This window comes from Zalophus californianus, chromosome 3 (genome assembly GCF_009762305.2).
Source record: "Zalophus californianus isolate mZalCal1 chromosome 3, mZalCal1.pri.v2, whole genome shotgun sequence".
In the NCBI taxonomy this organism is placed as follows: Eukaryota; Metazoa; Chordata; class Mammalia; order Carnivora; family Otariidae; genus Zalophus; species Zalophus californianus.
In genome coordinates, this window is record NC_045597.1 from 183232840 (window position 1) to 183354735 (window position 121896).

At 42.1% G+C, this 121896-nt stretch overlaps 1 protein-coding gene and 1 long non-coding RNA gene across 3 annotated transcripts; one reads left to right on the forward strand and one right to left on the reverse strand.

Moving 5' to 3' along the window:
* Positions 1 to 27636: 27636 nt before the first annotated feature.
* On the forward strand, positions 27637 to 40587 carry LOC113920966. The gene is made up of 3 exons (XR_003519459.1): positions 27637 to 27779; positions 28026 to 28108; positions 40297 to 40587. It is a non-coding gene; the product is annotated as an uncharacterized LOC113920966 (long non-coding RNA).
* A 3737-nt stretch (positions 40588 to 44324) lies between these two features.
* Positions 44325 to 106773, reverse strand: IRS1 (insulin receptor substrate 1). Of its 2 annotated transcripts, none has more exons than XM_027590151.2 (2): positions 102909 to 106773; positions 44325 to 48957 (listed from the first exon to the last, which is right to left on the reverse strand). In XM_027590151.2, exon 1 carries the CDS (start codon positions 106626 to 106628, stop codon positions 102930 to 102932), a length of 3699 nt encoding a protein of 1232 aa, XP_027445952.1. In that variant the 5' UTR covers positions 106629 to 106773; the 3' UTR covers positions 44325 to 48957; positions 102909 to 102929. The 2 variants fall into 2 exon arrangements, with proteins under 2 accessions (XP_027445952.1, XP_027445953.1); XM_027590152.2 differs by lacking the exon at positions 44325 to 48957 and adding an exon at positions 93795 to 93872.
* Between the last annotated feature and the right edge of the window lie 15123 nt (positions 106774 to 121896).

Here is a 121896-nt window from a genome sequence, read left to right on the forward strand (position 1 = left end):
TCTGTTCATGTCTTCTGCCCATTTTTTGACTTGATTATTTGATTTTTGGGTGTTGAGTTTGAGAAGTTCTTTATAGATCTTGGATATCAGCCCTTTGTCTGTAGTGTCATTTGTAAATATCTTCTCCTATTCTGTGGGTTGCCTCTTTGTCTTGTTGACTGTTTCCTTTGCTGTGTAGAAGCTTTTTATCTTGATGAAGTCCCAAAAGTTCATTTTCCCTTTTGTTTCACTTGCCTTTGGAGATGTATCTTGAAAGAAGTTGCTGTGGCCGTGTCGAAGAGGTCACTGCCTATGTTCTCCTCTAGGATTTTGATGGATTCCTGTTTAAATTGAGGTCTTTCATCCATTTTGAGTTTATCTTTGTGTATGGTGTTAGAGAATGGTCGAGTTTCATTCTTATGTATATAGCTGTCCAATTTTCCCAGCACCATTTATACTGTCTTTTTTCCATTGTATATTTTTTCCTGCTTTGTCAAAGATTATTTGACCATAGAGTTGAGGGCCCATATCTGGGCTCTCTACTCTGTTCCATTGGTCTATATGTCTGTTTTTGTGCCAATACCATGTTGTCTTGGTGATCACAGCTTTGTAAGATAGCTTGAAATCAGACAACATGATGCCCCCAGCTTTGTTTTTCTTTTTCAACATTTCCTCGGCGATTCGGGGTCTTTTCTAATTCCATACAAATTATAGGATTGTTTGTTCCAGCACTTTGAAAAATGTCATTGGAATTTTGTTCGGGATGGCACTGAAGGTATAGATTGCTCAGGGCAGCATAGACATTTTAACAATGTTTATTCTTCCAATCCATGAACATGGAATGTTTCTCTATCTTTTTGTGTCTTCTTCAATTTCTTTCATGAGTGTTCTGTAGTTCCTAGAGTATAGATCCTTTACCTTTTTGGTTAGGTTTATTCTGAGGTATCTTATGGTTTTTGGTACTATTGTAAATGGAATAGGTTCTCTAATTTCTCTTTCTACAGTTGCATTGTTAGTGTATAAGAAAGTAACTGGTGCCTGTGCATTGATTTTGTATCCTGCCACATTACTGAATTGCTCTATGAGTTCTAGTAATTTGGGGGTGGAGTCTTTTGGATTTTCCACATAAAGTATCATTTCATCTGTGAAGAGAGAGATTTTGACTTCTTCTTTGACAATCTGGATACTTTTTATTTCTTTTTGTTGTCTGATTGTTGTTGCTAGGACTTTTAGTACTATGCTGAACAATATGGTGAGAGTGGGCATCCTTGTCATGTTCCTGATCTTAGGGGAAAGGCTCTCAGCTTTTCCCCATTGAGGAAGATATTCGCTGTGGGTTTATCATAGGTGGATTTTATGAAATTGAGGAATGTTCCCTCTATGCCTATACTCTGAAGAGTTTTAATCAGGAAAGGATGCTGTATTTTGTCAAATGCTTTTTCTGCATCAATTGAGAGAACCATATGGTTCTTCTCTCTCCTCTTATTAATGTGTTCTATCACATTGATTGGTTTGCAAATGTTGAACCACCCTTGCATCCCTGGGATAAATCCAAGATGCCCACTAGATGCCTGAAACTTTTAAAATCCTTTTAATGTATTGTTGGATACTATTAGCTAGGATTTTGTTGAGAATTTTGGAATCCATATTCATCAGGGATATAGGTCTGAAATTCTCCTTTTTGATGCGGTCTTTGCCTGGTTTGGGGATTAAGGTAATGCTGGCCTCATAGAATGAGTTTGGAAGCTTTCCTTATGTTTCTATTTTTTGAAACAGCTTCAGGAGAATAGATATTATTTCTTCTTTGAGGGTTTGGCAGAATTCCCCAGGGAATCCATCAGGCCCTGGACTCTTGTTTTTTGGGAGGTTTTTGATCACTGCTTCTATATCCTTACTTGTGATTGGCCTATTCAGTTTGTCAATTTCTTCCTGTTTCAGTCCTGGTAGTTTATAGGTTTCCCAGAAGGCATCCATTTCTTCCAGGTTGCTTAATTTATTGGCATAGCATTGTTGATAATAATTTCTAATAATTGTTTCTATTTCTTTGGTTTTAGTCGTGATCTCTCCCCTTTCATTCATAGTTTTATTATTTTGGGTCCTTACTCTTTTCTTTTGGGTAAGTCTGACCAGTGTTTTATTGATCTTATTTATTCTTTCAAAGGACCAGCTTCTAGTTTCATTGATCTGATCTACTGTGTTTCTGGTTTCTAATTCATTGATCTCTGCTCTAAACTTAATTATTTCTCTTCTAATGCATGGCTTAGGCATCATTTGTTGCTTTTTCTCATTTCTTTCAGGTGTAAAGTTAGTTGGTGAATTCGAGATTCTTCTATTTTTTTGAGTGAGGCTTGGATGGTTATGTATTTCCCCCTTAGGACCGCCTTTGCAGTATCCCATAGGTTTGGACCAATGTGTTTTCATTCTCATTGGTTTCTATAAATTGTTGAAGTTCTTCTTTGATCTCCTGGTTGACCCAAACATTCTTGAGCAGAGTGGTCTTTAGCTTCCAAGTGTTTGAATTTCTTCCAAATTTTTTCTTATGATTGAGTTCCAGTTTTAAAGCATTATGGTCTGAGAATATGGACGGAATAATCTCAGTCTTTTGGTATCGGTTGAGACCTGATTTGTGACCCAGTATGTGGTCTATTCTGGAGAAAGTTCCATGTGCACTTGAGAAGAATGAGTATTCTGTTGTTTTAGGGTGGAATGTTCTGTATATATCTATGAGGTCCATCTGGTCCAGTGTGTCATTCACAGCTCTTGTTTCTTTGTTGATTTTCTGCTTAGATGATCTGTCCATTGCTGAGAGTGGAGTACAATACAATTAATGTATTATTATCAATATGACTATTTTGGTTAACAGTTGGCTTATGTAGATGGCTGCTCCCATTTTGAGGGTGTAGATATTTATAATTGTTAGATCCTCTTGTTGGATAGACACTTTAAGAATGATATAGTGTCCTTCTGTGTCTCTAACTACAGTCTTTAGCTTAAAATCTAATTTGTCTGATATACAAAATGCTACCCCAGCTTTCTTTTGAGGTCCGCTGGCATGGAAGATGGATCTGCATCCCTTCACTTTCAGTCTGGATGTATCTTTAGGTTCAAAATGAGTCTCTTGTAGACAGCCTATGGATGGGTCCTGTCTTTTTATCCAATCTGCAACCCTGTGCCATTTTATGGTAGCCATTCACGTTGAGAGTGATTGTTGAAAGATATGAATTTATTGTCATCATGTTACCTGTGAAGTCCTGTTTGTATAGATGGTCTCTGTAAATTTCTGTTCTATATCACTCTTGTGGTCTTTCTCCTTTTATAGAACCCCCCTTAATATTTCTGCAGAGCCAGCTTAGTGGTCACATATTCTTTCAGTTTCTGCCAGTCCTGGAAGCTCAGCATCTCTCCATCCATTCTAAATGACAACCTTGCCAGATAAAGTATTCTTGGCTGCATGTTCTTCTCATTTAGGACCTTGAATATGTCTTGCCAGGCCTTTCTGGCTTGCCAGGTCTCTGTGGATAGGTCTGACGTTATTCTGATGTTCCTCCCTCTGTACATAAGGAATCTCTTCCCCCTAACGGCCCTTAAGTTCGTTTCCTTGGTTCTAGGATTTGCGAGTTTTACTATTACATGCCAGGGTGTTGGTCTGTTTTCCTTGATTTTGGGAGGGATCCTCTCTGCCTCTAGGACACAAATGTTTGTTTCATTCCCCAGATTAGGGAAGTTCTCAGCTACGATTTTCTCAAATATATCTTTTAGTCCCCTCTCTCTCTCTACCCCCTCAGGGATCCCAATAATTCCCAATAATTGGAATGTTTCATCGTGTCACTTATTTCTCTAATTATGTTTTCATGGATTATAAGCTGTTTTTCCCAGGCCTCATCTTTTTCCTAGGCCTCCTCTTTTTCCTTCTTTTCAATCAATTTTTCTTCTAGGTCACTAATTCTTTCTTCTGCCTCATTTACCCTAGCTGTTAGAGTATCCAGATTAGATTGGATCTCACTGATAGCATTTTTAAGTTCTGCCAGTTCAGCTTTCATTTCTGCCTTAGAGACTCTATGTTGCCATTAATCGATCTCTTCATTCTAGCTATCGTCTTCACGACTGTTACCTTGAAGTCCATTTCCAACATCTTGGTTATATCTGCATCCATTTGTAAATCTGTGGCAGAGGTCACAATCTCTGAGTCTTTCCTATTTTGGGGGTTCCTCCTCCTAGTCATTCTGTTGAGGGGTGGTTGAGGGAATGTACAGAGTCTGAATTATTGACCACAAACCAAGCAAAATGCACCTGTTTTGTAGGGACCTTAGGGTTGTCGGCCTCTTGTTCTCCCAGCCTATCTTCTGGTGGATGGGTCTGCCCCACTGTTACTCAGGCAACCCTGTTTGGACAGAGTTGCCCTGCCCCCTGTGTGGGGATATGGGCTCAGTGAAAACCGGTTTTGGGGGGCTTTTGTTCTCTGGCTGCTTTCCCTGGTGGCTTTCTGCATCTCTTCTGAGGGTCAGAGCAGAAGAGACTATTTCTAACCCTCTGCCTCAGAGCAGAGAGATCGCAGTCTGTTCTTCAGTGAGCTCTCCAGGCCACGTTATCTCCGTTTCTGTCTGTGCTGCTATAAACTGCAGCATCCTTGGTTGTACACCCCTCAACAGGGCTCCCAGTCCTCACCTCCAGGTCAAGCCCATCTCTGTCCTTCATGCTTCTAAAACCACCAGCCACCGCCAGTTTGTACCTGTGCCCCGCCGCTCCAGGTTTCTGTCCAGGGGCTGCCCTAAAGTCCTTTCCCTGCCACTACCAGTCTGTGAGTCTGTGCCCCAGCCAGGGGTGGGAGGCTTTTGCTCATCCGTGGTGCAGGATCCCTAGGGCTCCCTCCCCCTTCCATTTATCTTCCAGTATCTGCCCATGGAATCACAGCTTCCTGCTTCATATCTCGAAACCAACCATCTGTGATATTCTGTTTGTAGAGATCCAGATCTATCTTCTTACATCTCAGGCTGGGTGTTCAGAGTGGTCTGGTAGATATCCAGCTCAATTCCGGGGACCAGTTGGAATAGGGTCCCCTACTCCTCCACCATCTTCTTTTGTCCCCTCAACACGTTTTTAAACCCTGACTTTTGGGGCATCTGGGTGGCTCAATCAGTTACTGCCTTTGGCTCAGGTCATGATCTCAGGGTCCTGGGATCGAGCCCTGTGTCAGGCTCCCTGCTGGGTGGGTAGTCTTCTTCTCTCTCTCCCTCTGCCCTTCCCTCTGCTCATGCTTTCTCTCTCTCTCTCAAGAATATAAATAAAATCTTAAAATAAAACAAACCCTGGCTTTGGAGTTGCATTCAGCTCCAGTGTAGGAGACACTTCTGAAAATCTGGCCCATTACTTTAAAATCCTACTTCAGTCAGGCCCAAATGGTATTTTCCAGCTTGATCGGTCACTTTATTAACCCAGTGTCTCAGTTCATCCAGGCTGGTATAATAAGCAACATTTATGTCTCACAGTTCTAGAGGTTTCAAAGTCTAAGATCAAGGTGCCAGCTGACTGTGGTCTCAGAAAAGCCTACTTTCTAATTCATAGACAGCCATCTTTTTTTCTGTGTCCTCACATGGCAGAAGGAGTGAGGGAGTTCTTTGAAGTCTCTTTTATAAAGGCACTAGTCCTGTGAGAGCCCTCATGACCTAATCACCTCCCAAAGGCCCCACCTCCTAATACCATCACCTTGAGCATTAGGATTTTACATGTAAATTTGGGAATGTGGGAGATACAAACATTCAGTCTATAGCACCTAGCTTGACCTTGAACCAGTGTTGGCTTTTCTCAAAATATTAAATACATTCTCCAGTAATGAAGGATGTCCCCAGTGAGAAAGTTCAAAAACACAAGTCACAGTCTCCAAAGATCATTTCCAAAGGGCCATTTTGCAATGTTTGGAGCAAAGGTAGTATTATGTGAATAAGTTTACTGTGTCTCAAGATAACTTTGCTCAAGAACACTCATGCAAAAATCTAAGGGCTATTTCAAGCTAGATTATGCCACCCAGTGCCATGGCTTTGCAGAGTTGCACATTTCTCTGCCTCCATCACCCCTGCCCCATAGTCTTCCTTTGTTTCTCCCTAAATCCTGCACCCCAGATCAAGTCCAATATTTTCCAGGAAATTTTCCTGACCAACCAGTCTATCCTCCATCCACTCAGCCAAGGTTGCTTAGATGCTCCCTTAGCTCTTTCTCTTTTTCTTCTTAAGATACCTCATACTATTTTTCTGTGTTCTTACCTTTTTGTGCCTGGTTCTATATCTCCTTCACCATTTAAATTGAAGATACTTGATACTTGAAGATACTTGAAGGCAAAGATCTGTCTTGAGCTTCCAGTATTTACCATACTATCCAGCACTGTGCCTAATGTGTAACAGGCACTCAATAAGTATTAATTAATTAACTGCAAGATAACTTTCCTGTCTAATTTTTATCTAATATTTCCCCCCTTAGAATTTTTGGGCTATGCAAAGAATAAAAATAAAATGCATAGGGCTTTAGATATATCCTTAACTTTGTACAAATGATAAAAGTCCTCATCCTTAATTTTGGTCAACAAATATTTACTGAGCCCTCTTATGTGAAAACCACTATTCTAGGTGCTCAGAATATGACTATATAAGAACAGAGTTTATATTTCCAGTGATGGGAGAGAAAAATAGTTGAACACGTAAGTGAAATATATATTCTATCCAATGGTGACAGTTGCTGAAGAGAAAGAAAGAGCAGAAGAAGAGTAGAGACTACAGGGTGGGGGAAGGGGGTTGGGTGGAAGGGGGCAGAAGATACAATTTTAAATCTGATGGTCAGTAAGAAGGTGATATTTGAGGAAAGACCTGAAGAGAACGGGCTATCAAACTTGTAACATGTAGAGAACATTTGGGAAACTCAAAAAACTAAGGATCCACATGGGTAGTTGTTGATATTCTGAGCCTGGTGTTCCATGTCTGGAGCCCAGAAAATGGCTTTAAAGGCTCCTGTGCTTACTTATACCTAAATATTAATTACAACATGCCATTATTATTATTATTATTATTATTATTATTTTGAGAGAAAGAGAGAGAGAGAGCACGAGGTGGGCGGGAGGCGGGCCAGAGTAGAAGGAGAGGGAGAGAGAGAATCTTAAGCAGGCTCCATGGCCAGTGCAGAGCCCAACATGAGGCTCGATCTCACTAGCCTGGGATCATGACCTGAACTGAAATCAGGAGTGGGACGCTTAACCGACTGAGCCACCCAGGTGCTCCGCACCGTGCCATTAATCTTTTATTATATATCTCCCTCAAGAGACTGTGAGTGATTTGAAGGTGGGGATTATCTCATTTATCAATACAAATCTCAGAGTATTTAGCACAATTCCTGGCCAACAGTGAGAAGTCAATAAATGTTTGTTGAATATTGAGTAAGTCTCCATTCTAGCAAACAATTCATCTCATCTAAATTCAAAGCATAGCTTATCCTAATTTGAGTCAAATAATGTTTGCGTAGATATATTTATTTTTAATGTAAACATTTAGCAAACGTCTTTTAAAATAAAGAATTAAATTTCTTATAATGATCAAGTAAAGCTGGCCCCATCTCCTCTTTTGACACTGAACCATGGAGAACTTGCCAAATATGGATTTAAAATGGGGTAGCATATCTGCTACTGTTCAATAAAAGAAGAACAGCTAGTACCAGAAGCAATAATGCAGGTTCCTAAAGGAAAAGTTTAAACTAGCACACACAGTACTAATTTAGCCCTACAGTTATTAACATGAGGAAAAAGTAAAGTTCAAGTCATCCAAAAACTCAAGGACTAATAAGACAACCATCAGTCTCCTTGGCATAATCATTGTTGTGTAAAGACATAACTTTGTTGCTGGCTTTTAAGTTGGGGGAGGGCATGTGAAGAGTGCCAATTTCTACCTCATGGAAGAGACATTTCCTTTATCTCTTAACTCATCTTGAGTTGTCCCCTTATTGACTCTGAGAGCCCCCGAGGCAGAGAAATCTAGCGCTCTGTCATCTAGTCATGTCCGAATGGCTCTTCACCTGAGAAAGGCCACCTACTGAGCAGCCCTGAAGGCTGACACCGCCAGCTCACCTGCTGATGAGCTCTTTGGCAACAAAGCATCCCGAGGAAGTTTACGCCAATCACATAAAATCTATTGCAACTGTAGTCGATACACAAGCCAAACAAAATCATTCAGTATCAGTCGATGCTCCACTGTGAGCACTGCACAGTGTTTCTTGAAGCCCTGAGAGAGAGCACAGATGACTCAAGGGTCCTGCCATATGTTCCTTGGCCCTGAGCTGGTGTGGCAGTTCCAGTGAAATCTGCTGCTGGCTGCTGGCCAGCCAGGATCCTGTTTACTAGTACTGTTCGAGTCATTTAATAGCTGGCCAAGTCCAGATGTTGCTCTTAATGGTAACTCCCTGTGGTCCCCAGAGGTGACAAGGTGCCTACAAAAAGCTGCTAGAACTGCTCCCACAGCTCCGGGTCCATTGCCCTTCCACTTCTAACCCTCTGGACTCAACTGGTTTCCTTCCCATTGACAGGATTTTCTTCCTCTGCTGGGTCCTTCTGATCGACAAACCAGCCGGATAGGTTTTTTTTTCTTTAATTTTTTTATTGTTATGTTAATCACCATACATTACATCTTTAGTTTTTTATGTAGTGTTCTATGACTCATTGTTTGTGTATAACACCCAGTGCTCCATGCAGAACGTGCCCTCTTTAATACCCATCACCAGGCTAACCCATCCCCCCACCCCCCTCCCCTCTAGAACCCTCAGTTTGTTTTTCAGAGTCCATCATGGTTCATCTCCCCCTCCGATTTCCCCAGTTTTATGTGATTTTGTTTTCAGATTCTGCCCCAGATGCTGCCTCTCCAGACTGTTCCCTCAGTGACTGAGCATTAACATCCAAAGGCATGGGACAACCAACCCCTGGCCCCCTCAGGATCAGCCAATAAGTATCTCAGCTCCTGCTCATTTAGGAAAGGACATAGATGAGGTATCATCCAGGACCCCACGCCAGAAAACAATATAAAACAGATGAAAGAAAAGGCTGTACTATCTGTGCAACAATATAAATCTGTCATTCTATCATGCTAAAACACATTTTAAGCCAAAGAAGAGTGTAAAAGGAATCAATATTGGCTCCTAGAGGCTCTGGGCTCTGGATATGGCCAAAACATTGGCAAAAAAAAAAAAAAAAAATGTGGTGTCAAGATCAGTGGGCAGAAGACAGATGGGGGCTCAATTTTGCCAATTTTGAGTAAAAAGTTTTTTTTTTTTAAAGAAAAACTACTCACAGACCATCTCAGGAAGCTTCCAAAATCTTATGTTTGTCTGGGAGCACAGAGTTCTGCCTTTAGAGATCAATGAATATTATCTGGTGGCCTAGAGATCACCTCTAAACTGCTAAGCAGAGACCCTGGAAGCTTAGATTTCAAAGACTGGAGCTGGGTTTGAATGTATAATTCTTTATTTTACAAGTGAAAAACCAAGACCTGGGGAAGTTAAATGGTGAGACCAAGACCTCTGCTGGAGTTCACACATGGTTCATACATGTTCACACCTGCTTCATACATGTTTCACACATGGTCCACCATGCACTGTACGTGTTTCACACGTGCCTCATGCACATTTCATACATGGTTCGTATGTGCCTTGTACATGCTTCACACATGGTTCATACTATGGTTCACACAAGATTCACTTTCAGTCTCCTCTCCCTCCAAACTCTACCTAATGATGTTGAATATCCCTTCTCTAAGAGAAGAAACAGCATGTCTCAAGAAATATGTAAATTACATGTCGTTTCCCCCAATGCACTCAAAGAAGTGAGCTCTGAGATCTCTCTGACTCAACACTCCCAAATGGTGCTAGACCTTCACAGACCTCAGTCTGCCCCAATCAACTGTAAGCCCTCGATTTTTCTCAAAGCAGAGACTGTCCTCAACATGGTTTTCCCAGGGTTTGCACACAATTCATTATCAGCACTCTATACGCAGTTATTGAATAAATAATAAATCCTTCTCGGGTTAGCCATAAGGTGATCCGCATTTAGATATATTGACTCCACTGGTCCTTATCCACTGTGACTTGTAAACTATCTCGGTTAAATTATTTCAGGAAAGTCATGGTTTGATTCTCCTATCAACTGGTTACCTATGTTCTGTCCAAAGAGGTCATTTTTAATCTACAATTTCTACTGGTATTCTTGAAGTTGGGCACCATAACTGAAAAACAGTTTGTATCAAAGGCCATAAATATATTTGTGCTGTTTAACTTGATAGTTATACTTTTAGGGTATCACATTTTAGGAAATAACTCCCAAAACTTATGATTTATAATATGTCCAGAAGCATCCATAGTAATATAATTTATAAAAGAAAGAAACTGCCCACAACTAGAGAGTAAACACATAAATTAGAGTACATTCAATAGCTATCAAGTGTCTACTATGTCCAGGCACTATCCAAACATCTCTGCCCCAGTAGAGTTTACATGATTTAAAAATTATGTTCTTAAGAGCTTTTAGTTATATAGAAGATGCTTAACATATGTTAAGTGAAAAAAGCAGGATACAAAATTATATACTCAATAAGATCTTTATATATTTATATATCCACAGAAACCATTTTAAAAGTCAAATTCTTAATAGAAGTTGTCTCTGAGTGTTGAAATTGAATTATTGTTGTTTTTCTTTGTGCTTTTTTATATTTCAATATTTAATAAATTATTTTCAATAAACAAATTTTATAGTCAGATAAACAATGGAGGAGGTTGAACAATGGGTCACACATCCATCTGAGCCACAGGAACCTGGAACTCTTGCTCTAAAAATTCCCACTCTGTGTTTCTAATAAATAATATCACTTTTTTTACGGTATAAATTTCCCAATCTACAAAGCCATTTTTAACATTCCTTCATCTGGCAGGCAAGAAGAGCAAGCAATAACCTGCCGTAAACAATTGCTGCTCAGTGTTAAATGTGTTTGGGGCTAAGTTAACGAGCTGAAAGGTCAATGTAAACTGCATTTTGAGATATTATGTATTCCAAAACCAGGGAATTATTTATATAATACCACTTGTATACAAAGTAGATTGAAAATCTGTGAGCATTACACACACACACACACACACACACACACACACACACACACACACACACCCCTAACCAAGGGTAAAATACAATAGTGGCCAGGTGCTGAAGATTTTCTAAAACAGCCCTAATGTCATAGAATTTTATTTTATCAATATGGGTAACCTTTAAACTAAACATTCTTTAATTTTTAATCCCTTTGTAAGACTGACCAAATAGATATTTAAACACCAGAATAAAATATATCACATTATGTATCCCAATTTTTGCCTCAAAATCTAAGGTCACCTAAACAAAGAACAGCATATAAATGTTCATGGAGTACCCCAAATGGAGAGTCTTACATTTTAATCCCAAACAGATTATCACACGTGTGCAAACACATCCAATTGTTCAACTGTCATTTTGCTGTTTATCTGCAAGTCATACACACTCACACTCACACACACACATACACACATACACGAAGTTGAGAAAGAAACAATGCTGAGCAGGAAGAGGGTGCCTTGAAGGCATAAACTGGGTGAAAGTGACTCACAGGACAATGAGATAAAGATAAGAAATTATAGCATCTCAGCTCTGATTAGTGAATTTGGAGAAGGAGGGATATGGGGTGGTGGGAGAGTGGGTGTTGGATTTTTCTCAAGTATGTGGAACTGACCAGTCAACACCTCTGGAGAAAAAAAAAAAAAAAGCTTCAAACACTTTACTAACACCCAAAGCCAGAGAAGTTCAAGATTATCTGTCTGACCAAAAGATTAGCTGTCAGATAAAGCTAATGACTACAGGAAAGGGAAGAATGGCAGGTTCACCTTAAATTCTTCACCACTTGTACACTAAGTAGTGACAACTCTGTTTCAACCCAGTGACTTACAGAAAGGGGTCACCATGGAGAGATAGTAAGCAATACAAAAGACTGTTCGAACATTGCTCTACATTGGTAGCTAAAAGAAAAGAAATCTCTTTCATCCCCAAGGTCTAAAGAGTTTCCCGACTACGATATATGAACAAGGCAGGCTCAGGGAAGCATTATGGGGGTCAGATCTCAATGAAACAAGGCCACCAAAGGCTGGATTCCAAAGACACAGGTGGTAGGAAGAGACCAGCCGTCCCGGGGGGAGTATACATATAGATATACATATAGATATACATATAGATTCCATTCTCTAAATATCTTGCCACTGCCCCATGTAAGGAACACTACAGAGGGGGAAGGGACAGGGACTCAGATTACGTTTTTCTGTTGTGTTAATTTTTCTCATTTGTCTTTGCTCTCCTGGGCTAATTTCTTAATATAACAGCAATACATAGTAATACATGCTTACTGTAGGAAATATAGGGATGCAAAAATAGGAATAAAATGCCACCTGTCATCTCATCGTTCAGAGATACTGAACTTTAACATTTGGACATGTATCTACCCAGCTGTTTTTTTGTTTTGTTTTGTTTTGTTTTGTTTTTTACCATGTATAAAGTTGTTTGGGTTTTTAAAATCAGGGATTACTATCAACAGACTGCTTTGTAACCTGCCTCTCAAGTTTTCAATAATATTCTGATCACTTGGCAATGTCATTAAATATTCTTCCAAAACGTGATTCTTAACGGCTGCGTGCAATGCTGTCCTGTGGATGTCCTCTAATTTAGCTGTTACCATACTAACATTTCAACCGATTCTGACTTATGCAGAGTTCATTATGCGTATCCCTCATATATGGTTTGTAAAAATCTTTTTTTGTTTTGTTTTCCTTCCAAGTAACTTCCTAAAGGTGAAACTGGGTGAATAGCTGTGTATATTTTTCAGGCATTTGCTACCTGATGTCAAACTGTCCTCCAGAAAAGTCTGGTGATATACATTTTACCAGCAATGCATTAGACTTACCTATTCTCCCCATGTCCCCGCTAATGGTAAATATCACAAGATCACTGTAAAAAGAATCTGTCGGGTTGACATTTAAATATAAGTACCAATTGTCATTTAAATTGCAATTTCTTAAATTATGGGTGAGGGTTTCCTTATACTTATTCACTCCTTTTTTTTTAACATTAAAGTAAAACCAAACTGCAATTGTGCATTGCACACATCTGTGTCCACAAAAGCAGATGGAACATCCATACTTATCCTTCCTCCTTCCTAACTCCTGAGGTACTATTTTCCTCGCTTTTTTCCCACTAAAGTGATGTATAATCGTTAATAAAAAGAAGGGAGAATGGCAGAAGAGGACACCACAAAGTTTGAAAGAGGGAAAGTGATGGACAAGCAGGAAGTGACTTAGGTTTCAAATTCAGTGTCCCTAAAGGAGAAGACTCAACAAGCAAGTGAATTTTTGCCAAAGAATATTGGAAAAACTCAGAAGTCGGTATTAAGAATAGTTCAATCCGGGGCGCCTGGGTGGCTCAGCTGGTTAAGTGTGGACTCTTAATTTTGGCTCAGGTCATGATCTCAGGGTCCTGGGATTGAGCCCAATGTTAGGCTCCACGTTCAGTAGGAGTCTCTCTGAGCATTCTTTCTCTATCGCTCTCCTTCTTCCTCTGCCCATGCGCGCTTTCTCTCTCTTTCTCTCTTTCTCTCAAGTAAATAAATAAATCTTAATAAAACAGAGTGAGAGAGAATAATTCAATCCTCACATTTCCTCTTCTAACCCACGTGGTCTGACTGATGTTCCTCCCAGGGGAACATGCTGTACGCTTATCTAGAAGGACATCATAGAGCCTGCCCAAGCAAGGACAGTTGGCTGGCATTCCGTCCAATTTAGCATTTGTCAATCCCAAAATGTCTTGGCTTGAACAACAAAAAAATATATATATAGTCACTGTATTGGGTTGAACTGTGTCCCTCAAAAGATATTCACCTTCAACCTTAGAGTGTGACCTTATTGAGAGTAATCTTTGCAGATGTAATGAAGGTAAAGATCTCAAAATGAGACCATTTTGAATAAAGGTGGATCCTAGGGGTGCCTGGGTAGCTCAGATGGTTAAGCATCTGCCTTCGGCTCGGGTCATGATCCCAGGGTCCTGGGATCGAGTCCTGCATCGGGCTCCCTACTGAGCAGGGACCCTGCTTCTCCCTCTCCCTCTCCCTCTCCCCCTGCTCATGCTCTCTCCCTCTATCACTGTGTCTCAAATGAATAAATTTTAAAAAAAGATGGATCCTAAATCAAAAGAGGAGAGCCCTTTTTAGAGACAAGACAAGAGACACAGGGGAGGACCATGTGACAACTGGAGGCAAAAATGGTGTGATGTAACCACAAGCCAAAGAACATCACAGATGGCCAACAGCTACCAGAAGCTATGAGAGAGGCATGGAATAGATTCTCTCTCAGAGTCTCTAGAAGGAACCAGCCCTGCCAACATCTTCATTTAGGACTTATGGCCCCCAGAGCTGTGAACAAATAAATTTTTGTTGTTGTAAGCCATCCAGTTTGTGATACTTTGCTATATGGCAGCCCTGGGAAGCTAATACAGTCAGCCTGATCTGGAGAGGACATCTCAGGGAGTTGAAGGAGTAAGGATCTCCTGGATATAGGAAGGTAAAGTGGAATATACATGCTAAAAAATCAGATACCTTTGTCAGCCTGCTTTTCCTGCTTAGCTCCAGAACTCAGTTTCCAGGTGGAGATTGGCAGAGATATCCCTGGCGAAGCCAACTGCCCTGGCAGGTGCCCCCACGGAACCCTCTCCTGTGAGGTCTAGGAGTCCACAGGCTCTGCCCATGTAGACACAGCCCCCAATCCTACCTCCTGCACTCCTGCACTCCTAAGAGTGCAGCGCTCTTAACTATAAATGGACAACCAATAATCATAAATGGAAACAAATGTAGAGAATTAAGAGAATGGTGTGCAGAGATTTACAAGTGATCGGAGCGCCACATTCTCTATCCCTGTCCCCCTATCTTGCTCTAGATTCCCAGAGTATGACCTAGCTGCCTTAGTCCTGTGGCATTTCTGAGAACTTTTATATTTATGTCATTCTCTATTGCAGATGCTGAGATCTATGTTGTATCCATTTCTGTCTTTCTCACAGCACCAACTTCTGTCAAGAGTCTCCATGAATATGACTAAAGATAGGATTCAGGGTGCAGTCCATTTTCCCCCATACGCATATATTCAGTGTAACCTTGGTGAACCAACAAGCAGATCCATGCCTTGGAAATCTCCATGGCCGAACACATTATTCACAAGTACTTCCATGGGTTGAGTGCATCTAGATACCAGTCATGGTGCTAAAAACTTGACTCAGATTATTATTCAATCTTCCCAGCAACCCTAGAAGCTAAGAACTGCAATTGTCCCCCATTTTACAGTGAAGAAAACCGAGGCTCCCAAACGTTTCTCAACTTGCCCAGGGTCACACAGACAAGATCCAGACCCAGGCAGTCTCACTCCAGAGCCTGAGCCTTTAAATCTTTAGCCAGATTCTTCTTCTGACATCATCTGGATTATTCGTGGTATCCAGGCATAAGATTCACTCACCCCCTCCTCCATCTATAGCCTCCCTGCCTCCAGAGGTTACAGACACACATACCTTAAGTCTAAAGGCTTATATGTTCAGCAGACTGAGAGAAAAGTCACTGGCCAGTGTCAGAGGTGGGGCTCCCAATCATGGCGTAGAAAGCCGCCAAACCCAGAGCCTCCCACAGGATCTTCCAGATCCCGCTGAGATCCAGTAGGATCCCAGCCAACAGGGCTTCCCATCGGTGCTCCTGTGTGGTGATTAGACCTGTATTTGGAAGAATGAAGAACACAAGAGGAGGAAGGAATAATCCTTCTTCTCCTTATCTCCAAATCTGCACACATTTAAGCAAACTCAGCCTACTCCTAATAGCGGTACAGACTGAATATAAAGTAAGAGTAGTAGCTGTTAAGGATAAAAATCTAACCTGGTTCCAAAGCCCCTTCCTGGGCATAAATTGGGACTTTTGGAAAGTAGATGAACTTCTTTGGGCTTCTAAGATCCACTTTGGCATGGTGATTGCACCCAGTGGCCCAGAAGAATTAATTATGCCTAAAATAATGCTTGGAAGCAGGGCTCATGTGTACCCTTGAGAAAGCTTATTGACCTTGCAGACTGTAATCAGCTGAATAATGGTCCCCCAAATATATTGAGGGTGCAATCTTTGGAACCTGTGCATGTTACCTTCTATGGCAAAAGAGACTTTGCTGGTGTGAATAAATTAAGCATCTTGAGGTGGAGAAGTTGTCCTGGGTTATCCAGGTGGGTGCTAAATGTAATCACTCCCTCGAAACTCCGAAGGAACACAGTCCTGCTGACATTTTTATTTTGGCCTAGTAAAACTCAGTCCAGGCTTCTGATCTCCAGACCTATGAGAGAATAAATGTGTGCTGTCTTAAGCCATCTAGTTAGCAGTCTTTTGTTACAGCAGGGACAGGTAACTAATACACAGACTCATGCTCACTCATGAATAACCGGTTTGTTCTGCATTCACTGAGTAAGTCCCTTTTCCGTTCTATGAAATAAGTAGCAAACAATCAGCAGATGCTTTGTGAACAAAGAAGGGCAACAGCTAGTCAATCACATGCCACTGATGACCGCTAAAAAACTGACTTCTCATTTCTTCTGGCCTTTGGTGTGTTAGCTTGGTGGAAGGTGTGACTACAGGGCAGGCTTCAGTAGGATCCATGTGTCCTAAACTCTGTTAAGATCACCTGCTCTTCCTCAACAACAGTAGCAAGGTAAAACACTGCAGATTCACAGAGATCATCATGATGCTACAGTCCCAAACCACTGCTTCCCTGCAACCCCACCTCCCCTAGGTATACGAGAGCAGAAATCACTGTGTTGCAATGATGTCCAGGGATCAAGGGCAAGGTATAAAGTTCCTCCATCTCATCCACAACAGGAAGGCAATAAAGCTACAGGACAACATGGGCATAGCTACTATAATTCCATTCCTATTGTTTGGGCCAAGTTGACTTTGAGTAAGAGCTTTGAGGAAACTGTTCAAGACAGTTGATAAATGGTGGCACGTCTGATCTGCCATCAGCATGGGGTGGTAGAAAGTAGGCTGGTCTTAGAATTAGACAAACTCACCTTTGACATAACACATCTGGGCCTCAATGTCCTCATCTATAAAATGTGAGGGTTGGATTAGATCAGTGCACACCAGAATCCCTTGTTTATTGATTTCATTGGCCTGCGTTGTCAAATAGTTTAAAATCAGTGCTCAATGTATAGCTTACAAATAGTGCTGGGTTTTTTTTAGAATATAAATCCAGTGAAAATTATTTTTCCTTCCAGAGATAAAAATGTATAGAATAAGAAGCATCCCTTTAAAATTCTCAGTAGCAACGACTATTTTTTGAAGGGAGTATTTCAAGAGAGCCATCAAAATAATGTCAGTTGGTATAACTATCATATTTGTGATCATCAACTTCTACACCATTTAACCAAAGAGCATATTTCAAGGTCCCTCTTTTGACCCTCGGTATAAACATGTGTCTGTGTTGTTAGATCCCTTCCTGAACTTTAATGAATGATATAAACGTGTAGAATTTATAACATATACTTTGTCTTTAAGCACCTCCTGAAAAAAACTTAAGAAGCCTCTAAAATCAAGACACTCTGTAGAAAGTGCTGATCATTACTCGTCAAAGAAATTAATTTATGCAGTACCCTAGGTGCCATAGGTGAGAAAGTGCTTATCGGTGAATATTTTCTTCAATCATCAACCTGCTAAGAAAATGCATTTGCAGCTCATCGGGCTGTTAACTGTGTTATTTACTTTGCAAGGGCTTCCTCTTTTTCTTTACCTTTCAGAGGAAAGCATTTAATTTGCTGGAAAGCAGAGCTGGAAGGTTGGCAAGATCCTCTGCACAAATGAATATTTTCCAGGAAACATGGGAGATGTGATTCTGGAGGTCTGCACAAGGCCGCAATTTATATCTTTCATCTAGGTGAGAGTCACTTGGGTTAGGAATCCAAGAGAATCTGAAATATATCTTTTGAAATGTACATATGGTTAATCTTTTCATAGGTCCATTTGGTATCTGACATTTATCACATTTTTTAATGGAGATATAATTTATAAACCATAAAATTCACTTGTTTAACAGTTCAGATTGTTCGTGTATTCATGAGGTTGTGCAACTATCACCACTAATTCCAGAACATTACCATCATCCTAAAAAGAAACCCCGTATTTATTAGCAGCCTCTCTGCAGCCCCTGACAACTCCTAATCTACTCTCTGTGTCTATGGATCTGTGTGTTCTGGACATTTCATATACATGGAATCATCCACTATGCGGCTTCTTCTACTTAGCATAGTGTTTTCAAGAGTCATTCAAATTGTAGCATGTATCACTATTTCATTCTTTTGTTTTAAGTTTTTATTTAAATTCCAGTTAGTTCATGGGGCGCCTGGGTGGCGCAGTCAGTTAAGCATCCAGCTCTTGGTTTCTGCTCAGGGCATGATCTCAGGGTCATGACATAGAACCCCGCATGGGGCTCCATGCTCAGTGTAGAGTCTGCTTGAAATTCTCTCTCTCTCCCTCTGCCCCTCCTGCTCTCTCTCTCTCTCTCTCTCTCCCTCTCTCAAGTAAATAAATCTTTTTTAAAAATTCCAGTTAGTTCACATAGAGTGTAATATTAGTTTCAGGTGTGCAATATGGTGATTCAGTGCTTCCAAAAAACACCTGGCGCTCATCACAGGTGCGCTCCATAAGCCCCATCACCTGTTCCGCCCATCCCCCCACCCATCTCCATCCTGGTTGAACAATACTATTGTATAGGCATACCAAGTTTTGTTTATCCATTCATCAGTTGATGGGCATTTGGGCTGTCTTCATTTTTTTTTTTTTTGGCTATTATGAGTAATACCTAAAAGTTTTTGTGAGGATATCTGTTTTCAGTTCTCTTGCGTATATACCCAAGAGTGACATTGCTGTATTCCATGGTGTCTCTATGTTGAAACTTTTGAAGAACAGCAAGACTATTTTTCAAATGGCTATACCATTTTACAATCCCAAATGTGTGAAGGTTCTGATTTCTCTACATTCTATTCTATACTTCCTGTCTTTTTTACTGCAGCCACCTGAGTGGATGAGAAATGGTGTCTCATTGTGGTTTTGATTTTCATTTCTCTAATGACCACTGATGTTGACCATCTTTTCATGCATTTATTGACCATTTCTTCCTCTGTAAAATAGGTTTCATGACAGTGTCTGTCTCATAAGACTATAAAGAAGGTTAAATGGGTTAATGCAGGTAGAGTACCTTGTTTGTATCCTTACTTATAGACAGAACCCAATAAATGTTAGCTGTATTATTTATTATTGCTAGTATTCCAGGAAAACAGAAAGCTTGCACAGCATCCCCAAATTACTGAAAATTCTTGACTCTCAGAATCAAATTTCTATTCCCTGGAGTTATGTAAGACCTAACTTCAGAATAAGACCCCAAGCAAAATGTCTCTGTATACAGATGAATTTAGTTATCACTCCAGTCTTTGGCCATGAATTTCAAGAATCTAATTCCCTAGTGGGGAAAAACAAACTTGGAAGAACCATGGAATAGTTATTACACAATTAATACTGAGGAAGAACCACCTAAGTAGAGCAGGGGAGTTAAAATAGCCTAAAATGTATTATACAATAGTAACTAAATTCACCAGTGAATCAATAGGAAAATGCAAGATGCCTTCGTTCTTGCTTAGCTCTGACCACTTCACTTCTCTGGGTCACATGTTTCACCCTTGGCAAATGAGATTTTGGATTTTGTCAGATGACCATTAGTGTCCACTCCAGATTTAAAAGTCCTATGGGTACACTCCCAAAATCACTGTGACTGCTCATTTATTTGCAGTGTGATCCAAGATTGGATCAGAAAGCAACATTGGAAGTATTATCATTTATAGTGAGAGAACAGATAACCACAGTAGCACAAACCTGTAACTTCTTTTTCAAATTATCTATTTAAGATTTTGAATAGATAATAGATTCCTATGATCCAAAAACTAAAAGTATGAAAAAGTATGTATAAAAAGGCTGCCTTCCCCCATTCAGTTCCAACTACTCCCTCATGCACACGTGTGTGCACACACACCATTTACCATGATTTCACTTTACTATCCTTCGAGATATGATTTATACATTTTTACCTTCAAGGCAACACAAATATGTCTTTTTTTTCCTCCTTTCTACATGCTAATAATATGTAATGCTCTCTCTTCTGTACCTTGCTTTTTTTTTTTTTCACTGAACAATATATCTTGGAGATCTTTCCATGTCAGCAATGAAGATTTCCCTCATTCTCTCTCTTATAGGAACAGAACATTTCATTATGTGTATGCATCATAATTTATATAACGAATCCCCATTGACGACTACACAGGTGTCCTGTTCTTTCTATCTTATTAAGGAGCCTTTTTAATTAAAAAAAAATGGACACTGAATATTATCAAATGCCTTTTCCACATACATTGAGACAAATGACTCTTATAATTTTAGCTACTGATTTGCTAAATTACGTTAAACTTCTTTATTTTTAAATCATTCTTATGTTCCTGAAATAATCCCCTTTTGACTGTGGTGATTTATTTCTTTTAATAATGATACTTCTTGCTAGAGTTCTGTTTGCTAATATTTTGTTGAGGAGTTTTGCGTGTTGATAACCACATAATATTGTTTACGGCTTTCTTTTTGCGCCATATTTATTGGGTTGGGAGATCAGTACTATCCTTGCCTCACTCATAAGAATCACTTAGTGGCTTTCCTTGTTCTTTTTTTGAGGCTTTCCTTGGTCTGCTCTGAAACAGCCTGAGTAACATGGGAGTTCTCCATTTTTCTAAAGATTTGGTAGAACTTCTTTGTGAACTGTTTGGGCGTGGGACTTTCCAAGGTTTTGCTTTCACAAACGCCTCTGTTTTATTTATATTATTTGCCCAGTGTATATTTTGGTTTAGTTTTGTTTTTGAAGGCTCAGGAACAGAAGGTTGGGTTTATCAGACGCCTCATTTCATGGTACATCATTATCCTCTGTTCCATAAGGGCCCCTCCTTATTCATTTTTTGTAAAAGCATCTGTTCCTTTTGCCCCCACATCTCTCTTCCCATTCGCCTTCCCCTCCTATAGGCAACCATTCTCGTTTCCTAAGCATCTTTCTAAAATATATATATACATATCTCCTTGCAAACTGCATTTGTGTGTGTGTATGAGCATGCATTCTTTTGTCTACATAGATGGTGTTGTGCTGTGTGTCTTACTCCGTTCATCATCTTGTCTCTCAAGCACTATGTGTTAAGAGCCATTCATGTTACTTGGCAAACGAAATCCACTGCTTCTAACTGGCACAATAGACTCCAAAGTGTGCATCCTCTTGATTTTAAAATCTGTGCTCTTCCAGGGGTGGGCACCCAGGTGGTCCTCAACTCCTCCCTCCCCCACCAAGTGGCTCTGCAGTTAATATCCTTGTATCTGGTTCCTTGGAAACCTACGTGAGAATTCACATGTGGAATGGCTGAAGACACAGGCGATGTATTATTTCTTCTGAATAAAATGGCTTAGCCGCCTACACTCCTACTAGCAATGTATAAGGATTTCTACTCCATGAACCCCACTGATTATCTAGTTTTCTGATTGTGGTCAGCCCAGCAGGTGCCCACCAATAATATCATTGTTACTTTCATTTTGATTTTGATTTCTCTTCAAATATCAGTTACCCAAATACTGGTCTTCTGCATCCTCCCTTTCATAACCCTTGCCCATTTTTCTAATGGACTTGCTCTATTTTTCTTTTTTGGTTTTCAAGGGTTTCTTGATTAATCTGGATATTAATCCTTGGCTTTAGACATTGCATATGCCTTCTCTTCTTCTGTCATTGATCTCTCTGCTTTATTCATGATGACCTTTGTGGACTAGAAATCCTTAATTTTGATGTAATCAATCTCCTCAGAATTTTAGTTTATGGCCTTGCTTTTGAGGTTTCACTTGAAAAATTTTTCCTGCCAACTTTCTGATCACCAATTCTAATTGGGGGGAGCAGGGGTTTTCCTACACACCCAACTGATTCTCTGGAACCAGCTGAATGTCCTACAGCACAACTCAATTGTGACCCCATCTGTCATTTTACCTGGAGGTAACATAAGACCCCACAGCTTAAGGGCTTAAGGGCTCAGTCCCTCAGTCCAAAGACTGCTCCCCACTTGAGGTGCCAGTCGCAAGTTCATGTTGTCACCTTGTGCTTCTGAGTGACAGGCTATAGATTGGAGGTTCCAATGACCCCCTTCCTGGGGTTCGATTAATTTGCTAGAGCAGCTCGCAGAACTCAGAGAAATATTTCACTCACTAGATCACTGACTTATTACAAAAGGGTATAAATAGGAATAGCCAGCTGGAAAAGGTGCAAAGAGCAAGGTATGGGAAAAGGGGGTAGAGCTTTCAAGCACTCTCTGCACACTCCACTCTCTCCAAATCTCCATGTGTTTATCAACCCGGAAGCTCTCTGAACCCCTCCCTTTGGGGGCTTTATGGAGGCTTTGTTCCACAGGCATGATTGATTAAATCATTGGCCATTGGTAATTGAACTCAGTCTACAGCCTCTCTCCCCTCCCTGGAGGTTGGGGTATGGGGCTAAAAGTTCTAAGCCTGTAGGTCAGCTCTCCTAGCAACCAGCTCCCATCTTTAGGTTACCTAGGTGCTTTTCAAAATTTACTTCATTAGTATCACAACGGGCATAGTTTTTGCTCTTATCACTTGGGAAATCCCAATGGTTTTAGGAGCTCTGTGCCAGAAGTGGGACAAAGACCAAACATTTATTTGTGATCATAAATCACAATATCACACCTGCTCTAGGTAACAAATATATTCTTCCATATTTTCTTCTATTAACTTGTTTTTTTTCCTTTGAGATTTAATTATTGGATTAAATCCATTTAAAGTTTACCTTTATTTGAGATATTCAGGAAGAATCTAGCTGAATTTTCCTCCAAGTTTTTCTAATACCACCTTAATTGGTTGTGTAGTTGTGATGGTTAACTTTATGTGTCAGCTTACCTGGGCATGGTGCCCAGATATGTGGTCATACATTATTCTGGATGTTTTTGTGAGGGTATTTTTGATTGAAACTACCATTTAAATAGGTAGACTTGAGTAAAGCAGATTGCTCCCCATAATGTGGGTGGGTCTTGTCCAATCAGTTGAAGGCATGAAAAGAACAAAAGATGGACCTCCTCTGAGCAAGAGGAAATTCTGGAGCAGATCATCTTTAGATTTAAACTGCAGCATCACCATCACTTCTGTGGGTATCCAGTTTGCTGGCTCACCTGTAGACTTTGGATCTGCCAGCCTTCATAATCATGTGTTACTACTTTGTTAAATTAACACTTGTTAAGTGAAGGTTCAGGGAGCTGGATGGTGAGTCATGGTTCAGTAAAAGACCACAGGAGAAACTGAAATAGAGAATTTTATTACTCATAGGTGCTGGAGGAAGTACACAGCACTCTTGGAAGTTCTACATGGGAAAGGCAAGGGAGGGAGCAGGTAGAGAAGGTGACAGGATCTGGGGCACATGCCTTTATTAGGATCTGTGGGTAGAATGCTTTGGGGTTCTCAGATTAAGTCAAAATTGGTAAATTCAAATTTAAAAAGCAGGGTTTTGCTAAGCTCCATGGGGATTCTATCCAAGGGGAAGGTCCTGAGACTACAGGAGACTATTTACCACAAGGACCTTTGTGGAAGTCACAACAGTAACCTACACTTACTTGCGACCCTGCGGGCTGTTACCTAGGGCATGGGTTTGCATGAGGGGCAAGAGTCAGGTTAAGGCCCCCAATGACTTCTTGGCCAAATAAAATGGATGCCAAGGCAGCAGTACCATGGAGGAGTTTAGATAAACCATGAACATTCTGAGAGCCAATTCCTTAAAATAAATCTATATACACACATATCCTACTGGTTCTGTCTCTCTAGAGAACCCTGACTTGTACTGTAGTTTTAGCTTTAAACACAATTTATTAAAGACCATACATTCAGGGCTCTGGCCTTAAGCTCTGTATCCTAATCGTTGGTCTGATGGAATGATTTAGTATTAACCCTTCTTTTGTAAAACTAAGTCTGTGATTTCTCTCATAACACCTGGTAGGACAAATCCCACTCCTTGCCTCCGTTTTTGATTAACTTAACAATTTGTAGAACTTCACTCCTCCATGTACATTTTAGGATAAATTTATCAACTTTCTTTTTGAAAATCCAAATGTAATTTTGATTAGGGTTGCACCAAAATTATGGGTAAATTCGTTGCAGCCAAGAGCATGAATATCTCTCCATTTCTTTGATTAGCATCTTTATTTTTTAATCTTCCTTGTTTGCAAGTAAATTTATTTCAAAGTGCTGCTAAAAACCAATTTTATTGAAACGTAATTTAAATTAAATAAAATGTAGTCATGTTAAGTGGACAGGTTGCTGTTTTAACTTACGCAGCCCACTGAGTAACCAGCCACAGTCACATCTCAGCTACTTTCCAAAATGCTCCCTCATGCCCCTTGTCAGTCAATCTTTTCTGATCCTTCCCCAAAGCAACCACTGATCTATAGATCAGTTTTGCCTTTTCTGGAACTTTATATAAATGGAAACATACACAAGGTACTATTTTATGCCTGGTGTCTTTTACTCAGTATAAAGTCTTTGAGGTCCATCTCTGCTGTTGAGTCAAACAACACTTCATTCCTTGTTATTCCTGAGTATTATTCCACTCTCCAGATATACCACAATTTGTTTAGCCATTCACCTGTTAATGAGCATTCGACTTGTTTCCAACTTGGGGTTAATATAGATAAGTCTTCTGTGAACATTTGAGTATGAGTATTTGTGTTGTCCCACAAATTTTGAACTCTAGTATTCTCATATTGGTCATTACTAAATACTTTCCAATTTTCTTTATAATTTCCACTTTAACCTGAGAGTTATACAATTATGTTACTTAGCTCCCAAATATATGAGTTTTAGGCTTTCTTTTTGTTATTTTCTAGTATTTCCAACTCCTATCTATTCTGGGATCAGTTTTTATAACTTGTTATCCTAGAAAAATTATCCCTTACAACAAAGTTCATACATTTATTTTTATGAAGGGATGCACTGCATTCCCTCAAAGTCTTTTTTTTTTAAGATTTTATTTATTTGACAGAGAGAGCACAAGCAGAGGGAGAGAGAGGGAGAAGCAGGCTCCCTGCTGAGCAAGAAGCCTGATGTGGGACTCGATCCCAGGGCCCTGGGATCATGACCTGGACCGAGGGCAGCCGCCTCACTGACTGAGCCACCCAGGGATCCCACTCTGAAAGTCTTTTAATCCCCCTTTTTTCTGTGATTCTTTTTCTTTTAAGTTTATTTATTTATTTACATAATCTCTACACCCAACATGGGGCTCAAACTCACAACCCTGAGAGAACAAGTGTCCCATGCTCCTCAGACGGAGCCAGCCAGTTGCCCATCTTGGTTATTTCATTATTATTAGTTTATATAGTTTTCATTTTGTGTCTTCTTTTTTCACTTATTTAGATTAGCTGATAGTTTTGCTTTGCATTGCTTCTTTAAAAAAACAGATTTGGGGGAGTTTTCTGAGTCTACTCTTTATTTTCTCAATTAATTTACGTTTTGCTCTTTCATACTTTCTCCTACTCTCCTTTGGTTTGTTCTCTCCTCTTTATTAGTTTATTTTCATATTTTATTTCATATAAAGAGAATAGAGTAGAATTTATAGTTTTAGAACACAAGTTCTGATAAGTAATATTTTCATGCGCATTATTTTCAGAATGCCCTGCAATTTTGGGTTTGGATTCCTGTGTGACCCAAGAGTTACCTAAGAAACATTAAAAAAAAAAAAAATTTCCAGGTGAGTAGAGCTTTTCTTATTGTTTGTTTTCTTCTAATTTTTTTCCATGACGATCAGATGATTTTTGTACAGATTGGACTTTGCTTAGTTTCTCTGTGTCCTAATATATGGTCTTTTTTTGTGACTGTTCGATGGACACTTAGGGAAAAAGTATATGCTATGTGTTCATGGAACAGAGTGTGAGATATAGCAATTGGATTTTCATTGTGAATTTTGTTGTGTAGGTCTTTTACAGCTTTTATTACTCTTTATTCCCTTGATCTGCCATGGACTAGGAGAATGCATGCAAGTCTCTTCCTAGAAGGTATTTTTGCCTGTATCTTGTTGTACTGAATTTTTTTTCTTTATGCATGTTGATACTACATTCTTAGGCTTATGTATTCGAAACTGTTAGAACCTTGCTCTGAATTGAACTCTTTATCATACTAAACTGTGATATATGATAGTTAGGAAGGCAACCAGTAGATCAGAATTATTAGAGTTCTATTTCCTCCCCATGGCTCTTTCCTCCATTATCAATTTTAGTTTCAAATATTTATTTTTACACTTTGAATATACTTTTACTTCTACCATTGGTGTATCAGCTATAAGTTATGTTTTCTTTTCAGCTAGAGATCAGGAAATCAGCGCACCTAGGCAACCTCCGCTACGTCACACTATTATGATCACGTTGACATCATCAGGGTTTATAACATTTACATTCAGTTCCTTAACAACACCTTAGTATCGATCTAAATGGAATCTATTGTGACTGCCAGGCCTTTTGCTGTGCTTTCTACTCTGGTTGCCAGCCCTCCGCCAATAGGTCTTAGGCTCAGAAGAGAGAAGGCTTTTGTCCCTGTCCTGTGAGGAGCAGAGCGCACAGCCCCAGTGCCAGGAAGACTGAGAGGAATGCAGCCGGTTTGGAGACTGGGAATCTGGGTTTGGAGCCATAGGCAGGGGCTTGGCCCAAAGCACTCGGTTCATGAGCCTGCGGAGGCTGAAGTGCCCAGCAGCAGAGAGAGGGCAAAGCAGAGCAAGCAGGAAGGACTTGGCAATAAACACAGCTGATGCGTCCCTGAAAACTCAAGGAAAATCGGGTCAGAGATTTCGCAGGGAACATAAATCCCACTAAGGAGATGGGGACACTGAATCATGAAAACTTGGGTTTCAGTGGCAATGTGGTCTCATGTGACCCTCAGGCCAGATAGGCCTGGGAACATTTAGACTACATCTGAGATTCAGATGTGAGTCGGTAGGAAAATACATTTTTTTGGTAGATAAATAGTGAGGTTTGCTTAAACAGAAATGCTAGATAATAGCTGTTTATATGAAGCTCTTACCCTAATAGATACAGATGTGTGCTTTTGTCTTTAAATAATAATCAGAGTTAGAACTGGAGACAAGAAGAAAATACTCCCTTATTACAACTCCTAGCTTTCTCTGAATTGAATTTAAAACGGTCTCGTCCTTCTTGCCTTTCTGCCCGCACCTACGGTGCGCGCATGCGCGCATGCGCACGCACACACACGTGGCCCTCTGGTGTGTGACTTCAGCACGCCCTGGGATTTCACCTCCCACCTCCAACTGTCCAAATCCAACCCCCACCCCCACCCCGAGTCGTCAGGGGCACAGGTCCAGAAAAACAGAATCACCTTGTCACAAGGCTTTCCTGTTACTCTCCTCCAGAGGCCACTTCTTCCTCCTTTGAATTCCCATGATGTTTTATCTGTGCCTCTCATGGAGCTTATCTCTTTCTGGCTTGTATTATAGTTGTTTGCGTGTATTAGACATCATGGTCAAGAGGAAAGAACTGCTGGCTGTAGAGGCAGACCTGTCTGAGGATGGATCCCAGGTCCATCCCTCACTAGGTGGGTGGGCTTGGGAAAATACCGACTCTTGGAAGCCTCCTTTTTTTGGGGGGGGGTGCAAAATATAAAAATAATATTCTCTCTCAGAATTGTTTTGAAGATTACAGATAGCATACATAAAACAGCTCTTGGTAAAATACCAAGAGAAGTCAATCACTATTTTTATTATTATCGTTATTTGTGATGTTATTCTGGTTAATTCTTATGTCCCCTACCAAAGTATTTATTTATCCATTTCTTCAACAGATATTTATTGAAGACAAAGTCTGTGTCAGGCACTGGGGGCCTGCGTGGAGCAAAAGACAGGGTTTGCGGGATAAAGGCAGAAGGTAAACAAGCAAACTAAGAAATACAGAGATAATTTCAGATGAAGATTGCACTGTGAAGAAACTCAAAATATTTTGTAGAGAGCAAGAGAGGCAGGGGAGATGAGCGAAGGCCACTCTGGGAAGGGAGCTTGAACTGAGCGGTCTCCTGGTGGATGGGAGGGAAGCCTCTATGAGAAGTTCTGAAGCCAGGGCATTTCAGAGGAGGGGGCAGGGATGTGAAGGGTCTGGGTGGGGAATGAGCTGACAGCCAAGTGAGTGAAGGAGAGCGTGCTAGAGGTCAGGCGGGAAGAGACAGGCAGGGGCCAGTCCCTCAGAGCTATGCTTGCCCTGGTCAAGAACACAGATTTTATTCTCAATGGGATTGGGAACCTCCTGAAAAGACATGGTTCCCTGGCTTGTATTCAGGTTTCTATCTGCCATTGTGTTTGCCTCCTGAAGAGCTGTTAGCCAGTGGTGGGCCCACAGATTTTTGTGAAAGGTAGAGAGGAAGGGAAGGGAGGAAGCCAGGAAGGGAGAGAGGGAGAGCGAGGGAGAGCCAGAGGGAAGGAGAGAAGATCTTAGTAGACACCCACACAGATGAATCTGATGGCTCTCCCCCTTGTCAGGGGCTCAAGGACAGACCAAGGCCGGCCTTGGTGGGTAGAGAAAACTTTCATCCTCCTGTGAACATTTGGTGTCACACTGGTCTCTTCCCTGGGGTGGTCCCAGATGGCAGTGGGGGCTGGGGAGCTGGGAGGTCCTCAAGAAGAATGGGCTCCTGGCTGCCTCTGGCTCTCAGGTCACAGATAACAACTGTCAGATGGTCTCACTGTGAAGCAATAAGCTTCCCCAAAACAAAGAGGCCAGCCAAGCTCCAGAAAAGCTGCAGTCTGGACAAAACACACAGGCCTGGAAAAAATTAAAAGTTCATGAGCAACTGAAGGAAGCACCTCGGGGAAATGCAAGGGGTTAAACGTAAGCACACGATGTTCCCGAGCCCCTGAATGCACGGCAGAAAAACAATCGCACATCCTTGGTAAGGGGGGATAAAGAAAGCAGGAGAGAGACAAGTCAGTGTTCCCATGTGAGAACTAAAAATAATGCCATGTGAGGTTGGCCCGGCCCTAAAGTGGAGGGAAAGAGAAATGAAAAGCAGGAGAAGGCATGAAACAGGATGAGAGGACGTTGGCCAGTGGCAGGGCCTGCTCAGGGCTGCCAGGCTTCTTTGTCTTGGGCAGAAGGCTCCCTCCACAGCGTGGGGTGCCTGAACCTATGTTCTTGGGGTCCCCTGATGCCCCCCTCTCTAAGAGCCCTGTGACAGGGAGAACCTACCCTATAAATGAAGCAGAAACGACAGCTTCCTCTTCAATATTTTTTCTTCATGAAATTTGATCTTAAATATGAAAAGAGTTAGACTCAAGCCTGGCCAACCCCAGGGGCCACATGGTGCGGGGGGCATTTGTTATAGGCAAGCATCCCCACAAGAGTGCTGCAGTAAGACCAGAACAGCAGCGTTTGGATGAGCAGGGAGTGTGAGAGAATGAGACCCGAGGACCCTAACTGAATCCAACGGAAAGGTTACGGTGCCTGGATGGGAGGCGAGGGTCCCAGCTCCTATCTTGAGGAGAATAATGCAGTAGCTGGAATGAAAGGGAGAACCAGCTAACGTATTTGTTGTTCTTAATGCCCAGGTTCCTCATGGGTGCCAGTCTTGCTCTCAGAAAGCTGCCCTTTAAAAGTTACAGATATTAAAAGATAGGCCAAACCGCTTTGGCACAAAGGAAGAGCTATCGTCCAAAAGTCGTGAAAATATTTAGAATCAAAATTAACATCCAGGGTCTGCATGCATAGGGTGCCAACTATGGGCAAAGGATGATTCCGGATGCGCTGGGTATGGCGGGAGGACCTGTAATGCATACCAAACCTTTGCAGAGTAAATAACATCATCCCCACTTTATACATGGTAAAACTATAGCTCTGAGAAGCTAAGCAATTTTCCCATGGTCTCTTAGCGAGCAAACAGGATTTCCTGGTTGGCCTAGAACTGTCTAATTCCAACACTTTCCAACCCTTTCCTAGAATAAAAACTTATCTCTCCGTGACCACAAAAGGAAAAATTAAATGGCAGATTTCAACTATGTGGTCATCTTTGTTGAAAATCTTTGATCGTTGGTAATGTTTTCATTGGGGGCTCAACGTTTGTATGGAATGCACACAGTGGGCATTCCATTACTTGGAATACTATAGTGTGGTTTCCTATTTTGAGTTTGTAATTTCCAAAAAGAAATGCTCTTTTTCAATTTTTGGCTAAGGGTTTCTTTGTGTCATGAAGATCAACTCCTTTGCTAGGGCACGGAAGAGTAAAAATAGATTTCCCGTTAGTAGCAACAAGTAGGAGTTGTTTGTCTGCCAGAAGGAAATTCTTTCATTCTTTTCCTGCTTCGGTCCTTTTTCTGCCAACAGTTAAGCAAGGTTCATCACTGCGTGGGTCCGAGCCAACTTCACGAATGGGTGGCGTAGGTGGTCACCTACCAAAATGACCTCAGGGATGTAAAGCCAAGGGTGTTGAACCCGGGAAAGAGTTGAGAGCACCAGCCAGGCAAGGACCCCCACCCCCCAAAAACAAAGGAGAGAAAAAGTTTAGCTTTGATGAACTTACTCAGAATTGGAATGATTCCGAAAATCTAGAAAGTGAGGTTATCATTAATTTAGCAAACATGCAAGTATTATGTCATTGTCAAAGTAAAGTTTTATTTTAATTTCATGTAGAAGAAATCATCATACTCCTTTTCAAGGCTCAGTGCCTATAAGGTATTAAATCTGCTTCAACTGAACTAAATACCCCCTATTAAATCCCACTATTAGCAACTACTCTGTTTGCCAAAGTGTTCTCTTCCTTTTGGGTATGTTTTCTTTTTTGAGCCAAATGCCCTGGGAGCTAATATATTGATGTCATATACCTCTGGAAAAAAAATAGTTTATCACATGTGTTTTCTCCACTCCAGAAATATACCCTGGGCCTCATGAAAATATTTGGTGAAGGGGAGTACTCCACCTCAACCAATGTGTAGAATCGAAGAGAGAAATCTCTAGAGACAAACTTTGCCGAACTAATATTTTTGCCCTAGGGTAGTCCCTAATTCTATACCATTTGCCAGGGCATCATAAAAATTGTAAAATTCTGTGATTCCAAGAAACTATCTCTCTTCTCTGAGTCTTTGGTGAATCCACTAGAAATCACAGTCCCTTCTCCCCACCCCCCCAGGGGCCAGGGGGATGACCACTGCTAACCCCATGAAAAACATTGCATCAGATTTTCGTGTTGACAACTTTCTGAACCCCAGGTTACGATTAAGTAACCCTCATATTTTATAAACAAAGAAGTGGAAGGCCAGAGAGAAGTGCTTTGCCCAAAGTCACACAGGTAGTGGCAAAGCAAAGTCAAGAACTGAAGTAGTCACAAAGCCATTAAAAGAAATCTCCCCCCTCCACTCCAGATCAAATTCCCATCTGTCAAATATTTCAGCAAACACAAATAGTAGAGTTACTCGATTCAGGGAGAAGTTTGTTTAGCTCAGCCAAACTCATTTTATTTTTCAACAGATGAAGTAAACCAGATTCAGAAGTCTACACTTTTATTCCCATAATGGGCATGGGTCCCTGCTAACTGGAAAAGTTGGTGTGCAGTGGGGATGAGAGAGGGGTATAAAATTAAATGAACAATTCAAATTTAAACCAGAAACATGCTGCTGATAGAAAAAATAAGTTGGCTGTTTTAGATGCCTCATTAACATTTCCTCCCTGAATCGGGGTGTGTGTGTGTGTGTGTGTGTGTGTGTGTGTGTGTGTGTGTGTGTGTGTGTGTGTATGTGGTGTGGTGTGCATGTGTGTGTGCATTTGGCTGCCATCTTCTGTGACAAGCAAATTCGAAGCTGCATTTAACCTGGTGAGGAAACTCAATAAAGACTCAAGTTTTAAGAAACTAATAAGAGACATCCAAGTAACACTTTCATCCTGACATAACCAGAAACCCTCAAAAGCACTAGAGAAAGTTGGACATGGGGGTGAGGGACTCAGGGAGGGGTACAGGTTGTGTCTGGAGTATTGAACTGTAAATCAAGAACTTTCCACATGGTGAGGGGGCGGAGCAAGATGGCGGAGGAGTAGGAGACCTGGATTTCGTCTGGTCTCAGGAATTCAGCTGAATAGGGATCAAACCATTCTGAACACCTACGAACTCAACAGGAGATCGAAGAAGAGAGTAGCAACAACTCTCTGAACAGAGAAGCGACCACTTACTGGAAGGTAGGACGTGCGGAGAAGTGAATCCGAGGCGATATTCGGGAGGATAGACGGCGGGGAAGGGGGCCTCCGTCGGCCGCTTCTCGCAAGTGCTAGAGCCGCGGAGCACAAAATCGGAACTTTTAGAAGTCGACTCCGCTGAGGGACGTCGCTCCAGTGGCTAAGCAGGGGGTGGAATCCTCCCGGGACAGTGTGGTCTCAGGACCCGTGGGGTCACAGAAAGACGGGGGGAGCCTGAGTGCGCCAGAGCTCCCAGGTACCGGAGCGGGGAAGCCGGCTGCAGAGACGGAGCCGAGGCGCGGGCTCTCAGCTCGGGGTGGCCATAAACTGTGATCCGCGGCCCAGTCGGGCCACTGCTCCTCCAGCAGGGACCCAACAAGCAGCAGATCCGGGGAGACTCCCCTTCCTCCCCCAGGAGGAGTGGCGCGGGAGCGCACCACAGGGATCTGCTGGGTTTGGAGACTCCACAGGGGGTCGGGCGCCAGAGAAAGAAACGCTCGGTCACAGGCCGGGTGAGCGCGGAGTGCGGCCGGAGACCGGGGAGACGGGAGTGACTGACTGCTTTTCTCTGGGGGCGCACTGAGGAGCGGGGCTCCGAGTTCTCAGCTCCTCCAGGCAGAGAGTAGGAGGCCACCATTTTCACCCTGGTCCTCCAAAGTTGTACCGAGAGCTTGCAGGGAACAAAAGCTCCTGAGAGCAAACCCGAGCAGCTTCCTTAGCCCGGACCGACAAGGGCGGGGCCATTCCGCCTCCGGCAAAGACATTTGGGAACCATGGCAACAGGCCCCTCCCCCAGAAGATCAGCTCCAACAGCCAGCAAGCCAAGACCAAGTTTACCGATCAAGGAGAACGGGAGAACTCCAGCGCTAGGGGAATACTGCACATAGAATTCATGCCTTTTTTATCATGATTCATTAGTTTTTCAAAGTTAATTTTTTAACTGTTTTTTTTTTTAATTTTTCTTTTTCCCTTTTTCAACCAACATCGTATCGATCCCTTTTTAAAAAAAAACATTTTTTATTTTTCATATTTAGAGTCATATTTTATCCCTTCATAGTAGTTACCCTTATTTTTGGCATATATATATAAGTTGTTCTCTCTTTAAAATTTTGAGATACAGTTTCTTCTAACAGATCAAAATATACCCTAAATCACTAGTGTATGGCTTTGTTCTAGTCTCCTGCCTGATCACATTCTCTCCCTTTTTTTTTCTTTTCTTTTTTCTTTTTTTAATCTTTCTTTTCTCAAACAACTTCTTATCTTATCAATTCCTATTATAAAATCTTTTATAGTTTGCATCTTTACAGTCATCTTCCATCCCTTCATTGTATCAACCCTTATTTTGTACAACTATAGGTCTTTCTTCCTTTAAAATTTTAGCAGGCACTTTCTTCTAACAGACCAAAATACGCCCAAAATCTAGTGTGTGGCCCTGATCTATGCGCTAGCCTGATCATATTTGATCATATTCTGGTTTTTTTTGTTTTGTTCTGTTTTTGTTTGTTTTTATCTTTTTCTTTTTCCTTTTTTTTCTCTTTCTTTTTTCTTTCTTTCCCTTTCTTGTCCCCTGGTTTCAGGTCTTTTCTGATTTGCATAGAGTATATTTGCTGGGGAGGTTGTTAACCTGTTAGCATTCGGTTCTCTCATTCATCTTCTCTCCTCTGGACAAAATGACAAGACGCAAAAAATCACCTCAGCAAAAAAACAAGAGGTAGTACCATCAGCCAGGGACCTACTCAATAAGGACATTAGTACGATGTCAGACCTAGAGTTCAGAATCATGACTTTAAAGATACTAGCTGGGCTTGAAAAAAGCATGGAAGTTATTAGAGAAACCCTTTCTGGAGAAATAAAAGAACTAAAATCTAACCAAGTCGAAATCAAAAAGGCTATTAATGAGGTGCAATCAAAAAGGGGGGCACTAACTGCTAGGATAAATGAGGCAGAAGAGAGAATCAGCGATATAGAAGACCAAATGATGGAAAATAAAGAGGCTGAGAAAAAGAGAGAGAAACAACTACAGGATCATGAGGGCAGAATTCGAGAGATAAGTGATACAATAAGACGAAACAACATTAGAATAATTGGGATCCCAGAAGAAGAAGAAAGAGAGAGGGGGCAGAAGGTATATTGGAGCAAATAATAGCAGAGAATTTCTCTAATGTGGGGAAGGAAACAGGCATCAAAATCCAGGAGGCACAGAGAACCCCTCTCAAAATCAATAAAAATAGGTCAACACCCTGACATCTAATAGAAAAACTTACGAGTCTCAGAGACAAAGAGAAAATCCTGAAAGCAGCTCAGGAGAAGAGATCTGTAACCTACAATGGTAGAAACATTAGATTGGCAACAGACCTATCCACAGAGACCTGGCAGGCCAGAAAGCACTGGCATGATATCTTCAGAGCACTAAACGAGAAAAATATGCAGCCAAGAATACTATATCCAGCTAGGCTGTCATTGAAAATAGAAGGAGAGATAAAAAGCTTCCAGGACAAACAAAAACTAAAGGAATTTGCAAACACGAAACCTGTCCTACAAGAAATATTGAAAGGGGTCCTCTAAGCAAAGAGAGGGCCTAAAAGCAGCATAGATCAGAAAGGAACACAGACAATATACAGTAACAGTCACCTTACAGGCAATACAATGGCACTAAATTCATACCTTTCAATAGTTACCCTGAATGTAAATGGGCTAAATGCCCCAATCAAAAGACACAGGCTATCAGATTGGATTAAAAAACAAGACCCATTGATATGCTGTCTGCCAGAGACTCATTTTGGACCCAAAGACACCCCCAGATTGAAAGTGAGGGGGTGGAAAACCATTTACCATGCCAATGGACACCAAAAGAAAGCTGGGGTGGCAATCCTTATATCAGACAAATTAGATTTTAAAACAAAGACTGTAATAAGAGATGAGGAAGGACACTATATCCTACTTAAAGGGTCTATCCAACAAGAAGATCTAACAATTGTAAATATCTATGCCCCGAACATGGGAGCAGCCAATTATATAAGGCAATTAATAACAAAAGCAAAGAAACACATCGACAAAAATACAGTAATAGTGGGGGACTTTAACACCCCCCTGACTGAAATGGACAGATCATCTAAGCAAAAGATCAACAAGGAAATACTTTAAATGAAACACTGGACCAAATGGACTTCACAGACATATTCAGAACATTGCATCCCAAAGCAAAGGAATACCCATTCTTTTCTAGTGCCCATGGAACATTCTCCAGAATTGATCACATCCTAGGTCACAAATCAGGTCTCAACCGGTACCAAAAGATTGGAATCATTCCCTGCATATTTTCAGACCACAATGCTTTGAAACTAAAACTCAATCACAAGAGGAAAGTCGGAAAGAACTCCAATACATGGAGGCTAAAGACCATCCTGCTAAAGAATGAATGGGTCAACCAGGAAATTAAAGAAGAATTTTAAAAAATTCATGGAAACCAATGAAAATGAAAACACAACTGTTCAAAATCTTTGGGATACAGCAAAGGCAGTCCTGAGAGGAAAGTATATAGCAATACAAGCCTTTCTCAAGAAACAAGAAAGGTCTCAAATACACAACCTAACCCTACACCTAAAGGAGCTAGAGGAAAAACAGCAAATCAAGCCTAAACCCGGCAGGAGAAGAGAAATAATAAAGATCAGAGCAGAAATCAATGAAATAGAAACCAAATAACAGTAGAACACATCAACAAAACTAGGAGCTGGTTCTTTGAAAGAATTAACAAGATTGAAAAACCCCTGGCCAGAGTTATCAAAAAGAAAAGAGAAATGACCCAAATCAACAAAATCATGAATGAAAGAGGAGAGATCACAACGAACACCAAAGAAATACAAACAATTATAAGAACATATTATGAGCAACTCTATGCCAGCAAATTAGATAACCTGGAAGAAATGGGTGCATTCCTAGCGATGTATCAACTACCAAAATTGAACCAGGAAGAAATAGGAAACCTGAACAGACCTATAACCACTAAGGAAATTGAAGCAGTCATCAAAAATCTCCCAACAAACAAAAGCCCAGGGCCAGATAGCTTCCCAGGGGAATTCTATCAAACATTTAAAGAAGAATTAATACCTATTCTCCTGAAACTGTTCCAAAAAATAGAAATGGAAGGAAAACTTCCAAATTCATTTTATGAGGCCACCATTACCTTGATCCCAAAACCAGACAAAGACCCCATCAAAAGGGAGAATTACAGACCCATAACCTTGATGAACATGGATGCAAAAATTTTCACCAAAATACCAGCCAATAGGATCCAACAGTACATTAAAAGGATTATTCAGCATGACCAAGTGGGATTTATCCCTGGGCTGCAAGCCTGGTTCAACATCCGCAAATAAATCAGTGCGATACAATACATTAACAAAAGAAAGAACAAGAATCATAGGATCCTCTCAATAGATGCAGAAAAAGCATTTGACAAAGTACAGCATCCTTTCTTGATCAAAACTCTTCAGAGGATAGGGATAGAGGGTACATACCTCAATATCATAAAAGCCATCTATGAAAAACCTACAGCAAATATCATTGTCAATGGGGAAAAGCTGAGAGCTGTTCCCCTAAGGTCAGGAACGTGGCAGGGATGTCCACTATCACCACAGCTATTCAACATAGTATTAGAAGTCCTAGCCACAGCAATCAGACAACAAAAAGAAATCAAAGGCATCCAAATCGGCAAAGAGGAAGTCAAACTCTCACTCTTTGCAGATGATATGATACTGTATGTGGAAAACCCAAAAGACTCCACCCCAAAACTGCTAGAACTCATACAGGAATTCAGTCAAGTAGCAGGATATAAAATCAATGCACAGAAATCAGTGGCATTCCTATACACCAACAACAAGACAGAAGAGAGAGAAATTAAGGAGTCGATCCCATTTACAACTGCACCCAAAACCATAAGATATCTAGGAATAAATTTAACCAAAGAGGCAAAGGATCTGTACTCAGAAAACTATAAAATACTCATGAAAGAAATTGAAGAAGACACAAAGAAATGGAAAAACGTTCCATGCTCATGGATTGGAAGAACAAACATTGTGAAGATGTCAATGCTACCTAGAGCAATCTACACATTCAATGCAATCCCCATCAAAATACCATCCGCTTTTTTCAAGGAAATGGAAGAAATAATCCTAAAATTTGTATGGAACCAGAAGAGACCCCGAATAGCCAGAGGAATATTGAAAAAGAAAAGCAAAGCTGGCGGCATCACAATTCTGGACTTCCAGCTCTATTACAAAGCTGTCATCATCAAGACAGTATGGTACTGGCACAAAAACAGACACATAGATCAATGGAACAGAATCGAGAGCCCAGAAATGGACCCTCAACTCTATGGTCAACTATCTTTGACAAAGCAGGAAAGAATGTCCAATGGAAAAAAGACAGTCTCTTCAACAAATGGTGTTGGGAAAATTGGACAGCCACATGCAGAAGAATGAAACTAGACCATTTCCTTACACCACACACAAAAATAGACTCCAAATGGTTGAAAGACCTAAACGTGAGGCAGGAGTCCATCAAAATCCTAAAGGAGAACACAGGCAGCAACCTCTTCGACCTCAGCCGCAGCAACTTCTTCCTAGAAACATCACCAAAGGCAAGGAAAGCAAGGGCAAAAATGAACTATTGGGATTTCATCAAGATAAAAAGCTTTTGCACAGCAAAAGAAACAGTCCACAAAACCAAAAGACATCCGACAGAATGGGAGAAAATATTTGCAAATGACATATCAGCTAAAGGGCTAGTATCCAAAATCTATAAAGAACTTATCAAACTCAACACCCAAAGAACAAATAATCCAATCAAGAAATGGGCAGAAGACATGAACAGACATTTTTCCAAAGAAGACATCCAAACGGCCAACAGACACATGAAAAAGTGCCCAACATCGCTCGGCATCAGGGAAATCCAAATCAAAATCTCCATGAGATACCACCTCACACCCGTCAGAATGGCTAAAATTAACAAGTCAGGAAACGACAGATGTCAGCGGGGATGCGGAGAAAAGGGAACGCTCCTACACTGTTGGTGGGAATGCAAGCTGGTGCAACCACTCTGGAAAACTGTATGGAGCTTCCTCAAACAGTTGAAAATAAAGCTACCATAGGATCCAGCAATTGCATTATTGGGTATTTACCACAAAGATACAAATGTAGGGATCCGAAGGGGTACGTGCACCCCGATGTTTATAGCAGCAATGTCCACGATAGCCAAACTGTGGAAAGAGCCAAGATGTCCATCGACAGATGAATGGATAAAGAAGAAGTGGTATATATACACAATGGAATATTATGCAGCCATCAAAAGGAATGAGATCTTGCCATTTGCAACGACATGGTTGGAACTAGAGGGTGTTATGTCTTTCTCTTACGAGAAAGACATGTATCATATGACCTCACTGATATGAGGAATTCTTAATCTCAGGAAATAAACTGAGGGTTGCTGGAGTGAGGGTGGGGTGGGAGCGATGGGGTGACTGGGTGATAGACATTGGGTAGGGTATATGCTATGGTGAGCGCTGTGAATTGTGCAAGACTGTTGAATCACCGATCTGTACCTCCGAAACAAATAATGCAATACATGTTAAGAAAAAAAAAGAAGAAGAAGATAGCAGGAGGGAAAGAATGAAGGGGAGTAAGTCGGAGGGGGAGACGAACCATGAGAGACGATGGACTCCGAAAAACAAACTGAAGGTTCTAGAGGGGAGGGGGTGGGGGGATGGGTTAGCCTGGTGATGGGTATTAAAGAGGGCACGTTCTGCGTGGAGCACTGGGTGTTATGCACAAACAATGAATCATGGAACACTACATCAAAAACTAATGATGTAATGTATGGTCATTAACGTAACAATAAAAATTTAAAAAAAAAGAACTTTCCACATGGCATTTTCTGACAACCTAGAGTCATAAATGTAAACTCTATGTGAATTCTATGCTGTGTGTGAGAGATACCCTCACAGGATTTCAAGGAACATGGATTTTTGTTGTTGTTTCCATGTCTTTCAATTATTACACTTTAAAAAAAAGCTCTGGACTTCACTGGAACTGAGTTGGGCTTCCCAGCTCTACACTGACCCACTGAGTGACCTTAGACAAGTTCTTCCCTAGGCCTTTGATTTTTTTTTTTACTCTCTAAAATGGTGTTTTATATAATATCTACAAGCCTTTGGATGAAAGGTTACACAGGCACATGAGCTGATCCATGACCAGACAGGCACGTATCAAAATGTTCAGTAAAGGTGAGCTGGGGGGTTACTTGGGTTTTCACTGTATCTGATCCAGGGGAAGTTGTGAACTCATGGGACCTCAGTTTCTTGACTTTACCTGAGAATACGAAGTTGCACCAAATGACAGGTAAAGGACTCCACCCAGCAGCAACACTTTGTGATTCTAGGATGTTTTCTTGTCTCTTTGAAAGTCATGTCTTCTCAAATCTGTGCAGCAGCTTCACACACTGCATACTGGGCCCCTGGAAGAACCCCCCAACTCACCAGGAGTGGGGGGCATTAAGGAATCCACTTAATCAACCTGGTATAAATTCAATTTTAAAATAAAGTCACAGTCAATGAGAGTGGGACTAAAATACGATTTCCTTATACGTAAAACAAGTGGTCCAGATCTAAGATTACTTGCAGTGAGAGCTCCAAGGAGGCAAGAACTGTGTCATTACGAGGGTATCTCTCACACACAGCATAGAATAGTTCCTCAATATTATTGTGGGTGTGATGAATGAATAAAATATTAATACTCTATAATAATTTTAAAAAATACCCAAGGAATTGCCTTCCTAGCTAATGACTCAATTTATGACAATGGCTCTTCTTTTTTAATCCAATAATCCTGAAATTTCTTATCTTTGTCTTGTAGGTTACCAGGTATTATCTTCCCGACTGGAATTCGTGCCAGGCACTGATTTCAATTCTCAGCACGGCAGCTGATGACAAGTTAGAAAAGGAGACTGGGAAATGATGTCTGTTTGTTGTCTCTCCAATTGGTTGAGGATACTAAAATCTACCTTGAATTCCATTTGGAATTTCTTGAGGCAATCCAACCCTCCTCAGAAAAGCACAACCTGTAATTGGTTTCTACCCCCTCCCCTTTTTTTGGCTGTTAATCTAGAAGTACCAAGAAAAAAGTATCATCCTAGATTTGCTCTAATTCAACTCTATATGCCTAACTATAAAAGTATTTCAGGATTTGTAAATGAAGTTTAAAGAAGTCCTTTAGGTATCTCAGTGACCAACTGTACAGGGACTAATAAACTCTGATAAATTTGATCATAAACTCTGTCAACAGCAATATATTGGTGGCTGCAGAGCTTCATGACACTCTTTCAGCACATTGGGGAGAATTTCAGAATCCCAGTGCACAAAACTTTGCCTCATCCCAAATATCTCTCTTGAAAAACATCAGTCATAGGGGGTCAGCAAACATTTCCTTTAAAAGCCAGATAGTATTTTATTTGAGGGGCCATTTGGTCTTGGTCGCAACTACTCAACTCTGCTGTGATAGCGTTACACACAATACATAAAAGAATGAGCATGACTGTGTTCCAATAAAACTTTATTTACAAAAACAGGCAGCTGGCTGGATTTGGCTTACGGGCCACAGTTGTTTGATCCCTGATGGACTGATCATGGCATGGTGTGATGTAATAGAGATGTGTGGGGATTCACTGAGATTCCCATCCAATCCCCTTTGTGTTTTTTAAAGAATATTTTGTTTTGTTTTGCATTATGAAAGTAAGACATGCTCATTGTAAAAACTTATGGAAAAATAGAAAAGCTAAAATTAAAATCATCTATAATGCCATCAGACATACTACTTCTTAATATTTTAGGATATTTTGTTTCATTTAGGATTTTGTTCCATAGACTCAGGATAATGCTGTATAATACTCTAAGTGCAAGTTTACCTAATTCCTTTATTTTTATGCTATTTCCTACCTAAATTTAGGCCAATTTTACTAATTTCCACTTTATAGAATGCTTTTTCCAGACCCAGTGAGGATCTCTAGCAATATCATTTCTTCTCTAACATTTACCACTAAGCTCATGATGCTTGAGATTTGGAGCAGTCTATACATACAGAAGAGATCAGAAAAGATAATGCCTAGTGAACACCAACAACACATTCCTCTAAGGTCAGGGTATAAAATAACCCTGGAGAGATGTGCGTTCTGGGGAAACAACTGATTACTAATACAGTCTCAGGAGGTCTGTGTTAAAATCTATTTGGCATCAGCTCTTCAGGAAATTCTGTGTAGTTCATGTATAGTCCAAGCTTTGAGAAGCACTGTGGATTGGTGAGGTTCAGGACATGCTACCCCAAAATAGGACACCTTGACATATTATATATTTTAAGCTGAAGAAATTTAAGAAAACAGCAGATGCAGGAAGATCATTCTGGCGTTCTCCCGTGAAACAGGTCATGACACCCTCATGTGAGTGGTGCCTGCCCCACACCCACAGGAAAAGAGTGTACTTATCTCCGAAGACAAAGGGGTGTCTGAAAATAATCAGAATTAACAAGCTTTGCTGTTTCCCTGTTTACTACCATAGCCTCAGACTCCTTAACCTTTTGCCTTCCTCCACAATTGCGCACTTTTCATCAAACCAAGCCTAAACATCCTCATCTAGCTGTTTCTTTGGGTCTTCATTCCTTAGGAAAGCGCCCATGTTATGCAAAACTTAGACTGAATACATTTGGATGCTCTTCTCCTGTCAATCTGTCTTGGTCAGTTTAATTTTCAGGGACCTCAAAAGTAGGGGAAAACTCTTTCCTCCCCTGCAGGGTCTACCAGGGAGGGAATTCCTGGACTGGAGGTGCTCCCACCATTCTTTCACTTCAGGTAAGTTCTCGTTCTTCAGTTCATTTGAGACTCAGGCATCCACCTCCTCACGTGTGTCCCTCTGGCCAATCATGGTCATTCATCATCCGTATCTCTAACAGAGATTTTAAGAAGCTCTGATTTACTTCTGTTTACAGAATTAATACATAAAACCTAATGCCTAAAAACCCAGGGGTTTGGGTTTTATGTGGCTTTCACATTTCACCTGCTGCCCTTGTTCCTAAAATAAAGCCGAGTATTTCTATTCTGTTGCTGTAAAGGGGGGTACTTATTGAGAAAAACAATAGGGAATCAGAAAGAGATTTCTGACACAAATGAACTAAGCTAGGCATAACGATAAAGATTGGAAACACACCTAATGAGGTCCTGTTACTTTGTAGGGTGAAAGTTGTAGGTTGAACAGAGCTTCACTTTTGGGCTCCTGTGGGATCCTACGTGTTCAGCAAATTCATGACACAAGGCAGTTGGAGTGATAAATGCTTTTTGTGTACAGAACTTAAATTTTTGTTTAAGTACTTGGAATCCAGCAGTCCAGAGACTTGCAGCAGCGCTGATGAGAATACAGACTCGGCTGTCAAGCCATCCTCGCTGGAGAGGCTACTCTGTTGCATCGGAGCTGGTGACATAGACATGCCCCTTCTCACCTCTGCTTGCACATCTGCGAAAGAAGGATAAAGACAGTACCTACCTCTGGGTTACTAGAAGGAAGAAGTGAGATAATTGACGTGAATCCTGGTAGCTAACCTATGATGAATGCAGAATGAATGTCACTATTTGTAGCAGAACCAGAGAGATAATCCCAAATTCTCAATAATTAATTCTCGCAGGCCCTTTATTGATGGTTTACTTGATATAGTTTGTTTTTGTATACGTGCAGAAGGCAATAAGACGGTTATACTGTAAGTTGCACCACCGATTCGTTCCAACTAGACTTCCTTCAATTACCGCTAAACAGTTGATGTCTGCATATGATTTCAATAGAGGTTAGAGTGATGTTTGCCGTGTGATACCACTGGGAGGGAAAAATCAGTTGTGGTCATTGTTTTTCTTTTAAAAGTAAATGGACACAGTTAATAGACAGTGAAGATGAAATAATGACTCCAAGCATTTATTCAATCATGTTCTGTGCCGCCTGGGAACAACGAAGATATCATTTACAACGCTGGGCAGAGGGAAGACCCCTCTAGCCTGGTGCGCCAAGTAAGAAAACTCAAGCTTCTTACTCTCAGTGGAGAAGCATGCTTATTAAAAAAATGAAATTAAAAAAATTAATCTTCAATCTGTTTCCACAATGTTCAATAATTTGAGTTTGCCCTAACAATGTAAGACACACCAATCATCTATTTAAATTGTTCGAGCAAGAAAGCTCAGTTGGGAGAAGGGGGAGGAGTTGGCTGTTTCTATATTGGCAAGGTGGCTTATTATTTTCAAAAACCATCAGTGTCCTATCCCTTCTAGTGGTGAAACAATCCAAAAGGTTCCGCTGGCACAGAAATCGAGGTTTCCCCACTCACCCACCATGAGTCGCCTTTTAAACACACATTCCTAGACAGCTCCAGGGAATCAGCATTTCTAAGTGACTCTAGTAATCCAACAAGTTTGGGCAGCCCTTCTCCACAGTGGTTTTCAGCCCTGACCCCGTACTAGTCTCCTGGAGAGCGTAAAAAGCGGCAGCCCAGCCCATAGCCACGACCAATGCCCAGACCTCACCCCAAAGTGAATCAGCACCTCTGGACTTGGCCCTGTGGGCACAAACCCTCAATGGCAATCTGCATTTGAACAACCTCTTGGGGGAACCCATGTGCACACTGAAGGTTTTGACAAGGCTGTTAAAAGGCCTATCAACAGAACATCTATCTTTCCATCCCGAGGAGGATGGAGTTTTGCTCCCCACTCCCTCTTCCCGTTTTACCACCACCAACAAAAGCAGCTTAAAATCTTTCCAGAGGTCTATTTCTTTATCCTCTTGGCCACTGAAAGCCAACTGAAGAGGGATAGTGTGAGGCAAACCTCTCTGTTCCAAAATCATTTATTAATTGGAAGTATGTTAAATAGTGTCCACCACTCTTACCCAAATGCCCCAGCAACTTTTAATTGGCAGTTTCTGTTTCATGTCCCAAACCAAAAACATTAAGGATCACTAGCATTCATATCCGTGAATTCATTTAGACAGTTTTCTTTAATTAACGATGAAGACACTACAGTTCTAAGTACCAGACAGAATCAGGGGGAAAAAAATTTGAAAATAAGCATAACACTATAAAGAAAACTCAGAAAAGTGAAACACTTCTAAATAAAAAATATATACCTGGCCTGGTACCCATTACATATATACATAATACATATGTTATACACGTATATACAATAAATGTTTTGGTAGCAACACAGACCATGCATTGGTCCTTCTGTACACAGATGAAGTAGCACCATCGGCAGCACCACCATCTGAAGATGATAAACCAAACTGCACATACATTAAATGAAAAAATATATATGTATTTAATTTGGCCCACCCTGCAGCCAAGAGGTGTAAGGAAAGAACTTTGTAAGAAAAATTGTGCCGGGAACTACATTCTTAAGCCAATAGCAAAGTTCTAAGATCAACAAACAAAACAAAAACAAAAACAAAACAGCACTAAAGATGCCTATACAAATACAGACAAGTTTTCCTGTTTACTGAATTTGTCCTATCACGCACATATTGGTTAACACCGGGGAAATGAACAACATAAGCAGAGAGATTTAAATCCCAGGTGAATGGCATGGATCTAGAACACCAGAGCTCCTGGTGTACACATCACAAATGCCAAGTCATCAACAAACGATGAAAGGAAGACAACTCTCCAGCTAAGTCATGTTTTCTAATCTTATTAGCTAATTGTAAGCTCTTTATTACTGATAAATTCCTTAAGAATAGGGTCAAACACTTTCACGATCTTCCTACCTCCTCTCAGCACCTAACTGGATGCTCTGGTTACAAGCACTGGGAAACCCAACATGCCATTCGACCCACACAGTCTCTACCCATGCTTAGGAGACGGATGGACAGAGCTATGGTGGGACCTCCAAGATCTTATCTGGCCTGACTTTGGAGATGATCAAAGGCACCAGAGTCTCTCCAGAACTAAGTTCACAAGACTGGAGGTCTTTCTCTTAGTATTGACAAGGCCATATTTCCTCACTCCCAAGAAGTGCATGCTTCTTCTCCTAAAGTTTTTCAGCAGCCTTTATGAATGCAGCATTACCTCCTAGGTACACACGATGTCCTAGGAACACTAACTCCCCCGTCAAGTCATTGCAAAGAAGCAATTTCATGTTTGGCTTCCATCCATTCTCCTTCGCATGCCTTCCAAAGGGTCCTCCTGTCTCTCCCCAGTCAAGGTCTTAATTCCCACAGTGTCTCTGGTTTCAGGGCCTCTTTGCGTGATGGACTGACCCCACAGAGCTCCGCCAAAGCACTCGGAGCACTACCCATCTTTCATGGCTCTACTGTCAGTGGACGATGAGCTCCCCTCCCATTTTTAAACCACCTGCAGCAAATAAAATTAAAGTTTTCAACTACCTGGCATATTGCATTCAGGATGCAAGACTGAACAAAACAGGGCTTCATGTATTGTACAATACTGTTCCTTACAGTATAGTAAAATTGTTTCCTAATACTTTAAATGTCTCAAATTTAAAAGACAATCGGGGGAAATAAAGGCTAAAAATCTCTACTTTTGGCTAGATGATTTTTAGTAAACCCATTCTGGCAGTCAACCTAGATTAGTTAAGAGTCCCTGACCTTTGAAAGTTAGCGAGAAATAGCCACAAACGTAACATCAGTACTGAATCGTCATTATTGACTCAGGTGGTTGATCATTAATGGATTCTCTTCACTCTAGCTGGTTCTAGGACTTTTTTTTTTTTTTTTTTTTGCCCAGAATGAAGATATCATCAAAGTCATGAACTATATTTGTTCTTTCCACAAAGGAGAATTTTAAAACTCTGCCTAGATCTCTAAGAAAGAACACTATAAAAGGTTGGTCTCATGAGGAAAAAGCCACTAACTTATAGGTTAACCAGAGGCCACGAGAAGCCCCATTAATGTAATTCCTTGGCTGGCCTACAAATACTTGGAAATGGATAAAAGCCAGTTTTCAATAGGAACTGAACACAAGGATTTTAGCAGCTGATGTTGCTCAAGGTCAACCCCTCTGTAGGCAGAGCATGAGTTTTTGCCTTAAATACCAGCAACATCCAGTTTTAAATTGGTGAAGTCTGATACCACCACCAAACCCAGCTCAGGGACCACTAGAAGCAGCTTATTAAATAAGAATTTCCACCTTTATGCTATTTGACTCAACAAAACATCAGAGAAATTGACCAAGAGATGGCTTTTCCAGTCTGTTCATTTCTGTTCTCACCCAAAACATGTTGATACTCTATGTGCAGAGGTATCTCGGTAATACATATTCAAAGTAGAGTTTCCTTGAGAAATAATAACCAGCTTTACAGGAAAACGGTCAGGGCTGACTTTGTTCACTGATGTCTCTTTAACTACTTATGCCCTCATTGGAAGAAAGCAGGACAGCTTGCTTTCTTCCTACATTAGCAGGAGTAGTAGTCAGAATACTTGCAAAAATTTAAGTTGGTTTGACCAAGAAAGACTTTTTTCTAAAAGTGTGAAAAAAAAAATTCATAGCAGATTTTTAAAATCGGTAGTGTTCTCACCTCATAGGAAATGATGTAATTCAGCAAGTTCCTTGAAAACAATGGATTCTTATGACTACAGACCTATTCATCTTAGAAATTGATGAGCATGCAAATGATCAGAATCTGCAACAATGAACGTCGCACAACAGTCTATGAGGTACATGCTGTCCGGTTGAATTAACAGTAACACAGGCCTCAGCAGCATGAGGGGTTCCATTTATCTCCCCTCCCTGTTGAGTAGAGTAGGGGTCCCCCGCAACCAGCTGGGCGACAGGCAGCAGCCCCTGCAATGGCCCCCAACCTTGTCCCTTCCTTGTAGCCCCTCCCCGACCCAGGGAGCTCAACCCATCAGAGAAATGAAATGTTGCTCCTCTCCACAGCAGGGCTGGGAACTTCTGAGAGTTTACACGGACTCTGAGGGAGCCTGAGCTGGGCATTAATTCACTTAACCTTTAGGAAGTTTCCTGGCAAAAAAGATTAAAAACACGGTAGGCAGTATCTTTAAGTATGTCCACGGCCTTTTCTTTTTCACAAGGAAAAATTCCAAGATGTGTGTGCTTTCCAAACAAGAGGATTAACATCTTCACTGCTGGCTAGATGTTTCAGGAGCCAGTCATTATGCTTTGACATGCTCTCTGTACACTGGGTTTTATTAACTAATCGCTAATCGGCCAGTACCCACCAGGGCAAATGGAACCAGTTACATTCTGTTAAATCATGTAACATGGGATGGTCTCAGAAAACAAGAGATAAGGGTCCTGTGGAAAGTGATACATAGCCCTGGTCATGATAAAAACCATTTTTCTGGAATTTTAACTTCTGGTTAGAAGTCAAGGACAAGCACTCACTTGTCTTACCACATTTCTCGAGAAATGCCAGAAATAAAATATCCTAACGTGTGCATGGGGAAAAAAAATGGTAGCAGGAAGCTTATAGAAGTGGGGGGGGGGGAAGAAGAAAAGATCAACAGTCTCTAGTTTATTATGAATAGAAAGAAATTTCCAGAATTTACAAACACCCACATTGTTCATTCCAAAGAGAGCTTTTGATTTAAAGGGATCACCCAAGTCTCCTCCTCTTTACAGTATATACAATGGAAGACTTTGATTTCCTTTGCTTGTAATTTTGCTTCCATTCAATGGCCAATTTTAAGCTGACACTGGAAAATACCCAGGAGAATATACCCTTCTTCAGTTTAATTAACATGGCCTATTGCCTTACAGGAAAAATACAAAATTAAGATCAATTCTTGTAAGGATCTCAGCTCAACATCAGGGCTATATTACAAGAGATAGTATCCGCAAATATAACTATACAACTGAGAACCATCTAATGGCACTATGATTCTTATTATATTATTTTTCTGAATTACAATCTTAAAACAAGGATCGTACCCTAGTCTACTCTTGTTAGCCTTGTTTTAAGTATTTGCTCCACTCTTTACAACAGAACATTGTATACCTCAGTTCCACATCCAAAAAAAAGATGTGCTGTAAGAAAAGTTACATTTTAATTAAAAATATTACACATATAAATCAAAACCTATGTTAAATATTTAATACTCTCTCCACCCAACGCGAACAGTTTTGTATGAAATAATTTACAACGATGCTTTGTCATACACAGTTTCAGCAGCAGATGAAATGGATCTTGTAAATGCAATGAGAGTAAACCCATTCTCTTGTGGCATGGTGGTGGGCCCATCAGCTCACGTGGCCAGCTAAGTCCTTAAGGTTGAAGATGAAGTTTATGCAGACTCATAGTTCTGGTGTCACAGTGCTTTTTTGCTTGGCACAATATAGTACGTGCAGTTCAGTCAAGGAGCTCCTGAGGATTGTAAAAAGTAAACAAACTGAAATGGATGCATCGTACCATCTACTGAGGAGGAAGATGTGAGGTCCTGGTTGTGAATCATGAAATATTCAGAGTCTGGGTACCCATGAGGAAAGGGAGGATTTGCTGAGGTCATTCAGGTCTTCATTCTGAAAAGGAAAACGAAAGGATTTGTCACCACGGGCATATTGCAAAACACATGTTCTATCAGTTTTTAAGGGTTTTTCTTTAAAAAGGAGGCGGCATCGGATAGGCAGAAGTCACAGGCACAAACAGTACTGTGTACTTAAATAAAATCAACAAACTGTATTTAACTTTTTCCCCCTTTCAAAATGCAAGAGTCTAAAGCAAATACAAACTCAAAATAGTCAATATTAAATCAGTCAACAGATCGATGGGATTTGGAGGTTTCAGAGTTTAGTAACACGAAAACACAAAATACTTTGATGTTCTGAGGGTCCAAACAAAAATGTGAATTATAGCTGTTGTGTTAAAGTACTATAAAATATGGTGAGCAGGTTACAGTCAGGCTGTGCTTCATCTTCTTTTGGTTCAAAGTCAACTGCAGATTTTAGAATTTGAAGTTGCGGGGCCTAACATCACAAAATTTGAAGTCAGTTTTTAATGTGACATGGCTCAACATGAGGATTTTAGATGCAGAAGGAGACCCAAGTGAAACAGGCATAGTTAATCATTAAATTAAAAAAGAAAGGGATTCTTGGGCGCCTGGGTGGCTCAGTCGTTAAGCGTCTGCCCTCGGCTCAGGTCATGATCCCAGAGTCCTGGGATCGAGCCCCACATCGGGCTCCCTGCTTGGTGGGAAGCCTGCTTCTCCCTCTCCCACTCCCCCTGCTTGTGTTCCCTCTCTCACTGTGTCTCTCTCTGTCAAATAAATAAATAAAATCTTGAAAAAAAATAAATAAAACGAAACATTTAAAAAAAAAAAGAAAGGGATTCTGATTTAGATCTAATAGAAATGCTATTCTGGCAGAAGCACATTGCTTCTATGCAAGTCCAGAAGGCAGACCTTGTGGGGCATTACCCATGCCCTTCCAGAGAGGAGACCCCTTATTCAACCTCATAAGCCCTCTTTTGCTTTCCAGTATTAATATTAGATAGACCCTCTGAAGCCCACATTTTTTATGTATTTCAAAGTTATCTATACATATCAATGCTTATAGAATGGTGCAGAGTAGATAGTAAATATTGCCAAATGGGTAACTGGTTGCATTAAATACTATGGGGGGATATAAAGCTGAATTGTGCTACAGGCCCTGCTTTCTAGAAAACCTAGGGAGGAAGGTAAGTTCCATTCATAAATAGAAAGAATGCAAAAGAAAAAGGGGGTAAATCCCATGGCAGATGCGCAGGAAAGAAGCTCTAGCTGCATGGAGGGAGGTAAAGAATGCTTCTAGCTGGAAAGAGAAAGGAAATACCTGACACGTCTGGCTTGGCCTGGAGGAAAAGGAATAGTTTGGGGATGTGGAAACGGGGTCGTATCTTTGCTGCTTCAGGGCTGCAACCCCAGAGCCTCATGCAAGGGCTGGTGCACAGTAAGGACTCACTAAATACGAGCGGAATGAATCAAAGGGACAAAGCACAGGTCCCACTGATAGCACGTGATAAAACAAGGCCCAGGAAAGGGTATGGCCCACAGAAGGCAAATGGAGAAGGATGCGTTGTGTTGGATCCCAGGGTATGTGAAAAGGGGTGGAAGGAGGTAAATCTGCAAATGTAGGTGGGACAGATGGTGAAGAATCCCAAATGAAAGGCTAAGGTCTCTTTTTCTAAGTCTAGGGACAACCAGGACATGTTTCAGGGTACGTCCAGATGTAGTAGGTACTAATCCATGTCAGCTCCAAGGAAAGGAACAGTCTACAATCCATACAATGTGTATGTTGACCAACGTAACTGTTTTTCTCTCTCTTCCCTTGAAGGAGAGTATTAGCTGGGACCAGTCAGCATTCACCCTTTGGCTTTCAGGTAAGCTGAAATTTACTAAACATGGACTCTACTTTTATGAGATTTCTGTTGTTGTTTTAATATTAACTCCACCCGTAAATGACAGGTGAACAGTCTGTTTTTCTATAGACAAAGACTTCCCATGGAGACACCAATGTAAAAACAAAAAAGGACTCCAGGCTTTATCCCTCTGATGGCCAGAGAAACAGGACTGACTTTGTGTGGTTCCTACAAGTGAAAAGAAAACCCATCCCTTCAAAAACCCTGAAGACTGATCTCCAGATCTCTTATTTACTTTCAAGTTTTTCCTGAACTCACTGCAATCTATCAGAATGTTGCTACAAGAATATCTAGACAGGGCTTCACACAGCTTCATAGCTCTGGGTCCAAGATGAAGTGGGAAGTCCACACTTTATTAAAGGGCTTGAGACAAACAAACAAACTGCTCATTTATAGAAAACAGGGGGGGGGGCGTGTGGGGCAAGCAAAGGGCACACGGTATGCTTTTCATTTTATACCTGGCTCTCATCCAGAATGGCTGAATGCACAGCTCAGCACAGGAACAAACTGTATCCAGTTTTGTCCTCACACGTGCCAACACTGCATGGATGTAGAGGGGCAGAGATTTGGGGCCTCTCTGGGGAGGGAAAATCCTCTGGCTTCGCCAGATGCTGAAATCTATTGCTCTGGGCCACTCTGAACCCCTCCCTGTAATTTCCCACAAGTATGTATGTTCAAAGAGCAGGAAACAAAAGGATCTACCAATGGCACCATAAACTTTCCCTCTAAAATCTCAGCATACTACTTTTCAAAGCCCTTTATCCTAAATCCTGATCAACACATGTCTCAGCCCCTAATGCTACCTACTGGTGCCATCACCTTGGGGATCTCTGAAAAAGGGAGCAAGTGGGAAAGACGGAGATTATGCTGACAGGCAGGGGATGGGCAGAGAGGTGCTCAGCAGGCAACAGAGGCGGGGAAAAACTTCAAGCGAAAGTCTGAAGTTCACATCTGTTTATCTTTGTTCAAGGGTGTGTGTGTGTGCGCGCATGTGTATACAGAAAATGTAGCTCCCTGAGTAAATGATACGGATTTTTAACAGACACCCCTGACTGAGAACTGTCCTTTCCTGCAGCCTCTTTGGGGTCTGCACACTTATTTCAAGCATGCAGCCATTGTTGGAAGCATTTTTGCAATGCTTTCTCCAGTTCCCATTTCTTTTTTGTGACTGCCTTCTCAGCCTTGGGCATATTCTTCTGAAGGGTCTCTATAGCAGGGGGTCTCGGCCCTTTGAGGGCACATATGATCCGTGGAAATGGCCAAAAAGCTCTGAGAGCCAAATATGGTGAATAAAGGGGCTGATTAAGCCGGGTAATGGTTCTCAGTGAGGTATTATCTAAAGTCAAAGAACCCCAAAACTAAAGTTCCCAAAACATAGCTGTTCACAATTGCTCTGATGAGCTTTGTTGGAAATGAACTCTGAGGACATTACAGACAGACCTTAGGGTAATGTTCATGGGGCTAATGTTCATTTGCCTTTATTCCCGCCTCTACACAACAGCGGTCAAGAAGGCCGCAACTGCACTCGAAGAAAGGCCCACATGCAGATCATACATTTTTGGAATATGTTTTTAAAAAACCAACACCGGGGCACCTGGGTGGCTCAGTCGTTAGGCGTCTGCCTTCAGCTCAGGTCATGATCCCGGGGTCCTGGGATCGAGCCCCGCATCGGGCTCCCTGCTCCGCGGGAAGCCTGCTTCTCCCTCTCCCACTCCCCCTGCTTGTGTTCCCCCTCTCTCTGTGTCTCTCTCTGTCAAATAAATAAATAAAATCTTAAAAAAAAATAAAAATAAAAAAAAACAAAAAACCAATACCCATACTAGGCTCCCGCAGTCTTTCAATTCAAGAAACATCTGCTGACTGACAAAAAGGCAGTGATAAAGGACTATCCTAAGCACTGAAAAGGATGACATGGGTAGAGGTACCTTTGATGCACTTTACGTATACAACCCGGACTGACTCACACCAACCATATGAGGCAAATATTGCAACAATGTTTTACAAATACAGAAACTCATCTGTTAACACCCATGAAATGGAAACAAAAAAGCAAAACATTTCCTTGGAGAAGAGCTGGGCAAATATCAAATGGTGATGTTCCTAGGATACATCCTCTCTGGTTACCTCACTGGGGAATAACTTCTGAACCCAGAAAGATGATGCGCCTGTCACGAGATTTAGTAGAAGGAAATTACATTTTGACAAAATTTCAACACCACATCAGCATCTCCTGTCCCCTTCCCTGTGTCTTCTCGTAAGATAAAACTAACCTAATCCCGTTGCCAGTAATGAAAAATGTAATTCTTAAAGCATTATCAAATAAGTCAACACTTGAGCAATGCTACTTGAGACCTATGGATTACTGCATTATTGCATCCGGTAGGAATTTACATCTTCCGGACTTGACCCACTTAAACTATGCCTATGAGAGCTGAAAAACAGATAAAGCTTCTGCTTTCCTTCACACTCAGCCTACTGATTAGGCTTCACTGTAAAGCAGCTGAAAACAGCGAAAGATGACAATGCGTGTACAACGAAGGACCCACACCCTTGCAACAGTGAATTTTTGGTCCAACCCATTGACTAAAAGTTTTATCTTGTATTCAAATGCCTGGAAACCTCCTGCCAATTTGCTGAGTCAAGGGCAACACAGTTATAAATATGTGGTTGAAGTATGACTAGCAGTCTACTTCCACTAAGAAATTAGAAGTAAAATAGTCTTAGTTGTTGGGGCACCTGGGTGGCTCAGTTGGTTAAGCGACTGCCTTCGGCTCAGGTCATGATCCTGGAGTCCCAGGATCGAGTCCCGCGTCAGGCTCCCTGCTTGGCGGGGAGTCTGCTTCTCCCTCCGACCTTCCCCCCTCTCATGTACTCTCTCTCTCTCAAATAAATAAAATCTTAAAAAAAAAATAGTCTTAGTTGCTTGGCTATTGTCATATACCAAAATGTAGCCACAAAGTAACTCTTCCTCACCCAACTATGCGTGAAAAAAAAATGACTACCGTAATGACTTTTCTTCAATGGAGATCATTGTTTGAAATCTTATCTTGTAGGTTCAACTAGAAAAATTGGTATAAATGAATTCCTCCACTTAAAGAAATGTGTCAAAACAGCACATTTCTCTTTCATTTAAAATAAACAGCTGTGACTTAAAAAAAATTCTTGACTATAATATAGAAAATTTATAGACCACAGGAAAAGGTAAAGAAGGAATAAACATTTCTCAAATTCTTGTCACCCAGGGAAAGCCACGGTTCAGCTGTGGTTCTAAAGCTACTATTTGCTTAAAGGACTTGAACTTTTAAAATTTTGCATCCAGTGTCAAAAATGTTTCAATAGGACAGGAAGATAATGTTCTCATCAGATTTAGATCTTCCCTGTTCTTAAAAAAAATAATCTCTGATGGGAAGATATTTGAAATGTTAACCAACTTTTAAACCTTGGTATTCTATTCCTCTCGCCTCTTCCCAATTCATTGTGTATGGGGAGGAAGGAAGATGGCAGTTTGAAGTAGAAAAAGCCTCTGGCTTCCTGGCTTTGACGTCCAAAAGCCCACGTCCTTAAGGGAACGGCACAGGGAAAGTATTCAGAACAGGAGGGGAGGATTCCTCTCAGAAGAGAAAATGGTTCCTCTCGCCTGGGCATAAAGAGAGAAATGGTCGGCATGGTGTGTAGTTCCATACCTGGTAGGATGCTGAATATGGCACCTGTGACCTCTCTCTATACCTTGTCTTCCCAAGCCTGTTGATTTCTGATTTGACACAATTATATTCAACTGCATAGCACTACTGTGACCGCAATTCATTTCTTCAGCCCCCTCATTGATGCTGATGAAATAATTCATGCTACCACTCATTTAGAGAAGAGCAAGTCTTCTAGAATGCTTACCTATTCATAAGGCACCTTACAAAAACACTGCAAAAGTATTCTGCTTTTAAGCATACCTGATTGTGGTGAACAGGCCAGTAAATTAAGAGAAATCATCAGTATTAAATAAATTCATAGTTCTGGGAGTGTACAGGTGCCCTGCATTTTAACATTTACACTACTCAATCTCTGATGGATAAAGGAGACCGCTGACCCATTTGATGGGCTATGAAACACTTATTAAAGAAATTTCCTGGCTTAGAGTTTGGTTCTACCACCGGGGGGTTGGATAGCAGCATTTAGGGAGGAGCTCAGTCCCGTTAGCTATGGTAATCACCCAAGTAAAAAAAAGCTAACCAAGTTAACCGAAGCTAACACCAAGTTAGAAAAGCTAACTCCGGAGGGCTTCAAGTTCTGGACACAGGGAGAATCACTCTGCTCTTTAGAAGGTACACCTGGGAAGTGTCAGGGCAAACTGAGACTGGTAAAGAACAGACCTAAGTGGAGAGAGGGGAGGGGGGGAGGGAGGGAGGGAGGGAAGGAAGGAAGGAAGGGAGGGAGGGAGGGAGGGAGGGAGGGAAGGAGGGAGGGAAAGAAAGAAAAAGAAGAAAAAGAAAACAAAAATCAAGGTAAGATTGAACTAAAGAATTTCTTAAAAAGTTTTGTCTATTTGTCAGAGAAAGAGGAAGAGAGAGAGAGCACAAGCAAGGGGAGCAGCAGGCTGCCCCCTCAGCAAGGAGCCCGATGTGGGACTCGATCCCAGGACCCTGGGATCTTGATGCGAATTGAAGGTAGGTGCTCAACCGACTGAGCCACGCAGGTGTCCCGGGACTGAACTAAACAATTAAAGTTAGAGGTTAAGACCACAAGACGTTTGCTACTTTATGCTAACAAGAAGCTAAACCACCATCTTTTCAAAGAGGCCAGAACAGAGCTGGCAAAACTTGGTTTCATGGTCTTAAAAGGCAAAGGGTAAGTGGCCAGCCAGGCAGGTGCTTTCACGGGGCTGCTTAAGGAGCACTTAGGCCTGGTGCGAGTCACATGGGCGAGAGCGGGTGCAGATAACAAGGTTGCCGGCCGCACCTTCCAGCGTGCAGGGCTGCCAGGCAGGAACGTTCAGGGAGAGCTGCCAACATGTGAGAGGCCACCTTGCTCCAGTTCCCCTTGTGTCCCAGTGAAAGTCCTTCTGGCAGGGCTGGTGACTTCAGGAGCCCACCAGCGAAGAAAGGCACATGTGTTATGAAAAGAGAAGAGAGGGGCTGACCCAGGAGCTGACCCCCCAGCCTGTGCACCCCTGCTGGGAATCCCAGCAGTGCTGTGGACCTCTCCTGCCCCAGCAACAAAGGGCAGGAGCTGGGGCGGGAAACTTGTCCAGAGGGTTAGGGATTTATGGAGAAGACAGATGAAAACAACAACAACAACATATGGTTCTCAACAATTAAAAGCATTCTTCCAGGGGCGCCCGGCTGGCTCAGTCCGTGAAGCGTGTGACTCTTGATCTTGGGGTCCTAAGTTCGAGCCCCACTTTGGGTGTGGAGAATACTTAAACATAAAATCTTTTTTTTAAAAAAAAAACAGTATTCTGCCAATAATGTATTAAAGAAATCTGAAAAAGCATTCAGAAATCTTTTAAGCCGAAGAATATTCACTTTAGTTATTTCCCATTCTTTTTATTAATAGGGCATGTGCTGATAAAGCAAAAGATAAGGCAAATAGGGGGCCAACACCCTAAGAGCCCTTCCTCCATCCCCCCCGCAAAGGAACTCAAAATGTCTGCAATCTCTCTTCTACTGAAATTAGAATGCATCCCCCCATACATGACAGTCAAGGTAGAGGAACTCAGAAAAATAATCCCTCTCCATTACAAGTCAGACCACATAATGTGGAACAGGAAGCTTTAATTTTAATGGAGCTCAACCAAAATCAACCTGTTGCTTGAAGACATGAAAGTAATATGATGCCTTCTTCCCTACCTGAGAAAACAAGTCATAAAAGTCAGTCTTTCTTCTCCTTTCATGGGACCTATTTCTGCAGTATATTCTCTCTCCTAGGAATTAAATTCCAGTTCTGGGGTTTATAGTTTATATTGTAATTTCACACCAGTTTGTTGTTTTGTTTTATTTTTAATGTTCAGAAATACAGGATATAGGTTTTATTGGTCTGGCTTTGATACAAACCAGTAGACTTAAATTAAAATCACAACTTAGTTTATAATGTGGTGTAGAGATAGTAAAAAAGTGTTTGCAATACGTTTCTGTAATTAGGCAAGAGGGAATCCAGCAGGCTCAGCCCGGTTGCACTGCCTTTAATTTTTCGGCTAAACACTGAATGGATTTCGCATTCTTTGCACCCTCCCCAGAGTCATATCAGAAATTGCTTCAAGAAAGCAAGGGGCTGATTTTACATTTGAGTAATTGTCTGACTACCCAATTGTTTCTTATCAACCATCAGCAGCTTTTCCGTAATAGCCTAAGAAGCAGAGCACAGAACAAGCATTCACACAGCCCAGGGTCTGCAGTGGGCTGAGGTAAGGATCATTAACACCACTGACATCACTTTTGGCAGCCGGAGAAAAAGGAAAACCTGTGTTTAATCTACTTCCTACTCACCACAAGTTTCAGCCGGAGTCCCCGATAATATGGGTTGTGGTTGACTTTATGGAAGAACTTGGTAATGCAAGAAAAATGTACTGAACCGAACAAGCATCTTTAAAAGGAACCACAAGGTACCTCAGCTGTGTGGCCCTGATCTGGAGGTATTCTGGTCATTAAAGGGGCCTAATGGAGGGCAGGGCCATTCCCAACTGTTCCCAGTAAGGTCAAGCTCAATAGAAGACTTTCCCTACTGCGCACATCTAATTAACATCTCCTGGAGGCCATCATCATAAATCACAAAGAGAAAGGTTTTACTCTTTGTCTTCCTTCTTGCCTTGAGAAGGCTAAGGGGAGATTGTGGGGAAGAATTTGATACAGATTCTTCACAGTTAAGGGAGCTGTTGTTATTTCTGGGGTCTAAATGATGAATGAAAACTGAATGAAACCAATTGAAACTGGTCATCAATACAGAAGTATAGGGCAGCATATTTCAAATGTATTCAGTGCACAACTGACTTGTCTTACCTTAAGAATTCTTGTCATAGAAGTGCAAGTCATAAAGATTTCTGGGCTATGAAAGCAAGCCTTTTTAAAAGTCAATGTGAAGGAGGATGGAAAACTGTCCCATCCATCTTAGGCTACAGGAGGCCACAGGTGGCACCTCTATGTAACTGGGTTATGTTCAAGATAAGGTGTAACACGGCCTGCAATAAAGTAATGCAACCTTGAGTTGCCACTACCTGAGCGATGAGTATCCTATATGGGATTCTGAATCCTAAAATGTAATTTAGGAATTTCAATCCAAAAAAGTTACTTTGAGAAGGAGGATGGTCCTACCACATGGCTGTTAAGCTTTTTAAAGCCTGATCAATTTTAACTCAAAACTTATTTCTAAGTTAAAATTTAAAAGGAGACTAAGACAACTTACACGATCTCTCATTCTTTTCTCTGTGACTTTGGGCACGTGACTAACTCTCTTCCATCTCAATGTTTTCATTTGTAACACAGGGATAACAGTACCCATTTCATAGGGTTCTGCCTTGGGGTTAAATGAGATAATACATGAAAAATTCTCATCGCTGTGCCTAACACACAATGAGCCCTCACACATTAGCTCTTATGGTAAGAATTCTTATGAAGAACTAGATATCCCTGGATCTCCGATTTTTTCCTAATAGCCTGAAAACACACACCAACCAAAAATGCACTGGTGGAACTAACAAGCAAGAATGAATCCATTGGCCAGATGCCAGCCAAGGGCTGAGGCCAAAGCCAAGATCAGAATGTGTCTTGGGAAGGGAGACAACATTATTTGAGAGAGGGGGTGGTGGTATCGCAGAAGTGCCCGAACAAAAAGAGAAGGTACACGTCCTAGAGGTGAAGCTAAAAATAAGACCCTGGGATAGGATTTTAGACAAAGACCCATCTACCTACACAGGGAACAGCAGGAGTTAAATATTAGGACAGAGAGCATTAGCATATCTTTGAGCGGATCTTAAATTAATGCCATCTAGAGAAACACTGCTGAGAGCCCACTTCTCTTGCTTTCTCAGAAGACATTAGGAGCCTGAAGTCCCCCCTCCCCCCATCCCTTCTAAGTGCCTGCTAATGAAAGACTTATAATGCTCCATGAAAGGATTCACAAAGAATTCTCATGAATAGGCTTAAATGGATGTTCAGTGAGATTCTCCTGCACTATTTCCAGGTTCCGAAGAAGCATGTTTCTAATTGTTGGGGGAGGAAATGGGTGGCTTTTGTTTCCGAATTCTTGTCCCCAGTCTTGCGTCTGAAGGAACGGAACAGGAGTGTGACATAGGCAGTCAATGCTGCCTGACTTACTTGACAAAAAACTGAAATTGCTGCCAGATGCACACGGCTAATGGTTGGGCAGCTGGTGTGGGGGGGGGGGGCGGATCTGGAAAGATAATCTGAAATAACTGATAATGTAGACATCGCTTGCATCGCTAAGGTCTTTGAAGCAGACAATGGTGCAGATTTCTAAGTGACTGCAAACACTTCCCTATTGTCCAGGAGAAGGAGGCCAAATTCTTCCAGTTGACAAGGAGCGGCTGACCTTTCACCCGCTGACCCCAGAGTTCGTGGTCCTTTGCTTTCATCTCTCAAGTCTCACTTCCACGTTGCTGTTGTTCCTCTCTCTGTTCCCCATTATCTGACAGCTCGGCCGTTCACTTTTTCATTTGGAGAATCTGCTGAGAAGTTCCCCGGGGACAGCATGCTGAACTGACCTGCACCAGCTCCTGAGCTGGCCGCCTGGCTGAACTAGAAGCCTCCTGAGGACAGCTGGGACAAATTCCTCATTAAGAGGTGGTGGCAACTCTTAACTTCTCATAACTCAGAACTTCCTCTTGAAGGCTGTTTCTCAGGGGCGCCTAGGCAGCTCAGTCGGTTCAACGTTCAACTCTTGATTTTGGCTCAGGTCATGATCTCAGGGTTGTGGGATCGAGCCCTGTGTCAGGCTCCATGCTCAGCACAGAGTCTGCTTGTCCCCCTCCCTCTACTTCTTCCCTCCCCCAGACCCCCATTAGCATGTGCTCTCTCTCAAATAAATAAATAAATCTTTAAAAAAGAATATTTATCAGTGACCCTGAGGGGATCACAGCCCCAGGGGCAATAGAGGGGGGTCTGTGAAGGTGATCCTCAGGCCCACTGGTGTGCCAGGCAGAGAGCCATCTGGATTTCAGCTGAAACACGCCCATGGGGCTAAACCACTGTTCTCTGCGGAGACCTTCTAGCCTCCAAGCATTTCACTAAATCTCGAGTTCTCAATTTGGGTGGGCAGGAATAATTTCTCCCTGCAAGAGATATTTGGCAGTGCCTGGAAACGTTTCTGGTTGTCACAACCGGGGTTGCTATGAGGTGGGAGAGAAGCTGTTGGCATCTAGTGGGTGGAGGCCAGGAATACTCCTAAACCTCCCATGACGAACAGGATGGCCACCTACAACAAAGAACTATCTGGCCCCAAATGTCAAGAGCGCCGAAGCTGAGAAACCACTCTCAAGAGCTGTTGCTGAAGCCACCAAACATGCTCGTTAACTGTTCCTGGGGTTCACACCAGTTCTGTGGGAGAGAGTGAGGGAAGAGGTAGGTGTCCTGTTCCAAGGCCTTCCTTTATTTACGACGGCCACACTTCAGAATCCCAAGGGGTACACTCCAGGCTCATGGCCTTTCACAATTTGTCACTGCTGGAAACTTACTTCTGCTGTATCCCATTCCCTTCCTTTTCTACTAGAAGATAGCTGATCTGATTAACCAGTCGAGGCCCATGTTTTCCTATGTCCCTCCTCCACAGGAAAACAAGAATGTCTGGTTGGGATACAAAAGCAATGACTAAAGAGGGGAGAATACAAGAAATGGTGGAGGCCAAAGCAGCAGAGTCTGGGGAAGACTAGCAGGTGTAAGGCTGCTCCATCTACACTGACCATGAGAGATGGACCCCACGAGGAGATACCCTTGATCACTCCCAGGCTTGTATCTCATCCGACTGAGCCAGTACTTTGTGGATGGTCTTGGACAAGTCACTTGACCTCTCTTTGCCTCCACAATTTAATGAAATGGAGAAAATATCTAGTCTTCACAATCATTTGTAAAACTCAGTGAGAAAGAAGAGACTTTCCTTTTGTTATTTGTGACTATTAGTCATGCTCATCATCCTCAAATATCTGGGAGTAAAAGGAAGTTAAGAATTAGGTCCCCTCTCTTCCAGAATTAGTCAACTTTTTAAAATAAATCCACTAACTTTGCTCTCTAAGAGGCAACTCCTAAGTCAGAATACTATTTCCTAGAGATTTTTTTCACTTTATGAAATACTTACCTTGGAAGATGATTTATTACAAAAAAAAAAAGTCAAAGTTCAAGATAGAAATTTCAGTTGCTGTTTCTAAGTATAAGATGTCTTTCTAGGAGGATACTTTTTGGGTCTGTTTTCCCTAAAACTTAAACTTGAAAATTAGCTGGGTGGGGGGGAGGGCACAGAGACCATCATCAATGAGAGTATGCAGGGTTCAAGATTCCAAAAATTAGATGATGAACAGAAAGAACAAGTTGATCTCCAGGTAGTTACGTATGAAGCTTTTCAGATGGAACCCAAAGGTAATGGTAATAAGAACAAATCCTCCTGAAATAAAGCCACAGAAGCTACTGTGGTGCTTTAGTTCATAAAGAAAACAATAGCTTCTATTCTTTCTACACCGTAGCCGACGAAGCTGACGGAATGCCTTCCGAGTAAAACCCAACCACACAATTTCACCATTACTTCCCAACAGTGGCAGGCTATAATTAACATTTAATGAACATCCCTATGATGTACTTTGCTTAATTCTGCTCAAAAACTGCCTTATGTTTTTCCCATAAAACCATGTCACAAATGGGCAATGGTCTACCTCTTCATTTGGTTACTCCCACTTTCCTTCCTGAATGGTGTGTAAGGAAGAGCATGAATACGTTAAGTGTCCACGTCAAATTTTCTTCTTAGGAGATGCTTCTCTTCCTTCCTGTCCTTCCACCCTGAGCTCTCCTCACTCCCAACCATCAGCAGCACCGAACAGAGCCTCTAAACATAGCCACTGACTTCACATACATCATTTCTGCTGGATCTTCCCCACAGAGCTTCCAGGAGAAACAAAGGCCTTTCCAGAGTCTTCCAAACAGAGGTGCAAGGATTAAGAGCAGCCAGATCCTTGTTGATTTCCTCTTTTAATGCATAGCTAGAGGGAATTAACAGGAAGGTGACTTGAGAACCATTCGGCATAAGTAAATAACCTGGTGGGAAGGGTAGTATAAGGACTAACCAAAATATGCATCTGGATGACAATTATTCCAATCTTTGTTTTAGATGCTCCATTCCCATTTCTTTTTTTTTTTTAAGATTTATTTATTTATTTATTTATTGAGAGAGAGAGAGAGAGAGAGAGAGAGAGAATGGTAGAGAGCATGAGAGAGAGGAAGGTCAGAGGGAGAAGCAGACTCCCCGCTGAGCGGGGAGCCCGATGCGGGACTCGATCCCGGGACTCCAGGATCATGACCTGAGCCGAAGGCAGTCACTTAACCAACTGAGCCACCCAGGCGCCCACTCCATTCCCATTTCAACAGGTGACTTCCACTGTGTGACCAAGTCATCGTAGAAAGGGTTCATAGATTAATATAAACAGAACAATGAAAGTAGTCCCACACCTGGTATTATGGGACTTCCTCGATCATATGGTTATTGTTAAGAGTTAGAATCATGTTGCCTGAGCCCATGAAAATGGTGAAGAGTAGCACTGAGGTAAGCTTTAGGGTCTCCTCATGGCCAACAGTCCTTTTTCTAACCATGAGTCATTAAAATCTTAATAGCCCAACTATTCAGAAAATAAAAAGAGTCTCCCCCCAAAAAGAAAAGACCACCAAGGAGGAAAAACAAGTTGGTACCCAATAAGAATGCAAAGCAAGATTCTTAGCTTCCATTAGGTAAAAGGGGCAAACATATAGTAGAAAAAGACCCCAAAAAGTCTCTGAAGACTACAAATTTATTGTAAATAAAGAATACACATCAATTTAGTTCAAAATTATTATAATATCAAGGTATTAAATTAATAGGGATTTGAGATATAGATAAACACTAGGTATTTCCACTTATTACAATACCACATCTAGCTTTGGTCTCTACTCTTCAGGCATACTAGAGAAAATAATAACTAAATTATGAAGCAATAAAATAAAGTCATCCTTCTCAAACTTTAATGTGCATAGGATCTCTTGGGGGTTTTGTTAAAATGTAGATTCCGATTCACCAGGTTTGTGGTAGGGCCCAAGATTCTGCATGTCTAACCTGCTGTCAGGTAACCCCAATGTTGCTGGTCTGGGGACCACACTCTGAGTAGCAAAGGAGGAAAGAACCTTGAAGAAAAGGGGAAATATACTATTTAATTTCAGTAGAAGAATAATAAGAGGGTTTAACTGGGGACTTTAAGGAAGGCTACATGATAAGCCATCTGTTCTCCATCTCAGTAGGGTAAATGAGCTTAAATTACAGCAATAGTTTTGAACTGAAACACAAAGAAAAATTTCCAGGCCAAAAGTTTCTAGAAGAGTTAACTGGACAAGAATGAGAAACCTCTGCCTCGGGACTCCTGAAAAAAAGACAGAAGATCTGGATGACTGCAAAGAAGACACTGGGAAGACAATAGACTCCACACTGATGGGTTTCTACCTGCTTAGTGTTCAGGCTGCGGGAGACTAAAGACAGTTGGACTGGGGAAAAAAGCCTGGAAACTGTGATCCAATACATTTCTATCTCTTTAAAACACGGACGCAGATTACTTTGAAGTCTGGAGGTCCTGGTCAAGAGGAAGTGAGCAGGGCCATGTGTGTTAGCTCACAGATGATAGAACCCAAATAAACAAGCATTCACCACAACCCAAAGGAATACAGACACCGTGCCCTCCAGCCGACTTTTATCAAATAAACCTCAAGGCACAAATTGGAGGTTAGTTCTTAACTCCCTGACCAGCAGGTAGGAAAAGTCAACTCAGATCTCATCTGGAATACAAGAGTAGAATCAACATAAACATAAAAACATAAACAATGAAATGCTTATAGCGATCTACAACACCTTCAACTTGGAAGCATCAAAAGTACTGATATCAAAATATGCTCCCATTTTTCCACAGAGCATTAATTCATCCTCCATAATGTTTCTGTAGAAAAAGGCTAACTCTCTCTGCAGGGATCTCATCTCCAGAACCATAGGATGCATGCAGAGGAAGATCCAGAGGAAGCACATTTTGCATCCGGGGAAGCGGCAAAGCCATCATGACTCCAAGGTATCAAAATGTGGAAAAGACTCAAAATTAAGCACAGAAGGATGGTCTGTGTGTACTAGTAACTTCCATTCACATCAACAGACAGTAGCAAACTGGTCCAATTACTAGAAGAAGGCAAACAGTCCCAAATCAAGAGCTTGCCCTTCAGTCCAACTTAATAGCAAGTTAGTTACTACAAGGTTCCATTTTCACATCAGTGAAGTTGCAATTTCATTCACTGGGCCTGACCCGCAGCTCTGACCAGGAGGTGCAGCTTTACTGCTCTGGAAGAGAAGCCCCAGGGAGGCAAGGAGAGGTTTCTAATGGCTTTAGGAAATGGAAGGAACACGGGGTGGCCAGAGATACTCCCCAAGAGCAAATTCTAAAACCACTGCTGGGGTGGGCAAGTCACATGCTATGCAATGCCCATGAGTAGTTTTCCTAAGCAGTGGGGACAGAATGAAAATACATTTCATCAAGGGTTATGGGATACAGCAGGAATAGAAACTGTCTGCAAGACACTTACCCTTGTGGCTACCTGATGGGGGTAAGACCCTAGCTCCCCCCGGCAGGCAGGCACTCAATCAACATCACTGAGCTGCTGTTCCTGGTAAAATGGTGATGAAAGTGCCCACTCATTGGGTTGTTGCGAGGACTAAATGAGATACTGACTGTAAAATACGCAGCACAGACCCTGACCATTCGGCGATCATAGGACAATTAATTCAGCCTATCCAGAAGCAAGAGGCCATTGGTGGTGGGGGGAGAAAGAGGAACTCAAAGGAAAAGGAAGGTATTTGAACGGAAGCTCCCCACTCTTTACAATACTTCTGGGGTGTCTGCAGAGAGGAGCACCTCAAAAAATGGTGTCAGTAGACGCCCGCCAATGATACTCATCGTCCATAAGGAATACTGTCCCATTGTTTTATCACCGGGTATGAAGGGGCTTTCTGTTTTGCTCTGAACTTATCATTTTAGTAGTTGATCTATGATTTACAAGGATTGTCCTTAGCAATTCTAAAGCACCCCAAACTTTTTTTTTAAGATTTTAATTATTTACCTATTTGAGAGAGAGAGAGAGAAAGAGAGCATGTGTGCATGTGCATACAAGAGGGAGAGGGTCGAGCGGACACTGTGCTGAGCTCGGAGGCTGACATGGGGCACGATCTCAGGACCCTGAGATCATGATCTGAGCCAAAATCAAAAGTTGGATGCTTAACTGACTGAGCCACCCAGGTACCCCCAGCACCCCAAACTTTTATAACCTAAATTTTTATACTTCATTAGCTGAAAGGTAAAATTCTATCTAGGCATGGTAGAATCATACTATATTCCCCATATGCCATGAAATTTAATTTTCTGACTGTGAAATAAACTTCAGTTTGATTAACATCATTTGCCAAATTGTTCTTGATGCTTGTCATCTCCAACTCTACCTGATTTACCATTGTGTTTCATACATAATTGGCACTCAATAAATAACTGTTTATAGATATAAAGGTATATATAAGAAAATCAGATGCACATACACACATATTCTAAGGTCCCTGTTACTTGATTTAGAGTAATTTTAGGGACGCCTGGGTGGCTCAGTCAGTTAAGCATCCAACTCTTGGCTTCGCCTCAGGTCATGATCTCAGGATCATGAGATGGAGCCCTGCATCAGGCTCCATGCTCAGCACAGAGTTGGCTTGAGACTCTCTCCCTCCCCGTCTGTCTGTCTGTCTGTCTGTCTCTCTCTCTCTCTCTCTCTCTCTCTCTCTCTCTCTTAAATAAATAAATAAATAAATAAATCTTAAAAAAAAAGTAATTTTAGGCAAAGAAAAATGGCTCTTAAGTTTTTGTGGTTTCCCTTACATTTAACAGTAAGTAGGGGTTTGTTAACATTTTAATAGTGTTATCCCCCTTTTGATAAATTTTTTTTTAAAAAGCTCAGTCTAGTTTTTAATACTACAAATTAAATGACTAAAAAAATAAAGGTAAACACATCACACACACACACACACACACACACACACAAACACAGAAACACACACACAGAGTCCACACCAGCAATACACCCCACGTTTGTTCCGTGTCAACCACGATGTATGAGTTTGCGCATTATTTCATCTAATCCTCAGGACCATCCTGAGATTGTATTACTATTCCTGTTTTAAAACTGAGAAACTGAGGTTTGGAAAGGATAGTAAATTCCTCAAGATCTTGAAGCTAAGTAAATGGGGCCACCAGGATTCAAAATCCTTGCTTGTGACCACACATTTACAGACAATGCTAGAAAAAGCATGGGTAGAAGTACTGGCAAGCCTCTCATCTGAACACAGTCCACCGGAATAGACAAAGTTATTTTTATAACAGGAAATGGGGGTAAGCTTCGTTGTTTACAAAGCGTAATGAGAAATTACATAGCAAAATGCCATTCTGATAAATCTACACGAAATCAGCTAAAACACCATTTCACACAAGAGGCAGGCACCTGGATATCGGAAAGACCTCCACTTCTGGAAAACGGTCTGCCAAAGAGACTGCCCTCATATAAGCATGCTTTTCTCCCTTGTTATGTGCCCTCCTGTAAAAATACTAACTACGAAATCGCTCATTTCTTGAAGAGTCTAGACAGTGGTAGACGCAAGCAACTGGGTGTGACTAATAGATTCTGACAAACACACACAAACAGAGCCGAAAGGTAAAGCACATGGCCTGACATTTATGGGCCCCATAAAATAGAAACCCTGTCCCCTCTAAGACTGCAGGCTCTTCTCGCCCAGTGCTCCCGGTTGCAGGATCCAGTCTGCAGGGGGATATTTTTATCCACCCATTGTCCTTCAGTCCTTCCGCCCTTTATTTAGAAAGCCAAAATAAAAACCAGAAAGAGCATACTGATCGTCATAAGCCATACACTATAATATGTAAAGAGAAGTCCTTTGACATTAGCAGCCACCAAAGAACAGAAGATTAAAAAGTAAATCATAAACAGCTGCATCTCCCCTTCCAACTGTTTACATTCTTAGACATCCACTTTTTAAAAATATTCCCTATGTAGATCAAAACATGCTGTACTGGAGGAGAGGAAAACAATGACGTTAGCTTTAAGATATTATACAGTTTACATATAAACAGAGCTTCGGTGTCATTATTCTCGTTGGCAGCAACTGATCTACATGGCTCAAGTGGAGAGCTGTAACTGTGTTAATTCTCTCTGTCTACAGAAAACTCTAAAATATATATGTAACCTTTAAAATGGCATCTAGCCCGGGTGTGTGTTCCCTATCGCACAGTAGGGGATACAAGCGGCTTAACAAATCAAAACAATCCAAAAGCTCTGCGCGTTGAACTTGGGGGGCACCGGGCGTGGGTGACAGGGGATGCCATTATTGGAGACACCGTCCTTTCACCCCTTGCTCTCCTCCCCCTCGTCCTCCCAACTTTTTTTTTTTTTAACTTTCCCTTAATAGCTTCTGCCTATCAATGAGGGCCACCCATAAAGACTGATCAGCCTTATTACTGATACTCAGGCTTAGAAAACTGGGTGGCCCCATCCCAACAACTAGTTTTTAAATCCTCGCCTTCAAGCATTAAAGCATGAATGGCACAAAAAGCTAACGCGAAAAGCCTGGATCTCCCCACCCCAACACGTGTAGGTAGAAGAGAGTAGGGAGGAATCAAATCTCGAACGTTCTGTTACATTTCCAAGAGATCAACAGTTGGCAAAAAGTCTTTAAAACACAGTGTCCATCTACAGACTTGACACATGTACTTTCAATTGTCCGTAGAAAGGGAGATACTTCGTTCTAAGTACCTTTTAAATTGTAACACAAGCTCACTTCCATCAGGAGCAGCCAATTAATATCAATGGTAAGAGAGCCAGTAAGTTCAGGCAGATAAAAGAGTTGGCTGCCCTGAACTATCATTAAGAAAGCATTTATCCTATACCCACATGTCTGAGGGATGAGCCAAGGTGAATCACCAACTTCATCTTACTGAGAAAATTCTGATGTTCAAATCTGGCATCAATGACCTCACTGAATCAAAACATATTCTCCACTGAAGGTGGTGAAACAGTCCTGGATATGCTTCCTAGGTCAGCGAATCTGTGGCCCAAAAGTTACCAGGCACTGTGAAAACATTCACCGTACAACCAGAAGTCAATGTCCTGACATCCAAAGCTCTATGTGTTAACACACATCTGATGGTTTAGGAGGATGAATACACAGAACTAATATATTTTGCCTTCAAAATACAAGAGGATAGTTTTAGAAATCAGATGACTTATTGATCAATTATATCCTTATCGATGCATTACAATAGCAGTGTGAATTTAAACGCAATGGTCCAAACCACAAACGGGATAGAATTCTGGGGAAGCCCCAAATTGTCTCCTGTGAAATATAACGGTTCCTCCTTTCCCTAACAGGCTTCTGAGAAGGCAGCCATTTATATAGCCAAAGAAAGGTCTCAATGCCTGTGTGCTTGCTTTCAATGATGAAGGGCATGTGTAAGAAGCACAAACACATTTGTCTACTTATAAAGTACTACAACTAACAGGTCATGACAATGACTCCAAGTCATACTGACATTTGGGGGAACCCGCAACATACAAAGTAAGAAGCTACCATCAGGGAGGATGGTTGGTGCCCCCAAATTCGTGCCCTCCTGCAAACCAAGTTCTGGGCAGGTAGTAAGCCGGCAGGACCAAACACATTCGATCATGAGCTCCATGAGAAAGAAGGTTCCCTGGCCAACACCATTTAGGAACTATCTCCCTCTTGACATTAGAGCCTTCACATTTTGTTTAACCCTGTGTTTCCCAAACCTAGGATCAGAAAATATGCAGATCTTATTTCATATTACAGTCAATAAGATGTTAATACACCAATAATTTATAATTTGGCATATAATTTATATGTCAAAAGAATTGTTGGCTGCTCAGATTTTGAAGGAAAATGAACTTATTTATTTATGGGTGGGGAGAGAGAATGAAGAGTGGACATAGCAAGCTTCGTCCCCTCATTATTCAAACTCAATTTGAATTCAGAAAACCACTTCTTCAGTTTTCAAGGCTCATGTATGAAAGCTGTTTCATTTTTACGTTTTTTTTTAAAGATTTTTATTTATTTATTTGACAGGGAGACAGAGAGAGAGCACAAGCAGGGGGAGCAGCAGAAAGAGAGAGACGGAGAAGCAGGCTCTCCACTGAGCTGGGAGCCTGATGTGGGGCTCGATCCCTGGACCCTGGGATTATGACCTGAGCCAAAGGCAGACGCTTAACCGACCAAGCCATCCAGGTATCCCCAATGAGTTCCTTAAAATTACAAAAAACATCATAAATGAAAACACCATACTTTTTCAAAATATTAAAAAGAATGTTATATTCCCTTTTAGCCTAAATATTTTCTCAATATACAGCTATGGATACTGGGAACATGTGAAGTTTGAATGTCTAAATGTGACTACTCCGACTTGGGTAGAAGTTTTACTATATGGGGTTAAACTCTCCTGTAATATAGAAATAATTACAATGTGGCAGACTATTACTTGCATCCCTTTCTTGGTTTCCAAAAGGCTGGAATGATTTACATATTTCTAAAATATCTTTATGTGTATAGATAACATACTGCCAGAAATACAGAAATGAAACACAACAAATAATGTTTATAGGGAGTAAAAAGGAAAAGGTGGTAAGGAAGGGATGACCTTAAATTATCACATGCAAATGAGAACAACCCCCACAATTAGCCAGATTGGACATAGTCCAAGGTTCTTAAAATGTCCAAGTGGAATTTTTGAAACTACAGATAGATACAGGGATTGTCTTGAAGACGTTTTTGTAAATTCCTCTAACAAAGACACTCAGTGCACATTAGAAATTATTTTATCCAGTAACTGGGGAATAAGAGAGGCTCTACAATTATACATTCACTTCTGTTTGTGCCCAGAATATGACTCATAGAGGCCCAATGGGGGATAATGAAAAAATAAGCCCTAATACCCAAAATTGCCTGTTTCAGGGGGAAAAAATATTACACAAGGCTCAAAGCACAAATAAAAGTCACAACTAGCAAGTAATATTCATTAGGCATCCATGTGGCTTTGAAAGCCAAATCCAAATGCTTTTTTATAAATGTGAGATAAAGTTGCCATATTTTTATGATGCCATGTTGGTCAATGGAAAAAGGTCTTTCTACAAAGCAAAACATTTTGTTCAGAGAAAACTTTTATGGAGGTCTGGAGCAAAGGAACTTCTAAACATGGCACCTGCATTTAATAAAGGGGCAAATAAGTAGTGGGCTCTTGAGTCTGAAGTTACAAAGGTTTGGACATCCAGCAAACCACGGCAGCTGGCAAATGTCCTGAACCATTAACCACCAACAGCAGCTGAAGCAAGTCACATTCCAAAACTCTGTAGCCCTTCCTATCATATAGTAAATGTCGATATGCAGTGAAATTTATTTCCTCACTAAGGCTGAATGAGATAATGCAAGCAGAAAAGGACTATTATGATCAAAGCAGATACATGTTTTCAAATGCATTTAAAAACTGAATGAAAAGCAACATAGCAACTTTTTTCAAAAATCAGGCAAAGACAAACAAAATCCATTTTTTTAATTATAATTTAAAACATGGCACTTCCTTTACACTAGAGAAAACTAAAACAGAGAACCAAAAGTCACAATAAAACACAAATATGGCACCAGCACCGTGAATAATGAAACCATGAAAATACAACTGAAATGCTTTGACCTCGTGCTGTTAGAACATGTCCACAGGCTTGGATGAGAAAGGAAAGTCACTCACAGAGTAAGCTCACTCTTCAAATAAGTCTTTCAATGGTACAAATTAAATTTGTTTTCTTTTTCCCCTTGCGTTGTTGTCTTTTGCCCTAAGACAAGATTAACAATTAATTTTAAAACCAAGATTCAATAAGTGGCCTTACTAAAAGGTTGCCTAAAATATTATTTCAACAAAAGGTGACATTAAGAATCTACTTTATATTCCTTGGAGACAGCTGAAAATACCCAATGAGTTTATAAAATGTCAAATAAAAGAGGATCTCACCAAGAGCTAATCTAATGGTGTCCGGTCCACACTTCCCTACAAATATATGCAGTCATACTTTTTTTCCCCCTCTCTTAATCTGCTGTGGCTCCATTAGTAAGCCCCTAAAAATGTAACCTGGCATTTATACTCTGGTCCATCTGGAATGTCTCTACGTCAGAGGAAAACCCTCACCCCAGTGAAAGATGAACAAGTACACAGCTGGTCGAGATCTGGGCACGTATGAAGGGATCCATTTATGTGTCTGCAGACACTGGCTAAATGGTGAATCCCTCCAGCACCCTCTTTTTCCCACTTTTGGATGAAGCTAGAAAAACAATATATGAGTTGGGTTTTTGTGTGTTATTTTTTAATCAAATTCTGTACTTTGGGGCGCCTGGGTGGCTCAGTCGGTTAAGCATCTGCCTTCGGCTCAGGTCATGATCCCAGCGTCCTGGGATCGAGCCCCACATTGGGCTCCCTGCTCAGCGGAGAGCCTGCTTCTCCCTCTGCCTGCTACTCCCCCCCGCTGTGCTCTCTCTCTCTCTCTGTCAAATAAATAAATACATAAATACATAAATACATAAATAAATAAAATCTTTAAAAATAAATAAATTCTGTAGTTTTATCAGACACCAAATAATTCCTTGTTGAAAAGATGTTGCAAGAACAAAACTTGAAAATTCATCCTTGAAGCTATATGAAGCCCAAGGTGGGGTCTTTTACCCTCACTAGAAGACTTGGGAGCAAATATGCAGAATGCTGAGGCCAATCTTGTGAGCTCTTGTGACCGACCGACCCTGAGCTCGGTCCTCCTCAGAGCAGTGGACTTATATATGTGCATTTCGGCAGAGAGGCAGGAACCGCTGAGGTTTTCCACACTGCTTCCCTGAAAACCAATACTTCTAGGTTTCACTGCTGGCTCATGACGTGAAGTTAAACTTAGAATCAAGCTGAGTTCGGCAGCAAGCTACACCCCCTAACTAGCAGGAGTGTGAACCTACAAACAATGCCAATTCTCAACTCCCAGTTTTATCTTATTTATTTTTAAAGGTTTATTTATTTATTTTAGAGTGAGAGAGCACACCAATGGGGGAGGGAGGGGCAGGGGGAGAGAATCTTTCAAGCAGACTCCATGCTGAGCAGGGAGCCTGGGACCCGGGCTCTATCTCATGATTCTGAGATCATGACCTGAGCCGAAACCAAGAGTCCCATGCTTAACTGACTGAGCCACCCAGGCGCCCCTTAACTCTCAGCTTTAATGAGCAAAGCAGGGCAATAAATCCCAACTCTCCAGGTAATTTAACTAAAACAACAACATAATGCCTTTGGAATGTGTTTTGGTATTAATATTGGCTTTTGTTGTAACTGAGGTTAGGACGGAACAACTATAGGGGGCGCTATTTACACCACTGTGTGAAAGCAGCCCCGTGAATGGCGCCATGCACAGTCCGGCGGTTGTAAGTTTTATTAAGTCATTCTAAACCAGTTACCAAGAGCTATGCCTCAGAAAAAGCTGGAAATTATCCATTTTATCCAACACTTTCCTGTGTAATTCTTAACAGCCACCTTTGTCACACCAGTCAACTGCCATTCACAGTGATGAAGTTTTGCTTCTTATTAAACCTTATACTGAATACAGCTGGTTGAGGTTTCAAAGAGCTTTCTTCTTCCCACAAAGAATCCACATTGTGGACAATACAAGTTGTAACATTTGAACCGCACTAGGAATTTATAGGTATTCCGATAAACCTGAAATTCTCCAAATCCAAGGGATCTGCCCAAGGAAGCAGTGTCTAACCTGATTCAACTACGAACTGTGAATCTTGAATCTCGAATAACTGTTTCATGAGTGTAATTTAGAAATTACGACAGAGCCATAAGCATGGTCATGAATAGAGATTGCTAGGTGCTATTACTCTCCATCATACACTATAGGAAGATTAAAGATTCTCATTAATTTTAGCAAAGACCCCTGTACTGGATCACACAGGTACTTCATCCTGATTATCCGAGAAACCTATAAAACAGGACCGGGATGATTCATCAATACGAAGGGCTGACCCGTAGCCCTTTACCTAGCCAGGCTTTGCTCACTACAGAAACACTCCAAATACAAACTAGAAGCCTTCCTAAGGTTCACTTTCTTTCAACAACTGGCAATCATTACCTTCCAGAAATGACACATTCAAATTTGGTATGATTTATTCGTTTAGTTAAGTTTTTTAAAAATCTTGCCCTTAAAAAATAAATAAATAAAAATAAAAAATAAAAACCTCGCTCTTCGTGACTATCAAAAGGCACGATCACCATTTGAAGGTGGCACCCTGACTTGGAATCATGGTCCGGGATTCTTTGGGAAGTCACTCCAGATGTCACATTAAAGACACGCAGCTCATGCCTCCTTTGGTACAGCCATCTAAAATGCCATGAGACCATAGAAATGCACAAAATAACTAAAGAGCAATCACAATGTAAGTTTTACCTACCAACTCTGCCTACAATCTCTACGGAAACAATTCAATTCTCCTCTTACAGCTCGAAAGCAGCCACACAATACATAAAGAACAGGGTGGCTCTATCCCCATAAAACTATAAAAGACAGGCGACAGCCAGATTTTGGCCCGCAGGCTCTAGTTTGTCAACTCCTTCTGTATGTAGTGAAAAGTAGACTTACCTATTTTACTGTAAGTCAGGAATAAGAAGACAACGTGGGCCACACATAAAACCCAGATCAGCTCAGAGTAACAACCCTATGAGTATGAACACGTTTCTAATGCAAGGAATCGGGCAAACAGCTAACGAGGAGTCTGTCAAGGATAAATATGTGTTTGTTATTCTTACAAAATATTATAAGGCTATTTTGATCATCCAGAAGAGAGTAAGACTAACTTAGAGCATTCTGTGTCATTATCCTCTTTTAAATGCTTTTCAAATTTTTTAAAGATTTATTTATTTGAGAGAGAGAAAGAGAGAGAGAGAAAGCACAGAGGAAGCAGGTCAATTTCAAGCAGACTCCTCACTGAATGCGGAGCCCGACAGGGGGCTCGATCTCATGACCCTGAGGCAGAAATCGGGGGTCAGACACTTAACCGACTGAGGCACCCAGGCGCGCCTCTTCTTTTCAATGCCTTTATAGTGAAGACTGTACAGTAATTTTCCAAATGGAAAGACAAAAGAAGAGACAAAACCCTTGAAGGCAAGGAGGGAAAATGCCTAGTATAAGAAATACAGGAAGAGGGGAGAATGCACGGCTGCCGGCCTTACACTGGAGGGTCTTGTTAGTTCTAACTCAGCATTCCCTAAACATTTCCCACACCGTCCTATTTTGGGTTCCTTTTTATTCAAATTACTACATTTTGGGGGTTTTTCTTTTTATACCATGGTGTGGTTTCTTCGGTCCTGAAATTATGCAAGATTCTGAGAGTCCTGTATTAAGGCTCTCTGGAAGGCTGCTATCCACATTTCTGACAAAAATATTACAAACAAAATCCACAAAAAGTGCCATAGATGCCACATCTCAGATCCCAGTGGTTACCCCCTTTAATGCCAATGTGAAAATGAAATGAGCGATCCAGACAGCTTGAATTTCAAGGGTATTTTTAAAAAAGATGCCATCTGCTTTCCAAAAGCAAAACAGCAAGAGAAATAGTTTCCTTCTCTAGCATCAGCAATCCAAAATATTAGATCATAGTGCATTTGATTTCTAATGGCCAAGGTATCAACATTTTTGTGGTCTTTTTGTCTTGGTTTCTATAAGTCAAGTTTTACTGCATCTGGAATTAGTCAATAATTCCAAATCAACTTCAAATGCCAACAAAAAAGACCCTACATAAATCCTCCATTCACAAAAACGTCAACTTTTGAAACAAATTTTTCTTGAGCAATACCCAAGCTACTGTTCTCTTTGTTATCAATACCAACAATGAGCCTCAGGGCATTAATATGTCCTATTTCATATGATAATCTTTAGGCCAACCACTTAGTATTCAGGGCTTCAAAACTCATCTGTATCAATGTTTTACAGTAAGTGAACTTCAAGTACCAATAAAATGAAAATCCCTATACATAACTCTGTAGTTCATGCCAAATGATGAAAGATAGAACATGGATAAACTTGAACAGCACACAATCCAATACCATTTCATCTGAAAATATTCCATCTGAAAATACATTTTATGGTTTCTCCCTCTACCAGATTTTCTAAACAATATTTTGCTTTTGCTTTCACTGCACTAATGAAAGTATGTGTTCGCTTGGCAGTAACACAGAATCACCAAAAGAATGTGACAAAGAATCAGATTTTGAAATATGGATTTTTTAAATTGCTATGGAAAGGACTCCATAAGCCTGAAACATGAAGACCAGGAAAAAGAGAAAGAATGAATGAGGACACTGTGATGAATCCAGAAGAAGGAGGTGAAGCAGATCATGGAGGCCATCCGCAGCATCATCTCTGTACAAAAATACTACTACAATTTATCCTTTGTGTTGCAGTTTTTAAGGTCTTAATGCTCATTTATGTGTGAGCAGATCAGAAACTGGTCAGCTGCCTAACTGTTTGTTTTCTACAGGACACAAATTAAGTGCTCCCTGAAGACCTAACAGTGCATCATCACACTAAAATGGTGGTTATGGGAATGCCATCAATAGAGCGCTTAGAACTCTATTAAACAAACTTTGTTTCTTGGTAATTCTCTTCAGAGCCAAGAAAATCTGTTTATATTTTTGTTTCTCTCCTCTTGGATCCCTATCTAGTCCAAACTCACATTCTGGCTTCATCGATTCATATTCCTTTCTTTGGAAAAAAAATCTACTCTAACTCACCTCCTTCAGGAAAAACACAGTTGAGCTGAAATGGGAATTAGACATGAGACAATACCCTTAAAAATTTTTAATTTTATCACCTAGCCAGTAGCAAGCTTTTCACGAATGGCTATTTGTTGTCAGACAAAGGTCTTTAGAAGGTCTTCTCTATGGACTGATCCATATCCAGCTGGAAGGGCCAGGAAGAATTTTTATTGGGACCCTGTGGAATTGACAACATATTTGTGTTTTCTATAAGTTGGCTAGCATCACTCTGTTCCAATGAGTTTTTAAAAACAACCCGTAAGCACTAATGGTCTCTCTTGGGCTCACAAGAGTGAAGCATCCCGGAGTTTTGCTACCTGCCTACTTGACAGTGAGAAACTCCAGGTTCTATTTTGCAACATTTGGGCAGGAAAAGGGAAGGGCTCCCATGACTATCTTATGTCACATGCATAAAAGAAATACACAGAATGTCTTTATCAGCCGACCATAACTGGTACCAGAAAAAGGCCATTTAAAAAAGTAAAATCCACTTAAAAGAGGGAGCCCATTTTTATAGCAAAAAGCACTTTGATGGAATTTTATATTGGAAAACTAAAATATTATAAATATTAAAACTCAAATATATGGGAAAAGCTATTTTACCTATCTTAAACAAAATATGTCAGTTTCATCTACTGGCAAAGTCTTAGAATGTCAAAGCATAATCAAAGTGTTCATTTTTTTGGAATACTTTTCCTGCATATTTCATCTTTGAGTTCTCTGGTTTGCATGGAACAATCATAAAAAAGATCATATTTATAGAAATATTCAAATATTTATCCATTTCCCATGGGCCTCTTTTAATCCTATATTTTTTACCATTCCCTAAAGGAGTCATCATCTTTTTGTTTTTGTTTTAAAGATTTATTCATTTTAAAGTGGGGGAGGGGGAGGGGCAGAGGGAGAGGGAGAGTCTCTCCAGCGGACTCAGAGCTGAGCGGGGAGCTAGAAGTGGGGCTCGATCTCACGGCTCTGAGGATCACAACCTGAGCCAAGATCAAGAGTCAGACACTTAACTGACTGAGCTGTCCAGGCGCCCCAGGAGTCATCATTTTTGATTTGTTTCTTCAACAGTTGGCTCATCTAATTCTGCTAGATCTGTACTTGTCACTGACTCCTTGGGAATCCCAGCAGCTCTTCAACATCATTTTCACGGACTTCATGAAATCCTGCATCTTTTGTAAGATGTACATTTTCAAGGTTGAATAAAAACTGGGGAAGAGTAGTCCTGGTAATAAGTACAGAGAGATAATAAGCAAGAAGAGATTCTAGAAGTGGTTAGTTCTTTAGTGAATATTTTTATAGCTTCTACTTCCCTGCTAAATCCTTACGATTGCAGGACCTCAGCTAATGAAGATCACTCTCCCCGTGCCACGCACATATTCAGGGGCTCATCAACCCACGAGCATGTCCCCATGAAACCACTAGAAACCAGCTGTCCAGAGTAGCTCAAAACAAGAATGATTGCAGAATTAACACCTAAAAGCAAATGGCATATCAAAAACATCATTGAAAGTGAACTCCGCCAACATTTTCCAGGAAGTAGGTAAAATCCAGTTAAAAAACAAAAAAAGCAATAAAAGTCAAAGCTAACTCACTCGACCTGATTGGTGCCATATGTTTCATTATAGCTTTTAAATGTCACAGAAAAAAAAATGCTCTGAAATGTAGGTGTTAGAGCAGACCAGTACCTAGCATACAGGAAGATTAAAGGATTAAAATGAACTAATACTGTACTTCCTAAAACATACAGACTTCTACTCAGTGCCAGTCCACTGGCAGCCAAGTGTTATCAGCAAGTCTAAATTTGGATCTCATAACCTAAAAACCACTTAAGATAAAAAGAGGGCTGAAATAAGTGTGAGCACTAACAGGGCCAATATGTGAGCGGGTCATGGCGGGTGACACAGATTCCAAAACAAAATGACCAAATCTAGACAGATCAAAACTGGGCTCTATTATTTACAGCTGGAATGCTTGTTGGAGGCTTCCATCGAGGATCCTACCCCAGAAGGAAGGGCCCTTGCCATTCTTTATAGAATAATTGGGATCTGGCTGGAAAGAAACCAGAGTAGGCGTGTCTTTCAAGGAATGTGTCAACAATCCTTAGATGGGTGGTCAAGCATTCAGACAGTCCTGGAATGAGGACTGAATTGTAGTCACAATATCCCAAGGGTCTGATTTGGTCCACGAGCATCTCAGCAGTTTGGGCAACATGTTGCCATGGCAAGACTAAAGATGAGATCTCCCTAGAATATGCCTGCCTGAGTGATGCTAGGAAGGAACCTATGAAAATCCAGGTCAGAGGTAGCTTTAGTTCATAGAAGAGGCCCCAGCCAATTGGCCTCAATCAAAAGTGAAGACGTGGGGAGCAAGAGATTATACAGAAGAATTCCATGTCTCTCCAGTGTAAATGGTGGTAGGCCTGCAGGGTGGTCCCTGCACAGAAGCTAACCTTCTAACTGGCCTTCCCACCTCACTTAGAATGAAATACAAACTACTCAGCATGATCTATCAAACCCTCCAAAGTCTGGCCCTAACCTGCTACTCCAATCACCATCTGCTACCCCTCTCTCTGCTATTCCAGATGCACCAGAATATGCTAGAATTGTTCCCTTTGCAGAACTGCATCTGCTGCTCCTGAGAACACTCTTCACCAGCACATAGTTACGTGGCCTTCTCCTTCACTTCACTCAGGTGTTTGCTCAAACCCTTCCTTTCTGACCACCGTTCCAAGAAACAGCCCACCCTCCCCCTTCTTCTCTATCACTTTGCACTATTTAATTTTCCTGGTAGCTCTTAGTCCCTGAAATTACATACTTTTGTTACTTGTTTATCATTTGCCTCTTCCACTAGGATAATACATACTCCATGATGACAAAAAACTAATTCTGCCTAATTTACTAGACTCTCCATCTTCCAAAAAAAGTTGCTGGGTACACAGTAGTCACTCAATAAGTAAATACCTATGAAATGAGTGAATGGACATATATTAGTTGCATGGATACAAATATATTTTATGAAATAATGAAATAATAATGAATATAATAAGCAAATAACCACTGATAAGATGAAAATGAACCAAACTAAAGCCCAAGGGCTAATCAAAGATTTAGGTGTTTGTATACCACAGAGTATGTCAAGAGTTGACTGGTAAAATTGCCTTGAGTATTCCCCTATATTTGCTGACCTCAAAATCCATTTGAAACTAGCTTTGGCTGTTACCAAACCAATCTGGAGGCCCTCAGAAATTCACCAAGATCCTGATTCTTCTTTAAAGTCATCAGAACTGACTGAGACAGGATAGATGTCCCTATCTGCAACCTGTTCTCCAACAACATTGTAACACTTGTTCGCGTAACAGGACCATTCATATTCTATGTATTTTATGTGACTATGTTTAATATATTTCAAAACAGTTTATGCAAATGGAAAGACAATCAGAACCTAGAAACTGATACTAGAATTTTCCTAATTCAACTCTATCACTATCACCAAATTGTTCTGTGGCCACAAGTATGCTCTTAAAGCACTGAAGGCATGCCAAAGATTGCCATCAACTGAGTACACTCAGAATAGAGCCGTGAACAAACAATGAAACTAAAGACAATTAGGACACCAGCCAATGCCCAGCCAAGAATGGAAACTGGCCATGTGGAACATGGACATTAAAATCAGGACAATCCAGGTTCAAATGATCAGGGACCAAAAGGAAAACAAGTTCAAGCCAAACTGCCCAGAGTGTCTTCAGAAAGTCCAAACATCAGGTCAAAACAATGCAGGCCCCCAGCACCCCAGGGGACCAGAGAGCCATTTCTGGGCCTGTCCTTCCAGCCACCCATCTTATGGATGGAAGACCTAGACATGCAGGGCATGCCATCTTAGGCTTCCTGAGAGTTTCATGGGAGGCAGCAACAACTTATCAACCCATTACTACAACATCAAAGTAGTTTAACAAAGCGAGCTTTCTAGTGGCAATAGGAGAGAGAGTAGGGAAGGACTCCTTTGTCATTATCTTCAGGAAACGTTTTATCTATGATTGCAGGAAAACAGGTACATATAAAAATAAGTCATAAGCCAATGAAATAATAGTCTTTGGACTTTTCTGAATGAACTAGGGCTATTCATTGATAACAAGCATACATCTGTCTTGGAATGAGTTAAGACATATCATCCAATGACTTCCTTACCATTATTTAAGGTACGGCCTTCCAAGTTACATAAAATACAGTATCACCATTTTCAGGGCTCCCCTATCTGTTCTCCTACGTGGGCAGAGCAGTATAAGCACTTCCTCCCCAAAAAGGAAACAGGAGATTGAAAAAAGAGCTCTAATAAAGTCCTAGTAGTCATAAATGCATTTTTAAAACTTTATGGATAGGGTTGACTAAGTTATGGATACAGGCAGTTAATTACCAGTGCTCATAAATTATTTTCATGGATGGTTAATAATCAAACACTCTGCATATAAAAGAGGAAACTACATTTAACAAGCAATCTTTTAAATCCTTTAATTAGTCTCATAAATTTAAAATTTTTTCCCAAACATATCTTTGAAAATCCAAACGCTTCTGGCCCAATACAAGTTTTCAAAACTACTTCAAAAACAAAAATTAAAATTAAATCTGAGTGTAGTCTACTTAGCTTCTTTGATAAACTGATGATCATGCATTTTGCCCATTACCTCCATCCTGCTCAATTTTTCCTAAGAGTACTTACCACTATCTGAAATACATGGATCTGTTTATTGTCCATCCCACTAGAATACGCACTCCATGGGGGAAAACACTGACTCTTATTCCTAGCACCCAGTATAGTACCTAGCACCCTAAAAAGTACCTAGCTATACTCCTAGCACTCAAAACAGTACTTGTTCATTTATTTGAGGAACAAATAAATGAACAATTAAATCTATAACACATATATAAGAATGTAACATAAGTAACATTTTTTTTTAAAGATTTATCTATTTGACAGAGAGAGAGAGGGAGGGAGAGCAGGGGAAGCCACAGGCAGAGGAAGAGGGAGAAACAGACTCCCCGCTGAGCAGGGAACCTGATGCGGGGCTCGATCCCAGGACCCTGGAATCATGACCTGAGCTGAAGGCAGACACTTTTAACAATGGAGCCACCCAAGTGCCCCTAACATAAGTAACATTATGATATATATATATATATATAAAATATAAAATTGACAAAGCATTATATGCATATCCATCTTTATACAGTATAGCATGGTGGGGGGAAGCATCAAGCTGGAGATATATTAGGGTTCTTTGCTGATTCTACCATGAAACAGCTGTATCATCTTGACCAATTTACTTAATTTCTCTGGGCCTGAATTTACTTATCTATAGAATGACTGTTTTAATGTTATCATCTTCAAGGACAATTTAGGCCTAATATTTTTTCATGATAAATTCAAAGATTCATATAAGGTTTGCATAATCCATTCTACATGGAAAACAAAATAGAAAAGTAACAAAAATTCTAACTTCTGACCTCTAGGGTAATTATAAACCATTAATTAACTATGGTCAATGGCTAGCTACCAAACTGTCATATGAATTTTACTTCTCCACTAGCCTCTTTGTTCTTCTCATTTTATCTCTATTTTGTTTTTCCTTGACCAATGGAGCCAAAGCTCTGAAATAATTCTGGAACACAAATGAGCCTAGTGAGCCACTGAAATAACTGGAATAGCTGGCTAATATCATACACTTGAGCACAGGAAAGGGGGCCCAACTGTGAACTCCTCCACAAGCCATGTGTACCCTCTCGTCATCATCCTTCCCATAAACCTGTGACCTTGACAAACGCGAAGTAGGACCAAGAATGAGCTCACACTTGAATACTCACATAGAAACATGGTACCCTATAAAATCACCACACAGCCAACACTACAAAAAGTCATTCTGTAAGAGCAAGAGTGAACTAGGAGATGATTTAACTGGTTCACACTCTCCAAAGCTGCCTTTCTTTAGGAAAAGTAAATTGCATCATCTAGATTCTATGACCAACCTTAAAGAGTTGATCTAGCTCCTTTACTTAAATAAGTAAGTCATGCTGTTGACTTTCCTTTACCCACCTCTTCAAGATGGTCATCCCTTCTGCCTAGCACAGCATGTAATACCAGATCTCTCAGGCAAAGAGGGCAGAGACTCAAGAATAAAGACATTTATCAACAAGAATTTTGTGGAAGAAAACATTCAGTGCGACCCAGTAATACTTTTATTTTCCATATTTAGTATATAATTAAATCCATAGGAACTATAAAATGCATGTACGTACTTCCTTTTAAAATTTAATAAATACATTTCAGTCTTTAATCCTGATTTATACTTACAGCTTATAAAATAATTTAGCCCATGTGTAGAACTTTGATTTTTCTATGCCAAGCTAATAAATGCAACCCAGTTCCCTTGAATTCAACAGTACAACACACTCCTACTTCATGAAACAAATATCTGAAATAGAGAGTCAACGTTGATGCATCTTTCCTTTCAGGCACTCAATCATGATGTAGTCATCCAGCCAAGAAGTCTAGGAAGCTGACTGAATTTGAAAAATATTTTTAATAAGGAAGGAACATGAACCAAAAGCACCCTTGTGTTCTAAGGGCAAAAGGGGAGTGGTAGGAATTGAGTGAAACCACTATAAACCTCGGGCTCAAGATGAAATTCACAGTTCAGAACTGAACTTCCATAGAGTCCTTCGCTTGCTCTTCGGGACAACGTTATCAGATAGATTGGGGAAATGTTACTACCTCTAATTTTAAAAACCAGAAAACTAGGCCAAAGAATGGCAGATCCCAGGAAGTGGCAGAATCAGGAATAAAATTCCCATCTCCTCTTTCCTTATCCATGCTGGTTCTATCATGTACAAGAGTCATGTGCATTATTCGACCTCTCATATGCAATAGTCAACCCAGTCTTGCACTACAGGAACCTGGAACTGATGCTATATGCACACACACAACAGATGGAGCCAAAGGAATGAGCCAACAGTGGTAGACAGTTTTTCTCTTAGCCTACCAATTACTATTGAGTGGTAGGAAATACAAGAATCTTCTCGACACAGGAAAAATCATGCTAGTAAATTCTCTTCACCCCCCCACACCCCTTTACATTTGCCTTCCCCCCCCCATGTTTAATCCTCTTATAGGTGCTGATTACAAGAAAAGAAATCTTGGGATCAGGAAAGCAGAACTGAAACCTAAAGCTTATCATAGTGATAAGAATACTTACACAGGAAGCAATAAATTACCACTGCTTCCTGTTTTAAGTATTCTTATCTGTAGGGCACTAAATTTTTTCACCACAGAACCTCACATTTAGGACACTTCCCAAAATAGAATCTTCTGATCTTCAGCTGTCAGCTGAAGTTGCTTCATAAATAGCCCAGTGTGTATACTCTGGAGGGTTGCTAACACTCTAAATGCAAATATAGTCCGGTCATACCAATTCTTTTTAGACTCTGGTGACAATCTGGAATGTGCAAAATCAAGCAGCCCCAGAAACTCTATGGAAGACACCAGGAATGTCTCTAGTCAATGACCTATGGAACACTACTTGGATATTTCTGGACATTTTGAAATCATGGCCATTAGCAGATATATATATTCCTATTTTTTAATATAAGGTTCAAAAAGAACATAAGATTTGCTTTAGGTCGGTTAATTTTTAAGCGGTTTTAAAAATAACTTTTATCTAGAGATTCTTTTTGGTGAAAAGGATACGTATCAAGAAACCCCTGAGTCCTGTATTTTAAGCAACTTTTACAGAGGCTTTCATAGCCAACAAGTACAGGCAACAAAACTGATTATAAGGGAATGTTTGAAAAATTATACATGTAACCCAAGGTTAAATATATGGAGAAAACACACACACACACACACACACACACACACACACACACACACACACAGATATAAAAGACTCCTAGCTGTAATCTTTATGATCTAGTATGTCAGGAATTCCACTGCAGAAACACAAGTTGAGACAATTTCAGAGAGAGAGAGAGAGAGAGAGAAAAAATCAATGTCTGTGTTTTTAAAGAAAAAAAAAAGCTGTATGGAATGAGACTATGGAGCACAAATGACCTGGACTTTATTTGTCTTTTGTGTCCCAGTATTTGAACAAAACATCTGTGCCTTTATGGCCCCCTTGTCACCCCCTCCTCTGCTTACCTGCCCCACAGCATACCCACTCCCCCATGGCTAGAAAGGGGTTTCCTCTTGGTCAATGGCAGCCACCCCAGGAGACAGCAGCCTTAAGGCAAATTATACCTTGTATGTAGTAAATGCTCAAAAAAACCTCAGTGAGTGTTGAAAGACTATGTATAAATATGATCTTCAAGGCCCTTTCGGCCAATTGCCAAGTAGCTGCCTTTTCTCGTGCAAAGGTGATCAGCATGAATTCACCACAGAGTGGCCCCTTTATAAGCTCAGGAACAATTTCCTGCAGTCCAGCAAGGAAAGCCCAGTCCCCAAATGACAAATTCAGATGGGGATGAACCCTGTGGCTGCCTCACGTGACCCAGACTGTGCCCGCCCCCAGGAGGAGTGTGCGGCCAATTCCAGATTCCCACTGGGCGTCTAGAGCTGATGCTGACCAGGCTCAAATTAACTGTATTCACTGGATTCCCAGAGACCGGGAAGTCAATTATGCAGAGGCAAAATGAAGATTTTATAAATATCTACCATGAGGCAAGATTACAAAATAATTTTTTAAAAAGACTACCAGTAGAAGGATTCAAATAACATGGTTTCAAAACATCCAGATAGCTAAGCCCTTCAAGGAAGAGGGCCAAAACGGGCTCTGACAATCACAGTGGCTCCAAGGTGGTACAAAAATCTGTACCATTCTGCTGTTACTGCACAACTAAACTCTGACAGAGAGCAGATTAAAATGGGAAGAATGCAGAGAAATCAGGAAGCCGACCTCCACCTGTACCCTGGGTTGGTCTGAAACACTCAACTATAGAACACTGGCCAATTCTGGGTGGGAATAATTGGGAAAATTGTATGTCTTGGAAAGAACCACAAAACTGCAGGTTTGAGAAATCAGAATGATGAGTAATACTTAAAAAATGGTTACTATTAAGGGAAAACTGAGAGCTCACTTCATGAGGGTCTTCAAACGCATGTAGGGAAATATCCCGTAAAAGGCCAGTGGGCTGGATAAACAAACTGTGGTACATCCACACAATGGAATACTATTCGGCAGTGAAGAGAAAGGAGCGTATGAAGGCACAGAAAAGCTTAGATGAATGTGAAGTGCATACTGCTAAGTAAAAGAAGCCAGTATGATAAATGCGCATATGTATGATTCCAATCATACGCCATTTAGGAAGAGGCAAAGCTGCAGAGATGATAAAGGGATTGGTGGTTGCCAGAGGCAGGGGAGAGGGAAGGAGGGTTGCCTAGGGAAGCACGGGTGATGTTTTGTGTGGGGAAACTCTTCTGCATGACACTACTGTAGCAAACACAAGATATCAAGCACTTGTCAAAACATAGTGCTTTTTTTGGCACAAAGAATAAAGCTTGTGGATGCAAATTTTTAAAAATCATTCAGAGGTCAGTGATCACAGGTGGAACGCAGAATGTGACAGAAGAATTGCAATGTATCACAAACGCACAAGACTACGTCACTGAAGGGGGCAAAGGAACAAGGTGCTGACCAAAGTGTAACTTTGGAAATGAGGTGAATCTGTAAAACTTAAGGCAAAAGAAATCGTACATAAGCACCATGCTCTGGTTGATAAAGTTGTTTCCTAGGGGGCACAGGTTAACAATTCTGGAAGTGTTCTGTGTATGCACGCAGTAGAATTGAACAAGGAAGTAAATGGATGGAGGATGGTGACAGCCAAGTTTCTCACTGTTGGGAGTGGGAGGTGACAGATAAACAAGGGAAAACGCTAGAATAATCCATATGGAAATCCATTAGAGTTAAGAGACATCAGTATGAACTTATGCGTAGCTTAGTATAGATACAGATGGTTACATATAGAAATATTTATAGATATGCGTATATATGTGGCTTAGTATACACACATGTATCTCCCTGTTCTGGCAATTGAGAGGGCGTAAAATAAATGATGCCCCAGGAGCAACAAACATCTCTAGTGCCAATATGGGGGTGTCCAATACAATTCTCTAATAAGAGGAACCAGGGCCTCTTGGAGAAAGGGAAGATTCCAGGACTGGGGCAGGAAATAAATAAGATGATCCTGGAGCATCTTATAGTGTCAGAAAGTAAGGAAATGCTTGAAAAAAAAAACCACTACTGAATTAAAAATGAAGGAGGGGCACCTAGGTGGCGCAGTCAGTCAAGTGACTAACTCAGTTACGGCTTCAGGTCATGATCTCAGGGTCGTGGGATCAAGCCCGAGTCAGGCTCTGTGCTCCGTGGGATCAAGCCTGGAGTCGGCTTGAGATTCTCGCTCTCCCCCTCCCTCTGCCTTCCCCTCCTTTTGTGCACTGGCTCTCTCTCTCTCTCTCTCTCTCTCAAACAAATAAATAAATCCTTAAAAAATAAAGGATAAGACAAGTTAGCTTGAAAAAACAAATTCTATAAATATTCATGACTTCTGCTAACTGGTTTTCAAACACCTTTAAACTTCCTGGACACTTTAAAGAACCCCAAATTGGGGGCGCCTGGCTGGCTCAGTTGGGTGACTCTTTATCTCAGGGTTTTGAGTTTGGGCCGCACATTGGGTATAGAGATTACTAAAATTAAAATCTTTAAAGAACACCAAATTGTAACTATAATGGGTGCATTGTTTTTTATCCAAAATTTGGATGATGCAAAGTTTCTTTCAGAGGAACTTGACTATGTAATTTCAGCAAACAAATATATATTGTATTTGAAACCTGAAAGTCATACCCAGGTTAATCAGCATTTCTAATCACTTATGAAACGTTTTAAGTTTATGGCTATTTTCTTCAAGAATTTGTTTAAATTCATTTCCAGTCTTATTTCCTCTTTTAGCAAACTGACTAGTAACAATACCAAGGTTGTTATGATTTCCTGTTTTATCTTCTGGACATTTAAACATAGCCATTATGTTTTATTTTTTAATTTGTTTTTACAACCTTACTGTCCCTTACAGTCGATTTTATATGCATATTTAAATCTTTGGGTAAAAATAAAATTTATATACCCAATAAAAAAAAAAAGACAGGGGCCCATCACTTGTCACCATGGCTAAAATCAGGAAGGAAATGCTCTCCCTTGTCAATAAGGGATTTAAGTTAGGTATAAAGAAATTTCCTCACCATAAAAGCTTTAAACCACTAGAAAAAGTTACCTCAAACTGTGGGATTTCCTCTTATGATGTATGGATCCAACAGGAATATACCTGAAGATCCTTACTAGTAAAATACACAACAATATCGAAATAAAAGCTTTTCATATAAGAGTAGTTTCAAGATTTTGGTCTTTCCTCACCAACATTTCGCACAAGGAATAAATGTAGAGAAAAGCAAACATACTAAATACTTTTCCAACAGAATTTTCAGACAAAATTTCAGAAAAGGATGGGTATTATGCAGTTTTGCATAACAATGCTCAAAAGAAAAGCCTGAATACCCAGTGAAAATTACTAACCTTAACGCTGCAACATGGGCTATTATTCATGAAACCAACACACACACATGTGGCCCAACACACAATGGCAGCCATACCTTTGGCGAGTCCCGGTCTTTTCCAGGGCCCCCCAGAGGTATCACATACTCCACACCCTCTTTCCCTCGTTGTCATCTGTAGCAGATCTTGACTTTACATATGAGACAATCTCTTCCAAGCGGACACATATCAATTTCAACTCCTACTTCCTTCTTTTTCATATACTGCCCTATTACAGCAGAAAAATCTGACTTAGCTGCATTTATGAGTCACAAGGTAAACATAATCATGACTGATAAGCCATGAAGAGTGCAAATGATGTACTTCCATCCAGGCAGAGAGACTGTGATGAATTTTAAGGTAAAAGTGTGTGTACAAATGAATGTTGTCAACCTCTCCAATCCGTGAAGTGGGCCAGAAATCCCACTCCTGTCCCATCTCTCAGTGGGTCTCATTTGTCCCCTGGGGAAGCTGATCCTTGACAGCTTTCTCCCTCAACTAGTCCCAGAGAAAAGAAGCTCTATAAGGGCCTGAATTAGCATCTGTTTTCTTTACATCTATAACTCCAGAACTTAGGAATATGCCTGGTACTCCGCAGCAACTCACGAACTCCTTGTTGCATTAATGAACCAGAACATTCTCTCACGTCTGGCCTATAAACATTTAACTCTTTGGCAATTCCTCACCACTATCTTTATGAACAGTTATGATTTCTTCAAATGTCCAGGTTCAGTAATTACAACAGCTTAATTATGGAATGAGCGGGACAATTTCAGACAAGTACCCACCAAGTGTGAGGCAGCAATAGTCTAGTTAAAAACTCTCTGTCCCCCTGAATAGAATATGATTCTGGTCTACAGATAAATGAAGTACTGGCATACTTCCCATACTGTGGTTTAAAAACATATGGTCCCACATTCACTCAGTATCTACAACAAACAGTATCAACCAAATGCCAAACTCACTGCACTAAGCATTCAAACTTAGTCACCACACTGGTGAAGAGAGAAATAGCCTAGCTCGATACCAGCCGCACACCTGCTAGAAAACACTACGAAGTTTTAGGAAGTAGCATAAATGTCAAATGACTGTGAAGGGCCAGAAAAACAGAAATCCTCTTTAAAATAAAATAGAACACATTTATATTACAGATCTTGGGGAGTTGCACGGTTTTAGAACAAAGGGTGACAAATGCTTTGCTATGTGTCACATTGCTTGGATCCTACATTTTAGCTTAATACTTGAAATATCAAGCAATGTTCAAGAAGAATTGCTATAAAAGGTGACAAACTAGTTTAGAATACACATTCTATCATTGTGACCATCAAAACAGCCCAGCCTCCATGAAGTGTGGAAACAGAACACAGGCAAACAGTCTCCTATCTTGGCAAGGAGGTTCAACTTCCCAGACCAAGGTTAACAGTGTAGCTAACAAGTGCCACAGTGGCAAAATGCACTCATGTAAATTTAATTCCTTTTCCCAGATTTTACTGGTACTTTAGTAGAGGGGCTAACTATCAACCTTATACTCAAGAGGAAGAAAATGCATGAGCATAAGGGACAAATTAGAAGGGGACTCTCCAAATCACACACTGAGTAACTGGCCTCTTTTTTAAAAATAGAGGTAACTATGACACAATAATTATTTTTCAAATCATTTTCTCATCACTTTTGGTATCTTTAAACCTCAGTGAAAACACTAAGCTCTGACCTACATTCCTAAACTGCAATTAACATCAGAACAACTCTACTATACCAGTAGAAGAAAAATTGGTAAAGGACTGTTGGAAGCAGAGAAATAAAACTCCTCAAAATAAGACAAAGTTTCCGTCAACCTTTAAAAGAATGGTTTGGAGGAAACCGAGGAAGTATCCCAGGATTTCAGACACAGGAATGAGGCGACTAATTAATTTCACTGGAGCCTGCATTTCCCGTCCTATCAGATTGCAAGAACCCTTGTCATTTTGTTTGATTATGTTTAATATCATGTGAAATCTGAATTTGAATTTGATTTTAAGATTTTTTTTATTTGGGAGAGACAGAGCACACAAGGGGGGGCAGGAGAGGGAGAAGAAGACTCCCCACTGAGCAGGGAGCCTAAGGACATGGGGCTCAATCCCAGGACCCTGAGATCTTGACCTGAGCCAAAGGCAGACTGACTAAGCCACCCAGGTGCCCCTTGAATTTGATTTTTAAAACATCCAGCGAATGAAATGGTTTGAGGTGCCCAGAATATATCCATAGCATTGTTTCTGTTTGGGACTTCTCTAAAGCTATCCTCTGCCTTGCTTCAACAACTATCCTCTGGACTGTTGATAAACAAGTTTTTAATTTGGCAAGGGTTTGGTGGGTCCTCTCCTCCTCAGACACTGGCGTCTGCTCTCCACACGCTCACAATTTTTATTAGCAAAGAGTGCTGGGAAATGAGTAACTAGAGCAAGCATGGGGGTTGCCATCCCCGCAGGAAGGGGTAAACTTTTTTGAAAGCAAGGAGGGAGACAGGGCGGTAGGTGTACTTGAACTCAGCCGATAACATACCCTAAATGCTTTCTTTGATCATTTAAATGTATTAATTTTACAATGCAAATACAACTTGACTTACTTCCCATGGAAATGCATTCTCAATTCTAGGAAGCTAAGCACTCTTACCTTCCTAAATACCTCTACCACTATTTTTTAAAATAATATTCCCCAAGCCCCCCCTCCAAACGAAGACCAAAAGTCTTCTTATCTAGTGAATAACTATAAATCACCTCAATTGGGGTAAAGAGGGAGGAGTGGAATGGGGCTCTATTCTTACAGAACAGACACATTAATTTCAAATGCACCTAAAAGTAGCCATTGAATTAGATCGAATTGGGTGGCATGGGTTTCTGTTGTGTACTTGATAATGCAAAGAGGCTTTCCAAGAGCCCATCTAATACAGCGTGCTGGGAAAGAGGCTTTGAAGACACAATAACATTCTTCCAGCTTTCAAGCTAGAGGCTAAAAGCACGAATGAACCATTCCCTTTCCGACTTGAGACACATTCCTCACCCAGTTCAAAGGCCCGAGAATCAACAACCCTGTACCCTGTCTGAAGGTTGCCCTTGTAGGAACTTGTGAGGGACCAAAGGCTCAGGCTGCAAAATATTTTTAAAAGACCTAGTTTTAGAAATGTAACATTTTTTACACACACACACACACACACACACACACACACACACACACACACGACAAGTTTAGGCAAAAGGGAAAGTTTTCATTATAATCCCAATGACTTCCAGGGTATCCTACCAATGGAAGTAAAATATTTTCAGAAGTCAAGTCATTACCCATTCTTTAGAAAAACATGTAATATTTATATTCCTTAATCTAACCAGAGGGAATGGGATCAGCTTTGAAAGGAAGGTATTGTTAACTGTGGTTCAAAGAGTGCCTTGGCATTGGGAAGGGGGCAGAAAGGGCAAGCCAAAGAGGAGCTGGGGGGTGGGTGGGAGCTGCCAAGATCAAGATATAAATACACCCCTCAACGGGCCCCTCAAAACCCTTTAGGGACTCCCTTCCCTCCTCCCAATATGATGTATGTTACCCAGTGTGTCGATTTTGTTTTGTTCTGTAACCTCAGGAACGTTAAGGCATGCGAGGTTCTGGTGTAGGAAAAATGTAAATACTGGCTGGTAAGAGATCTGAGACAGGGTTCAAGAAACCACTCCCGTGGCTTTGAGTGGGATACTGCCAACCATCTGCATTTGCTTCCCGAGAATCAACAGCTCCACATTACCAGAGTCCCTATCTGTGCTCAGGTGGGAACACGACTTTCAAGCCACTGAAGTCTTTGGCCCCATTTCACACACTGCTCCCCATCACTCCCCACTAAAAGCCTCATTCTCTGAGCAAGTGCTGCTCTGGTCCAGCTTGCTGTGTATGTGGGGAAAGGGCAGGCAGTCTTGGCAAAGGGACGGAGGAAGGATGGTACCAGTTGCCTGATGTCCCGTGGCTCTGGGCTACTTTCTAGCACCATATTTCATCTCCAGGCCTGTGGGAGCTGCCTGAACACGGTGCAGTCCTCTAGCCTGGGGCAAAGAGCATTAACTATTTTCACCACCAATGGCACTAAAAATATAGACGACAGTCTCTGGTAAGAAACCCCAGTAGTCATTGTTCACGTTTTCCTTAGAGGTGAACTTCCAGCTTTCACTCATTCCATAAGAGGCCGATCTCAAGAGGGAATCAAACTCTAAAGAAAGATCTGAATCTGGGATATGAAAATCCTTGCCATCCCTTCAGGAACCTGAATGACAGAACCACATTATTTACTATTTTCTCAAATCATTTCCTGTCCCCACACCTTGCAGTAATGCAAGTCATTGTTTCCTTCTTTGTTCTCTGCCTTCTACAAGCAGAGGGAAGACTAGGACACACCTATCTCAGCCCCAGTGCCTGACTCACAGTATGAACTCAATAAAAGTTTACTGAGACAATAAATACCTTCATGTTTCTCAAAGGAAAATTAGAAGGAAAGAAGGGATACCACCAATACGAAGGAAATCACTGATATTTCATCCAAAGCTAGGAATATTCATTATTAACATTTAAAAGAATAACATTATTCTAGGCATTCAACATGCAACCAATAAATGGTCAATGATGGTATAAACAACTGCATTTATAAATACACTTGTACAATGTATAAATCAGACACAATGGCTTCTCCCATCAAGAAGGAGAATCTGTTTTTCTATCCCTTGAAACTGGGCATGGCTTTGTGACCTGCTTTGGACAACGGGATAGGAGCAAATGCGACGTAAGCAGAGGCTTGAAAAATACTTGTGCCCCTCTCTCACTGCTGCTGGTTGCTCACCCAAATACTATGTAAAGTTTGGGTTAGCCTGCTCTGGCTCAATCAACAGCAAGCACCAACTGACAGCCAGCATCATCCACCAGACAAGTGAGGGAAACAATCCTAAACCAACCAGTCCGCAGCTAACCATCCAACCGTCCACGTGAGCTTTCCCAGGTGAGACAGGCACTCCCCACCCTGAACACAGCCTAAATCACCAACCCTCAGAACTGCGATCTAACAAATGACTGATGGTCTAAGGCCATAGGTTTTGGGGTGGTTTCCTACAGATCAAAGCTAAATGATGCATACCCCTAAGAAACTAGCTTGTTTCATAGATTAAATCTTTTAACAGCTTTCCTAAAAGTTTCTGTAGGTTGTTGAATTTCATTCCTCACTCCAGATGATCTGGAAGAAAACTGGTATTGTCTTAGCATATTCTTATTGACAAGTCACCAAAAATGATACAATACTGATAATCGTGATGTAAAGGTCATCTGTTATCATATTCTTGAAAGGTTCTATTTTGTAATGATAACTACTCCATCCTATTCACACTGTACCTAGACCACAATCAGCAAGAACATCACCGCATCAGTTATAAATGTTTTTAACTATTCAAGTTCCTCTCTGGTTCAAAGTAGAGATTATCTGAGTCATACTCATAGTAATACACATCTCCTTAGGAGATGGAACAGATTCTCTAAATTCCACTAATTTCCTCCAAAGTTATTAATACTTGGAGTGAGAGGAAGTCACTAAACAATTTATTCTATTATTTACCTGCAATTATTATGACTAAAATAACCTGCTCCCAGAGCTTGAAATGGTTTTTCCCATTCTTTCTGCTTATTCTAATAGAAAGCTTTAATTCTTCTGAACTCTCACAAATAGGAAACCCTGGTGACTAGAACGTCTTCAAAAGGCTCCTTAACCTTTAGCGTTAATCCTACCACACTATATTAAGAACTAGTTATTCACTCCGGTGGAGAGGCAGGGAAGTGCTGACATACTTCAGCAGAAGGAACAGGGGAGAAAACAGTAATAAAGACTCACACTTAGATACCTTTCCCTTCACAAATGCTTCCAAATTAGAAAAGCAGCTCATTTCCTAACTAATGCTTTCCCCCCATCACTGGGTTATACTAGATGATGCTTTTTTTTATAACCTGAAGAGTCACAAGAGACATGGGAAATAAAGAGTACTTTTCTCTTTCCTTTTAATAAACAAATAAACAAAAAGCAGCGAGTCTACTGTAAGACGTATGTTGTCTGCTGTGTTCCCTCGATGCAAAACGTGGGGATCTGAGCATGTTCTTCCACAGAAGACTCTAAGCAATTGGGCATTTCACCAACTCTCTATTACTAAGCTTCAAAATTTATGAGCAGTTCATCTCTGGAAACATAAACAAAATCCAGCATTGATGGTGGCCTATGAGAAGAGAAGCTGGGGAGCAAGAGTGGGAAAGAATCTTATTTTTCACTTTATACCTTTAAAAAATTGTTTTAAACTACTTGAAACTTATAGCACGTGCATTAATTGCCAACACCAAAAAATGAAAGAAAAAGGCTGCGAACAGACCCAGCAAGCTATCATAAAACTAGGTGGTCTTAAAAAAAAAAAAAAAAATGCTTTTTTAGGTTTCTGTAAGAAACTACTCTGAACTTAAAAACAAATATGACTGCCCATCATCAAAGCGGAGAGAGCGCAAGCAAACACACTTAAGAAACAGCAATGACAAAATCTCAAAGGAGGTTATACTTCCAGCCAGAAGCAAGCACAGGAACCAGAGATCAGGGGGTTAAAGCCTTTCTCTACTAAAAATAAAAACCACCCACCCAAAGGGAAAACAAGTTCTCCAATGATAGAGCTTCTAGGATGGAAAGAAAAGACTACAATTTCTTTGACAGCCCCAACATTCACCCCATGCTTCCTACTCATGAACTCCTGTTCATTTGACACCTGGACACCTCTCCTTACTGCTTCACTTAGACAAAAGAGCCAAAGATATCTTTTTCTTACTTCTTGCTAATATTATGCTTGCCAGCTGAATATCTAAAAAGGGGCCACTCTTCCAAATAGTTTCAAGAGGCTCATGAGCTATTTAAGTGAGCTGATGTTATTGCCAGCCAGGAAACCAGGGTTAGAAGAAGAAAACCATAATACTTTGAGGTAGATGGGCACTTTCACCCAGTAAGTATGTGAAAAATGCTGACTTTCATGGATTACATATCCTGAATCTTGATTTTTTCCCCCAGATAAGTTGTGCCAGAAGAAATTTGGTAATTCCTTGGATGAACTCCATTCACTACCTTTTTCCCCCCTCCATTTCCATGTGTCCACCCCTATTCTCTTACAACAAAATATGCGTTATTGGAACACAACAGGTGTTCATTGCTGTTTACTGAAGAACAGAGGAAATGGGACCAACACGAAACTGAGGTCTGGGGCCTATTTGACTGAAGGCAGATCATTCATGTTGAGGTTGGGAGGCAGGTGGCCTCTGATCTTGTACCAGAGAAGCTAATGTTCCTCTGATTATTCCCACAATCCCTAAAATTCAAGGGTAAGTGTGATTATTTCCAGTATCCTAGCGAGCCCTTCAAATAATTTTAAAATAAACAGGGACATGGGGCGCCTGGGTGGCTCAGTCGGTTAAGCGGCTGCCTTCGGCTCAGGTCATGATCCCAGCGTCCTGCGATCAAGCCCCGCATCAGGCTCCCTGCTCGGCGGAGAGCCTGCTTCTCCCTCTCCCTCTGTCTGCCGCTCTGCCTACTCGTGCTCACTCTCTCTCTCTCTCTCTGTTAAATAAATAAATAAAAATCTTTAAAAAAAATAAACAGGGACACCATCCTCAGAGAATAATAGATGAGTAACAGTGGAAGACAGAGTAATTACTGAATATTTTGGAGACCTTAAACTAACTGCTATATTTTTATAAATGTCTTTCTTACATTTTTGCCTGTTTCACATGGATCCATAACCTTCCTAAAACTAAGAATCATGACTTTCAGTGCAAAATAGATTTTGTTTGCCACGCTATATACGTTTAAAGAAAAAAAGAGAGAGAGAGAATGTTTCTTTAATCATTTCAACAAACATAACACAACTATCAATTTCTCAAGATTAAGTGAAACTGTTCAGCAACATGACCTAAATACGTCAGGGCTGATCAGAGAACTTGTATCAGAGTATTTTTCGGTTAACAGAAAATGGGGGAAAGTTTATGAACTTGGGTTTACTGGCATCTTCTTCAGGCTAACCCGTTAGCATCCAATGTATGCGGGTTTGGTTCAAACAGGACCAGGGTGGAGGGCAGAAAGGGACACAGAGTGGGGAGCAAACAAAGGAACAAACATGCAAGGGCAAAAGGGAAGCAATGAATACTTACTTAGTAAAACGTCACTCAATTAAACATTCAGGGTAGGGGTAATAAAACCACAAAATTTCCTCTCTGCTTGAAGATAGATTCGAAGATCCAATTAAAATTATAGACTGACCAACATATTCAATTCTCCTGCCATCATGAATGAAAACGCAGAAAGGGGCTTGAAAAAGAAAAGCTGTCTTTTCAATATAAACACATCATTTTTAAAAGCTCTATTATTCAAAGATCACTGGCTCATTGAGGAAGCACAAATAACATTTATCCAACCAACTTTATTTTAACAAATAGATTATAGCAGAGCCTGCAGCAAGAATATTATTAAGATGGAAAATGCTCCTTTCCCCACAGATGACAGTACCTTACTTTCATCTAATCCATCTTCTCCTTTTTTTCTGTGAATCAAGAATGGGAGAGATGCTACCATTTCCACAATGTCAGACAAGAGCATGATGTCAGACAAGAACATTTCCTGACCATCATTTTAAAAAGCTTTACAATAAGTTTTTTTTGCAACTATTTCATATTAGTTAGAAATTAGCATACTATTATACCATACACATATTAGAATGTAATTGTATTAAATTAAAATTCAAAGTGATTACAACTTCCAAACATGTTTCAATAACATTTTAAAAAGTGCTTTTTAGAGTTTGCCACGTAGCAACGGACTTGCAAGGCAGGGAATAATAAATCAAGTACATAATCGTAAATGTGGTAAAGAGAGTTACAGAATCTTTAGTGTGAAACTGACTTCAAACTGAATTCATGAGACACTATTTTCCTTGAATACAATTTCCAGTAACTCTGTAACATGAGGAAATCATTGGGAAAATAGCTTTAAAACAAAACCTTACAATTGCGAAGTGTTCCGTTATCCTAAAATTACCAACCCACCAAAATAAAAGGAACCACTTATATACTATACAGCTAAGAAATATATATGATTGTAGCCGAAGGACTGGAAAAGAGTAAGTCAATGAAGTTCTGAATGAAAGAGTCAATACACTATTCTAATGCAATCCACACAGAGGTACCCAAAGGGTCAGAATTTCTGAATACACTGACATCTTGACAGCCACGATAATACTAGGTATTCTACAGCTCAACCAACAAATCAAAAATCCTAAAACACAAAAAGCTGGACAAACACTCATGCTGCCAGCAAAAGAAATATTGAGCTTTTTCACACACCTGACAGAGAAAACTGAAACCAAACAAAAAATTGTGGAAGACTTCGTATAGTCCTCAGTTGGCCTCTCAGATTTCCTTGCTATTCACTCAAGTGGAGATACCTCAGTGAAGGAAGGATTCTGATGGTACAAATGAGAAACATTATCCATACACAGAACACCTGCAGAAGAAGGGGTGATTTCTAATTGAAGACAGAATAATGTCATAGACATGGATTGGTTAAAGCTTGACCTGTATCCTGGGGTGGGATGCTTCCAACAGTTGACCTTAGGAGGCAAGGAACTAGCAGCTGACTTGCATTCTCACACACATTTAATGTTTTAAAAGGGGAGGAGAGGGAGTAGTCCAGTTCAGTCTAGAGAAGGTTCCAAAAATTTAGACTTGTGCAGTCTGGATGGTTTGTCTTAAGGTCTGTTAAAATCTGCTCCCCTCCAAACCAGAAAGGTTAAAATAAGTCCTGAATCAAACCATAAAGAGTGATCCAAAAGCTACAACAGGAGGAAACAGAATATTCTAATATACTTCATTATGACCCCAGCAACAGCTTCTTCAGAAAGAATCCTCATTACAACTGACCCATTAAAGAATATCAGTCATTCTCTCCAAAATATTCCTATGTTTAGTGCTGCAAAGGAGGTCAGAATAATTTAGAACAAAACTCTCAAGTTACTGATGAGGAAATAGGTCCGGAGAAATTAAGTGACTTGCCCAAGGTCACTTAGCTAATAAAGGGCACAGGCTGTGTTACAACTCAAGACCTCTGGCTCCCAGGAACTGCTTTTTCCATTGCATCATTCAAGATAACATAAAGCTATTTTCCAGGAATTTTGGTAAACAAACCAAAAAAAAGAGGCAAAACAAAATAAAAAAAAACAACAAACAGCAGGGAGCAGGGGAGGCTTGAATTTTTGAATTCCAAGTCCCTTACAGTAGTAGGCAATATAACAGTATTTATTTGGGGGGTGGCAGAGAAATGATTACAATATGTGGAATTTTCTACGGATTTATTTTTTAACATAAAAAGCTACTTAAACAATGTCAGAGATTAAGAAGATTGTTAGATGCTCCAAGTTTTCTGGAACAACAGAGAAACTCTCTCCCATAGCTCAGAAGCTGCATGAGGCATAGCATTTACACCAGGGCAGTCCTTCTGCCTTACATTTATACCTACGGACAAACGTTGCCTTTGGGGCTTATGATTCAGTGATGCATGAGGGATGCTGGCTGGCAAAAAAAAAAAAAAAGACTTACTGGAGAGGGAAAGGGGAGGGAGGAACACCTCCATTAATTTCTCTCTTACTTTATTTTAGAAGGGAAAATCAGAACAAATTTTCCATCCCATAAAGTAATACATCTCACATAACGTTGGTTATTTGAGGGCCACAACACAAATCTAGCAAGCTTTCAGAAAGTTAGCCTAGGCTGCCCTGATGTGCTTTCACTTGGGCTGTCACTGGTCAAAAAAACAAATCTGGTTTTGAGAGCTTTTCCTCCAGCATTTCCTCCAACCTCAGTACCAAACTCTACCCAGGCCCTTGCAATGAATCTCTAGATTCTCATGATTTGCAAGCTATATCCGGCGTTTTCATTTCACTGTGAGCTCCCCTGGGCCTAGAAGGGTCAGTTTTTGTTGATCTTATCTGGCTCCACGCTTTGCAAACTGCAGCCGCTCAATATATAGTGTTGACCCTAATACAATTTCCAGCCAAGTGAGTTTTTCCTGAATGATCCCCAAACAGTTCCAGCCACGAACTTGTGTTTCCTTCTTTTTTTTTCCCCCTCCTCCTTCCCATTAGTAAGGGACATAAATGTTAGAATCTTGAGCCAACCCAATCAATCCTACAACCACGTGCTCGTGGATTTCCAGACAGGAAGATGAAGGAACGTGGCGTCGTAGTAAACCGTAGTAAAGAGAGGAGGGAAACAAAATGGGGCACGTCACATGGTCATGGCCTGGATTTTTCTCAATTAAAAATAAGAGGAAGTGTGTGTTTCCGGCCTCTGTCAGTGGGCTGGTTGGACTTTCTCATTCTTAGGATTCTGGGCTGGATGCACGAATAAGGCTGAGCGCATTAACATCCTCTGGGAGGGGAGTAGGAGGGGGCGCGTATTTGGCTCAGTTCCACAGGCACTAGAGGGAAGAGGTGGAGGGAGAGAGTTGGGAGGGCTTGGTGGCCCCGACGCCCAGCCCCGGGGGCCACCGCTGAACCCAGGACCCAGCCGGAGGCCCCCGGCCCCCACCCCATCCCCCCCGACCCGAGGCCCCACCCCGCGCCCTCGGCAGCACGGCAGATACTCGCGCAGATTGGCTCTCGCCGGAGCCAATCAGGGCCCGTCCGCTCCGCCCACTCAGAGCCAGACCTGCACCGAGAGGCCGAGGCTCACCAGCCTCCGCGGACCACGCGGCGGGGCGGGGAAGGGGCCAGGCAGCCCGGCGCCTCCAGGCGACCGGAGGTGGGCGGGGTGGGAGATTTGTGAGGGCGGCCTCAGCCCCGCTGCAGATTCCCCAACCCCCGGCTAAAGGGGCTTGGAAGAGGGAGGGGAGCAAAGTGCCAAATAAATAGGGAGGAATGCAGGAAGCGGAGGTGACCCGGGAAACGGGAAAGTGCCAGAGCTGAGACGGTATGCGCCAGACAAAAAAGGCCACACAGGGAGGGGAAGGGAAGGAGGGAGGAGGAGGGAGAGAGGAGAGGTAGTCCTGGCGGTACGGAGTCCTTGAAATCACAACAAGGAAATGGAGTGAAAGGAAGAGAAATGCCCCCCTTTTGGGGGGGGCATAACAAAATGACAAAAAAATAAATAAAGGGAATTTAAACGGAGCGGCTTGGGTCTGTGCCTTTGCCAAAGCCTGCTCTATCTGCCGGAGCTGCCGTTTCAAAACAAAAAACAAATTTGAGGTAAGAGCTGCTTAAAGATAACTGGGCTGCTGTGTCCTTTCTGTCTCTTGGGCTCTCAGTCCACTCTCTGCAGAGAGGAGGCCACAAGGACTGCGAAATTCTGAAATGGAGAAAAAGAGAAAAAAAGACAAGGCCAGAAACATGAAATAAGAGGTGGGAAACAAAGGGAATGGGAGAAGGGGATGCTGGAAAACAAGAACTCAGAATCAGACCGAAGTTAGAGGAGGCACAGGTGGACAAAAATTGGTAACTGGACGTGAGGTCATTCAGAAGGACAGCCACCAGTCCTGAGCACCTGAGCTGCGTCACAGATGTTCTCCTTTAACAGTCAGTGAAAAATATTAGACAAGCCTCGATGTTTCAAATGAGTTAGGAGAAAGCACACACCCCTCCTAGCTCCCCCCGCCCCCGCCCCCCCCCCCCCCCCCCCCCCCCCCCCCCGGCCATTCCTTTCCCGTTTCAGGTTTTACCTGAGCCATGCGCAAGAGAGGCAAAGATAACAATTGCTGAGGAAGTTAGGAAAAGGATGTTTTCACAAGCAAATACTCATTCCTAGGAAAAGTTGTTTGCCAAGGAAGGTCGGATTTTTTGTTTCAGGTAATTGACGATCAGATCACATCTTTAAACTCAACAGGGCAAAGGCAAGGGAGAATTCAGGATGGAAGGGTGTCAAGTAGCATTTGGTGCCTCATTTAAAACACACTACAAACACCTCTCATCTCTCCATTTACAGCTTACAAAATACACACTGTAGAATTTTTCTGGCATGGGGCTGTCCAAGCACGGTGTATTGCTTACTCCAAGATTATTAGGGATATGATTATAAGTTTATTCCAGAATATTACATTCTCCCTAAGAAAGCTAAGAATAGAAGATCGTTTTGCTTTAGTTTTTAATGTACCCTCCACATAAAGAGGACTTTATTTTAAAGCTCCTTTAAGAGAGGAAAACTCTATTTGGTCATCAGTTTCTTTCAGAGCAAAATATTATTTCTTCTCTCTATAAAAAGAAACCTGTTCAAACTAGGAAAACAGGTGAGGAAAATTTATTGTTTCTTGGCTTTCGTCTTCTCTAAAATGAAAATTTTGGCTCTGCTGGGTTTGTTTCCTACAAATCCTCATTACTTTATAAATGAAACATTTTGCAACATAAATGGTTAAAGCATTAGAGGGATTCAGATTCCTAAAAAAGTCATTTTTTATCATCTAAAAATAACCAAAGTTTTTAACTTTTGATGTTGATAAATATAATTAAATCTCTTCTAGTCAATCACGAAAATAAACACTGAATTGCTAATCAAATAACGCTTTCTATATCATCTCACCTAAAATCTTAAGTCTGAATGTGTACCTATATGTTGTTCTAGAAAACAGCAACATGATATGGGTCAAATATTAGAAGCTGGTTAGAATCAAGGAGAGTGAGACTACATAATAAATACCTACCAAGAGGAACCCAATGCACAATTTCTTATCAACGGACACATATTTAAAAGCTCATTCTATGAAGCATACTTCAAAAAGACTATCACAAGATAATCAGTTTGTCAGAATAAAGTGTTTCCAAATGCTGGAAACTTCTGCACTGCCAACTCATCACATTATTTGCAGACTATACTCTCTTCTTCCCACAATTATGACCACCAGAAAATAGGCTCAACAGAATGAAGGACAGGCAAATTTTCTATTACAAATGTTTTTCATTTTCAATAGAGCCTCAGCCACAGAAGACGTAAAGCCAACTTTGAACATGTACTTAGGTGTCTATTCCTGCACTTAAGGCAAACAATAAATGCTCTAAAGATGGAAGAGTACTCCTAGCCTTTATGCAAAACAAAACCAAAGCTCGGCATTTCCCTAACATAATACTCCTTTTCAACGTAAAAATGTTAAGTAATTTTACAGAAGATGTACAGTAGCCCCCAAATGATCTGTGTGATGTCTCCCTGCAGGCCTTTGCAAGAACAGACAACTGTAAGGCAGACACGCTGGGATGAACTTCCATAACTCTTCACTAATAATGGGTCCCAGACACATGCAGACTTTACTGCAGACCCCGTGCAAAAGCAGAGGTGGTGGGTCAGTGTGTGAATAATATTTCACAGATCCTGGGGCGCCTGGGTGGCTCAGTCGGTTAAGCATCTGCCTTCCGCTCAGGTCATGATCACAGACAGGGTCCTGGGATGGAGAGCCCCACATCAAGAGCCCCACCTGGGGCTCCCTGCCCAGCGGGGTCCTGCTTCTCCATCTCCCTCTGCTGCTCCCCCTGCCTGTGCTCTCCTGCTCTCTGTCAAATAAATAAAATCTTTAAAAAAAAAAAAAATTCACAAATCCTGGTTCAGGAGCAAAAAGACAATGTCACCCATAATTACTTTCTACAGAGAGTCATAAATAGGCAGGTATTTCTCCCTAAGTATGTCAGCCTAAACAAGCTCTTACTCCTGAATCTTTTTAGGGCAGCAAGAATAAAAACTGATGTTTCCACTGCTATTTATGTTGCCTCGGTACTGTGAAATCACAGAATTCAAGTACACAGAGCAACTTGATAAGATCACCCTTAAGAGCTCCAAGAAACTATCTGAGATGAAGGGTTTGGACCAGCCCCTGTGCTAACAAATATTTTTGTAGAGCTGTTCCTTCTAGGGACTGACCTAAATATATAGTCAAAAGAAAACTTCAGTAAGGAGAACAAGGTTCTTATGTATGAACTTCACAAGCCTCAGAACTGGTATAGGGTATATATTTTGAAAATACTACAATAAGTACTTCACTTGGGAGCCTCAAATGAAAGGCCTCCTGGGCCGAGGCTCCAACAGGTTTACTGATAGTCAGCCAAGTGTCCTGGTGGGGGGAACCCCCTGTGTGCCCTCCCCTCCCCCATACTGTGAAAGCACTGCCTAAGGAAGCAGTGGGAAGGAGAGGAAAGGGGCCCAGGCAAAGAGGAAGAGAATTCCAGCACAAGGTTAAAAGCAGTTTTGTCTTCTGACCTTGTCACCATGAAACGCACCTGCTGTGATGTCCAGTTGAGCTACTGGAGGTCCTCTGGCTGCTTCTGGAAACTGATGCTGGCATAGGCGCTTAAATCCTCGCTGGAGCGGCTGCTTGAGCGGCTCTCCCTGCTGCCCAGAGGCTGATGAGGGGGCTGGGGCGAGGGCAGTTGAGGGGGGCGCTCCTGAGGGCGCTGTTTGAAGTCCTTGACCAAATCCAGGTCTATGTAGTTAAGCCCATTCTCCAAACCCCCAGCAGCCCCGCACACTTGGGCCGGCTCCTTGGGGGCTCCCCCGAGCTCCCCAGGCCTCAGCCACACATTCTCAAAGGAAGCAGAACTGTGGCGTTTCATATCCTCCGTGCTGCTGCTACCAGCACCGCTGCCCCCTACAGCAGCCCCCCCTCCAAAGGGCACCGCGTTGCCCGCCCGGGTAGCACTCGGTGTGGAGGAGAAGGTCTCAGAGCTATGCCGCCTCCGGCACCCTTGTGGGTCCGCACGGATCACTTTGGCACTCTGCGTGCGGTTGGGACTGAGGTTCACCCGGGTGAAGGCGCTCATGCCCCCAGGTCCCTGGGGGGCCCCCAGCAGGGAAGAGCGGGCCACCAGCTCCCCTGCTTTTTGAGGCGCGGTGGGAGAAGCAGAGGCTGCAGAGGATGAGGAGGGAGCAGCCGCCGTGGCCCCTGGAAGGCTGGCCTCCTCCACAACGCCTGTCCGCATGTCGGCATAGCTGACGGGGGCAACTGGTGAGGTGTCCACGTAGCCCTGCCCAGGACAACCCATCTGCATGGTCATGTAGTCCCCCCGGCTGCTGGGCACTGCCCGGGTAGGCCTGCACATGCTAGCAGCCCCGGGTGGTGCAGGGCCCGCGCTGCCGGGCTGGACCCCAGCGCTCTCCTGCCAGGTCGCCCTCCGGCCTGGCCCCAGGTCCATGTTCATGTATTCCTCGGTGCCAGTCTCGTCCTCTCGGGGAGCTGGCTGGAGCTGGGATGGGCACCTGACAGAAGGTGAGCTGCAGGAAGCCACAGGACCAGATAAGTAAGCTGGCTGATCACTCCCAAATTCAATATTCACATATTCGCCGGGGCTCTTGGGCTCTGGGGGGCGCAGCAGGGGCGGGAGCTGCTGTTGTTCCCGGACCCGAGGTAAGGTGCTGGCCTTGGGGTCCCCCAGGGACAGCCTCGTGGGCCGAGCCAGGCGGCTGTGGGTCTGGGCAGCTGTGTCCACCTTTCGAGGCAGATGGGGCTGCAGGACCTGATGGTGGACATGTGGGAGGCCAGGATCCGGCCTCACCCCACAGTATCCCCCGCCCAGGCTGTCGCTGCTGGTGGACGAGGAGGAATCTTCTGCTGTTGTAGCATAGAGAAGGCGGCCAGAGCTGGAGGAAAGGCGGAGGTGCCGAGCACCCTCCTCCAGCTCCCCAGGCCGCTGGGTGTGCTTAAAGGACCTTGGCAATGAGTAGTAGGAGAGAACTGGCTTGTGCTGGGGGTCCTCCGGGCCGTAGTAGCAGTCGGAGGGACTGCTGGTGTTGGAGTCCCCCACTGGCGACATGTTCATGTAGTCACCAGTACAAGACAAGAGCTTGCCACTCCCGCTCTCCATGGGCAGTTTGGGATGCGGCAGGGCGTGAGTGTGGTGGCCCCCGACCCCATTTGTCCACAGCTTGCCGTAGCAGCTCCCAGAAGGGGCAGCGCTGCTGCTGGGTCCGCCTCCGGTGTCCGGGGAGCAGCTGCTGCTTGGGGACATCATCATGTAGCCATTGGGGTCCACTCTCTGGGGATGGCGTCTGATAGGGTTGATGATCTGCTGCGGCGCCGACACGCTCTTGGGGCTCATGGGCATATAGTCGCCACTGCCCTTTCGGCTGCTGGGCACTGGCGCCACTCCTGGGGACATGGGCATGTAGCCATCATCCGTGTGGAGAGTGGAGGAGTCTGGGCGGTGGTGGCCCCCACGCCTGTCCAAAGGGTGCATTTCCAGGCCCTCCTCAGGGTAGGAGTGGGTGGGCACGAAGGCAGAGTGCCGGTAGCCAGGCAGCCGGCCTCCACTGCCACCTCCTGGTGGGTAGGCAGGCATCATCATCTCTGTGTATTCCTCAATGGACGCCACAGACGACTGGGATGGGGTCTTCTGGTGGGAAATGGTAGGGGATGTGCCCGCGGAGTGAGTCCGCTTGCGGAACCGATTATCCAGATCTGCAGCACTGGCTGCTTCATCCCCAGCCAGGGCTGGGCTCGTGCCCAAGCCAGCACCTGGGACGCAGCGGTGACCGTTGCCACCCCGAGGTAAAATGTAGTGACCATTGGGGGCGGTGAGGGTGGAGGACCCTTTGCCTCCCATGCAGATGTAGTTGCTCAGCTCCTCCTCACCGCGGGCCGGTGGCGTGTGGCCCAGGGAATCCGGGGTGACACTGCGGAAGGAACTTCGGAAATCGCAAGGGCTGGAGCCGTACTCATCGGAGGAGATGAAGCCGCCATCGCTGGGGGAACCCGACACAGAAGCACTAGACCGCCGCGGGAAGAGACAGTCCGAGGTGGAGCCGTGGCCACTGGTGCTGCTGGACGACAGGCTGACCGGGCTGGTGGCGGAAGGCGAGCAGCGGGAGGAAGGCATGGGAATGGAGCGGCTGTGGTTGAGAGGGGGGTGCAGCCGGGAGCTGCCGCGATGCCGGTGGGCGTGGGTCCTGTTGGTGCTGGGACTCACGGGGCTGCCGTCCACCGAGGCCGGGCGGGACATGGTGCCTTCGCCGTCGCTGGACGCGCGCACACGGAAAGAGCCCTGCTTGCCGCCCACCATGCTGGCCGGTGAGGTGGCGGTGATGCTCTCAGTCCGTGAGCGGCGCGTCAGCCCCACCTGGCTGGGCGGGGGGTTGTTGAGGTGGTGCCTGCGCAGGGGAACGCTGATGGGGTTGGAGCAGTTGGAGGAGGACTGGCTCTTACTTCGAGGACGGAACTCATCGCTCATGGCCCGCATGGCCTCCAGGATGGTCTCGTGCATGTTCTGGGCCACCACAGAGTCATCCACCTGCATCCAGAACTCCCCAGGTCCTGTCACTGCGGAACGGCCCACTTCGATGAAGAAGAAGTTCTCTGAGTGGCCGCAGCGTCTGATGTTCATCAGCTGCAGCACCACGGCCGCCGCCTCCGAGTTCAGCTTCACGAAGCTGATGGTCTTGCTGGTCAGGCAGAGACGGTAGATGCCAATCAGGTTCTTTGTCTGACCCAGGCCCTTGGGTTTCAGGATCACCTGCCAGACCTCCTTGAACGCAGGTCCTGGGGGCACGTCCCCGTAGCTCAAGTCCTCCCCAGCCTCCCCAAGGCCAGAGCTGCCGCTGCAGCTGCCCCCGCCGCCTCCTGCCCCGGGGGCCGCGGCCCCGTCGTGGTGGCCCTTGGCCCGGTTGTGCAGCTGCAGGAGGGCCTGGTACCAGCTGTCCTGCTCGGCCTCGCTGTCTGCCGCGATGGCAAAGTGCTCGTCCCGGGTGTAAAGGGCCACCAGGTGCTTGTTCTTGGAGTCCGCCCGCTTGTTGATGTTGAAGCAGCTCTCGAGGGGGATCGAGCGTTTGGGGGCGCTCGACTTGTGCCGCCACTTCTTCTCGTTCTCGTAGTACTCGAGGCGCGCCGGGCCCCCCGCCTCGCTGGCCGCCCGCAGCACGAAGAAGCGCTTGTGCATGCTCTTGGGTTTGCGCAGGTAGCCCACCTTGCGCACGTCCGAGAAGCCGTCGGTCTCCGGAGGGCTCGCCATGCTGCCGCCGCCACCGCCGCCGAAGAGAGGGAGGCGCCGAAAAACAACCGGGTGGGGGGCGGAGGCTCCTCGCCGCGGCCCCGCACATGCAAACAGGGCTGGAGACTGCCGAACCCCCGACTCCGAAAACCACGCCGCCCCCCGCGCCGGGGAGGAGCAGCCGAACGGGGACGCCGCTGCTGCGCCCAGGAGATGGCCTCGGCCGGAGTTTACGGGCGTTTCATGCCCCGGGGGGGAGGCAGTGCGTCCAGGGTGAGTGAAGCCCGGATCCTCCGAGAGCCAAGTCTCCTCGCAGCCGCCGCGGCCAGAAAGGGGCGAAGATGCATCTCTCGCCGCCCCGGCTGGAGTCTGGCGCAGGCGGGCGGCGGCGGCGGCGGCCGGGGGGTCCCCACGTTGCCCCTCCAGGCGCGCGCGCCTTCCCTCCTGAGTTCCCCTCTGGAAGTAGCGATTCCCGAGGCAAATTAAATATCCTTGGGCAGGGGGAGGCGAGCTGCCAAGTCCCAACGTTGCACGGGGTTCTCCCTCCTCCTCCTCCTTCGCCTCCTCCTCCGCCTCCTCCCACCCCCCAACCGCCCCGCCGCCACCAGCCGCCCAAATACCAGCTCAATCGCAGAGACCGCGGCGCTGCGGCTGTTGCTGCTGCTGCTGCTGCTGCTGCCGCCGTCCGCGGACCGGTCCGCTGCAGCCCCCATTCGGGCCCATCTCGGCGGGCGGAGAAAGTGCCTTCTCCACGCAAAACGCTACTGGGCAGCCGAGGGAGCTGGGGACGCGCCGGAGGGACAGGCTCATCCCTGCCCCTCGCTCCAGTCGGCAGGGGAGGAGGGGGGGGGGACGAGGGCGGGAGGCAAAGAGGGAGGTTTGGGAAGGAGTCGGGGAAGACGCCTCTTCCCCGGGAGGCGCTGCCTCTGCAGTTACTTCTCCCCTCCTCCCTCCTCCTCCTCGGAGAGTTGCCGAGAGCCCCAACCAAAACAAGCGGCGGCGTCTGGCTCTGTGCGCCGGCCCCCGCCGACCGCGCCGCCGTCTCACTCGGAGGAGAAAAACACGTGACGGAGCCTCCGCGCTCCGCAGCCCGGCCGCCGCCGCCGCCGGGAGGCTCCCGCCCGGGTCTCTACATTCCCGGCCGAGCCCGCCCCGCGCCCGCCCCTCTCCGCCCCCCGGCCGTGCCGCAGCGGCGCCCGCGCTGGGCCCCGGCGCAGCGCTCGGGCAGCGCCCCTGCGCGGCCGCCCGCCCCGGCGCAGAGCCGTCCTCCGCGCGCGCCACCCGGGGCGCCCCCGGCCCGCAGGAATCCCCGCCGCGGGTGCGGGCGTGTGTGTTTGGGTGGCTACCCAAAAGCACGAGGGGAGTCTGGGAAAACGGCGGCGGGGGGGCGAGCTCGGGAAGACGCAGGAGTGAGGGTGGGGGGCGGCGGGGGGGCACAGCGGGGCCCTGAGTGGGAGGGTCCGGGGAGGAGGGGGCGCGGGAGCTGGGCTAGATCTTACCTAACAGGTAAGACCGACCCCTAGAGAGGGAGGTTTCCAGTCAAGCCTTTTTCTCCCAGAAAATATAAAACCTAGATTTCAGTTTCAGGGTGATAGGCCACAGTGCGGAAATCTGTATTTTTATAAGGTCTACCAAGGGACTTCTGGGCCAGCCTTCCACGTTGGAATCCCCGAAATCACTGCAGGGAGGTACCTCGAAGGCACAGAAGTGCGCCCAAGGGCATATATTGGGGGATTCTGATCACTCCGAAATGAAAAGAGGGATCCCGGTAGAGTGTCCTCTGTCCGGCGCTGTGGGGCTAGCTGCTGATCAATTAGGGAGAAAATGTAAATATCTCGCCCCACCCCCATCCTTCCTAGGGAAGGGGCAGGGATCCACAAGGCTTGGTGAGAAAACGAGATGCCCCTTATCATATTCCGGAATCTACCTGTGTTTTTTAAAAGATGTTAGGGACCTGCCGAGGGTTCATAACGCCAAAACCCTACTGCGTAAATATTGGCTTCAGTGTTTGTTTCACGCACAGCTTCCACACCCTTGAACCACCCCATACAATTTTTACCCTTGACCACAAGGATAATCGGGAGAAAACAAGGATCGTGCCAGCTCGACGCTATGGGAAAATGGGTGCTTCACGAGTAGAACAGGCCAGCATCCTGGATCTACTTGAACAGACTCTTACAGTCACCTTGGGGTATCAGTCTCACTACAAGCAAACGCTTCCCGAAGTTTTTATTGTTTTGTTTTGTTTTGTTTTTTAAGCTGACCTATAAGCAAGCAGTGTGTCCCTTGCTTGCCCAGTTGGCAGTAAGGATCTTACGAAGATGACGTTTGTCATTTGGTGTACTGCTATCTTATTTATCCACCCCATTCCTGGCCGGTTTGGGGTTTCCGCCCCCTCTCCAGCCGGGGACCGTCCTTCGCCTCCAGCTCTCAGGCACTGCGGGATGCTCGCGGGCAAAGGCGGCAGTGGAAGTGCTGGGCATGCTCCGTGGCCGGGCCCGCTGGGCCGCGGAGGAGCGCGCCTGGGCCTAAAGCGGGGGTGAGGGGCGGGGACTGTTTCTTGGGCAAGCTGCCGATTGGTAGGGCTGCCTGTCTTTCAAGCCTCGCATTGCAGGAGGGGAGGTGGGAACAGAGGGTGAGGGTACCAAGGTAGGTTGCAAAGCGTAGTAAAAAAATAAAATAAAAGAGAAGAACCATAGGCGCCATTCAGTGGCGTGTGGTACGTGAATTGGGGGACCCGGCATCTGCGGAAGCCTGGGAGCTCATTTCTCCTCTTACCTTCAGGTTCCCCAACATCATGCGGGCTCATCTAAACCTGGTTAATCTATCATTTGTGTACACACTGTTGAATTGAGAGCCCGCCCTTCTCTCCCTCTGACAGCTTGGTGATGGGGGGCACACGTGCCCACTACTGCAAAGCTATAAATAGCAGATATTTGGAGCTGGTAAGGAGGCAGTAACAACAGTGACTGAGATTCTGGGAGCGCAGCTTGCCTTTATGGGGAGCAGGGGAGGGGGGAAGCGGAGCAGGGAACACTGAAGTTAGTAGTAAAGTGTAATTGTGTGGGGTTTTACCCTTGGCAAGAAAAAAGTCGGATAAAAGGGTTGTTTGTTAGTAACAACGTAATCTAAGGCCAAAGGGCTTCTTACAGGTTTGATGGTTAGCGCGGAGGGGAGTGGAGGATATTTCACATTTTGTAGGAAAACAACCCAAATCCATAGACTTTCACTTTTCAAATGATCCTCTCCTTCCCCGCCCTCCCCCCAAAAGCTAAAGGGAATATACCTCTATGGAAAACAAAATACTCTTGCTAAAAGAAGGCAGGAAGATCAATTTAATTTTCAAATATTCTACAATAACCTTCACAGAAAGGTTTGGATTTTAATCATATAAAACAAATTACTACATAATTATATAAAAGCTTTTTTTTAATGTTTCAGTGGGAAAGGATTTATGCCTTAAAAATTCAATTTCAGTGGCTAAAATGTTCTATAGAAATCATGGAATAAGCCAGATCGCTGCGACAAATTCTGTTCAGACCAGTGGGTTTCAGGCGGAGGGTAATTGCTGATCATGGGATGTTACTACCATCTCTTCCTACATGCTGATGTTTTACTACCAACGTTAGAGGTGGTTAATATTTATTCTAATTATACTATAGTAAGTTCATTTGTTCTTCACTTTTTTTATTAATGGGCTGAGATAACCCTGGAAATGCACATTTGGTTCATACAAGATATAGACTAGAAAGAGATGCTGTTGTGGAATCTGAAGTAATTTGGAGCAGGTACAAGTATTATCCTGTCACCGTACGCTAAATTAGTCGTGTGGCATACTGTAATGAAATACACTGTATGAAACATTCAGTCTTAGCTGATAATGCACAGAAACCAAAAAGCAACCTATTACCAAATGTATTGCTCAATGCTGCCATCTATAGGATAGTTAGAGATGATTTGTGTAATAGACTAAAGTTCATTTTAAAACTAAAACAGAGCTGAAATGGTTCATGGGCACACTGGGACAGTTATGATGTTCACAAATGCAGCTATGATTCCAGGAGCTAAGACTTCGTATTCCATGGGTGCACTGTGTAATGCTATCAGGGACATTATACAAACTTTATAAATTATTACATATATCCTTAAAGTGATCTCTAACTAGAAACTTATTTTGGTTATTAATTAATCTGTTATAAATTAAACATTTTACATATTGTCAACATAGAGAAGTGTAAGCTACTGTCAAAAATAACAGAAAGGTACAACTAAGAATTTGACAATTAGTATTTCTAATATCAAAACATGTTCTACTTAGGATAAATAGCTTATACCTGGAGGAGCTGTTTAAATATTGTCACCTCTAAGATTTGGGCAATTTAGAATGATGCTTGAAGGGAAATAAAAACTTGCCAATTTTCTCATTGTAATGTCTATTTTTTATTTTAAGATAGCTTCATGGTAACAAATATTTGAATGCCTACTCTGTAAGGCGGTATAAAATATATAAAAGAGACAGCTTATAGCTTTGATGGCATAATAAGAGATACAAAATACGGATGAATGATACCCAAAGTAGTGTGTGTGTGTGTGTGTGTGTGTTAAATGTGGAATAAAGGGTATTTACTGAGAGCAGGTAGAGATCATGGCAGATGAAATAACTAAAGAAATCTTTGTGGAGGAGAGAAGCTTTAAGCTTGAACTTGAAGGGTGGCTATCACTCAGATAAGTGATAGGCAATTTTTTTTTCCCATTCTAGTGCTGTGGAGCACCTCCTTTGTCAGGCATGAAGCTGGGTGCTTAAGATTTAGACTCCTGACATACGATCCTGCCCACAAGAAGCTTACAGTAAAGGTGGGAAACAAATGAATACAGTTACAGAGCACTGTGATCTCTCGTAAAAAAACAGTAGACACAGCACAAATGAGATCCCACAACGCCCTATTACCTTCTGATTTAAAAGTCATCAATCACAAACAATATGATTTGGGAGCCTGGAGATGCCCCTCCCCTTAATAACCTTGTTCTCTCTCTCTCTTTTAAGATTTATTTATTTATTTATTTATTTATTTGAGACAGAGAGAGAGCTCGCAAGTGGAGGAAGGGGCAGAGGGAGAGACTCCTCAAGCAGACTCCCAGCAGAGCGTGGAGCCCAGCTCAGGGCTTGATCCCACAACCCACGAGATCATAGCCTGGGCCAAAACCAAGAGTAGGCTGCTTAACCCACTGAGCCACCCAGGTGCCACAATCTGTTCTCTCTTGTAATTAAAATCTCTCATCCTTTCAGATTTAAAAAAAAAATGTGAAGTAGGGAAATTGAAAGTGAGATAGAAAGTCACATTGGGCTTGAGAATCTGCTAGATCGATGCTTCTCAAACCTGAGAATGTTACTAAAGTGCAGGTTCTGATTCAGGTCTAGGGCAGACTGCTGTCCTACATGTCTGACACATTCCCAAGGATACTGATTCTTCTGGGTACATGTGGGCATCACCTTTTCTCTAGCACAGTTTCAGATGACTGATGATTGTCGAAAGGCACCATAATATGCTGCTGGGAAATGCAAGCAGAGTACTTACATTTCAGTATTCTAGACATTCCAAGAGAACAACAGCAATAACGATTCTACTTAACTGAGGTGTTATTGCATTGGGGCTTCTCTCTTTTCATTCACTGGTATCAAATCTTTCTGACAAGTGTGAAGAGTTATTATGTCTCTTAAGCACTTATGTGAGTGTTTTCCAAGGTGTGATTAAAAATGTAGAGTTCTGGCTACATCCAAGTCCTACTGAATCACAATCTTTTACAGAACGTTGGACCCCCACCATCTGCATTTCAAGAAACATTCCAAGAGACTCTTATTTACACTAAAATTTAAGAATCAGTGGCTTAGGTACAAAGGGAAATGTTTAATTAAATATCTTGGGAACAGGTGAATGTACAGCCTTAACCAGTAAGCAAAAGTCTCTACCGTGGAGTAGGCAGTGACCCAGGCCTGGTAAGTCTCTGAGTCTTTGGGAAAAATCAATTACAGGCAGTCAGCCAGTAAAAAACAAGTTCTGCTCTGGTCTTGATTTCATCCTCCCTCTATCCTAGAGAACTCAGAGAAGATAAACTCACTGTGAACTAACACAGGATTTTAGAAAGGCATTAACACCCTCAGCAGACAATTTCAAACCTTTTGCTGTTTTTGGTATAAACAAAGCATCAAATAAACAGATGACTGAGGTTGGAGGAGAGGGAGAAGGTGAAATCTCTATGTCACTATTTGGTTCTTCCATTTCAAAAATTTTGTTGATTGGTGATTTTTTAGGTTAGTCCCTGATCACTGACACCTATCTAAAAGACTTGCTTTGTCTTTTTAAAAATTTTATTGATTTAATATATTCTCGTTTTCTACACTGCTTGGTAAGGACTGGAGGTTTGCCAGTCAATATTTCATCTTAGATAATGCTACCAACTCTTTTGGTCACTTACTCCAAGGAAGGAACCCCCAGCTGTTTCTTGTATTGAAAGAGACATCTGTTGTATCTAGAAAAGCATATGCCTAGAAGGATTTATAGACTTTACAACACCTCTTACTGGTTTTGCCCCACTGTTCATCTTAAAGTTGTCTTTTTGGTGCCCTCAGTCTAAAATTTGATAACCAAAAAATGTCTTCAAAATAATTCTGCAACTTTACTTGTTTTTTAGTAAGAATTTCCATAATGACGAAGTTGCAATGCCTTTTATTTAGTAGTCAGGGTCTGGAGGTAAAATAATTTGGTTTTCCTAACAAAGAATCCCCGGGTCTCCCATGGCCCCTTACTTTTCTCCCACCAACCCCCCTTAATGGCAAGATTAATAATCATATCTTTTGTTTCCCTCCTCCTCCTCCTCCTCCTCCTCCTCCTCCTTCTTCTTCTTCTCCTTCTTCCTCTTCTTTTTGAAGTAATTCCTCAAACTGAGGATGGCTCATGATTTCAAGGTCCTTTACTTAAAAACAAATACAGGGATGCCTGGGTGGCTCAGTCGGTTAAGCATCTGCCTTCAGTTCAGGTCATGATCCCGGGGTCCTGGGATAGAGCCCCGCATCGGGCTCCCTGCTCAGCGGGGAGTCTGCTTCTCCCTCTCCCCTCCTCCCCCTGCTGTCTCTCTCTCAAATAAATAAATAAAATCTTAAAAAAAAAAACCACACACACACAACTGCACAACTGATTAGAAGCTTAGGAATATGTGTGTACTAGGAACATGTGAGTTAATTTGAACTCAAGACATTTGTAATTACATCAATACCTCTGGTGTTGCCTGGTGTGGCTCTACACGTGGGCAGAGGGTCAGCCACCTCCGAATCACCTGGGTGCTTGCTAAATGTGCAGCTTTTTCTATCCCACCCCGACTCTACAAAATCGGATGCTGTCTAGGTTAATGTGTACTTCCTCCATTGAGCTTTCCGTGTGCTAAGATTTGAAAACGACTCAACAGCTTATACCTAAAACCATATATTTTAAATGAAAATATTATATGAAATACATAAGGACTGACCTTTGGTAAATAGTTTTATTCTGAAATACTCTACTGCAGTGACTTAAAAAAATTTTTTTTGGCAAGGATTTATTTATTCATTAGAGAGAGAGAGCAGGGGAGAGAGAGAGAGAAATCTAAACAAACTTCAGGCTGAGCACAGAGCCCGACATGGAGCTCAATCCCACAATGCCAAGATCACGACCCCAGCCGAAACCAAGAGTTGGCCATTTAACGGACTGCACCACCCAGGTGCCCCGTGACTTAAAAACTTTTGACCATGACCCCCGGTTAAAAATATTTACAAATGCATTGTACATCAAGCCCTGTACAAATGCAGGCAAGCAACTGAAATACAACCTACCCTTACGCCTTGCAGTGCACTCGGATCTTTTTACTCTTATCTCTCTCCTTCTCATGCTCTTCTTTTAATGCTTGCTAAGACCCACTAAATTAGTTTCCGAGCACATTAAGGTGTCATGATCTGCAGTTCGGCTCACTACATGAGTATTTCTGAATCCAAAAGCAAAACAACCACCACCTCTAGTTCCTTGGTTGTGCTAACCATCAAGTCTCTTAAGGAGGAAATGCACATCGTACTTCCAATGGATTCTAGTTCATTTAAATTATACTATTTTTAGTACGAACCAAATATGATTTTTCCACTACTTTTTTTCTTAAGCTGAAGCCAATCTGTACCTGCTAAGCAATGAAATCTGCTACACTCAAATTTTCCATGTATTTTAACAATGGAAATCTAAATACAGGTAAAAGGCAAATTAAGAACACAAAGTAATTCAATTACTATTTTCTTGAATATTACAAACGTTATCATTTCCCAATTTTATTCTCTTGTAATATTAAGTTAATGTCATTTACCTTGCACTGTGTATAAAGTATTTGGGGGAGAGAGGTGAAGTAGACATAAATGCATGTAAAATATATTCATATAAATTTATATTTTATTTTCCACCAGTGTTTGGATTGAGGTTACAAAGGAACGAGACTGTCCTTTTTTGTAAAGGAGATGTATTTAAAAATGAATTACTTATTAGTAATTTAAATTAGTCTTATCGACATTAATTTCATTAAACTAGTTAAAATGTTAAATGCCATTTTGTACCCAACTTACCAAACATAAATTTCTCCAAGTACTAGGAAATTCCATTTTGAAGGGCTAATTTTCGTTCATTCACTCAACAAATATTTATTGAACATTTACTATCTGTCAGTCGCTAGTTCGAGTGCTTGAGATACTGCACAAAAAAAGCAGATAGTTATCTGCTCTCAAGGAACTTATATTCTAGTAAGGGAAGACAAATGACCATAAAACTAAACATCCTAAATGATTAGAACATCTAGTATGTTAGAAGGTGATAAGTGCCATGGGAAAAAAAAATTAAATCAAGATTAGGAGGTTTGGGAGTGCTGGTGGTAGTAGAGGGTTGCAATTATAAGTAGATGGTCCAACCAGGTACGTATCATTCAAGAAGGTAACATTGAGACCCAACAAAGGTGAGCTAATAGCTAACTGGAAAATGGTGAAGTGTTTATGCAGAGGAAGTAACCAGTGCAAAGGGCCCAAGTTAAGAACATGCTTTGGCACATTCAAGGAAACGGTGAGGAAGGAAGAGTTGCTGAGGCCAAACAGGGGAAGGGAGAATAGGAAGAAGAGAGATTCAAGACAGCACAGTAGATGACATCATAAAAGATCATGTGGGCCATTTTAAGGACTTTGGTTTTTATGCTGAAGGAGATGGAAGCCACTGGAGGGTGTTTCACAGAGCATTGGCAAAATCTGACTTATATTTCAAAGACCCATTCTTCTGGTTCTGTTGGGAACAGACTTTCAGGGGAGAGGGGACAGGAATGAAGGCAGAGGTGGGGAGACCTATTAAATGGCTATTGCAGAAATTTAATCAAGAGGTGGAAATCCAGCTGGCAGTGGAGATGGAAGGAAGTGGTCAAATTCTGAATATATTTTGAAGGTAGAGTCAGCAGGATTTGCAGGTAGTTTGGATGTGACATGAGACAAAAAGTTCTTTTTAATCTGTGCTACCAGAAAGGTAAAGTTTCCATGAGTTGAGGTAGTGTGTCAGTTTTCTATTTAGTGGGTTAACAAACCACTCCAAAGGAAGTCTCTTAAAATGTCAACCATTTCATTATGCTCTAGGATTCTGTAGGTCAGGAATTCAGCCAGGGCTCTGTGTGGATGTCTGCCTCTGTTCCATGATGTCTAGGACCCTGGATGAGATGGAATGACTAGTTGGGGGCAAACTGAATGGCTGGAGCCTGGAATCATCTGAAAGTGTCTTCACTCCTATGTCAGGCACTTGGATTGGGCTGACTGAAAGTCTAGGTCAGTCAGAGTCCTTACACCTGCTCTCAACATGTGGTTAGAGCTTCACTCAGCATGAAGGCTAAATTCCAAAGGATCGAAGCTGCAGATGGAGCACCCCAAGAGCAAACATGCGGAGAGGGGTGTTCCAAGAGAACCAGGCAGAAGTTGTGTAACCTTTTATGACCTCATCTCAGAGATCATAGAGCCTCACTTCTGTATGTACTCGGTTGGTCGAAGCAGTCACCAACCCCTGCCAGATTAAAGGGGAGGGAACCTGGACCATATTTCTTCCTGGGAGGAATAACAAAGAATTTTTAGCCATTTTTTTTTTGAGTACCACAGATTAGATGACTGTGGGTAAACAGGTGCAGGGATGATGGGAAGATTAGGAAGATTCAGTTCCTGATTGAAGAGAATGTTGATTTTGGGATGCTTGTTGAACCCATAAGTGGAGATATCAAGTAGGCATTTGTATATATAAAGTTGCCGTTGAAAAGACTGGTCTGGGCAGAAGATGTAAATGTGAAGGTTGTCAGCATATGTGGAATTGAAAGCCCATGACACTGGACAAGACCATCAAGAGACAGAAAGTAGAGAACAGAATAGTGCAGAGGAACCAGCAAAGGAGATTGAGAAAAGCAACTACTACGGTTGTTCTCTTTAAGGAGAAGGGAAGGTACTGTATCAGGGAGAAGAAACTATTGAGTCAATTGCTGCTGATGGTCCAATCAGAGTAAACCTTGGAACTGGCACAGGCTTTAGCCTTATTGTGTTTGTGTTAGATATGAGACCAATCAGCATTGATCTCAGGTGCACACAACATGCTTGGGGTATGATTTGATTCTTCAGGGAAATCACTAGCGTTCAACCCATTCCTCACATGTACATAGTACAGTAAATGTATATAATAAAATCTGTAGGGCTTACATGGATAATTATGGCAACACATTTCATATTTCCTAAATAACTCTAACTTGAAAAATTGCCATGAGGATAAAGGTATTGGTATGTTTGATGTTATATTAGATAATTCTCAACAAGGACTTTTACATTCTTATCCTTGAAACCTAGACTTCTAGACATTTCTTAAAATTCATACAGGAGGGAAGGCAGAAGGGTGATGAGGGAGAGAGAGCCATAGAAAAAATTTCCAAGAGAATATGTCCTAATTTCTTTTACCAAACTTTTAAATAATATTTTTAGATGAAAGCTTATTTCTAGAAATTTACTTCTAGATTAATCCAATTTTACTGATTAAAAAATTTCCCAAACAAACGATAGCTCTCCCCTTTATCTTGAATTACTGTTAAAGATTAATGGAAAGTAATGCAGTGCATCCAAAAGGCAAATATTAATACTAGCACTTAATTTTAAGCTGTAAAAATAAGAAATAAAATCTTATGTAAAATAAATCAATACCAACAATATAATTATGTAAGATAAAAATGACTGTGTCATCGATAGGCACACAATTTACCAGAGTAGAAACCATACCTCTTAGAATCTTTATAGAACTACAAAATATACTTAAACACAGTTTTGTGAATTGTGAGACTTTATTATGATTTTAGTTCTGCAATTTTCCCACCATAATATAAAAGTAAAAATAAAGAAAATCCATGTAATTTGTTATATGTCCACTGTGAATGACAGTTGACCCATCCTGCCTCTACCCATTGATGATCTGCTGACTTCCCCACGTGATCGTGCTTATGCAGACATTTGCACAGATGACCATGCTTCCCACAAAATTGCTTGCTCTCTTTCTGTTTGGACAAGGTTGATCATGGTTTCTTTGTTGGTTACTGAGAGTATTTAAAAATTAACAAAACAAAAATATTTTCTTTTCTCTCTCAACAGCTTCTTCACTTTCTCTATTCCCTTTTCCTCCTCCTATCACATTTCAATGGACTTTGAAACAGTGCACTATGTGGTAGTTCAGGACCACGGAGAGCGTGACCAAGGGGGCGCTTCCAAAATACCCTAGGTGGGAGAAGAGATGATTCTGGAATTGTTGCTGGACATCTTTCACTTAAAGGACATTATTATAAAGAATAACGGTGAAATTCAGACTCCCTGATATTTAGGAGGAATGATTTCTCTGGACGTTCTACCAGTTTTCTAAACGTCTCGTTTGAATTCCATCTAAGGAGAAGATACCAAAAGTATGGATAGCCAGAGGTTGCCAGTGTAAAACATCTTTTGAAGTTTCATGTTTATACTTTGCTTCATTTTCATATTTCTGACAGTTATGAGACCCAACAGCCTACCACTGAAGAAAATTAAATCATACAGGGATTCACAGAGTTGTAATTGAATAGTTAGAGCCATGTGTGCAGGGTCTGCTCCCAGGTCTCTAGAACTGCTCTAGAACCTGCAGCTCATCTTTCAATTCTGTGAAACTACTTAGAATCCATTCAGTTATTATCCTCCCCTGTCTTTTAATTTTCCTTAATCTAGTTTCACTTGAGTTTTCTTACTTGCAACTGGTATGTCCTACTAATGCAGACAGGTAAGCTTTAGATAGGCCAATGAGAAAAAGGATAATTCTAGGCTAGGAGCAAAGAAGATTACAGGAAAGGAGGTAGGAATGTAGCTTGGGGTTTTCTGGGTTAGTGAGAAAATTGGTTTAAGAATATTGAGTGTTTTTTAAATAGCTTCTTTATACTAAACCAAGTAGGAGTATGAGTTCTTTCAGCCTCTGCAGAAGGCAGTTGAACAAGAGCTGTCCAAGTTTCAAATGCATATACCATTTGATCCAGCAATTCCACTTCTAGAAATGAATTCTAAAAAATAAATATATAAGGATATTCATCAAAATGTTATTTTGTCATAGAAAATAACTGAAAACAACATACATGTCCATCAGTAGAAAATTTGTTAAATTTACATATTGAAATACCACATCGCTGTTGAAGATAATTCAATAGATCTCTAAGTGCCATTACGGAATCATCCTTACAGGGAGAAAAAAAAAAAGGTAAGATGCAAACTGTATAATAAATGCTATCATGTATTTTTTTAAAAAAGAGCACATGTATTTTTCATACAGAAAAATTCTGGAAGGGCAAATAAGAAATCTTAGCATGGTTTTCTCTGGAAGAAGGAATTTTTATCCCATGTTCAAGCAATCTAAGATTGCTTGCTTGTCTTTGAAACAACATTCACATTTTACTACTTGAATTAAACTACTATCACTAAATATAACAAGGGTAGAGCAATGAATTTTAATGATATAGAATGGTTATCGCTTGCTTAGGAATTTCTATGTAGACATTGTTTTAAGCCCGTTAATATATTATCTCATTCGATCCTCACAGCAACCTTATGAAGAAGAAAATATTTCCTCAAACTGCACTTGAGGCTGCTGCAGATTAAGGGGGCAGGAGCTCTGAGAGGCATCATGCCATGATTCCAAACTCTGGCTCCAAAGCCCTTGTGTTTATTCTTCTTTTTGCCACCCTGAACTGCCTCTGACTTTGTTGTTGTACCCCTGAGGACTTATTTCTGCGGATAAAAACTAAGTCTCCAGGGTGCCTGGGTGGCTCAGTGGGTTAAACGGCTGCACTCTGCTCAGTTTGTGATCCTGGGGTCCTGGGATTGAGCCCTGCGTTGGGCTTCCCTGCTCAGCAAGGAGTCTACTTCTCCCTTTGCGCCCCCCGCTCATGCGCGCTCTCTCTCAAATAAATAAATAAAATATCTTAAAAAAAAAAAAACCCTAAATCTCCCTGCAGTCTCTCAATGATATCCAATAAGTTTTCTCTTCATAATGGCTAATGAAACAAATCACTAAATAAACTTTTCCTTCTGTACCAGGTGCTTAGATGTGATGTAGAGATTTTCTTAAACTGACAGCCTAGGTATACACCACCTCATAAATTTTATTAGAGAGCAATATATAATAATGGTGTCTCTCTCCAGCAGTGGACGACGTTCGATTGTTTAATCAGGATAATGATGAAGTTGGACTTTCATATTGAATAGATTGCTCTTGTAGTTTTGAAGGATAGGTTTAGAAGAGAGGAGATTGGAGGCACAGAGGTAGTTGATATGGAAATTTCTTGGGCATCTACCCAGCATTAAGTTTTTCCATCTTTTGCCAAGAACATCCTCATATTCCATAGGTCAATTCATAGAATGACTATTAGTTTAGATCTCATATCTGGACTGCCTTGGGTCAACTGGGCTCTGCCACTTACCATCACTGTAAATGTTGACAATTCATTCAATCTCTCTCATGTTTCAAGTATCAATAACATGGGAATAAATAGTATTTCACTGAATCATTGTGAGGTTTTAAGCAGATAGAGCTTATATTATGAGTGCTCAGTAAATATGTCATCACCAGCATTATTATTATTGTCCTCAACCATGTGTTTTGAATGGGATTAGTCCCACCACTCCTCATCTCCCCCCGCCCTTCAATCCACACCCTATCACAACACAGAGCCTACCATAGAGCGGTGAGGATCATAGAAATCCTGTCCCTAAAAAGGGGGCAAGACTTTATCTGTTTGACACGCTTAACTTACTTCATTTTCTCAAATATCACTGGACACATTTTATACTTATTATTCTCAAAAAGTAGAGAATGTGTGTGATTTGTTCACTGCTGTCTTTGGATGAGCAATAAAGAAAGCTGGCTCGGGCACCTGGGTGGCTCAGTCGTTAAGCGTCTGCCTTCCGCTAAGGTCATGATCCCAGGTTCTTGGGATCGAGCCCCGCATCCGGCTCCCTGCTCCGCGGGAAGCCTGCTTCTCCCTCTCCTGCTCCCCTTGCTTGTGTTCCCTCTCTTGCTGTTTCTCTCTCTGACAAATTAATAAATAAAATCTTTAAAAAAGAAAAGAGAAAAGAAAAGAAAGGTGGCTTAAGAAAGGATTCCTGGCAGGGGGCTATATGAACAATGGTGGGAACATCATGAAGAAACACGGGCATTCCATGTGGACCGGAGTAAGGAGAACATGTGGCCGGTCTATTAATGAGAACATGCCCGGAAAGTATTTAGCACCCGTTAACCGTCATGATAGCCATGATAAGAAGTGGCAACTACCAAGTCTTCGAGAAGAGCGTCCTCTTCATTCATTTAGTGTCATGTCCTTGTTGTATACCAGGCACTTGATAATTGTAGAACAGAATGCCATTACATACCCTTGAGGCCCACAGAGAGGACTGTGAATGCAGATCGAAGAGTTTGGGGGCTTATTTCATTCATAAAGAAGAGCACTGGGTATGAAAAACAGGCGAAGTGACATGAGCAGACCCAGGAAATAGAATAAAATGGGCGGGGGTAGGCTAGTAATGAGTCCATTTCAACAGACCTAATGAGATCATGCGGGTCAGGGTTTGGTCTGTGGTGGTAGAAATGAAGAGGAAGGAACAGATACAGAAAAAATCCAGAGGTGGAGACAATGGGTTTTGAAAACAGATTGGATGTCTGGGACAATTGCG

Coding starts and splice junctions, on each gene's coding strand:
- IRS1 (XM_027590151.2), bottom strand. CDS start 106,628: ATGGCGAGCCCTCCGGAGACCGACGGCTTCTCGGACGTGCGCAAGGTG.